Raw genomic sequence first — 143,194 nt, 5'->3', positions numbered from 1 at the left:
TCAACCACAAATCCAGCCTGTAGCTGGCAGGTTCCGATCAGCTCCGCTGTGTAGGCCACTCCACGATCGATACTAGGGTTGCGAGCCCTAGGCAGGAGCCTCGTGTGATTCCGCAGATCACTCTCCTCTCTCCGCACCACAGTGGGTAGTCTCTTCCACCAGCCAGCCCCCAGATAAGACGATTCCTGGTACTGCCACGTCACAGGCTGGCTAACACACTCAACAGTGTTCGTCCGGGGGTGACTCGCAGCTTCTGCAGCAAACACGTGGAGAGACTTTGGCTGCCTTGGGTAGACTGATCCATCGTCCAATACAGCAGTCCCAGGTCGACTCTGTAATCAGACACGTCATTAGTGCTGAGACTAGGGAACCTCACTTACAGGCTTAGACACAAACGTCCACCTATCTACTCCATAGATGGCGTTGCTGTCTAAGCGCCACCTCACCAGAGGTCAGCAGTGGCTACGTTACGATCTGATTAAGACTGGAAACCAGCCCCTGTGGCCGGTATATCCCGTCCCCACTAGATGGCATCGTCCATTTGGAGGGGGTTTCGGGAGCTGATTCACAGATGGTGTTGTCATCACTGCTCCGTGCTCGGATGCTGGACTCGGGTCCGTAACAATGTCTGTATATAAAATAAAAAACAGTATGGTGGGAGGAGAATGGTGGTGAGTCAGATGAGGTGAGGGAGGGAGGGAGTGGCACCCAGTGGCGGGCTGCCACTGTCTGCCACTGCCACTCAGCATACCAACTTAGTGGTTCGTTATGGTGAACACGAATGTAGATACTTATATATAACATGTATATACAGTGTAATAACAGCAAAAGGAGTGTGGGGGAAAGCCATTTTGGTGATGGGTGTGGCAACATCTGCATGATTTGTCATGTTGGTAGGGGTGACCACTATGCTCTTTGGGCATTATACCGGCTTAGTTGAACAGTTATGGTGAACAAAACATGTAGATACTTATATATAATGTCTGTATATAGGGTAATAACACCACAAACAGTATTATTGGGGTGAAATTTTAGTGCGTCTGACCTTGAATGTGTGAGGGAAGCAGCCGCCAGCTGACTGTGTAGCGACGTCTCTTAGTGCCTGAACTAACTATATCAACTTAGGGGCCATGTTAACCGAAAATCCGATGAAAAATGGAATATTTACGAAAAATTACGAAAAATACTACAACGTTCTGGCAACACTGTGGTCCAAACCGTTTAATGATATCTTGAAAATTAACGTAATTAGAGTCAAATTTCCCGCTGCAACTTTTGTGAATCTGGTCCTCGCGCCGTGAGTGCGCCGCGGGGTATTGTATCTTACGTTGTAGAAGTCTTATTTTTCGTAATAGCGTTGAAAATAACATGTTATGCATAAAATGAATATAAACTCACTAAATGGCAACAGTATCGTGTGACAGAGAGGGTCCTATGTGGCTCGGCCCCATCAGTGACTCTGTGTCTCTTGTGGGGGGTGGTTGTATCGCTGACGCGCTCTCACACTATCTTCCAGAACTCATGCTATTATTGTTATTTGTACTGCAATATGACTTACCAAACGAACAAGAGACAAGCATTGAAAGCTAGATGCATGCGAGCTCTCCATAGAAGGTACTAGTTGGCCGCAATGCGTAAATCACGCATGACCGCGAGTACAGTAACTTGTCGCGCGCGCTACGCAACTCCAACTTTTACAACTAGATCTCGTTTCACAGCCTTTATTTATTATTCAATTTACATGAAACTTGCACATTATATGTAGAGTTTACGCCTCTATAAACGCATGTCATTATTCTTATCTACGTAGATTTATTGATTTTATAAATAATGATACACTTCATTTTGTTGCATACGTTTTTGGGAAACTTTTATAAATCTGTATTATTGCACTAAATACATCTGGGATAATGATGTGACCTGCAAATCTTTATTATATAGTAAGGTCATAGATGAGTGTCGTATAAATGATTTTGGTTCACAATTGTGGGCTGTGAAATCAATTGAACATGGTTGAAAAATTCTTCTTCTTTTTTTTTTTTTTTTTTTTTTCTCCGTCTCTATTTAGGCTGAGATGCTGAAACTTGGCCTAGGTGCAGCACCTTTCACATGTATCAGGATAATAAATTATGAATACCCTACAACAATTTTTTATATCCTGGTGATATGGCCCCTTAGTTGTACAGTTGTGGTGAACAAAACATGTAGATACTTATATATAACGTCTGTATATAGTGAATAAAAGCAAAAACAGTATTGTGGGAGGAGAATGTGGGTGAGTCAGGTGAGTTGAGGGAGGGAGGAAGTAGCAACTGCCACTCAGCATGCCAACTTAGTGGTTCATTATGTGAACACGAATGTAGATACTTATATATAACGTTTGTATAGTGAATAAAAGCAAAAACAGTATGGTGGGAGGAGAATGTGGGCGAGTGAGGTGTTGAGGGAGTTGAGTGGCTGACTGGTGTGTGGCGGTCACTCCTCGTTGTTTTTGACTCATAATACCAACTTAGTGGTTCGATATGGTGAACAAAACATGCAGATACTTATATATAACCTGTGTATATAGTGTAATAACCGACAAATTATTTGTTCACTGTTCGATGAACATAATAATTGAATCAACTATATGCACACCATATTTTTGAGTGCAGCGATGATTCACTCATTTTATTATATAAATATATCACACTACACACTATTGAATAATATTACAGCAATAAAACTACAAAAAATAAGAGACATTGAAATAATAAGGTAATTATCTCTTTGTGGCCAGTCCTGCCTGACAGCTGGGAGCAACAGACCGTCTGGGGCACACGCTGAGTCAACGCCTGTTTTTTTTTGCCAGACTTTCCCGCCCTATAGCAGGCAATATTTGCCACTTACGATTTTTTTTATTATTTTTCCCATGATCAGAGAACACAAATTAACAGGTTTAGAAGAAAAAATATATATATATATTTTTTTTTGGTATGCGACTGTGGGTGACAAATGCTAATTAGCCCTGAGCAACACAAGGGTTAAGGGTAAGGTCTTCTGACATGAATAAACCCAAATCCTTTACATTGCTTTTTTGTTCTATGTTATGATTTGACTGTGTTTTGTACGTTGTTTCCGTTTTTATATTTTAATTTTTTCCATAGCGCATAAGCTGGAACTTATCTTCATTAAACACCATATTATTTTCTGTAGCCCCTAGAAAGACCTGATTTACATCTGGAGATTTGCTGTGTCCTCTATGTTCTCTACTCTCATAAAAATCCTAGTGTCATCTGCAAAGGATGATATGGTACTATAGATTGTGTCCTTCTCGATGTCCGATATGAGGATGAGAAAAGAGTACTGGAGCAAGCACAGTACCCTGGGGGACTGAGCTCTTCACGGTCGATGGACAGAATTTTATTTTGTTTACTATTACACATTGGGTTCTGTTAGTCAGGAAATTATAGATCCATCTACCTATTTTTTTGTGGTAATTCCTTATGAACGCATTTTATGTGCAATAACACCATGGTCACATTTGTCGAAGGCTTTTGCGAAATCTGTATAAATTACATCAGCGATTTATCTGTCTTTCATGGCATCTAATGCCATGTCATAGTGGTCCAGCAACTGTGATAGGCAAGAGCACCCTGTCGTGAAACCAAGTTGTCTGGGGTTATGGAAATACTGGGATTCCATGTGTTTTGTGATCATACATCTTAGCACTCTCTCTAAGATTTTTATGATGTGTGATGTTAGTGCTATCGGTCTGTAATTTTTTACCTCTGCCTTATTTCCTCCTTTATGGAGTGGTGCTATCTCTGCTGTTTTTAGTATGTCAGGAATAACGCCAGTATCGAGTCTTTGTCTCCAAAGAATGTGAAGCACCTGCAATAGTGTTTTTCTGGGGGGAGCCCTGTCGGCTCCCCGGAGCTATCCCAGGCTGATATGCTAATGTCAGACTTTGGCATCAGTCATGTGTATGGAGTTCTTAGGCCTACCGGGGACCACGGCCAGAACCGGGCCCCCTCAGAGAGACAAGGGGAGCAATGGCCTATAGAAGCCCCCGTGTGGTTGGAAGCATTCTATGTCTGCCATCGACCGGAACAGGCACCCAGAAAGGTAAGCGCCCCAAAACAAACCCCTATTCTGGTTAAAATTGCTACCAAAAACCGAACTAGTGGATAGAACTCCCCAACAGAAAACAAGCAAACTAGTGTGACGTCACACACCTCCACGCCGCTGTCTGCGCAGCTCCCCCCTCCCCAGGAGGGGGAAGGGGGAGCCCCAGTCCCCCCGCGCCGGCTACCCACACCTCAGTTCTTGAGGCTGATGCTATAGGCGATGGTCGTGTGCTCTGGCTCCGGTGTCGCTACTACACTGTGCTTTGCGTGTGGTGTTGGTTTTGGGGGTGCATCATGTTTTGTGTCCGGTTGCGGCGCTTCGCCGTTATTTGCGCGCCACAGCTTCTGTGTCCGGGGACGCACTGTGGGTTGATCCGGTTTCCCTTCTTCCCTGTTCGCGGGTTCGGGTCTCTCAGGTCGTCCGCAGGGTTATTAAGTCCAGCCAGCCTGCGGTCTATCCCCGTGCCCATGACGTTCGTAAGTTCGCAGCTCTTGCTGCCGTCTTTGGGAATATGTCTTGGTCTGATATTCGGGCGCGGGGATTTTGGCGGTCGAACAGGGTCCTGGCTGCTCGTTACCTTGTGAATGTCCCTGGGCCTCGTCGGACCTGTGTTGCTTTGGGTCGGCGGTTGTAGCCAGTTGTCTCGGCTTCGAGTTGAGGAGTGAGCGACGACCGCCTCCCGGGTAAGTCCCTCTTTTTTCTGTCTGTGGGTAGTTAGCTCCGGGGAGCCGACGGGGCTTCCCCCAGAAAACCAGCGTTGAATGTAATGAAACGCCATTTTCTGGGTGAGTCCCGGAGGCTCCCCGGCATCCCTCCCTCCCTCCGGTCGGCGGTTTTTCGCGTTTTTGACATCCAGCCTCAAGAACTGAGGTGTGGGTAGCCGGCGCGGGGGGTCTGGGGCTCCCCCTTCACCCTCCTGGGGAGGGGGGAGCTGCGCAGACAGCGGCGCGGAGGTGTGTGACGTCACACTAGTTTGCTTGTTTTCTGTTGGGGAGTTCTATCCACTAGTTCGGTTTTTGGTAGCAATTTTAACCAGAATAGGGGTTTGTTTTGGGGCGCTTACCTTTCTGGGTGCCTGTTCCGGTCGATGGCAGACATAGAATGCTTCCAACCACACGGGGGCTTCTATAGGCCATTGCTCCCCTTGCCTCTCTGAGGGGGCCCGGTTCTGGCCGTGGTCCCCAGTAGGCCTAAGAACTCCATACACATGACTAATGCCAAAGTCTGACATTAGCATATCAGCCTGGGATAGCTCCGGGGAGCCTCCAGGACTCACCCAGAAAATGGCGTTTCATTACATTTAACACTGGTTTTTTACAGTTGTTGATGAATATAGGGTTCCAAGAATCCGGGCCTGGTGCAGAGTACATAGACATACTGTCTATGGCTTCTTCAAAATCCAGTGGGGATAGGGTGACATCTGATATATGATTTGATGTTGGTACTTTGATGTTGTTGACACACACACACACACACATACACACACCTGAAGATTGCATACACCAACATAGATGGAGTGAGATCGAAGATACTGGAGTTAAGTGATGTAATACAGCTGCAGACACCAGACATTGTTGCACTCACGGAGACAAAACTTGAAGATGTAATTTTAAATGAGGTCATATTCCCAAGGGGCTACTCAATTTGGAGACGGGACAGAAAAATTAGGAAAGGCGGTGGCGTTGCTGTGCTGGTAAAAGAACACCTAAAGGTGAACGGGCACTTCAAGAACAAGAGGTCATAGATTTAAACTAGCTAAACACAGATGCCGAAGAAATATAAGAAAATTCACCTTCGCAAATGGAGTGGTAGACGGTTGGAACAAGTTAAGTGAGAAGGTGGTGGAGGCCAAGACCGTCAGTAGTTTCAAAGCGTTATATGACAAAGAGTGCTGGGAAGACGGGTCACCACGAGCGTAGCTCTCATCCTGTAACTACACTTAGGTAATTACACTTCGGTAATTACACACACACACACACATAAGACATAATAGCACTCACAGAAACAAAGCTAACGAAAATCATAACAAACGCAGTGTTTCCACAGGGCTACTATGTAGTGAGGAAAGAGAGAGAAGGGAGAGGAGGAGGTGGTGTAGCTTTGCTACTAAGAGAAGGTTGGAGTTTCGAAGAGATGGTAATTTAGAACTGTGAAGGTTTCAGTGACTACATATCAGGCACCATAGCAACTGGAGGACAGAAAATTATAATAGTAGTCATATATAACCCCCCACCGAATGCCAGAAGACCCAGACAGGAATATGATAGAAACAACTTGGCCACCATCAATATAATAGAGAGAGCAGCTTCTGTGGCTAGCAGGAACGGATCCAGACTTCTAATCATGGGAGACTTCAACCATGGGAAGATAGATTGGGGGAAACAGAGACCCACATGGAGGCCCAGACACATGGAGAGCTAAGCTGCTGGATGTGGCAACAAGAAACTTTCTAAGTCAACACATCAAGGGACCGACAAGAATGAGAGGAGGGGATGAACCAGCCTTGCTTGATCTGATATGAGTCGGCCCTAAATGAGTCGGATATAAGGGAAGTTAAGTTGGAAGCCCCATTGGGAATGAGTGATCATAGTGTATTGAGCTTTGAGTACCTGGTAGAGCTGGGAATTATCACCCCCAAAAAAAGAACTGGGAACCAAAGGGCTGGCGTACCGAAAGGGAAACTATGAGGAAATGAATAAATTCCTATGGGATATACATTGGGACACAGAACTCGGAACCAAGTCCGTACAAGACATGATGGACTATGTCACCCAAAAATGTCAGGAGGCTGTAAGCAGGTTTGTCCCAGCCCGACAGGAAAAAACAGAGAAGCAAAGGAAGAATCCGTGGTTTAATTGGGAATGTATGAAAGCAAAGGAGCTGAACAAAAGGGCATGGAAGAACTTCCGTAATAACAAAACACCAGAAAGTAGAGAGAGATACCAGAGAACCAGGAACGAGTATGTCAGTGTGAGAAGAGCAGCTGAGAAAAGGTATGAAAATGATATAGCTAATAAAGCCAAGACCGAACCAAAGCTACTACAGTCACATCAGGAGGAAGACAACAGTGAAGGAACAGTTGATGAAACTTAGGGTGGGCGAGGACAGGTACACAGAGAATGACAAAGAGGTGTGTGAAGAACTCAACAAAAGGTTCCAGGAGGTCTTTACAATAGAACAGGGAGATGTCACGGCGCTAGAAGAGGTGGCAGCAAACCATGTGACTTTGGATAGGTTCGAAATTACAAGAGATGAGGTCAAGAAGCACCTATTGGAGCTGGATGTGAGAAAAGCTGTTGGGCCGGATGGAATCTCGCCATGGGTATTGAAAGAGTGTGCAGGAGCACTTTGCTTACCACTCTCCATAGTGTATAGTAGGTCACTGGAAACGGGGGACCTACCAGAAATATGGAAGACTGCTAATGTAGTACCAATATACAAAAAGGGTGACAGACAAGAGGCACTGAACTACAGGCCAGTGTCCTTAACTTGTATACTATGCAAGGTGATGGAGAAGATTGTGAGAAAAAACCTAGTAACACATCTGGAGAGAAGAGACTTCGTGACAACCCATCAACATGGGTTCAGGGAGGGTAAATCTTGCCTTACAGGCTTGATAGAATTCTACGATCAGGTGACAAAGATTAAACAAGAAAGAGAAGGGTGGGCGGACTGCATTTTTTTTGGACTGTCGGAAAGCCTTTGACACAGTACCCCATAAAAGGTTCATGCATAAGCTGGAGAAACAGGCAGGAGTAACTGGTAGGGTGCTCCAGTGGATAAGGGAGTACCTAAACAATAGGAAGCAGAGAGTTACAGTGAGGGGTGAGACCTCAGAATGGAATGAAGTCACCAGTGGAGTCCCACAGGGCTCTGTACTTGGACCTATCCTGTTTCTGATATACCTAAATGATCTCCCAGAGGGTATAGACTCATTCCTCTCAATGTTTGCTGACGATGCCAAAATTATGAGAAGGATTAAGACAGAGGAGGACAGCTTGAGGCTTCAAGAAGACCTGGACAAGCTGCAGGAATGGTCGAACAAATGGCTGTTAGAGTTTAACCCAAGCAAATGTAATGTAATGAAGATAGGGGTAGGAAGCAGGAGACCAGATACAAGGTACCATTTGGGAGATGAAATACTTCAAGAGTCAGAGAGAGAGAAAGACCTGGGGGTTGATATCACGCCAGACCTGTCCCCTGAAGCTCATATCAAGAGGATAACAGCAGCAGCATATGCCAGGTTGGCTAACATAAGAACGGCCTTTAGAAACTTGTGTAAGGAATCTTTCAGAACATTATATACCACATATGTCAGACCAATCCTGGAGTATGCGGCTCCAGCATGGAGTCCATATCTAGTTAAGCATAAGACTAAAATGGAAAAGGTTCAAAGGTTTGCCACGAGACTAGTACCCGAGCTGAGAGGTATGAGCTACGAGGAGAGACTACGGGAATTAAACCTCACTTCGTTGGAAGACAGAAGAGTTAGGGGGGGACATGAGCACCACATTCAAGATTCTCAAGGGAATCGACAGGGTTGATAAAGCAACCCGTTCTCGCAAATTCGTAAAGTCAATATTGACTTATTAACTACGTGCATAGGTGATATACTAAACATAATAGATACCCTTAAAAAGATTCATAGAAAACACCAACCTTACCTAACCTTGTTAGTATCTTAAGATAAGCATCTTATTGCTTCGTAATTACAATTATTACTTAACCTATACCTATTATAGGTTAGGTAATAATTGTAATTATGAAGCAATAAGATGCTTATCTTAAGATACTAAATAGGTTAGGTAAGGTCGGTGTTTTCTATGAATCTTTTTAAGGGTATCTATTATGTTAAGTATGTCACCTATGCACATATTTAATAAGTCAATATTGACTTATTAAATTTGCGAGAACGGGTTGGATAAAGACAGGCTGTTTAACACAAGGGACATACACACTAGTGGACACAGGTGGAAACTGAGTGCCCAAATGAGCCACAGAGATATTAGAAAGACCTTTTTTAGTGTCAGAGTGGTTGACAAATGGAATGCATTAGGAAGTGATGTGGTGGAGGCTGACTCCATACACAGTTTCAAGTGTAGATATGATAGAGCCCAATAGGCTCAGGAACCTGTACACCTGTTGATTGACAGTTGAGAGGCGGGACCAAAGAGCCAGAGCTCAACCCCCGCAAGCACAACTAGGTGAGTACACACACACACACACACATACACACGGGAGGGGGGGGACAAGAAGGGGAACAAGTTCCTGAAGATTGCATACACCAACATAGATGGAGTAAGGTCAAAGATACTGAAGTTAAGTAATATAATACAGCTGCAGACACCAGACATTGTTGCACTCACAGAGACAAAACTTGAAGATGCTATTTTAAATGAGGTCATTTTCCCAAGGGGCTACTCAATTTGGAGACGGGACAGAAAAATCAGGAAAGGCGGTGGCGTTGCTGTACTGGTGAAAGAACACCTAAAGGTGAACGAAATAATGACTGCCAATCCACAAGAAGTTGACATATTAGCACTAGAGATCTGCCATGAGGATGATAAACTAATGATCATAAATGCATATATTCCACCGCTAAGCAGCACATGGTCAAAGGAGGAGCTAGATAGTAAACGAGAAGGTCTTATAACAATAATGAGAGCAGCATGGAGAGTGTATGGGACTGGATGCCAGATCCACTGGCATTCCAGAATTACAGATACAATTACCCACCGAAAGGGAACTACAACTACGACAGAAAACTGCCCTACAACAATCAGTACTGGTCAGAACAAACTCATTATGTCCACGATTAATGGACGTGCCGAAAAAGTCTCCCATTCAAACTATCACTAATAGAGTAACCTCATTCATCTTTGCCAACATGAAGGACTGAAAACAAGAACAAACAACAAAGTACAGTTCATAAATGGCCTCCTCACGGAGTCAAATGCAGTATTTGGAGCTTTCACAGAAACCCATGCAGGGGAATTGTTGGACAGTGAGATCTGGATTCCAGGATATAACCTATACAGGTGTGATAGGAAAATTAGGTCACATGGAGGAGTGGGTCTGTATATTAGGGAAGACCTTGTATGCTCGGAGCTCCTAAACGTTACAAATGAGGTGGTAGAGGTACTGGGATTAAAAATAGAGAAAATAAATTTAGTGATTATACTAATATACAAACCGCCAGATGCAACGGCTGAGGAATTCACAGAACAGATAAGCAAAATAGAGAATAGCCTTGATAATTTGGAGAACCCGATACCTGATATTATTTTCCTAGGTGACTTCAACTTGCCTAGTCTCAGGTGGAAAATAGCAAACAATAATATTATACCAGGAAATCTATCAGGACCTAACCAACCACAGATTAGAGAACTACTTAGATTCTGTGACAAATTTTCACTCAATCAGCAGATATCGGAGCCAACGAGAAATGAAAATATTCTAGATCTGGTCTTTACGAACAATGAAGACATTATCAGAGACATTACGATATCAGATACCACATACTCAGATCACAAACTCATTGAAGTGCAAACGACCATCAATACTCAGAATAGACCTAAAACGTTGATAAAGCGAGAGGGGCTATTCAGTAAATTCAATTTTAATAATAAAAGGATAGACTGGGAGATAATAAACAGGGAACTTACAAACATTCCATGGGGAACTGTTCTAAATAATACAAGTCCTACAGAAGGAATAGAAAAACTTACTTCAGAAGCGTATCAAGTCTGTCTGAAACATGTTCCTTTGGGGAAAGCCAGAAAGAGATCTAACGTAGAAAGAGAACGCAGACGACACTATAAACGCAGGAAAAAAATAACGGAACTGCTTATGCAGACACGAATTTCCCGTCAAAGAAGGAATAATTTAAATAGGGAGATTGAAGAAATCGAGCGGAAATTGAAACACTCATATGAAACTGAAGAAAGGCAGTTAGAACAGAAAGCAATTCAGGAAATAAAGAAAAATCCAAAATATTTTTTCTCATATGCGAAATCAAAAGCAAAAACCACTGCCAGTATTGGACCTATTCGTACAAGTGAAGGTTCATACACGGAGGATGACAAAGAAATTAGTGAAATCCTAAAAAAGCAGTATGAGGACATGTTTAGCACTCCAATAAACAACATGAAGGTGGAAGATCCAGACAATTTCTTTATGCGGGATATTCAAACCCCGGTAAATATAACTGATATAAACACGAGCGCACTAAATTTTGAAAAAGAAATTGAAAACATGCCCATGCACTCGGCCCCAGGTCCAGACTCATGGAATTCAATATTTCTAAAGAAATGCAAAGTGCCGGTAGCACAGGCACTCAGTATAGTGTGGAGGAAGAGCTTGGACACGGGGGAAGATACCAGATGCACTTAAAGTAGCAGACATAGCCCCTCTACACAAGGGAGGGAGCAAAGCATTGGCAAAAAATTATAGACCAGTTGCACTAACATCGCACATCATAAAAGTATTTGAGAGAGTGATTAGGAGTCAGGTCACCAATTTCATGGAGACCAATGACCTTCATAACCCAGGCCAACATGGATTTCGAGCGGGAAGATCGTGCCTCTCACAGCTACTTGAGCACTACGACAAAGTCACTGAGGCATTAGAAGAGAAACAGAATGCTGATGTGATATACACGGACTTCGCAAAGGCCTTCGATAAATGTGACCATGGCGTGATAGCACACAAAATGAAGTCAATGGGAATAACCGGTAAAGTAGGACGCTGGATACTCAGTTTTCTGTCAAACAGGACTCAGCGAGTAACTGTCAACCATATAAAATCTAGTCCAAGTGCAGTGAAAAGCTCTGTACCTCAGGGTACAGTCCTTGCACCACTGCTTTTCCTTATTCTCATATCAGATATAGACAAAAATACAAGTCACAGCTTCGTATCATCCTTTGCAGATGACACAAAAATCAGTATGAAAATTACCTCGGCTGAGGACATTGAAAAACTTCAAGCTGATATTAATAAAGTTTTCGACTGGGCATCAGAAAATAACATGATGTTTAACAGTGATAAATTCCAGGTACTCAGGTACGGTAAAAATGAGGACCTTAAACATAATACAGAGTACAAAACACAATCAAATGTACCCATAGTAGAAAAACAGCATGTAAAGGATTTGGGAATAATAATGTCTGATGACCTAACGTTTAAGGAGCATAACCAAGCAAATATTGCGACAGCCAGAAAAATGATAGGATGGATTACGAGAACTTTCAAATCCAGGGATCCCATCACAATGGTTGTACTCTTCAAGGCACTTGTGTTGTCCCGTCTTGAGTACTGCTCAGTACTCACTTCCCCCTTCAAAGCAGGAGAGATTGCTGAAATAGAGGGAATACAGAGAACATATACGGCACGCATAGACGCAATAAAGCACCTAAATTATTGGGATCGTCTCAAAGCCCTCCAAATGTACTCACTAGAAAGAAGACGAGAGAGATATCAAATAATATTCACCTGGAAGATACTGGAGGGCCAAGTACCAAATCTACACAGTAAAATAACAACGTACTGGAGTGAACGACATGGAAGAAAATGTAGAATAGAACCAATGAAGAGCAGAGGTGCCATAGGCACAATCAGAGAACACTGTATAAACATCAGAGGTCTGCGGTTGTTCAACGTCCTCCCAGCAAGCATAAGAAATATTGCCGGAACAACCGTGGACATTTTCAAGAGGAAACTAGATTTATTCCTCCAAGGAGTGCCGGACCAACCGGGCTGTGGTGGGTATGTGGGCCTGCGGGCCGCTCCAAGCAACAGCCTGGTGGACCAAACTCTCACAAGTCGAGCCTGGCCTCGGGCCGGGCTTGGGGAGTAGACGAACTCCCAGAACCCCATCAACCAGGTATCAACCAGGAGAGAGATCATAGCGAGAGCGGATAACGATAGTTCACGACTGTTGATAGTCGGCGACTTCAACTTGAAATCCATAGACTGGGAAGCATATGAAGCTAAAACAGAAGATTTCTGGACCTGTAAATTTGTAGACCTCATCCTGGAAACATTCTTGTATCAACATGTTAAACAAGCTATGAGGATGAGGGAAGGGGACGTTCCCTCCATGCTAGATTTGATATTTACCAGGAAGGAGGAAGAAATATTTGACATTCAGTACCTTCCTCCCTTGGGTAAAAGCGACCATGTCTTTTTGGGAATAAAGTATGCAGTGCGTTATAATCTGGAAGAAAATATGACGGTCGATGCAATTGAAAAACCTGACTTTAGGAGGGGACATTATGGCAACCTTAGAAAAAATTTTAGTGAGTATTATTGGACAGACTTGTTGCTAGGCAAGGAAGTGAATGAGATGTATGTCAAGTTTTGTGAAATATATGATAAAGGCACAAAATTTTTTATACCAAAACAGAGAAGCAGAACTAGGAATCAGGATTGGTTCAACAGAAAGTGCGAGAGGGCCAGAGACCAAAAGACACAAAAATGGAATCAATACAGGAAGAGGCCAAACCCCCAAACATACCAGCGATACAAAGATGCGAGAAACTACAAGGCAGTGAGGAGAGAGGCAGAAAGAAATTTTGAAAAAGGGATTGCAGACAAATGTAAAACAGAACCAGGTCTATTCTATAAATTCATAAACAACAAATTGCAGGTAAAGGATAATATTCAGAGGTTGAAAATGGGAAATAGATTAACAGAAAATGAAAAGGAAATGTGTGAAACACTAAACGAAAAGTTCCAAAGTGCGTTCGTACAAAATGAAATCTTCAGGGAACCAGATACAATAAGAATTCCAGAGAACAACATAGAGCACATAGAGGTGTCTAGAGACGAAGTGGAAAAAATGCTCAAGGAGCTAAATAAGAACAAAGGAGTTGGTCCAGATGGAGTTTCACCATGGGTTCTGAGAGAATGTGCACCTGAGCTCAGCATTCCTCTTCAACTGATTTTTCAGGCATCCCTGTTTACAGGAGTTGTAGCTGATGTGTGGAAAAAGGCTAACATAGTTCCAATCTACAAAAGTGGAAGCAGGGAAGACCCCCTTAATTATAGACCAGTATCATTGACAAGTGTAATAGTCAAAATATTGGAAAAAATAATTAAATCTAAATGGGTAGAACACCTGGAGAGAAATGATATAATATCAGACAGACAGTACGGTTTTCGATCTGGAAGATCCTGTGTATCGAATTTACTCAAGTTTCTATGATCGAGCAACAGAGATATTACAGAAAGAGATGGTTGGGTTGACTGCATCTATCTGGACCTAAAAAAGGCTTTCGACAGAGTTCCACATAAGAGGTTGTTCTGGAAACTGGAAAATATTGGAGGGGTGACAGGTACGCTTCTAACATGGATGAAAAATTTTCTGACTGATAGAAAAATGAGGGCTGTGATCAGAGGCAATGTATCGAACTGAAGAAATGTCACAAGTGGAGTACCACAGGGTTCAGTTCTTGCACCAGTGATGTTTATTGTCTACATAAATGATCTACAAGTTGGTATACAGAATTATATGAACATGTTTGCTGATGATGCTAAGATAATAGGAAGGATAAGAAACTTAGATGATTGTCATGTCCTTCAAGAAGACCTGGACAAAATAAGTACTGTATATGGAGCACCACTTGACAAATGGAATTTAATTTTAATAAATGCCATATTATGGAATGTGGAATAGCAGAACACACACCCTGTATATTATGTGAGAAATCTTTAAAGAATTCTGATAAAGAAAGAGATCTAGGGTGGTTCTAGATAGAAAACTGTCACCTGAGGACCACATAAAGAATATTGTGCAAGGAGCCTATGCCACGCTTTCTAACTTCAGAATTGCTTTTAAATACATGGATGGTGATATACTAAAGAAATTGTTCACGACTTTTGTTAGGCCAAAGCTAGAATATGCAGCGGTTGTGTGGTGCCCATATCTTAAGAAGCACATTAACAAACTGGAAAAGGTGCAAAGACATGCTACTAAGTGGCTCCCAGGACTGAAGGGCACAAAGCTAGAATATGCAGCGGTTGTGTGGTGCCCATATCTTAAGAAGCACATTAACAAACTGGAAAAGGTGCAAAGACATGCTACTAAGTGGCTCCCAGGACTGAAGGGCAAGAGCTACGAGGAGAAGTTAGAGGCATTAAATATGCCAAAACTAGAAGACAGAAGAAAAAGAGGTGATATGATCACTACATACAAAATAGTAACAGGAATTGAAAAAATCGATAGGGAAGATTTCCTGAGGCCAGATTCAAGAAAGCACTTACGCAAGCACTTACGAACGTGTACCTCTTTCCTCAATCTTTAACGGCTTTAGTTACATTTATTAAACACTTTACAAGCATGAAAACTTCCCATTCAACTGTTGTTACTGTTATAAACAGCCTTCTGGTGCTTCGGAGCTCATTAACTGTTTAATAATTGGAAACAAAGCCGCCAAAGATTGAGAAAAGGTGTACAGGTTCGTAAGTGGTTGCGTAAGTGCTTTCGTGAATCTGGCCCCTGAGACCTGGAACTTTAAGAACAAGAGGTCATAGATATAAACTAGCTAAACACAGATGCCAAAGAAATATAAGAAAATTCACTTTCGCAAACGGAGTGGTAGACGGTTGGAACAAGTTAGGGGAGAAGGTGGTGGAGGCCAAGACCGTCAGTAGTTTCAAAGCGTTATATGACAAAGAGTGCTTGGAAGACGGGACACCATGAGCGAAGCTCTCATCCTGTAACTACACTTAGGTAATTACACAGACACACACACACACTCACACACTCACACACTCTCACTCTCTCTCTCTCTCTCTCTCTCTCTCTCTCTCTCTCTCTCTCTCTCTCTCTCTCTCTCTCTCTCTCTCTCTCTCTCTCTCTCTCTCTCTCTCTCTCTCTCTCTCTCTCTCTCTCTCTCTCTCTCTCTCTCTCTCTCTCTCTCTCTCTCTCTCTCTCCCTCTCCCTCTCCCTCTCCCTCTCTCTCTCTCTCTCTCTCTTGCTTCCTGGGAAGCCTCACTAGGACAAGGGCAAACACCTGATGATTATGAACATTTAATAACAATACAGAACATATATAAAACACTCACATACAGTATATAAGTATATAAACTTCAACACCTTATGATGTTATAACCTGGTTGCAAACCACTACCATCAGGACTCTATCAGTTGCTTATACCAAGTGGTAGCCCAACTCCTGGCTTGCCACTTATGCTACCAACCTCACTTAGTGAGTTAAACCTTGTAAAATAAATATGGCACTATCAGCCCTAGAACATATATATACGTATGGCACTATCAGCCCTAGAAAACATTTATCTCTGCAGGTACTCCAGCCTACAGTTGTAACTCTATAAACTTCAGTATAAGTATTCCTTGGCATAAAAATGATAATCAATCACCCACCTTTCACTGCGTCTTGCATGCTAATGGCACTCAAGCACTCTTCCAACTCCTAGCATGCTAATGGCACTCAAGCACTCTACCAACTCCTAGCATGCTAATGGCACTCAAGCACTCTACCAACTCCTAGCATGCTAATGGCACTCAAGCACTCTACCAACTCCTAGCATGCTAATGGCACTCAAGCACTCTACCAACTCCTAGCATGCTAATGGCACTCAAGCACTCTACCAACTCCTAGCATGCTAATGGCACTCAAGCACTCTACCAACTCCCTACAAGTAGTCAATAAGAACTTCCTTCCCACATCTGAAGTTCACTACCCTGACATCATCAGTTTCTTCCAGGTTCATCTACTAGGATCCTCTACAGCTCTTCCAGGCTGCTGCATCATGAAGTTTTCCTTGGACTCCAGTGATACTCTACCACTGATTCCACAGAAGCATGTGAGATTTCACTTCACTGCTCCTCTTCACACAATTTTAGGTCCAATTCCTCACTATGGGGCTTGCTCTTCCACAGAGTACAACATCTACTCCTACAGTCTTGGAGTTCCACTTATTAACTTCTTCTCTGGCCTCAGAGTACTCCCATCAACTCCTTCCTCAGAGCAAACCTGCAACCCATCGATACGCCAATAAATATGTTCCTCTACAAACATATAACTTTAACCCTTTAACTGTGCAACGCGCCTGCAGGCCTAGGCTTCGGGTGCGCAACGCGCCTCTGGGTGTTTTTATTTTTCACTTTCCATTCAAAACTCCCGCGACTACATGAGGTTCACATCAGCTTCCTCAGGGCTCTTGTAAACAGACGCCATCTTAAAAAAAAAATCCTGGTCCACATTGCCGGGTGTCAGAGCCTCAGTAGTGTGTGAGCAACCAAGGCTGGCTCTTGCAGCATGAGCGCACAACACTGCTGTTCAGCGTGTGACCACAGCATTGCCTAATATTGTCAAAATATATATATATAATCTTTTTTATTTAGCCATGATAGTATTATAGAAGAGCCCGAGTGTGATAATGACTGGGTACAATGTTTAATTATCAGTGATTCAATGCTGTTCACGATGTTCACAGCGCTAGCCACAGCACCACAGCATTATTTCGTCCATCTAGGAATCTTCAAACGACTTTTTAGGTTCCTTTTCAAAATAAACTTGTGGTCAATTATTCATTTACAGGTATTAGTGACCAGGATTGTGGTTATAATTAGTGTTGTGCATAGGAAGGAGGAATTTTGGAGAGGGAGGGAGGAAGGGAGAGAATTGAGGTAGCCTCACTGTGTGGCAGTAACTCTTGTTTTGCTCACCATACTAGCTTCGTGGTTCGCTATGGGGAACACACATGTACATGGGTATATACAGTGTGTGAATAGTGTAATAACAGCACCAGGAGTATGTTGTGAGGAGCTATTTTGGTGAGGGAGGTGACGTCATAATCGTAGCATCGTCTGCTGTCTGCTGTGTGATTTGTCATGCAGTGTATGGTGGCCACTGTACTGTTTGGACACAATACCGGCTTACTTGCATAGTTCTGGTAATTAAAACATGTAGATAGGTATATATAACATGTGTAAATAGTGTAATAAATTCAATAACAGTATGGTGGGAGGAGCAATGTTGGTGAATACAATGTTGGAGGAGTGAGGGAGGGCTGGCTGGGTGTGACAGCTCACACTCGCGGTGTTCTGAATGTGTTGATGGTGAATGTATATAGTGTGTGACAGTGTATAGTCTGTAAATAGATTGTATATATACATAAATTAGCATGATACATGGTAAATATGTGCAATATGTGTGCAAACAAGTGTCATGCACGTAACACAGTGTCCTCAGACAGTACGGATGTTTTACTGCCATAATATAGTGTACGTGTTCATTATACATACGTTTAGCACGTAAAAACAAATAAAATGTATTTGGAACTGTGTGCAAAAATTGAACAAAAATATATTCGCGGCAACTCGCGTGCCCAGCCCCGGGCGCCCCACCGGCCCCGGGAGCATACGGCACGGGTGAACGGGGAATGATGAAGTCACGCGCCAACTTAATGACTCCATAGCAGCCAAAGTAAGTACAAGTTCAAATTTTTTTTTGACATACCCATACTGGGGGAAGGGTTTGTGACACTTTAAAAAACAAAAGAATTTTTTCAAGAGAATTTATTTCCTGCGCACTGGGGGGGGGGTGTCATATTTATAGGCCGCGCAGTTAAAGGGTTAATGAACTTCACACAATAAATGTTTCACCTGACATCTCCCTGCTTCCCGAACACCGTAAGTATGGACTCCCCCGTTCGGGCGAATCCATCCTCCGCCTCGCTCGCTGAGCGGTACCTCCGCCTACCGCCATGAGGCAGCTACTCCGCCAGGAGCTAAGCTTTCTGTCACCCATGAGTGCTTGGAGGGGACGGACGTCACTCCGCCCTCCAGAACGTTCCTCCGTCTTTACTCTCCATTTTGAACTTTCTGCTTCAATAAAATTTGCCTAACATATCAATAAATACTGGCTATGGCCACTGGGCACACTACCAACTAGAGGCAATCACTGTTAACTGATTAAAACTGTGCCTACCACAAAAATGTGTCTTGCAAGGGCGCTCACTTGATGACATTTGACCAGGGCACACACACGGCTGCCCACGAAAATGTTTCTGGACGGCTTCACAACTCTTCCTGCCATCCAGGACTTGTGACCACACATTTCCAGATTAATTCCACAGCTGAAATGTCTGCACACTTCCTTCCTCTTGAAGGTATATCAACTAGGGGGGTTCTTCTCTAACCGGAACTCAATGGAGCTCAACTTCCCCTCACAATTTCTGGTGCTCAAGTGAGGTCAACGTCCTTATAAGCGAGCCTCACACCCCCCAGCAAATTCTCCACATCTCATGACCAGTCATTTATTTTTATCCTTATTCACTGCCATACATGCAAACCGTTTGTCAAATTCAATCGAATGTCTACTATATAAATATCCAGGTCTACATCCCTTTAACCTCTTAGGTCAAATCTGGTAGAATGACTCTCAAGGGGAGACTCGTTTCTCCTGCAGGCTGAGATCATAACAGTTATCAATCTTTAGTGTGTTTAGTGGCTCGCATCTGCTTCCTCAGTATTTCGCTCATTTCTTTGTTGTCATCGGTGAAAGTTCCATATCTCTTTCGCAGGGGTTCGATGCTAGATGTGGTTTTTGATCTTGATTTTGCATAGGAGAAAAAATATTTTTTATTTCCCTCTATTTCACTGATGGCCTTTTGCTGGGTTTCTTTGCCTCTCCTGGGTTTTGTATGATTCTTGTAGCTTTAGTTCAATTGTTTCTATTTCTCTACCTAACCTTCTTCGCCGTTCATGGGAGAGGGTGTGACTCTCAAGTTGATCTGTGATTTGTTTTCTTCGCCTATAGAGGGAATGTTGTTCCTGTTCCAATCTGCATCTCTTCCTGTTTTTTCTTAGGGATATGCGGTTTGAGCAAATTTCTAACGCTACTGAGCTTATTTTTTTCAGGCACTGGTTCAGGTTTGAATTTTCTAGCTGTTCTTCCCAGCTTATTTCTGTGAAGTCTTGGTTCATTTGCTCCCAGTTTATCTGTTTATTATTGAAGTTGAATTTGTTGAAATCTCCTCCACTGGGAATCGAGGCTGGTTTTGAAGGTCTATTTCCCGTGCTTGTCAAACCTTCAATTAAGTTGTGATCTGAATAACAGGTATTTGTAATCATTATGTTCCTGATCAATTCATCCTTATTAGTGAAAATGATGTCCAGCATGTTCTTCCTAGTTGGTTCAACTATTTGCTGATTTAAGGCAAACCTGTCGCACATTCGTAGCAAGTCATTTGCATGTGACTGTTCATTTAGGCTACTTCCAGGAATTCTCTCTGATAAAACTGTATTAGCTAGGGTCTTCCATTTCAGGTGCCGTAGGTTGAAGTCCTCAAGCAGGATGATGCTTGCGGCTGGATTTCTGAGATTTTCTAAGCAGTGTTCTATTTTCATTAGTTGGTCTTTAAACTGCTGATGATTTGCCTCTGGTGACTTATATACAAGAACAATAACTACATTTAGGATCCCTATTTTGAATATCAGCACTTCCACCATATTGTTTGTGGTAGCATCTATAATATCCACTGTCCAATGCTAACTAAACAAGTCACAACTAAAAGGTTAAACAATCCATGGCTTACTAAGGGTATACCTAAATCTGTTAATAAAAAGCATGACCATGAGAAGAAGTACCAGTATAGGTTTGGGGTCATCTCCAAAGCAGTTTCAAGGAGATACTCATCAATGCTGTCCAAAACAATTAGGAGAGCCAAAATAAAAATACCCAACCATATCTTTCTTATAAAATCTCTGTGGAAGATTTTCTAGAAGATCCTAGAAGCTGAGTAAATTTGTTAAACAGGATTTTCCAGATCCAAAACCATACTGTCTGTCTGTTATTATATAGTTTTTCTCCAAGGGTTCTACCCATTTAGTTTTAATTATTTTTTCTAATATTTTGACTATTACACTTGTCAATGATACAGGTCTATATATGATGTGATCCTGCTGCCACTGTTGTAGAGTGCTGTTGCTGCCTCTAATATCAACTGGGAGTCTGAAATAGGTAGCATAGTGAATATCGACCTTGTAGTGCAAACATTTCTTCTGTGTTAGCCTTTTTCCGCACATCTGCTAGGACACCTGTTCACGGGGATGCCTGAAAAATCTGTTGAAGTGGAATGCTGAGCTCAGGTGCACATTCTCTCAGGACCCATGGTGAAACTCCCTCTGGGCCAAATGCTTTGTTCTTACTTAGCTCCTTTAGCATTTTTTTCCACTTCATATCTAGACACCTCTATGAAATGGGAGAAATCGATCAAGAATTTGGATAAAGAAAGAGAGCTAGGAGTGGTTCTAAATAGAAAACTGTCACCTGAGGACCACATAAAGAACATTGTGTGAGGAACCTATGCTATACTTTCTAACTTAAAAATTGCTTTTAAATACGTGAATGGCAAGATACTAAAGAAATTGTTCACAACTTTTGTTAGACCAAAGCTGGATTGGAATATGCAGCGGTTGTGTGGTGCCCATATCTTAAGAAGCACATCAACAAACTGGAAAAGGTGCAAAGACATGCAACTAAATGGCTCCCAGAACAGAAGGACAAGAGCTATGAGGAGTGGTTAGAGACATTATCCCCTTAACTGCGCGGCCTCCAAATATGACCCCCCCCCCCAATGCGCAAGAAATAAATTCTCAGGAAACAATTATTTTTTGTTTTAAAAGTGTCAAAAATCCCTCCCTGTATTTGGGTATAGCAACGGAATGTCAAAATTGTACTTACTTTGGCTGCTATGGGGTCCGTAAGGTGGGACGTGATGTCATCATTCCCCCGTGCGCCCATGCCGTAAGCTCCCGGAACCGGTGGGGCGCCTGGGGCAGGATGTGCGCGATGCCACGAATATATTTTTGCTCATTTTTTGCTCACAGTTCCAAATACAATTTATTATATTTTACATTCAGATTTAATGTATGGTAACACGTACACTATATTATGGCAGTAGAACATCCGTACCATCTGTAGACACTGTGTTACGTGCATCACAAACAAGTACACTTATCTTGCACTTATTTTCAATTTATCACTCTGATATATTTATATTTACATTATATATACACACTGTACAGTATCACACACTATACACACACACACACAGTACTCCGTGAGTGTGCGATATGCTGCAAAACAGCCAACGGAGCAGAGTGACACCTTGCACTCCACGCACCAGGTGCTGATGCATCTTCGCTTTTGTGATCTGCGTGTAGTGTTCCTGCATACCATGCATTTACGTTTACCCTTCTCCCGTGATGCTGTGCTTGGCATATACTCCAGCATGTGTACCTCGAAGTTCTCATTACCCCCGCAATCTGTCTGAAGCTGTGTATGGCATTGTTGCTTGCACCCCTGGTTGATACCTGGTTGATACCTGGTTGATGGGGTTCTGGGAGTTCTTCTACTCCCCAAGCCCAGCCCGAGGCCAGACTCGACTTGTGAGAGTTTGGTCCACCAGGCTGTTGCTTGGAGCGGCCCGCAGGCCCACATACCCACCACAGCCCGGTTGGTCCGGCACTCCTTGGAGGAATAAATCTAGTTTCCTCTTGAAAATGTCCACGGTTGTTCCGGCAATATTTCTTATGCTTGCTGGGAGGACGTTGAACAACCGCGGACCTCTGATGTTTATACAGTGTTCTCTGATTGTGCCTATGGCACCTCTGCTCTTCATTGGTTCTATTCTACATTTTCTTCCATGTCGTTCACTCCAGTACGTTGTTATTTTACTGTGTAGATTTGGTACTTGGCCCTCCAGTATCTTCCAGGTGTACCCCGCGAGGTACTACGGACCCCTCCCTGCCATACTTTACTAGCAGCTGTGACACAACAGTGGCATTGAAGGTACATATAGACAGTGAAGAGCAGAGGTGCCATTGGCACAATCAGAGAACACTGTATAAACATCAGACGTCCGCAGTTGTTCAACGTCCTCCCAGCGACTATAAGAAATATTGCCGGAACAACCATGGACATCTTCAAGAGAAAACTGGACTGTTTTCTAAGAGAAGTTCTGGATCAGCCGGGCTGTGGTGGGTATGTGGGCCTGCGGGCCGCTCCAAGCAACAGCCTGGTGGACCAAACTTTCACAAGTCGAGCTTGGCTTGGGGAGTAGAAGAACTCCTAGAACCCCATCAAGCAGGTATCAAGCAGATGGTTTCCTACCGGACTTCACTAAGTACATATTGAAGCAGTTGAGCACTGCAACATCCATGAGGTGGAAGAAGAACTTTTTCGTCCACTTCACAGACCTGCGCACGCACTCCACACCACCAAGCATCATGTCACAATTATCGACGAGGCGCATGTTCACGTTATAGTCTATGACACAGTCTGGCTTATACATGGGGTTGCGCATCTGAAAATGGACCTTCCCATTGTCCAACATGGCACCGGTGTGAATCGTTGTTAGCATATTCACCTCGTGTCTGTCCTTCCATCGCACTGACAGCATATTGTCACACTTGCACAGCTGGCACTTGCCCACGGATATACCTATACTGAACACTGGCATTTCCTTCCTGAGGACCTTCACAGTGCCACATACGCCGGTGTTGTGGGCAAGGAGGTATCTGGTCAACAGGGGGCTGGTGTAATAGTTGTCTGTGAACAGTATATGCCCCCTGTTCAGCAACGGTTCCATCAGGGTTTTTACGACACTGCCGGAGAACCAGTGTTCATCTTGAGCTGGTATGTCGATGTCTGTACTGTATACAAGAATACAGAGTACAAGATCATGTCCAGGACGATACCAGTCTCACAGTCGCACAGCATGAAAAACTTTAGTCCAAAACGGTGCCGCTTGGAAGAGATGTACTGCTTGAAAGCCAGTCTGCCCTTGAACAGTACAAGCAACTCGTCGATAACGACATTCTGTCCAGGTACAAAATAATCCCTGAAGTTCCCTCGCAAGTCGCTGAATTCCTTGCATACCTTCCACAGTCTGTCGCGTCTGTCCTCATTTGCATTGTTCTCGAAATGCAGGCACCTGAGAATCAAGTGGAACCTATCCCGCGACATATACCGGTTGAAGACGGGTGATGGAACAAGGCTGTCTTTGTTCCAATAGTCCTGGACGACAGCTTTCTCGGAGTGTTTCATCATCATGCATAGTACCAGAAACACGTACATCTCGTCGATTGTCGTTGCCTTCCATCGCGTGAGGCGTAAGGCAGGTAATATGCCGCCGTCTATGAGGGGTGTGGGCGTACATGTTTGTCTCGGTCACAAGATGCCTCATGAAGACATTGTCAAAATATGCCTGGAAATATTCCATGTTCGCCATATCATCACCGTTATACGGGAATAAAGCTGTAACAACAACATCGGTATCATCAAACGTTGGTATTTGAGGGACAGATGTGGTGCATTCCTCCCACACAAGTACACCAGGGAGTTTGATGTCGGCGCCAACACCACCACGAGCACCAAAACCACGGCTACGTCGTCTGCTGCTGCTGCTGGAGCTGGGTGAGGGTATGCTTGGCGCTGAGGCAGATTTTCATACCGTAGGCCTACCACAATCACCTGATGTTGAGGGCCCACTGTCGTCATGCTGTGAGACATGCTATCACCTGCCTCGACGTGTTGCTGAGGCAGCAAAGCCCCGCCTGGTACCACCCTCGCTGCTAGTACTCGGGTCGTCCACACTACTCGTATCGGAGCCAATGTCACTGAAGCCCGAGAAAGATTCATCACATATATTGTCATTGAATAAACTAGCATCTGGGGACATACATGATGGTGGTGGTGATAACGGTGTTGACCCAGGGCGGCGATACAGGCCGGGTGAGGAGCGTATACCATATTCACTCGCCCCATCATCCACTTGCGTCTTTCCCTCACTCGTATCAGACCTCAGTGTCAGATCTTTCTCTGGATCATAGTCCAGGTCATCATCCATAGCATCGTCGTCGTACAAAATATCGCGAATCTCCTCCTCAGAGAGTCGTTTTCCATGACCGCGGGTCACTGTGGAGCGGGAGCTCGTTGACGATGCATCAGACATGGTTGCTGCTTGGGAACTGGGGCTCTCCATGGCCACGGGGCATGCTGGGAATTTTTTTTCAAGCTGGCGGACTATCACTGGGGCCCCCAGCCAACCATTCCATACCCGCGTCACCGCATGTCACTTTTAAATCGAATGTGAAAAATACAAATACCCGGAGGCGCGTAGTGCACCCCAAGTGTGGGCCAGCAGGTGCGTTGCACAGTTAAAGGGTTAAATATTCCAAAACTAAAAGATAGAAGAAAAAGAGGCAATATGATCACTACGTACAAAATATTAACGGGAATTGATAAAATTTATAGGCAAAAATTCCTGAGACCTGGAACTACAAGAACAAGAGGTCATAGATTTAAACTAACTAAACAAAGGTGCCGAAGAAAATTAAATTTTTTGGAAGTGAATAAGAAAATTCACTTTCACACACAAGTGGGGTAGACAGTTGGAACAAGTTAGGTGAGAAGGTGATGGAGGACAAAAGCGTCAGTAATTTCAAATTGTTATATGACAGAGTGCTTGGAAGACGGGACATCATGAGCATAGCTCTCATCCTGTAACTACACTTAGGTAATTATATAGTTTATAGGTTGTGTGGGGTCTATGTTCTCCTATTCCACATTCCATAACATGGCATTTGTTCACATTAAATTCCATTTGCCAAGTGGTGCTCATACACTTATTTTGTTCAGGTCTTCTTGAAGGGCAGGACAATCATGAATTTATGATTTCTGCCAGTACAATAGTCAGTTCTGCACATGTGGAGCACAGTGACTTAGAAAGGAAAATTATTATTATTAATAATTATATATCCTCCCCAAAGCAATGGAATAGTATAGGAAACACTTATTTAAGACATTCACTGGTTGAAAATATATATTGAAACAGCAGTGTTAAATGTTGAAAACAGTCTGGAACTCTATAAGACATTCAAATGACCAATTTTGGGATATGAGTTTTGTGTGAAACATTATTGGAACCAAGCGAGTCCACACAGAGTGGAGAGTGGCAGCAAGTTGTCCACTCAGGCAGCGACTACTCCAGTGTCCAGTAGACGTCAATGCGACGGTTGGGTGGTCTTCTACAGTAACGATAAGTGCATTAAATGTACTAGTGCTTTTTTTCTTTGTTAGTTTAGGGATAGGAATTTTAGGAATGTGTGTTTGTAGAACCCTGTGTGTCTTGTGTTATTTTGGGCTCATTCACCCACTTTAAGGAGTACTGTAACACGTGGTTTAAACTCCATCAACCTTGGTCCCCGTTAGTAAAGTGATTAAGTGTAGGCCTTATATTGTAAAAATCCATGCTACATTTGCATATTACCAAGAGAGTCTAGAGTAAAATAACGACTAAGCCCAGATTTGTGTGGGACCAATAGTCAATTCATCTATCATGTTTATGTTTGGTGAAGAGTATCACTCAATCTCAACAATCCATTAACATAATCGTGTGTTCCCATAGTTAATAAGTGTAGAATAATCCGGAGTTGGTCAATAAAACCCATGTGTAAAGATTTAACCCACTGTGCACTTATTGTCCAACTTAGACTAAGAATACTTGACCCTTCCTCAATTATCACATACGATATATACGTTTGTTTCCTTCCATTATTCGTAAGAAAGTAAGGACGGGTTTTGTTAGTCATACTCTTGGGTATGACTTACAAGCAACCCTGCTGCTGCATATGTTACCAAAAAATATTATCCCATACTCTGGGATATGTTTATAAAAAATATTGACCTTGCTGTGGATATGTTAATCTGTCAGTAATATTAACTAACTCTAATATTAACTCTAGAATAGCTAATACAAATAATGTATGCAAATATTACGTAACTTGTATTAGTAAATAAAGTACTGTAATATTACTTTTTTGTTGTAAATACATCTAGCTTAACCAAATATTCTTTTCCACAGGATAACAAGCCAGAGGAATGTTCAGTGTGTTATAACGATTATGACGACAATCAGCTACGGCCTCGCACATTGCCGTGCGGCCACACATTCTGCTCCCAGTGTATTGACAATGCTATCAAGAATGGTCAGCTGACTTGCCCCAGCTGCCGTGTCCAGCACGCTGCCACAGCTGCTACTCAGTTCCCAATTAGCTATGCTGTGCTGGCTTTAGTTAGGAAACTCAAAAATATCCAGCAAACACAAGAGAAAACTGTACCCGCAAAAAAGAAGTTTCGTTCCATGTTGCAGGAGCAGAAGAGCAGCATTAGCAGCCTCATTAAAAGCTGTGAAGAGGTACTGTCCCAGCTGGGGGAGTACCGGGGGCAGCTGGGGGACTGGAAGACTCACCACCTGCAGCTCCAAGACAAACTCTATGCTCTGGTAGAGCAGAACAAGTCAGCAATAAAGCTTTTGGAACTGGAGGATACCAGTGTGGTGGATATGACAACACATGGAGAGGAAGGGAAAACTCGGCTGCAGGCCATGCTGGGGAGCCTCGACACAGTCAACACCCTACAGGAGGTTGGCACAACCATAGACACAGCTGATGAGTGCAGTATGAAGGTAGAAGATTGGCTCCAGAAGTGCCAGACACTCTTCCCAGATGTCAAGACTGTCCACACCTCAGTGAAGGTACGCTGCTGAAGGTCACATTGTTCTCACCCAACTGAGTGTAGTATTGCCTCTATATAAACACTTTTGACATGGAGACACATCATGATGAGAGTAAACTTTATATATAGGAAGATTTTTGCTCTAACACCTGAAACATTTTTATTAATAAAGTCAACTGTCATCTTGGTGTGTCTCTACACTGTGGTCAGTGTAGAGAGACAACATTACTTATAGTTTTCAGTTACTTTACTCAGTCTGATGCTTCATTATAGTCCAGGTATTTTACTCAGAGCCTGATGCTTCATTATAGTCCAGGTTCCACATTAATGTTTGTGTTGGTAATGACAGGTGCAGGAGACCATCAGGGAGGCTTTGGAGATGACGACCACAGAGACAGGTGCCACAGCTGACCCCGTACACCTGGGAGACTCAGCCTCCACCATTAATGTTTGTGTTGGTAATGACAGGTGCAGGAGACCATCAGGGAGGCCCTGGAGATGATGGCCACAGAGACAGGTGCCACAGCTGACCCCGTACACCTGGGAGACTCAGCCTCCACCATTAATGTTTGTGTTGTAATGACAGGTGCAGGAGACCATCAGGGAGGCCCTGGAGATGATGACCACAGAGACAGGTGCCACAGCTGACCCAGTACACCTGGAAGACTCAGCCTCCAGCATCATGAATAAAGTTCAGGAAATCACTGGAGAGATCCCCCAGAAGCAATTAACAGTAAGATTTTTATTTTCTCTCATAGGTCATATCACAAGATATTGAGTTGCGTTTTGAGGAGAGGAAGCCTGTTCTTAGATTTATCGGGGTTCCCCAAGGTCAACTACTGACTTTCCTTAATATACAATTTACAATAGTTTCCTACCTCTGGGATAAATATTTACTGGTAGGTGAACAGGCGGAACAGGTGAAAGGAAACATGTGAATCATTTCTGTCCTGCATGGTGATTGAACCTGCGATCCTCTATTGAACCCGGGATCCTGGCTCCCCTCACAGAAGCACAGAGAGCGGGTGACACTCCACCAAGTGAAGTGGTGGAGTGTCACCACTCTCCATCTTACCGGGAAAACATTCAGGAAGACAGTGAAACAAAATAGACCACTGCTGGCTTCGAAGAGACTGATGCCTTGTAACTGCCAACAAACTAATAAACAATGCCAGCACCAACCACCTGCCAGTAGAGGGGAGCTGGAGCTACAGGTCCAGCACCAACCCCCCTGCCAGTAGAGGGGGCTGGAGGTACAGGTCCAGCACCAACCCCCCCTGCCATTAAAGGGTGGCTGGAGCTAAAGGTCCAGCACCAACTCCCTGCCATTAGAGGGTGGCTGGAGCTACAGGTCCAGCACCAACTCCCTGCCAGTAGAGGGGGGGCTGGAGCTACAGGTCCAGCACCAACCCCCTGCCAGTAGAGGGGGGCTGGAGCTACAGGTCCAGCACCAACTCCCTGCCAGTAGAGGGGGTGCTGGAGCTACAGGTCCAGCACCAACCCCCTGCCAGTAGAGGGGGCAGGAGCTACAAGTCCATCACCAACCCCCTGCCAGTAGAGGGGGCTGGAGCTACAGGTCCAGCACCAACCCCCTGCCAGTAGACGTGGGCTGGAGCTACAGGTCCAGCACCAACCCCCTGCCAGTAGAGGCGGGCTGGCGCTACAGGTCCAGGACCAACCCTGTGCCGGTAGAGGGGGGGGGCTGGAGTTACAGGTTCATCACCAACCCCCTGCCAGTAGAGGGGGGACTGGAGCTACAGGTCAAGCACCATCCCACCCCCTGCCAGTAGACGGAGGTTCGAGCTAAAGGTACAGCACCAACCCCCTGCCAGTGGAGGGGGGCTGGAGCTACAGGTCCAGCACCAACCCCCTGCCAGTAGAGGGGGGCTGGAGCTACAGGTCCAACACCAACCCCCTGCCAGTAGAGGGGGGCTGGAACTACAGGTCCAGCACCAACCCCATGCCAGTTGAGGGGGGCTGGAGCTACAGGTATAGCATCAACCCCCCCCCCCCTTCCAGTAGAGGGGGGCTGGAGCTACAGGTCCAGCACCAACCCCCCCCCCCCTCCTTCCAGTAGAGGGGGGCTGGAGCTACAGGTCCAGCACCAACCCCCTGCCAGTAGAGGTGGGCAGGAGCTACAGGTCCAGCACCAACCCCCCCCCCCCCCCCTTCCAGTAGAGGGGGGCTGGAGCTACAGGTCCAGCACCAACCCCCTGCCAGTAGAGGTGGGCAGGAGCTACAGGTCCAGCACCAACCCCCCCCCCTTCCAGTAGAGGGGGGCTGGAGCTACAGGTCCAGCACCAACCCCCTGCCAGCTGAGGGGGGAGCTGGAGCTACAGGTCCAGCACCAACCCCCCTGCCAGTAGAGGGGGGCTAGAGCTACAGCTCCAGAACCAACCCCCTGCCAGTAAAGAGGGGTGGGGCTGGAGCTACAGGTCCAGCACCAACCCCCCTGCCAGTAGAGGGGGGCTGAAGCTACAGGTCCATCACCAACGCCCTGCCTGTAGAGAGGTGGGGTTGGAGCTACAGGTCCAGCACCAACCCCCTGCCAGTAGAGGGTGGCTGAAGCTACAGGTCCAGCACCAACCCCCTGCCAGTAGAGGGGGGCTGGAGCTACAGGTCCAACACCAACCCCGTGCCAGTAGAGGGGGGCTGGAACTACAGGTCCAGCACCAACCCCATGCCAGTAGAGGGGGGCTGGAGCTACAGGCATAGCATCAACCACCTGCCAGTAGAGGGGGCTGGAGCTACAGGTCCAGAACCAACCCCCTGCCAGTAGAGGGGGGGCTGGAACTACAGGTCCAGAACCAACCCCCTGCCAGTAGAGGGGGGAATGGAGCTACAGGTCCAGAACCAACCCCCTGCCAGTAGAGGGGGCTGGAGCTACAGGTCTAAAACCAACCCCCTGCCAGTAGAGGGGGGCTGGAGCTACAGGTCCACCACCAACCCCCTGCCAGTAGAGGGGGGGGATGGAGCTACAGGTCCAGAACCAACCCCCTGCCAGTAGAGGGGGGATGGAGCTACAGGTCCATCACCAACGCCCTGCCTGTAGAGAGGTGGGGTTGGAGCTACAGGTCCAGCACCAACCCCCTGCCAGTAGAGGGTGGCTGGAGCTACAGGTCCAGCACCAACCCTCTGCCAGTAGAGGGGGGCTGGAGCTACAGGTCCAACACCAATCCCCCTGCCAGTAGAGGGGGGCTGGAACTACAGGTCCAGCACCAACCCCATGCTAGTAGAGGGGGGCTGGAGCTACAGGTCCAACACCAACCCCATGCCAGTAGAAGGGGGCTGGAACTACAGGTCCAGCACCAACCCCATGCCAGTAGAGGGGGGCTGGAGCTACAGGTATAGCATCAACCACCTGCCAGTAGAGGGGGCTGGAGCTACAGGTCCAGAACCAACCCCCTGCCAGTAGAGGGGGGCTGGAGCTACAGGTCCAGCACCAACCCCCTGCCAGTAGAGGGGGCTGGAGCTACAGGTCTAAAACCAACCCCCTGCCAGTAGAGGGGGGATGGAGCTACAGGTCCAGCACCAACCCCCTGCCAGTAGAGGTGGGGCTGGAGCTATAGGTCCTGCACCAATCCCCTGCCAGTAGAGGGGGGCTGGAGCTACAGGTCCAGCACCAACCCCTGCCAGTAGAGGGGGGCTGGAGCTACAGGTCCAGCACCAAGCACATGCCAGTAGAGGGGGACTGGAGCTACAGGTCCAGCACCAACGCCTGCCAGTAGAGGGGGGCTGGAGCTACAGGTCCAGCACCAACCCCCTGCCAGTAGAGGCGGTGGAGCCCCTGCCAGTAGAGAGGGGGCTGGACCTGCAGGTCCATCACCAACCCCCTTCCAGTAAGTAGTATAAACCGAGCCAAACACGTGCAATTTTGTTTTTTTCCCATGCACGTGTTTGGCCCGTGTTTTTTTCGTTACCCCGCTGACCCGTGCACAGGCATTGCTAACATGCACGTCTTTGGCCCCTGGGTTTTACGAACTTTTCTCAGCATGCACGTCTTTGGCCCCTGGGTTTTACGAACTTTTTTCAGCATGCACGTCTTTGGCCCCTGGGTTTTACGAACTTTTCTGGGGGGAGCCCCGTCGGCTCCCCGGAGCTTTACCGGTGATATGCTAATGTCAGACTTTGGCATCAGTCATGTGTATGGAGTTCTAGGGCCTACCGGGGACCACGAGCCAGAACCTGGCCCCCTCAGAGAGGCAAGGGGAGCAATGGCCTATAGAAACCCCCGTGTGGTTGGAAGCATTCTATGTCTGCCATCGACCGGGTCAAGCATCCAGAAAGGTAAGCATTCCAAAGCAAACCCCTATTCTGGTGAAAATTGCTACCTAAAGCCGAACTAGTGGATAGAACTCTTCAACAGAAAACAAGGAAACTAGCATGACGTCATACGTCACCGCGCCGCTGTCTGCGCAGCTCCCCCCTCCCCGGGAGGAGGAAGGGGGAGCCCCAGACCTCCCACGCCGGCTATCCACCCATCAGTTCTTCGGCTGATGCTATAGGCACAGGTTATGTGCTCCGGCTCCAGTGGTTGTTTCAGCACTGTACCTAGAGTGTGGTGTCTGTTTTCTAGGTGGTGTGTGATCCGGGAGTGATTCTCCAGTACTCTGGCTGCATGCACCTAGGGTTCCCTTCCCTAGGTGCCCTGTAAGTACTGCCCTTGGGGCTTGGGGCCACCTTCCACAAGTTCCTTGGGTCCTGCCCCTGCTTGGCCGTTTACTGCTTGGTTTTCGGCCGCTCTTTGTGTGCTCGGGTGTTCTGTCTCCCTTGTTCGCCTTAGAGTAAGGGGCAGTTTTTGCACTGGTGGGGCGCAGGGTACTGTGCAGCTTGTCTTTACCAATCATAGCGGCCGGCTCTGTTCCGCTTGGGTACGCTGTCCTCTTACGGGGTTTTCTTTTTCTTTTTGTTTATCTACCTGGTGGGGGGGGGTCTGCCTTCGTTCTTGCCCCTTGTGTCCCTTGTGTTCTGTGTATTTTCTGGTGGTACCCCCTGCTAGGTCCCCGTGAGTGTACACGTCCCGGAGGTTCAGCTCTTAGAAAGTTGTTTGGTAGCTTTGGGTGCCGGTTAGCAGTACCCTCCCTGGGATTACCTGGGCGCGAGTCCTCTTATAGTAAACGCTCGGGACCCTGGGAAACCCCTGGGGGCGCACGGGTCCGATGGATGTGACCCCAGAGTCCCCCCTCGCTTCCAGCGAGTTTGAGGGTTGCTCTCACTCTTTGTCTCTGGGTGACTCTGTTTTGCCTCCGTCTGCTGCCTGTGGGGTCGGTGACACCTTCGACCCGGAGTCCTGCGAGTTTGGTTGCTCGTTGGGGCTCGGTTAACCAGTTGTGCTGACAAAGCGGGTGCGGGCAGCAGGGGCATTGCACTTGAGCCTTGGTGGTGGCAACGTTCTCATGGTTTCCTCCCCGGGAGCCCCGGGGCTGCCCCGTTGTAGTTTGTTTTGGGACTTGGGGGTGTTGGTTGCTTCGGTTCCATCCACGCCCCCTTGTCTTTTCCCTGGTTCACCCTTCCTGCCTGCATCCGGTTCCTTACCGTCTGTAGGTTCGGGGCGGGGTTTTTGATGGTGTTGAGACTCGGGCAGTCTCGGGGAATTCCCCTTCCGGGGTAGTGACGGGGGCATTTGAGCCTGTTCCTCCAGCCGTGTTGTATGAGTCTGCCAGTGGGCTCCCTTCCTTAGTGTTTTCACGGCTGCCCCGGTTTTCTGGTACGGCCGGGGCTTTGGGGGAACGGCTCGTCCCCGGGGCCTGTCGTGTAGGTTCCCGGGGCTGACTTGGGGGGCCTTGGCCCCGTTTGGCCCCTGTGGGGGTTTTTATCCCCCTCTAGGCGGGGCTGGTGGTTACGCGGAGTGGGGTCTTTCCTCCCCACTCGCCGTACGTGCTGTTGGGCGTCGGCCCCTCCCCGGGCTCAGTTCCTTGGCCTTCGAGTCGGTTGGTTCCGTCCTGTGGGTGGATGTTTCCTCCCACCCCTTTTTGTGACGGTGTTTTCGTCATGTTTCCCCGTTCGATGGGGTTCTGCGTGACTTCTGATCTCGGGTGCGCCTGCGCCTTCGTGTGCCTTCGGGACTAGTGTTGGCTTCTGTGTTCTCGAGGGTACGGGAAGGTTTTTCGCTACTTCCCGCATTATTAGAACGTCTGTCGGCTCCTCGTCCTTCTCGCCCTGTTGGGCTACTTGTCGTCCTGTTGGGCTCCTTGTTGCCCTGTTGGGCTCCTTGTCGCCCTGTTGGGCTCCTTGTCGCCCTGTTGGGCTCCTTGTCGCCCTGTTGGGCTCCTTGTCGCCCTGTTGGGCTCCTTGTCGCCCTGTTGGGCTACTTGTCGCCCTGTTGGGCTACTTGTCGCCCAGTTGGGCTCCTTGTCGCCCGGTTGGGTTCCTTTTTGGGCTCTTTGCTTCTTTGGGCGGTTTTATTGTTCCTGCTTTCTTTTTTGGGCTACTTTTCTCATGCAGTAGTCCTGGCTGGCGCCTTCCCACAGAGAGGGTGTGCGGTTCGGCCAGCGTGTTATGCGCATGCGCCGTGGAGTTTGTTTTGGTCTGGGCGGTGTTTCAGTGCTGGTGTTTTGCGCCCTTTTTGCTACAGTGCTTCGCCTCTCATTCTTCTCCCTGGCTGCGGTATGTGCCCCTTCGCGCCGGGGGTGTCCTGGTTCCCAGTTGTGGGGAGGACACCGCGGTTTTCCCTGTGTCATGGGTGTAGACCGCCTCCTTCGCCTCTCCCTGCTCTCCTGCGGGTCCAGCAGGGTCCGGCTCTGGCGTCTTCACCTGGCGGTGCTCCCAGGTTCTTCTGGGCACGGTTGAGTCGTGTCAAGTTCGTGCCACCATTCGCCAGGTGAGTTTCTGCGGTCTGGCGTCTTTTGGCCGGGCGCTGGATGCGGTGTTGTTTATATACCTGTCTTTATTTAGGTATATTTATGTACGACTGAAACCTTTCGCACACCAGTGACTGTCCCTTTTTCAACCCTTCCTGTCCCCCTCATGTGCATGTCCAACCCGTGCTGGAGTCATTCAGGGGACCCTCCTTTTTTAATGTTGTGAGGTGTGGGGGTTGTAGGGTAGGTTCTGTACTCACCTGGTAAGGCTCCTGGCTGTGCTTGCAGGATTTGGGCTCTGGCTCTTGGGTCCCGCCTATCTGGTACAACTTGCGGGATAGTACCAGTGGAGTGCAGTGGTGCTATTGGCACATTTGGGGAGCACTGTATTTCCATCAGAGGTCTGTGCTTGTTACACGACCTACTTACGAGCATAAGCTTTCTTGCTGGTTCGTCTGTGGACTTCCAGGGCGCACTAGCCTGTTTTCGATTGGCAGTTCCGGCCCGTCCTGGTTGTGGGGGTATGTGGGCCGGTGGACTGCTCCTAGCAGCTGCCTGGTGGGCCACCCTCTGGCCGGTCTAGCCTGGCCTTGGGCCGGGCTTCGGGTGTGAAAGAGCTCCCAGTACCCCATCCAGCAGGTATCGAGCGGGGTTTCTCCGCCGTCGGTCGCCTGGTGCAGGTTTCTAGGCCTGCAGGGCTTTGTCGTGTCTCCGTTGGCCCTGTCTGGGCTCTGCCTGCTCCGTTCTCTGCCTTTGCAGAAGGGTGTTGCTATTTACATGTTGCATGTTGCAGTGGTGCCTGTTGCTGCTGCTGCACGTGTGCATTGGTACCGTGTCCTTGTTCCTGTGTCCGGTTGTGGAGTGGCACTTTGCTGCCGTTTTGTGCCTGGGGATTGCGTGGGGGTTTTTCTGTCCCTGCCTGATTGTCCACCCCTGGTTGTTCTCCTGGGGTTTTTGTGCTTCTGCTCTTTCTTCCTGCCTCCTCTGCAGCAGGGGTGTTCTGCGTGTGTTCTTAGGCGTTGGTCAGCCTGTGTCCTGTGATGTGCTTCTTTGTCTCGGTCTATTGCAGTTGTTCGTACCCCTTGGTTCGGGTATTGTTCTGGCGGCGACCCTTCCGCCGCCTGTGGTTTCCTAGCTTGCCCTGCCGGTTGGTTTTTTTTTGGGGGGGGGGGGGGTCTTGCGATGTCTCGCGTCGGACCCGTCGTTTTTGAACTCCTGGCGGGCTTGCATGCTTTGGGGAGTTTTTCTGTTCGGCAGACGTTCCATCTCCTTGTGCCGCCTGGGTTTCGGTGGTCGCGCCCGAGATCTTCCCGCGGCTCCGCCTTTTTCCTGGGCTCGGAGGGGCCTTGTCGGGGCTGCTTATGTTCTGCCTCGCGGTCTCGCCTCCGGTTGGTGGTCGGGTGGCTTCGTGGTAGGTGTCCCACCTGCATGCTTCTCTTGGCGGCAGTATGGGGTATTTTGGCGGTCCTTCCTTTTCCTGTCCCTTCTTAGGTGGTTACTCTTGTTAGCTTGATTTACTCTCGGCTTGGTTTTCTGGTGGGGGTTGGGGGCCATCGTCTTGCCACATACTGTCGCCTCTTTTCGTGCGGCGCGGGCGGAGCCGCTTCAGCTTGCTTTCGGTCTTGGTGTTGCTTCTGCACCGTTAGTCAGCTGTCTTGTGCGTCGTTTCACCTCCGGTCTGTTCATGCGCCGCTTGCACCATCCTGGTCTCTGGTCAGCGTGCTCTGTCTTCTCCTCGGTTGGTAGTGCCCCTTCGGTTCTGGTTTGTTTTTTCGTCGGCTCTTTCCTTTGGACCTTTGCCTCTGGGGGTCGGGTCGCTGAGTTTTCTTGCTCCTTTGGTTTTCGCGTTTTGGTTGTTTGGTGGCAGCAGTCTCCATCTTTTCTGGCGCGGGGTGGGGCTGCTGCATTCTGGAGGGGTCCAGGGTTTGTTGGTGCTTCGTTGGTCGGGCCGGGGGTGTGTCGTTTTTGTGTTCAGTGGCGGCCCTCCGCTGTTGTTTGCGTGCCACGGCGTTTGGGTCCGGAGCGGGTTTTGCGTTGATCCGGTTCTGTTCTTCCCGGTTCGCGGGTGATAGTGTCCCGGGTGGTCAGCCGTGTTCTTGCGGCTAAGCTGCCTGTGTTCTTCCCTCATGCCTGTGGCGTTCGTGGCTTCGCTGCTCTCGCTGCCGCCTGGGCGACGTGGCCTTGCGGTCTTTCGGGCATGGATTTTTGGTGTTCGTGCAGGGGCTTTGCTGCTCGTGGTTCTCGTGTGTTCCCGGGATTTTCGGGGTTGTGGCGCCTTGGGTTGGCGTTTGCTGCCGGTTGTCTCGCCTCCTTGGGGGGTGCGTGGTGTCCGCCTCCCGGTTCTGTCCCTTTGACCTTCCTCTGTGGGTAGTTAGCTCCGGGGAGCCGACGGGGCTCCCCCCAGAAAACCAGCGTTGAATGTAATGAAACGCCATTTTCTGGGTGAGACCCGGAGGCTCCCCGGCAACCCTTCTTCCCTCCGGTCGGCGTTTTTCGCGTGTTTTGACATCCAGCCTCAGAACTGATGGGTGGATAGCCGGCGTGGGAGGTCTGGGGCTCCCCCTTCCCCCTCCCGGGGAGGGGGGGAGCTGCGCAGACAGCGGCGCGGTGACGTATGACGTCATGCTAGTTTCCTTGTTTTCTGTTGAAGAGTTCTATCAACTAGTTCGGCTTTAGGTAGCAATTTTCACCAGAATAGGGGTTTGTTTTGGAATGCTTACCTTTCTGGATGCTTGACCCGGTCGATGGCAGACATAGAATGCTTCCAACCACACGGGGGTTTCTATAGGCCATTGCTCCCCTTGCCTCTCTGAGGGGGGCCAGGTTCTGGCTCGTGGTCCCCGGTAGGCCCTAGAACTCCATACACATGACTGATGCCAAAGTCTGACATTAGCATATCAGCCGGTAAAGCTCCGGGGAGCCTCCGGGTCTCACCCAGAAAATAGCGTTTCATTACATTCAACGCTGGTTTTTTCAGCATGCACGTACTTGGCCCCTGGGTTTTACGAACTTTTTTCAGCATGCACGTACTTGGCCCCTGGGTTTTACGAACTTTTTTCAGCATGCACGTACTTGGCCCCTGGGTTTTACGAACTTTTTTCAGCATGCACGTCTTTGGCCCCTGGGTTTTACAAACTTTTTTCAGCATGCACGTACTTGGCCCCTGGGTTTTACAAACTTTTTTCAGCATGCACGTCTTTGGCCCCTGGGTTTTACGAACTTTTTTCAGCATGCACGTACTTGGCCCCTGGGTTTTACGAACTTTTTTCAGCATGCACGTCTTTGGCCCGTGTATTTTTCGTTACCCCGCTGACCCATGCACGGGCATTGCTAATGGTCGATGACGTCATCAACTTACCTGGGGATTAAAAGGCCGGCTCCTGGCCCCGTCATTTTTCGTTACCTCAGTGACCCTGCACAGGCATGTTAAAGGGGATTAAAAAGCCGGTCATTGGCCCCAGGGTTTTCTCGAATTTTTTTCATGTCCGGTCCCATGCACAGGCATAGCCAATGGTCAATGATGTCACCAGAAAGCCGCGCAGCGTTCCTGCACAGGCAGGTTCAAGGGGATTAAAAAGTCGGTCTATGAGTTGTGTATTTTGTGTTACAACAGTGACCCTGAAACCATCATCCCTAGTCTATTTTAAATTTCATATTTACTTTCGACCTTCACCCATTACATGTATCAAAGGGGGAGCAACACAGAGCATGAACTACCATGTATCTCAGCGTTCATCCCTGTAACTGAACCAGTATTTACCCAGGTCTTTTTTCCTAAATGTAAAACTTATTCAATTCATTCCTGTTCTATTTCATGTTGATATGTTTCATAGGTTATTAATATCCCCCTTTACTATGACCATCAAACCAACCTAACCTAACTTATTATATATAACAAACAAATACATTCTACAGACCAGTTATTGTTGTTTAGCGACATCACAAAAAGCGACCTCAGGTATAGGGATAAGGTATTAATGGCCATTAGCATATAAGTGTCAAGGTATTACAGCACCTGACTGGTCAACTATGTGTGACGTCACCAGATAACCAATGCAACTTTTAGCGTCCTACTGGCATGTGAATTTGATATTATTATTCAAAAATGACTAGACAATCCATCCCCACCTAACCTAATCAGAGGTTTACGAATATACATTTTAATTATCCACAACTGCAATCAGTATTCGGTGATAAGTGCAAAAGTATAACAGCAACCCAAATGTCATACCGCAATTTTTTGTAGAATCGTACATCTGGTAGCATTGTAGGTGAGCTGAACATAAGAATAAAGGTAACTGCAAAAGTCCTATTGGCCCATACGAGGCTCCTATATATCTCCACCCAATCTCATTCATATTCATGTCCACCCTATGCTTAAAACAACCAAGGGATCCACTTAAAGTATTAGTTTACAATAATAGTTTTAATAACTAGCTGTCATTCTAGTTTTATACACAACAGCAATTATGAAACCCTATAGCTAGATATCGTACTGTAATCCACAAGTAGCTACCACACATCTGGCAGCACAGTGGATTAGTAGCTGTGTTGATAGGCTAGTCAACTGTCCTCACATCCATCAAATAGCTATCCAAACGTCGCACCTCAATTCATCCATCTAGCAACTTAGCTGGATGCTAGTTACTATATTCATAGGCTAATCATTTCTACACCTCAAAAATAAAAAAATCCTAGTTTCTAAACCAACACTCGCAATTACATGCATACATACCTACACATACTCCACAACCCATACATTCATAGAGAATAGCCTAGTTTTATGCCACCATTTCCCCCATTAATCAGATGTGATTTATGCCATACACAGAAAATACAGCAGTTACACGCCAAATATGTCATTTATGCACAAAATATATTATTTACACTCAAAATATACCATCACACAAAAATATGACATTTACATACGAAATATGTCAGTTGCACACAAAAATATACCATTTACACAATATTACATGTACACTCAGAGTATGACATTTACACAAAGTATGGTATTTGCACAAATATATCAAAATGCTTATGCATTTAGACAATCAAAAATGCGCTTTCACTAAAATTACACAATTTCACAAACATAATTTTCACAAAATACCCAAACATTGTCTCATAAACCAAAATACACTTACACCATGAAGATCTATTTTTCAGATTACAGAGCGTACACAAAATACACAATTTGCACACAAAAATACAGTTGCACCTGTTCCACTTTAGCAAATTAAAAACACAACTTGCATAAATGCACTATTAGCACAAAAATTACTATAAAACATGGAAAATTATTACACAAATTGTGTAATTATTATACATCTTTGCACAATTAATACAAGCAAACTTACTATATAATTACTCAATTTGCACACTGGCAATCAATACACAAAGGTATAAATAAACAATTCGTCCATATGCAATTACACAACATGTGCAATTAATACACAACTTTCACAAATATTACGAATCTTTCATAATTATTACACAACTTGCACAAGTACATATCTAGCACAAAAACGTACAATACATAACTACCCTAAATTTGAAAATACACAACTAGCATAAATACACGATTTACACAAATACAATTGCGACATTTACACAATTTGCTCAAAAATATAATCAATACACAACTTACCAAATATGAACAATACATAACTAGCGCATATGAACAATACATAACTAGCGCATATTCATTAAATACACAACTACAAAATTTCTACAAAATGCACATACAAAAACATATACAATTAATACATACGACTTGCACAAAACAATACACAGTTTATAGCAATATAATCAATACATAATTGCAATAATCATACAACGTATGCAAAATACATAATCTACACAAGTATATTAATTGTGCTATATATGTACAAATACAAACACAACCAACTAGGTCAAACAATACACAATTTGCATGATATTTTTCTATGTATATTTAGGACATTAATTACAATATGCTGAGTTTAACCAACTCCCCAAAAGTCAGAATTTCACATAAAAAGGTACATATGACTTCCGATGAGCTCAATATAAAACACATTCATTTTCCATTAATATTTCAACATTATTAGTGCTAAACTATTCATCTAACATATGTTCATTGTTTTTAATGTCTTATTAATACCTTCCTTGTCACATCCTCTCCAATCAGACCACCCATATCTATTTATGAAAACCATCCAACAGACTTATTTGTTCTAGCCTTAGTTATGTTAGGGCAGGTGGGGTTAGGTGAAGTCAGTATTTTCTATGATAATTTTAAGAAAATTTGCTATATCTTATCAAAAATGCATCCTATTAAAACCTAAATTCATCTAAATCTATCAAAAAAATATATTTATACTACACAAATTTGACTAAATTTAACCTAGCAGAAGCTAAACTAACTAAATATGAGCATCCCATATCCTCACATACAAGCCTATGTCACCTCTGTCCAAACATTACATGAGTTGGCTATATAGCTCGAACCCCAAATTGGAAAATTTACACTATTTCATAAACATGCTAGTTCATTAACCCTAAGATATTATATATATCCTTCCCTACACGACCTCACCTATCCTGACCTAGCATATCCAAACCTAGATTTAGTTCAAGTTGGTAAAATTTAAGCTATGCCATCTAAATTCACTCTAATTTAAGGCAATTTCCACCAAATATATCCCAATGTTGTGTATCACAGCACTGCCAAAGCCCATTGTTACCCACATTTTCTCCTATTCCATCCTACCCTACGCAACCTTACCTAACCTATCCTAGCATATCCAAACCTAGATTTGGTTAAAGTCGGCGAAATTTAACCTATCCCACATAAATTCGACCTAATTTAAGGCAATTCCCACCAAATATCCCCAAATGTTGTGTATCACAACACTGCCAAAGCCCATTTTTACCTACATTTTCTCCTATTCTATCCTACCCTATGCAACCTTACCTAACATAACCTAGCATATCCAAACCTAGATTTGGTTAAAGTTGATGAAATTTAAGCTATTCCCACCTAAATTTTACCTAATTTAAGACAATTCCCACCAAATATATCCAAATGTTGTGTATCATAAAATCGCCAAAGCCCATTTTTTACCTACATTTTCTCCTATTCCATCCTATTCTACGCAACCTTACCTAACCTAACCTAGCATATCCAAACCTAGATTTGGTTAAAGTCGGCAAAATTTGAGTTATCCCATATTAATTTGATCTACTTTAAGACAATTTCTACCAAATATATCCAAAAATGTTTTGTAACATAGCACGGTCAAAGCTCATTTTAGCTGAGCTAAAATGCCCTAGACAACCCTACCCAGCCTCTCCTGGCATATCCAAAGTCAGATTTGATTATAGTTGGCAAAATTTATGCCTTTCCCACCTAAATTTAACCTAATTTAAGCCAATTTTCACTGAATATACCCAAATGTTTTGTATCTTAGCATAGCCAAAGACCATTTTACCCAAGTTTTCACATATTCCAACCTACCCTACATAGCCTTACCTAACCCTAACCTAGCAGATTTGATTAAAGTTGGGGAAATTTAAGCTATCGCCACCAAATTGGAGACAATTCCCACCAAATATGCCTAAATGGTTCATCATATATCATAGCACAGCCAAAGCCCATTTTACCCACATTTTTACCCATTCAATCTAAACCTGGACCTAACCTCTGATACAACATGTACTCAGAGAAGTGATGTTTTTTTGGATATGAACCTAAATGCCCGTGCCTAACCTGCAAGAGTCTTGGAGCTTTGTTGAATATTTTATGTATTTTCTTTGAAAACTGAAGTTTTGGATATGAACCTATCCGCACTGTGTCTAACCTACTAGGTTCTTTGTTGAACATTGTAACCATATTCATAGAAAAGTGATGTTTTGGATATGGACCTAACAGCCCCTCTCCTTTAAAACTTGGAATTGTGTTCAATATTGTAGCTATATTGTTGGGCAGGTGTTTTTGTTTTTACACATCAACCCAACCGTCCTGGACCTAACCTCCATTTATCTAACTTCAAATTTATCGTAAATATGGGAGGACTGTGAGGACTGTGTTGTTTGTGCATCAACCCAACCATCCTGGACCGAACCTCCCTTTATCTAACTTCAAATTTATTGTATTTATGGGGAGAAAATGTTGTTTATGCATCAACCCAGCCACCCTGGACCTAACCTCTGATACACGGATCTTGGTTCAATATTGCATCATATTCGTAGCATTTTCTGGGGGGAGCCCCGTCGGCTCCCCGGAGCTTTACCGGCTGATATGCTAATGTCAGACTTTGGCATCAGTCATGTGTATGGAGTTCTAGGGCCTACCGGGGACCACGAGCCAGAACCTGGCCCCCTCAGAGAGGCAAGGGGAGCAATGGCCTATAGAAACCCCCGTGTGGTTGGAAGCATTCTATGTCTGCCATCGACCGGGTCAAGCATCCAGAAAGGTAAGCATTCCAAAACAAACCCCTATTCTGGTGAAAATTGCTACCTAAGCCGAACTAGTGAATAGAACTCTTCAACAGAAAACACAGAAACTAGTATGACGTCATACGTCACCGCGCCGCTGTCTGCGCAGCTCCCCCCTCCCCGGGAGGGGGAAGGGGGAGCCCCAGACCTCCCACGCCGGCTATCCACCCATCAGTTCTTCGGCTGATGCTATAGGCAATGGTTATGTGCTCCGGCTCCAGTGGTTGTTTCAGCACTGTACCTAGAGTGTGGTGTCTGTTTTCTAGGTGGTGCGTGAGCCGGGTGTGATTCTTCAGTACTCGGGCTGCATGCGCCTAGGGTTCCCTTCCCTAGGTGCCCTGTAAGTACTGCCCTTGGGGCTTGGGGCCACCTTCCACAAGTTCCTTGGGTCCTGCCCCTGCTTGGCCGTTTACCGCTTGGTTTTCGGCCGCTCTTTGTGTGCTCGGGTGTTCTGTCTCTCTTGTTCGCCTTAGAGTAAGGGGCAGTGTTTGCACTGGTGGGGCGCAGGGTACTGTGCAGCTTGTCTTTACCAATCATAGCGGCCGGCTCTGTTCCGCTTGGGTACGCTGTCCTCTTGCGGGGTTTTCTTTTTCTTTTGTTTATATACCTGGTGGGGGGGTCTGCCTTCGTTCTTGCCCCTTGTGTCCCTTGTGTTCTGAGTATTTCTGGTGGTACCCCCTGCTAGGTCCCCGTGAGTGTACACGTCCCGGGGGTTCAGCTCTTAGAAAGTTGTTTGGTAGCTTGGGTGCCGGTTAGCAGTACCCTGCCTGGAATTACCTGAGCGCGAGTCCTCTTATAGTAAACGCTCGGGACCCTGGGAAACCCCTGGGGGCGCGCGGGTCCGATGAATGTGACCCCAGAGCCCCCCCCTCGCTTCCAGCGAGTTTGAGGGTTGCTCTCACCTTTTGTCTCTGGGTGACTCTCTGTTTTGCCTCCGTCTGCTGCCTGTGGGGTCGGTGACACCTTCGACCCAGTGTCCTGCGAGTTTGGTTGCTCGTTGTGGCTCGGTTACCCAGTTGTGCTAACAAAGCGGGTGCGGGCAGCAGGGGCGTTGCACTTGAGCCTTGGTGGTGGCAACGTTCTCGTGGTTTCCTCCCCGGGAGCCCCGGGGCTGCCCCGTTGTATTTCGTTTTTCCCCTGGTTCACCCTTCCTGCCTGCATCCGGTTCCTTACCGTCTGTAGGTTCAGGGCGGGGTGTTTGGTGGTGTTGAGACTCGGGCAGTCTCGGGGAATTCCCCTTCCGGGGTAGTGACGGGGGCATTTGGGCCTGTTCCTCCAGCCGTGTTGTATGAGTCTGCCAGTGGGCTCCCTTCCTTAGTGTTTTCACGGCTGCCCCGGTTTTCTGGTACGGCCGGGGCTTTGGGGGAACGGCTCGGCCCCGGGGCCTGTCGTGTAGGTTCCCGGGGCTGGGGAGGGGCTGACTTGGGGGGGCCTTGGCCCCGTTAGACCCCGTGGGGGGTTTTATCCCCCTCTAGGCGGGGCTTGTGGTTACGCGGAGTGGGGTCTTTCCTCCCCACTCGCCGTACGTGCTGTTGGACGTCGGCCCCTCCCCGGGCTCGGTTCCTTGGCCTTTGAGTCGGTTGGTTCCGTCCGGTGGGTGGATGTTTCCTCCCCCGCTTTTTGGGACGGTGTTTTTGTCATGTTTCCCCGTTCGATGGGGTTCTGCGTGACTTTTGATCTCGGGTGCGCCTGCGCCTTCGTGTGCCTTCGGGACTAGTGTTGGCTTCTGTGTTCTCGAGGGTACGGGAAGGTTTTTCGCTACTTCCCGCGTTATTGGAACGTCTGTCGGCTCCTAGTACTTGTCGCCCTGTTGGGCTACTTGTCGCCCTGTTGGGCTACTTGTCGCCCTGTTGGGCTACTTGTCGCCCTGTTGGGCTACTTGTCGCCCGGTTGGGCTACTTGTCGCCCGGTTGGGCTACTTGTCGGCCGTTTGGGCTACTTGTCGCCCGTTTGGGCTACTTGTCGCCCGTTTGGGTTCCCTTTTTTTGGGCTCTTTGCTTCTTTGGCCGGTTTTCTTGTTCCTGCTTCCTCTTTTGGCTCTTTTTCTCGTGCAATAGTCCTGGCTGGCGCCTTCCCGCAGGGAGGGTGTGCGGTTCGGCCAGCGTGTTATGCGCATGCGCCGTGGAGTTTGTTTTGGTCTGGGCGATGGTTCAGTGCTGGGGTTTTGCGCCCTTTTTTGCTACAGTGCTTCGCCTCTCGTTCTTCTCCCTGGCTGCGGTATGTGCCCCTTTGCGCCAGGGGTGTCCTGGTTCCCAGTTGTGGGGAGGACACCGCGGTTTTCTGTGTCATGGGTGTGGACCGCCTCCTTCGCCTCTCCCTGTTCTCCTGCGGGTCCGGCTCTGGCGTCTTCACCTGGCGGTGCTCCCAAGTTCTTCTGGGCACGGTTGAGTCGTGTCAAGTTCGAGCCACCATTCGCCAGGTGAGTTTCTGCGGTCTGGCGTCTTTTGGCCGGGCGCTGGATGCGGCGGTGTTCATATACCTGTCTTTATTTAGGTATAATTTTGTACGACTGAGACCGTTCGCAAACCAGTGACTGTCCCTTTATCACCCCTTCCTGTCCCCCTCATGTGCATGTCCAACCCATGCTGGAGTCGTTCAGGGGACCCTCCTTTTTTAATGTTGTGAGGTGTGGGGGTTGTAGGGTTGGTTCTGTACTCACCTGGTGAGGCTCCTGGCTGTGCTTGCAGGATTTGAGCTCTGGCTCTTGGGTCCCGCCTATCTGGTAGAACTTGCGGGATAGTACCAGTGGAGTGCAGTGGTGCTATTGGCACTTTTGGGGAACACTGTATTACCGTCAGTGGTCTGTGCTTGTTACACGACCTACTTGCGAGCATAAGCCTTCTTGCTGGTTCGTCCGTGGACTTCCAGGGCGCACTGGCCTGTTTTCGTATGGCAGTTCCGGCCCGTCCTGGTTGTGGGGGTATGTGGGCCGGTGGACTGCTCCTAGAAGCTGCCTGGTGGGCCATCCTCTGGCCGGTCTGGCCTGACCTTGGGCCGGGCTTGAGGTGTAAAAGAGCTCCCAGTACCTCATCCAGCAGGTATCGAGCGGGGTTTCTCCGCCGTCGGTCGCCTGGTGCAGGTTTCTGGGCCTGCAGGGTTTTGTCGTGTCTCCGTTGGCCCTGTCTGGGGTCTGCCTGCTCCGTTCTCTGCCTTTGCAGAGGGGAGTTGCTATTTACATGTTGCATGTTGCAGTGGTGCCTGTTGCTGCTGCTGCTGCTGCACGTGAGCATTGGTACCGTGTTTCACGGTGGCGTGTCCTTGTTCCTGTGTCCGGTTGTGGAGTGGCGCTTTGCTGCCGTTTTGTGCCTGGGGATTGCGTGGGGTTTTTGTCCCTGCCTGATTGTCCACCCCTGGTTGTTCTCCTGGTTTTTTTTTTTTTTTGTGCTTCTGCTCTTTCTTCCTGCCTCTTCTGCAGCAGGAATGTTCTGCGTGTGTTCTTAGGCGTTGGTCAGCCTGTGTCCTGTGATGTGCTTCTTTGTCTCGGTCTGTTGCAGTTGTTCGTGCCCCTTGGTTCGGGTCCTGTTCTGGCGGCGACCCTTCCGCCTTCCTTGGTTTTCCTAGCTTGCCCTGCCGGTTGTTGTTGTTTTATTTTTTTTGGGGGGGGTTCTTGCGATGTCTCGCGTCGGACCCGTCGTTTCTGAACTCCTGGCGGGCTTGCATGCTTCGGAGTTTTTCTGTTCGGCAGACGTTCCATCTCCTTGTGCCGCCTGGGTTTCGGTGGTCGCGCCCGAGATCTTCTCGCGGCTCCGCCTTTTTCCTGGGCTCGGGGGGGCCTTGTCGGGGCTGCTTATGTTCTGCCTCGTGGTCTCGCCTCCGGTTGGTGGTCGGGTGGCTTCGTGGTAGGTGTCCCACCTGCGTGCTTTCTTGGCGGCAGTATGGGGTATTTTGGCGGTCCTTCCTTTTCCTGTCCCTTCTTCGGTGGGTCCTTCTTGTTGGCTTGGTTTACTCTCGGCTTGGTTTTCTAGTGGGGGTTGGGGGCCGTCGTCTTGCCACATACTGTCGCCTCTTTTCGTGCGGCGCAGGCGGAGCCGCTTCAGCTTGCTTTCGGTCTTGGTGTTGCTTCTGCACCGTTAGTCAGCTGTCTTGTGCGTCATTTCACCTCCGGCCTGTTCGTGCGCCGCTTGCACCATCCTGGTCTCTGGTCAGCGTGCTCTGTCTTCTCCTCGGTTGGTAGTGCCCCTTCGGTTCCGGTGTGTTTTTTCGTCGGCTCTTTCCTTTGGGCCTTTGCCTCTGGGGGTCGGTTCGCTGTGTTTTCTTGCTCCTTCGGTTTTAGCGTTTTGGTTGTTTGATGGCAGCAGTCTCCATCTTTTCTGGCGCGGGGTGGGGCTGCTGCATTCTGGAGGGATCCAGGGTTTGTTGGTGCTTTGTTGGTCGGGCCGGGGGTGTGTCGTTTTTGTGTTCAGTGGCGGCCCTCTGCTGTTGTTTGCGTGCCACGGCGTTTGGGTCCGGAGCGCGTTTTGCGTTGCTCCGGTTCTGTTCTTCCCGGTTCGCGGGTGATGGTGTCCCGGGTGGTCAGCCGTGTTCTTGCGGCTAAGCTGCCTGTGTTCTTCCCTCATGCCTGTGGCGTTCGTGGCTTCGCTGCTCTCGCTGCCGTCTGGGCGACGTGGCCTTGCAGTCTTTCGGGCATGGATTTTTGGTGTTCGTGCAGGGGCTTTGCTGCTCGTGGTTCTCGTGTTGTTCCCGGGATTTTCGGGGCTGTGGCGCCTTGGGTTGGCGTTTGCTGCCGGTTGTCTCGCCTCCTTGGGGGGTGCGTGGTGTCCGCCTCCCGGTTTTGTCCCTTTGACCTTCCTCTGTGGGTAGTTAGCTCCGGGGAGCCGACGGGGCTCCCCCCAGAAAACCAGCGTTGAATGTAATGAAACGCCATTTTCTGGGTGAGACCCGGAGGCTCCCCGGCAACCCTCCCTCCCTCCGGTCGGCGTTTTTCGCGTGTTTTGACATCCAGCCTCAGAACTGATGGGTGGATAGCCGGCGTGGGAGGTCTGGGGCTCCCCCTTCCCCCTCCCGGGGAGGGGGGAGCTGCGCAGACAGCGGCGCGGTGACGTATGACGTCATACTAGTTTCCGTGTTTTCTGTTGAAGAGTTCTATTCACTAGTTCGGCTTAGGTAGCAATTTTCACCAGAATAGGGGTTTGTTTTGGAATGCTTACCTTTCTGGATGCTTGACCCGGTCGATGGCAGACATAGAATGCTTCCAACCACACGGGGGTTTCTATAGGCCATTGCTCCCCTTGCCTCTCTGAGGGGGCCAGGTTCTGGCTCGTGGTCCCCGGTAGGCCCTAGAACTCCATACACATGACTGATGCCAAAGTCTGACATTAGCATATCAGCCGGTAAAGCTCCGGGGAGCCTCCGGGTCTCACCCAGAAAATGGCGTTTCATTACATTCAACGCTGGTTTTTTCACATCAATACAACCATCCTCAACCTAACCTCTATTACCTAGGGAGGGGGTTAATGGAAAATATGATAATAATGGGAATTTTCTCTACATCAGTTCAACTTAACCATCCTTAACCCAACCTTAGTTAGAAAGGGTTATAACTCACCAAAACTATTTAATTACCATTTACCCAATTTTCCTTATCCTAACCCATAACCAGAGGGTTTAGACTCCCCCTTACGTCGAAATTATAGTACAGGGTTGAATTAGGGAATGTTAGGTTTATATGTGAAAATATATTCCTACCTTGAATATATATATAGTATAATTTCGAGGTAAGGTGGGGTCTAAACCTTCTGGTTATGGGTTAGGATAAGGAAAATTGGGTAAATGGTAATTAAATAGTTTTGGTGAGTTATAACCCTTTCTGACTAAGGTTGGGTTAAGGATGGTTAAGTTATAAAATAAAATAAAATAAAATAAAATGTTTATTTAGGTAAGGTACATACATACAATAAATTTTTACAAAGATTGGTTGACTTATAGGTAGAGCTAGTACATACAATGCCTAAAGCCACTATTACGCAAAGCGTTTCGGGCATGATAAACTTAAATGACAAGCTTAATACTAATTGAGCATAATGAGTAGAATGAAAACAAGAAATGAAAACATAGCTGAAAAAGCAGCACAAATACAATTATGTCGACAAACAGCACTCTTTAAAAAAAAACAGACATTGGTTGACAATAGAAGGGTAAGGTAGGTTACAGGGAATTTATTAGGTATAGCTTCGTTTTTATCTTAAACTGGTTGAGAGAGGTACAGTCTTTAACATGGTTGGGAAGGTCATTCCACATTCTGGGCCCCTTGATTTGTAGAGCATTTCTAGTTTGATTAAGTCGTACCCGAGGAATATCAAAACTGTATTTATTTCTGGTGTGGTGCTCATGGGTTCTGTTACAACCTTCTATGAAGCTTTTGAGATCAGGATTGGCATTATAGTTTAGCATTTTATATATGTATAATACACATGAGAGAATGTGCAGTGACTTAATGTCTAACATATTCAGAGATTTGAGTAGGGGTACCGAGTGATGTCTGGGGCCAGAGTTGGATATTGTCCTAATAGCAGCTTTGTGTTGAGTAATTAGAGGACGTAAGTGATTTTGGGTAGTAGAGCCCCAAGCACAAATACCATAGTTGAGATATGGATAGATAAGGGAGTAATAGAGAGTCACCAGGGCAGGGCGTGGTACATAATATCTGATCTTAGAAAGAATGCCCACAGTTTTTGAAACTTTTTTTGATATATTTAGAATGTGTCTCTGGAAATTCAGCTTGTGGTCATTGAGAATGCCAAGGAATTTGCCATCTAATTTGTTACAAATTTGGGTATTGTTTATTTTGAGATTTATTTGATTAGAGGATTTATTGACAAACAGAATATAGAAAGTTTTGTCAATGTTAAGGGTGAGTTTGTTGGCAGTTAGCCAAAGATGGACTTTATTTAGCTCAGTATTTACTGTGGCATTTAGAGCAAGGGGGTCAGGACTGGAGTAAATGAAGGTTGTGTCGTCAGCAAATAGAATTGGTTTGAGGTGTTGGGAGGCATTTGGAAGGTCATTAATGTAGATGAGAAAGAGGAGAGGGCCAAGTATGCTGCCCTGAGGAACACCAATGTTTATGGGTAGGGTGGGAGAAATTGTATTATTCACAGAAACATATTGGAGCCTGTCAGTAAGGTAGGATTTGAGGTATTGTAGGGAGTGTCCTCTGACTCCATAATGATGTAATTTAAGAAGAAGGTTTTGGTGGTTGACAGTATCAAAAGCTTTACACAGGTCCACAAATAACCCAACAGGGAACTCATTTTTATCAAGAGCTGTATGAATCGAGTTAAGCATACTAATAAGTACATCGTTAGTGCTTTTTCTGGGGGGAGCCCCGTCGGCTCCCCGGAGCTATCCCAGGCTGATATGCTAATGTCAGACTTTGGCATCAGTCATGTGTATGGAGTTCTTAGGCCTACCGGGGACCACGGCCAGAACCGGGCCCCCTCAGAGAGGCAAGGGGAGCAATGGCCTATAGAAGCCCCCGTGTAGTTGGAAGCATTCTATGTCTGCCATCGACCGGAACAGGCACCCAGAAAGGTAAGCGCCCCAAAACAAACCCCTATTCTGGTTAAAATTGCTACCTAAAACCGAACTAGTGGATAGAACTCCCCAACCGAAAACAAGCAAACTAGTGTGACGTCACACACTGCCGCGCCGCTGTCTGCGCAGCTCCCCCCTCCCCGGGAGGGGGAAGGGGGAGCCCCAGACCCCCCGCGCCGGCTACCCACACCTCAGTTCTTGAGGCTGATGCTATAGGCGATGGTTGTGTGCTCTGGCTCCGGTGTCACTACTGCACTGTGCTTTGTGTGTGGTGTTAGTTTTGTGGGTGCGAGAGCCAGGAGTTATCTTCAGTACTCGGGCTGCATGCGCCTAGGGCTGCCTTCCCTAGGTGCCCTGTAAGTACTGCCCTTGGGGCTTGGGGCCACCTTCCACAGGCTCCTCGGGGTCTGCCTCTGCTGGTCCGTTTTACCTTTCGGTTTTTCGGCCGCCTGTTGGGCTCTTGGGTGTTCTGTTCTCCCTTGTTACCGGCGGGTAAGGGGCAGTTTGCACTGGTAGGGGCGCAGGGTGCTGCTCAGCTTGTATTTCCCGACATCGCGGCCGGCTCTGTTCCTTGGGGTTCGCTGTCCTCTTGCGGGGTTTTGTTTTTCTTTTTGTTTTTGCCTGGTGGGGGGTTCTGTCATTTTATTCAGTTTGTTTTTGCCCTTCCACTGTTCTCCTCGGTGGCGCCCCCTGCTAGGTCCCCGTGAGTGTACACGTCCCTGGGGTTCAGCTTTAGAAGTTTGCTTGGTAGTTTTGGGCGCCGGTTTGCAGCACCCTGCCTGGGACTACATGAGCGCGAGTCCTCTTAAAGTAAACGCTCAGGACCCTGGGAATCCCCTAGGGGGCGCGTGGGTCCGATGGATGTGACCCCGGAGTCCCCACTCGCTGTGTGCGAGTTTGAGGGTTGCTCGGTCCCCTTGTCTCAGGGTGACCCTCATTGTTTTTGCCTCTGCCACGCTGCCTGTTGGGTCGGTGATACTTTCGACCCTGAGTCCTGTGAGTGTTGCTGCTTGCTTGTGACTCAATTTACCCAATCCTCTGATGATTCTATTCGGGTACAGGCGGCACGTGCGTTGCAGTCTAGGTTTCGTCTGTTGCAACGCGCTCGGTTGGTTGCTTCCCCGGATGCCCCGGGGCTGCCCCGCTTTGCTTTTCGAGACCCGGACTTGGGGGTGGGGGTCGCTTCGATCCTGGTTCAGTCCGCACCTCCTCGTCCTTCCCCTTCTGTTCGTTCTGGTCCCCCGCCCCTGCTTCCGGCCCCGAAGCGTCTGAGGGTTTCGGGGTCGGAGCAGGGGTTACTTGATCTCGAGACTCGGGCAGCTTCGGGGGTTGCCCCTTCCGGGGAGGCGGCAGAGGCTTTCGAGTCTTGTCTCCCGGCCGAAGCTTCAGGGTCTGACCAGTGGGCCCCCCTTCCTCCAGCTTTTTCGGCTGCTCCGTCCTTGTCTTATGGGGTCGGGGCTTGGGGAGAGGACTCGGCCTCGGGTCCTGTGGTGACGGACCTCGAGGCTGGGGAGGGGCTGACTTGGGGGCCTTGGGCCCCGCTGGACCCCGCCTGGGTTTTTCTTCCCACTGAGCGGGGGCTTATTGTTACAAGGAGTGGGGTTTCTTTCCCCCCCTCTGCGTACGAGTTGGATTTGGTGTCGGCAAATCCCCGGGTTTGGTTCCGTGTTCCCCCGGGTACGTCGGTTCCGTCCTTCCGGAGGTTTTCGGCTTATCGCATCCAACCTGGTGTGGTGCGAGCGGCCTTTGCGGCTTACCTCCTGCGTGACCCGGATTATGCCTCGGAAATGGATCCGTCCACGTTCAGGTTTGGGACTTCGTTCCCTTTCTGGCTCCGTTACGAGGTTCCGGAGTCGTCCTGGCTAGCAGACTGCCCCTTGTTTGGTCTGGATTCCTGGCATTCCTTCTGTCGTTCCCGCACGCTGGAGTGGCGGGAAGCTTCCACGGTGCTTCAGGTTTTCCTGGGGGGTGAACTTGAGTACCTGAATGAGTGCTTGTTTGCCCCTGCCCTTCCCCGCGATGTGGGCGTTATTCAGCTCCATGTGCAGGTTCCCTCCCTTTCGGCGGCGCTCGTGGCGGAGGACTTGCGCACTCGGGGCCTTTTGTGTTCGGCCTTGCGGTTCTTTTCCCTCCTGGAGCTGTCTTCGGATTGCCTCGTGGAGGATGTGGGGACGCTTGGGTCCGTCCCGGGGTCCGGCACCTTGTCCTCGGCTGCGCGTTCGTCGGCTGCCTTGTTGAAGCTGTTCACGCCGATTTTGCGGGATGCGGTTTCCCTGTTCTATGCTTCCCGTCTCGCGTGTCGGCAGGCGGTGCTGGGTTCCTCCGTGGAATCTGCTTGGGCTCTGGCTCTTAGGCGTTCTTCACCTTTTTGTCCTCTCCTGTTTGGGGAGTCGGCCGTGGCGCAGTTTATTCAGGCTGCGTCGGCGGCTTGTCGCCCGATGTCGGACTTGTTGGTTTTCCGGGGGTCCCGGGGTGGGTCTTCCCGGAAAGGTCGTGCCAGGGCTCGGGGTTCCTCTCGTCGTGGTAGGCCTCTGGTGTCAGGTTTTGGGGTTGGCTCCTCCTGCGGACCCTCCCTCGTCTGGTCGGCGCGGTGTTCGCGCTGTGCGGGGTTCTGGGTCTCGTAAGGGTCGCCGGCCCTTTCGCGGTTTGCCCCCTTGACGGGGCGATGGGGGGGCGGCTTGCGCTGTTCGCCCGCGCCTGGTCCCACGATTCGTGGGCCTTTCGAGTCGTGTCTCGCGGCCTGCGGTGGCGTTGGGTGGCCCCTCCCCCCTTTGGGGTGTCGGGGCTGGCAGGGCATGCTTCTTCCCCTGCGCTCTGTCGAGTCGTCTTGGAGTGGGTACGCTTGGGCGTCGTCGAAACGACGTTGTCCCTCAGATGGGTTTCCCGTCTGTTTCCGGTTCCGAAACGGGACTGCGCGGACCTGCGGTTCATTCTGGACTTGTCCCGTCTGAACCCCTGGGTTCATTGCCCCTCCTTTCGGATGACTACGCTGTCTCAGGTTCGGCTCCTCTTGGAGCCGGGAGCTTGGATGGTGTCCCTGGACCTCCGGGACGCTTATTGGCATGTCCCGATTCATCCGCGGTTCAGGGACTGGCTCGGTTTTGTGGTGGGGCGTCTGAGTTACCGCTTTCGTTGTCTCCCGTTCGGGTTGAACCTGGCACCTCGCATGTTCACACGCCTTACACGGGTTGTTGTGGCTCGTTTGCGTCTCCTAGGTGTTCGGGTTTGGCTTCGACGGCTGTTCTGGTTCCTTCGGGGTTCCCCCTTCCGCCTCTCTCGCGATCGCAGAGTTCGACCCCCGGGGGACTTGCGTCGGTTGCTGCGTCACCGGCTTCCTCTTCGGGTTTTTCGGGGTTCAGTGCCTTGGCGCCTACCCGAGCCCTCGCTCGATGTGTACACGGATGCGTCGTCTCTCGGCTGGGGTTTTGTGACCAGTGCTCACCAGGTCGGCCAGGGGCGTTGGGATCCGTCCTTCCGTCGAGCTCACAGTACGGTGCGGGAGTTCGCAGCAGTGTGGTTTGCTCTGGGGAGGATTCGGGTGGCCCGCGGATCGACGATTCGGCTCCATTCGGACTGCTCTCCGGTGGTTCATTGCCTGAACCGCGGGGGTTCGATGCGGTCCTTGTCTCTTTGGGGTTGGTCGCTTCGGGTGACTCGTCTGCTGAGTTCTCGGGGTTTGGCTCTCCTGGCGGTTCACGTACGGGGCGTGTCCAACGTCTTGGCCGACGCCCTGTCTCGCTTCGTTCCCCTCTCCACGGAGTGGACGGTCGACGACGAGTCCTTCCGTTGGCTTTGCCAGACGTTCGGGCGCCCCGAAGTGGACCTCTTCGCGTCGGCGTGGTCGCGGCGTCTTCCCGTTTATGCGGCGCCCTTCCCCGATTGTGAGGCCGTCGGGGTCGATGCCTTTCGGCTCGACTGGTCGAGGTGGGGGTTCCTGTACCTCTTTCCCCCGGTTCGGCTGTTGCTCCAGGTCCTGACTCGCTTAGAGACTTACCGGGGGAGAGTTGTCCTTCTGGCTCCTTGGTGGCCGGCCCAGCCTTGGTTTCAGGCGCTGGTTGCTCGGTGTCCGAACCCGAGGGTTTTCCCGCGGCTCCGCCTCTTTCAGCAGATCGGGCCGGTGCGTCACGTAGCTGGTTCGATCTTCTCCTCGAGTCTTCGCGTATGGTTTTTTTGACTCGAGTCTATCATCATCTCTATGGTGATCAGGTGGCCTCCTTGTTGGTGTCCCACCTGAGGGCTTCTTCTCGGCGGCAGTATGAAGTTTCCTGGCGGTCCTTCCGTTTCTTTTTGCGTCTTCGTCGTGTTAGCTCTTTGTCTGTTCGGGTGGTCTTGTCTTTCCTCTCGTGGTTGTTTCAGGACCGTCATCTTATGCCTAACACTGTCGCTTCGTATCGTGCGGCGCTGGCGGAGCCGCTTCAGCTTGCTTTCGGTATTAATGTTACGTCTGCGCCGTTTCGCAAGCTGTCTCGTGCATTGTTTCACCTCCGGCCTGCTCATGCGTCGCCTGAGCCGTCCTGGTCTTTGGACAGAGTGCTCGCTTTCCTTTCATCTCCTCGTTTCGTTGTGGCCCCTTCGGTCCAGGATTGTTTTTCCAAGGCACTTTTCTTGTTGGCTTTGGCCTCTGGGGGTCGGGTAGGGGAGCTTCATGCTCTCCTCCGGCGCAGGGGTGTCTGCTCTTTTGGTCGTGGTGATAGTTTTGTTCGTTTGCAGCCGTCTCCTTCTTTTCTGGCAAAGAATGAGACTGCTGCGTGCCGGAGGGGTCCATGGGTGGTTGATGCTTGGTTGGTCAGGCCGGGGGTGCATCATGTTTTGTGTCCGGTTGCGGCGCTTCGCCGTTATTTGCGCGCCACAGCTTCTGTGTCCGGGGACGCGCTGTGGGTTGATCCGGTTTCCCTTCTTCCCTGTTCGCGGGTTCGGGTCTCTCGGGTCGTCCGCAGGGTTATTAGGTCCAGCCAGCCTGCGGTCTATCCCCGTGCCCATGACGTTCGTAAGTTCGCGGCTCTTGCTGCCGTCTTTGGGAATATGTCTTGGTCTGATATTCGGGCGCGGGGATTTTGGCGGTCGAACAGGGTCCTGGCTGCTCGTTACCTTGTGAATGTCCCTGGGCCTCGTCGGGCCTGTGTTGCTTTGGGTCGGCGGTTGCAGCCAGTTGTCTCGGCTTTGAGTTGAGGGGTGAGCGACGACCGCCTCCCGGGTAAGTCCCTCTTTTTTTGTCTGTGGGTAGTTAGCTCCGGGGAGCCGACGGGGCTCCCCCCAGAAAACCAGCGTTGAATGTAATGAAACGCCATTTTCTGGGTGAGTCCCGGAGGCTCCCCGGCATCCCTCCCTCCCTCCGGTCGGCGGTTTTTCGGGTTTTTGACATCCAGCCTCAAGAACTGAGGTGTGGGTAGCCGGCGCGGGGGGTCTGGGGCTCCCCCTTCCCCCTCCCGGGGAGGGGGGAGCTGCGCAGACAGCGGCGCGGCAGTGTGTGACGTCACACTAGTTTGCTTGTTTTCGGTTGGGGAGTTCTACCCACTAGTTCGGTTTTAGGTAGCAATTTTAACCAGAATAGGGGTTTGTTTTGGGGCGCTTACCTTTCTGGGTGCCTGTTCCGGTCGATGGCAGACATAGAATGCTTCCAACTACACGGGGGGCTTCTATAGGCCATTGCTCCCCTTGCCTCTCTGAGGGGGCCCGGTTCTGGCCGTGGTCCCCGGTAGGCCTAAGAACTCCATACACATGACTGATGCCAAAGTCTGACATTAGCATATCAGCCTGGGATAGCTCCGGGGAGCCTCCGGGACTCACCCAGAAAATGGCGTTTCATTACATTCAACGCTGGTTTTTTGGGTCTGAAGCCATATTGGCAAGGGCTAAGTATATTGAGTTTGGCTAGATATGAGTAAAGCTGTTTATAGATTAGTTTTTCATTTTTTTTTTTTTGATTAGTTTTCAGTTTTTTTCAAGTTTAACCGATGTAGAGAAAATTCCCATTATTATCATATTTGACATTAACCCCCTCCCTAGGTAATATAGGTTATGTTGAGGATGGTTGTATTGATGTGAAAAAAAGGCTATGAATATGATGCAATATTGAACCAAGATCCGTGTATCAGAGGTTAGGTCCAGGGTGGCTGGGTTGATGCATAAACAACATTTTCTCCCCATAAATACAATAAATTTGAAGTTAGATAAAGGGAGGTTAGGTCCAGGATGGTTGGGTTGATGCACAAACAACACGGTCCTCCCATATTTACGATAAATTTGAAGTTAGATAAATGGAGGTTAGGTCCAGGACGGTTGGGTTGATGTGTAAAAACAAAAACACCTGCCCAACAATATAGCTACAATATTGAACACAATTCCAAGTTTTAAAGGAGAGGGGCTGTTAGGTCCATATCCAAAACATCACTTTTCTATGAATATGGTTACAATGTTCAATAAAGAACCTAGTAGGTTAGAAACAGTGCGGATAGGTTCATATCCAAAACTTCAGTTTTCAAAGAAAATAGATAAAATATTCAACACAGCTCCAAGACTCTTGCTGGTTAGGCACGGGCATTTAGGTTCATATCCAAAAAAACATCACTTCTCTGAGTATATGTCGTATCAGAGGTTAGGTCCAAGTTTAGATTGAATGGGTAAAAATGTGGGTAAAATGGGCTTTGGCTGTGCTATGATACACAACATTTAGGCATATTTGGTGGGAATTGTCTCCAATTTGGTGGCGATAGCTTACATTTTCCCAACTTTAATCAAATCTGCTAGGTTAGGGTTAGGTAAGGCTATGTAGGGTAGGTTGGAATATGTGAAAACTTGGGTAAAATGGTCTTTGGCTATGCTAAGATACAAAACATTTGGGTATATTCAGTGGAAATTGGCTTAAATTAGGTTAAATTTAGGTGGGAAAGGCATAAATTTTGCCAACTATAATCAAATCTGACTTTGGATATGCCAGGAGAGGCTGGGTAGGGTTGTCTAGGGCATTTTAGCTCAGCTAAAATGAGCTTTGACCGTGCTATGTTACAAAACATTTTTGGATATATTTGGTAGAAATTGTCTTAAAGTAGATCAAATTAATATGGGATAACTCAAATTTCGCCGACTTTAACCAAATCTAGGTTTGGATATGCTAGGTTAGGTTAGGTAAGGTTGCATAGAATAGGATGGAATAGGAGAAAATGTAGATAAAAAATGGGCTTTGGCGATTCTATGATACACAACATTTGGATATATTTGGTGGGAATTGTCTTAAATTAGGTAAAATTTAGGTGGGAATAGCTTAAATTTCATCAACTTTAACCAAATCTAGGTTTGGATATGCTAGGTAAGGTTGCATAGGGTAAGATGGAATAGGAGAAAATGTAGGTAAAAATGGGCTTTGGCAGTGTTGTGATACACAACATTTGGGAATATTTGGTGGGAATTGCCTTAAATTAGGTCGAATTTATGTGGAATAGGTTAAATTTCGCCGACTTTAACCAAATCTAGGTTTGGATATGCTAGGATAGGTTAGGTAAGGTTGCGTAGGGTAGGATGGAATAGGAGAAAATGTGGGTAACAATGGGCTTTGGCAGTGCTGTGATACACAACATTGGGATATATTTGGTGGAAATTGCCTTAAATTAGATTGAATTTAGGTGGCATAGCTTAAATTTTACCAACTTGAACTAAATCTAGGTTTGGATATGCTAGGTCAGGTTAGGTGAGGTCGTGTAGGGAAGGATATATATAATATCTTAGGGGTAATGAACTAGCATGTTTATGAAATAGTGTAAATTTTCCAATTTGGGGTTCGAGCTATATGGCCAACTCATGTAATGTTTGGACAGAGGTGACATAGGCTTGTATGTGAGGATATGGGATGCTCATATTTAGTTAGTTTAGCTTCTGCTAGGTTAAATTTAGTCAAATTTGTGTAGTATAAATATATTTTTTTGATAGATTTAGATGAATTTAGGTTTTAATAGGACGCATTTTTGATAAGATATAGCAAATTTTCTTAAAATTATCATAGAAAATACTGACTTCACCTAACCTCACCTGCCCTAACATAACTAAGGCTAGAACAAATAAGTCTGTTAGATGGTTTTCATAAATAAATATGGGTGGTCTGATTGGAGAGGATGTGACAAGGAAGGTATTAATAAGACATTAAAAACAATGAACATATGTTCGATGAATAGATTAGCACTAATAATGTTGAAATATTAATGGAAAATGAATGTGTTTTATATTGAGCTCATCGGAAGTCATATGTACCTTTTTATATGTGAAATTCTGACTTTCGGGGAGTTGGTTAAACTCAGCATATTGTAATTAATGTCCTAAATATACATAGAAAAATATCATGCAAATTGTGTATTGTTTGACCTAGTTGGTTGTGTTTGTATTTGTACATATATAGCACAATTAATATACTTGTGTATTAATTGTGTAGATTATGTACTGTATTTTGCATACGTTGTATGATTATTGCAATTATGTATTGATTATATTGCTATAAACTGTGTATTGTTTTGTGCAAGTCGTATGTATTAATTGTATATGTTTTTGTATGTGCATTTTGTAGAAATTTTGTAGTTGTGTATTTAATGAATATGCGCTAGTTATGTATTGTTCATATGCGCTAGTTATGTATTGTTCATATTTTGGTAAGTTGTGTATTGATTATATTTCTGGGGGGAGCCCCGTCGGCTCCCCGGAGCTTTACCGGCTGATATGCTAATGTCAGACTTTGGCATCAGTCATGTGTATGGAGTTCTAGGGCCTACCGGGGACCACGAGCCAGAACCTGGCCCCCTCAGAGAGGCAAGGGGAGCAATGGCCTATAGAAACCCCCGTGGGGTTGGAAGCATTCTATGTCTGCCATCGACCGGGTCAAGCATCCAGAAAGGTAAGCATTCCAAAACAAACCCCTATTCTGGTGAAAATTGCTACCTAAGCCGAACTAGTGAATAGAACTCTTCAACAGAAAACAAGGAAACTAGTATGACGTCATACGTCACCGCGCCGCTGTCTGCGCAGCTCCCCCCTCCCCGGGAGGGGTAAGGGGGATCCCCAGACCTCCCACGCCGGCTATCCACCCATCAGTTCTTCGGCTGATGCTATATGCAATGGTTATGTGCTCCGGCTCCAGTGGTTGTTTCAGCACTGTACCTAGAGTGTGGTGTCTGTTTTCTAGGTGGTGCGTGAGCCGGGAGTGATTCTTCAGTACTTGGGCTGCATGCGCCTAGGGTTCTCTTCCCTAGGTGCCCTGTAAGTACTGCCCTTGGGGCTTGGGGCCACCTTCCACAAGTTCCTTGGGTCCTGCCCCTGCTTGGCCGTTTACTGCTTGGTTTTCGGCCGCTCTTTGTGTGCTCGGGTGTTCTGTCTCCCTTGTTCGCCTTAGAGTAAGGGGCAGTGTTTGCACTGGTGGGGCGCAGGGTACTGTGCAGCTTGTCTTTACCAATCATAGCGGCCGGCTCTGTTCCGCTTGGGTACGCTGTCCTCTTGCGGGGTTTTCTTTTTCTTTTGTTTATATACCTGGTGGGGGGGTCTGCCTTCATTCTTGCCCCTTGTGTCCCTTGTGTTCTGAGTATTTCTGGTGGTACCCCCTGCTAGGTCCCCGTGAGTGTACACGTCCCGGGGGTTCAGCTCTTAGAAAGTTGTTTGGTAGCTTGGGTGCCGGTTAGCAGTACCCTGCCTGGGATTACCTGAGCGCGAGTCCTCTTAAAGTAAACGCTCGGGACCCTGGGAAACCCCTGGGGGCGCGCGGGTCCGATGGATGTGACCCCAGAGCCCCCCCCCCCCTCGCTTCCAGCGAGTTTGAGGGTTGCTCTCACCTTTTGTCTCTGGGTGACTCTCTGTTTTGCCTCCGTCTGCTGCCTGTGGGGTCGGTGACACCTTCGACTCAGTGTCCTGCGAGTTTGGTTGCTCGTTGTGGCTCGGTTACCCAGTTGTGCTAACAAAGCGGGTGCGGGCAGCAGGGGCGTTGCACTTGATCCTTGGTGGTGGCAACGTTCTCGTGGTTTCCTCCCCGGGAGCCCCGGGGCTGCCCCGTTGTAGTTCGTTTTGGGACTTGGGGGTGTTGGTTGCTTCGGTTCCATCCACGCCCCCTTGTCTTTCCCCTGGTTCACCCTTCCTGCCTGCATCCGGTTCCTTACCGTCTGTAGGTTCAGGGCGGGGTGTTTGGTGGTGTTGAGACTCGGGCAGTCTCGGGGAATTCCCCTTCCGGGGTAGTGACGGGGGCATTTGGGCCTGTTCCTCCAGCCGTGTTGTATGAGTCTGCCAGTGGGCTCCCTTCCTTAGTGTTTTCACGGCTGCCCCGGTTTTCTGGTACGGCCGGGGCTTTGGGGGAACGGCTCGGCCCCGGGGCCTGTCGTGTAGGTTCCCGGGGCTGGGGAGGGGCTGACTTGGGGGGGCCTTGGCCCCGTTAGACCCCGTGGGGGTTTTATCCCCCTCTAGGCGGGGCTTGTGGTTGCGCGGAGTGGGGTCTTTCCTCCCCACTCGCCGTACGTGCTGTTGGACGTCGGCCCCTCTCCGGGCTCGGTTCCTTGGCCTTTGAGTCGGTTGGTTCCGTCCTGTGGGTAGATGTTTCCTCCCCCGCTTTTTGGGACGGTGTATTTGTCATGTTTCCCCGTTCGATGGGGTTCTGCGTGACTTCTGATCTCGGGTGCGCCTTCGTGTGCCTTCGGGACTAGTGTTGGCTTCTGTGTTCTCGAGGGTACGGGAAGGTTTTTCGCTACTTCCCGCATTATTGGAACGTCTCTCGGCTCCTAGTACTTGTCGCCCTGTTGGGCTACTTGTCGCCCTGTTGGGCTACTTGTCGCCCTGTTGGGCTACTTGTCGCCCTGTTGTGCTGCTTGTCGCCCTGTTGGGCTGCTTGTCGCCCTGTTGGGCTGCTTGTCGCCCTGTTGGGCTGCTTGTCGCCCTGTTGGGCTGCTTGTCGCCCTGTTGGGCTGCTTGTCGCCCTGTAGGGCTACTTGTCGCCCGGTTGGGCTACTTGTCGCCCGGTTGGGCTACTTGTCGCCCGGTTGGGCTACTTGTCGCCCGGTTGGGCTACTTGTCGCCCGGTTGGGCTACTTGTCACCCGATTGGGCTACTTGTCGCCCGTTTGGGTTCCTTTTTTTGGGGGGGCTCTTTGCTTCTTTGGCCGGTTTTATTGTTCCTGCTTCCTCTTTTGGCTCCTTTTCTCGTGCAATAGTCCTGGCTGGCGCCTTCCCGCAGGGTGTGCGGTTCACCCAGCGTGTTATGCGCATGCGCCGTGGAGTTTGTTTTGGTCTGGGCGGTGGTTCAGTGTTGGGGTTTTGCGCCCTTTTTTGCTACAGTGCTTCGCCTCTCGTTCTTCTCCCTGGCTGCGGTGTGTGCCCCTTCGCGCCGGGGGTGTCCTGGTTCCCAGTTGTGGGGAGGACACCGCGGTTTTCCCTGTGTCATGGGTGTGGACCGCCTCCTTCGCCTCTCCCTGTTCTCCTGCGGGTCCGGCAGGGTCCGGCTCTGGCGTCTTCACCTGGCGGTGCTCCCAAGTTCTTCTGGGCACGGTTGAGTCGAGTCAAGTTCGAGCCACCATTCGCCGGGTGAGTTTCTGCGGTCTGGCGTCTTTTGGCCGGGCGCTGGATGCGGCGGTGTTTATATACCTGTCTTTATTTAGGTATATTTTTGTACGACTGAGACCGTTTGCACACCAGTGACTGTCCCTTTATCACCCCTTCCTGTCCCCCTCATGTGCATGTCCAACCCATGCTGGAGTCATTCAGGGGACCCTCCTTTTTTAATGTTGAGGTGTGGGGGTTGTAGGGTTGGTTCTGTACTCACCTGGTGAGGCTCCTGGCTGTGCTTGCAGGATTTGAGCTCTGGCTCTTGGGTCCCGCCTATCTGGTAGAACTTGCGGGATAGTACCAGTGGAGTGCAGTGGTGCTATTGGCACTTTTGGGGAACACTGTATTACCATCAGTGGTCTGTGCTTGTTACACGACCTACTTGCGAGCATAAGCCTTCTTGCTGGTTCGTCCGTGGACTTCCAGGGCGCACTGGCCTGTTTTCGTATGGCAGTTCCGGCCCGTCCTGGTTGTGGGGGTATGTGGGCCGGTGGACTGCTCCTAGCAGCTGCCTGGTGGGCCATCCTCTGGCCGGTCTGGCCTGACCTTGGGCCAGGCTTGAGGTGTAAAAGAGCTCCCAGTACCTCATCCAGCAGGTATCGAGCGGGGTTTCTCCGCCGTCGGTCGCCTGGTGCAGGTTTCTGGGCCTGCAGGGTTTTGTCGTGTCTCCGTTGGCCCTGTCTGGGGTCTGCCTGCTCCGTTCTCTGCCTTTGCAGAGGGGAGTTGCTATTTACATGTTGCAGTGGTGCCTGTTGCTGCTGCACGTGTGCATTGGTACCGTGTTTCACGGTGGCGTGTCCTTGTTCCTGTGTCTGGTTGTGGAGTGGCACTTTGCTGCCATTTTTGTGCCTGGGGTTTGCGTGGGGTTTTTGTCCCTGCCTGATTGTCCACCCCTGGTTGTTCTCCTGTTTTTTTTTTTTTTTTTGTGCTTCTGCTCTTTCTTCCTGCCTCCTCTTCAGCAGGGATGTTCTGCATGTGTTCTTAGGCGTTGGTCAGCCTGTGTCCTGTGATGTGCTTCTTTGTCTCGGTCTGTTGCAGTTGTTCGTGCCCCTTGGTTCGGGTCCTGTTCTGGCGGCGACCCTTCCGCCTTCTTTGGTTTTCCTAGCTTGCCCTGCCGGTTGTTGTTTTTTTTTTTGGGGGGGGGGGGTTCTTGCGATGTCTCGCGTCGGACCCGTCGTTTCTGGACTCCTGGCGGGCTTGCATGCTTCGGGGAGTTTTTCTGTTTGGCAGACGTTCCATCTCCTTGTGCCGCCTGGGTTTCGGTGGTCGCGCCCGAGATCTTCTCGCGGCTCCGCCTTTTTCCTGGGCTCGGGGGGCCTTGTCGGGGCTGCTTATGTTCTGCCTCGTGGTCTCGCCTCCGGTTGGTGGTCGGGTGGCTTCGTGGTAGGTGTCCCACCTGCGTGCTTCTCTTGGCGGCAGTATGGGGTATTTTGGCGGTCCTTCCTTTTCCTGTCCCTTCTTAGGTGGTTCCTCTTGTTAGCTTGGTTTACTCTCGGCTTGGTTTTCTAGTGGGGGTTGGGGGCCGTCGTCTTGCCACATACTGTCGCCTCTTTTCGTGCGGCGCAGGCGGAGCCGCTTCAGCTTGCTTTCGGTCTTGGTGTTGCTTCTGCACCGTTAGTCAGCTGTCTTGTGCGTCGTTTCACCTCCGGCCTGTTCGTGCGCCGCTTGCACCATCCTGGTCTCTGGTCAGCGTGCTCTGTCTTCTCCTCGGTTGGTAGTGCCCCTTCGGTTCCGGTGTGTTTTTTCGTCGGCTCTTTCCTTTGGGCCTTTGCCTCTGGGGGTCGGTTCGCTGAGTTTTCTTGCTCCTTCGGTTTTAGCGTTTTGGTTGTTTGATGGCAGCAGTCTCCATCTTTTCTGGCGCGGGGTGGGGCTGCTGCATTCTGGAGGGGTCCAGGGTTTGTTGGTGCTTCGTTGGTCGGGCCGGGGGTGTCGTTTTTGTGTTCAGTGGCGGCCCTCCGCTGTTGTTTGCGTGCCACGGCGTTTGGGTCCGGAGCGTGTTTTGCGTTGATCCGGTTCTGTTCTTCCCGGTTCGCGGGTGATGGTGTCCCGGGTGGTCAGCCGTGTTCTTGCGGCTAAGCTGCCTGTGTTCTTCCCTCATGCCTGTGGCGTTCGTGGCTTCGCTGCTCTCGCTGCCGTCTGGGCGACGTGGCCTTGCAGTCTTTCGGGCATGGATTTTTGGTGTTCGTGCAGGGGCCTTGCTGCTCGTGGTTCTCGTGTTGTTCCCGGGATTTTCGGGGCTGTGGCGCCTTGGGTTGGCGTTTGCTGCCGGTTGTCTCGCCTCCTTGGGGAATGCGTGGTGTCCGCCTCCCGGTTTTGTCCCTTTGACCTTCCTCTGTGGGTAGTTAGCTCCGGGGAGCCGACGGGGCTCCCCCCAGAAAACCAGCGTTGAATGTAATGAAACGCCATTTTCTGGGTGAGACCCGGAGGCTCCCCGGCAACCCTCCCTCCCTCCGGTCGGCGTTTTTCGCGTGTTTTGACATCCAGCCTCAGAACTGATGGGTGGATAGCCGGCGTGGGAGGTCTGGGGCTCCCCCTTCCCCCTCCCGGGGAGGGGGGAGCTGCGCAGACAGCGGCGCGGTGACGTATGACGTCATACTAGTTTCCTTGTTTTCTGTTGAAGAGTTCTATTCACTAGTTCGGCTTAGGTAGCAATTTTCACCAGAATAGGGGTTTGTTTTGGAATGCTTACCTTTCTGGATGCTTGACCCGGTCGATGGCAGACATAGAATGCTTCCAACCACACGGGGGTTTCTATAGGCCATTGCTCCCCTTGCCTCTCTGAGGGGGCCAGGTTCTGGCTCGTGGTCCCCGGTAGGCCCTAGAACTCCATACACATGACTGATGCCAAAGTCTGACATTAGCATATCAGCCGGTAAAGCTCCGGGGAGCCTCCGGGTCTCACCCAGAAAATGGCGTTTCATTACATTCAACGCTGGTTTTTTGAGCAAATTGTGTAAATGTCGCAATTGTATTTGTGTAAATCGTGTATTTATGCTAGTTGTGTATTTTCAAATTTGGGGTAGTTATGTATTGTACGTATTTGTGCTAGATATGTATTTGTGCTAGATATGTATTTGTGCAAGTTGTGTAATAATTATGAAAGATTCGTAATATTTGTGAAAGTTGTGTATTAATTGCACATGTTGTGTAATTGCATATGGACGAATTGTTTATTTATACCTTTGTGTATTGATTGCCAGTGTGCAAATTGAGTAATTATATAGTAAGTTTGCTTGTATTAATTGTGCAAAGATGTATAATAATTACACAATTTGTGTAATAATTTTCCATGTTTTATAGTAATTTTTGTGCTAATAGTGCATTTATGCAAGTTGTGTTTTTAATTTGCTAAAGTGGAACTGGCGCAACTGTATTTTTGTGTGCAAATTGTGTATTTTGTGTACGCTCTGTAATCTGAAAAATAGATCTTCATGGTGTAGTGTATTTTGGTTTATGAGACAATGTTTGGGTATTTTGTGAAAATTATGTTTGTGAAATTGTGTAATTTTAGTGAAAGCACATTTTTGATTGTCTAAATGCATAAGCATTTTGATATATTTGTGCAAATACCATACTTTGTGTAAATGTCATACTCTGAGTGTACATGTAATATTGTGTAAATGGTATATTTTTGTGTGCAACTGACATATTTCGTATGTAAATGTCATATTTTTGTGTGATGGTATATTTTGAGTGTAAATAATATATTTTGTACATAAATGGCATATTTGGCGTGTAACTGCTGTATTTTCTTTGTATGGCATAAATCACATCTGTTTAATGGGGGAAATGGTGGCATAAAACTAGGCTATTCTCTATGAATGTATGGGTTGTGGAGTTTGTGTAGGTATGTATGCATGTACAGTGGTACCTCGCATAACGAATTTAATCCGTTCCATGTTCATCATGTGAAACAGACGTCATACAAAACGAGTGTCCCCATGTAACCAGTGTGATGCACTGTGTTTATTGTGAAATTCCCCCAGAGTGCATGACATCAAATGTTCCCCAAAATATCATTTTTCTTTGCATAATGATAAATTACCGTCCCTGAACATGTCTATGTAAAAATAATTACCAAATTCCACTTACTTTGACTGTGAGGGCGTGGACAAGGTGCGCTGTGACGTCATCAGGGGCTGGTGGCCCGTGTGTAAAGCTCCCAGACACGGTCGCGCAGGCCATTCAAGCACCGCGTGTTGCCACAAATATATTTTCAAATATTTTTTCTATGCATTTCCAATGCGGTTTTATTTGTTTCTTTTATCGTATATGATGCATATTTGTGACTTTTACAATATGTATACAGTAGAATGTTCATAATTTTCCATGGAACAGTGATACATGTGTCAGTAATGTGTCTACAATAAATGTTTATTGTCACAATATTACGTGGTAAAAATTCACTAAAATTACAATATGTACAGTTTCACATACTATTTACACAGTAACACACTGTATTACACACTCAGTACTTTGGAGGTGCGTAATAATCAACGAAGTAGTCCATGGTACACAGCGCGACTTTGCTCTCCTTGCACCAGCTACAGATAGATTTTCGATCCTGTTTCATCGTTCTGCGTGCTTGCAAATAACACACTCGTGTGCACCCTTGGCTTTAGTACTTGTAGGTGGTATGTAGCCAAGCTTGTAAAGCATAAGGTAGTATTGAAACGATTATAGGAAAAGCTCAATTTGTAAGGTAGTCTTGAAAAGATCGCTTTGTAAGGTCCCACACAGGAAGAGATTCAGCTAGCCTCAAAGAGTGTCCATCAGTCAGGAAGAGATTCAGCTAGCCTCAAAGAGTGTCCATCAGTCAGGAAGAGATTCAGGTATTCTTGAAAATATCAATGAACACCACCACCATGGAAGCTGCTAACACTTCATCTATGCTACTTGTATCAGATGCATTATCACTGAACGCAGAAAACGATTCATCTATGTATCATCTATATACATTAGAGATGGCAAGGGTGGGGCTCAGAGCTACACCTGGATACGCTCGCTGTATCATCCTCATAGGTGCTGTATCACTGGCATCCGACCGTTGTGTTAAGCCCTTATTGCGCCTAGCTTCACCATTGTTATGACCCTTATGTTCTTCAAACAATAGGGTCTGAATTGCACCGACTGAGCACAGTCTTTCAACACCGTGTGGGACAGGTGTTTGAGAGCCAGAGGCGCGTGTGCCACAAATGGTTGCTCACGCAGTACTAACCCAGCCAGCAGCCCTTGTCTTTCATATTCGTTATAGCAAAAGGTTCATTCAGTGTTTGTTGGGTAGGCTGCTCCATTATGACAATCTTTCTTTGTTTCAAATGTGTTAAATTTGTTTTGTATTTGTCACTTACGTCTCAATAATGGAGCAGCCTACCCGACAAACACTAAACGAACCTTTATGGCATTTGTCCATTTTTCAAATTGTTTCAACAGTTCTTTTATTTTTGTTTTTTGTTTTTTTATTTAAGAAACATGGAGCAGCCGACCTGTAGACCACCGAACGAACCTTTTTGACATTTGTACTGGTTTTCAAAATTCTTCATTTTTTTATTATTTACGTTTTTTGTATGTAAGAAACATGGAGCAGCCTACCTGCCGAACACCGAACGAACCTTTTTGACATTTGTTGTATATCAGACATTTCATTTCTTTTTTCCTACAAAAACGTCAATGCTTTGCAACATCTCAGCAGTCACCCTTTTATATCCCAGCATCATTAGCATCTTTAAACAAGAACAACATAATTTATGTGCATCGTCGGAGGCGTCTAAGAATGTGCAAGAAGCAGCGCGCCCCCACCGCGTGGTGCTGACGTTACTCAAACCAGTGTTCGTCATGCGGGACGATTTGACGCCGATCGGGCCGTTCGTTACCCAAAATGTTCGTCTTTTGGGGCGATCGTTATGCAAGGTACCACTGTATTTGCGAGTGTTGGTTTAGAAACTAGGATTTTTTTATTTTTGAGGTGTAGAAATGATTAGCCTTTGAATATAGTAACTAGCATCCAGCTAAGTTGCTAGATGGATGAATTGAGGTGCGACGTTTGGATAGCTATTTGATGGATGTGAGGACAGTTGATTAGCCTATCAACACAGCTACTAATCCGCTGTGCTGCCAGATGTGTGGTAGCTACTTGTGGATTACCGTACGATATCTAGCTATAGGGTTTCATAATTGCTGTTGTGTATAAAGCTAGAATGACAGCTATTTATTAAAACTATTATTGTAAACTAATACTTTAAGTGGATCCCTTGGTTGTTTTAAGCATAGGGTGGACATGAATATGAATGAGATTGGGTGGAGATATATAGGAGCCTCGTATGGGCCAATAGGACTTTTGCAGTTACCTTTATTCTTATGTTCAGCTCACCTACAATGCTGCCAGATGTACGATTCTACAAAAAATTGCGGTATGACATTTGGGTTGCTGTTATACTTTTGCACTTATCACCGAATACTGATTACAGTTGTGGATAATTAAAATGTATATCCGTAAACCTCTGATTAGGTTAGGTGGGGATGGATTGTCTAGTCATTTTTGAATAATAATATCAAATTCACATGCCAGTAGGACGCTAAAGGTTGCATTGGTTATCTGGTGACGTCACACATAGTTGACCAGTCAGGTGCTGTAATACCTTGACACTTATACGCTAATGGCCATTAATACCTTATCCCTATACCTGAGGTCGCTTTTTGTGATGTCGCTAAACAACAATAACTGGTCTGTAGAATGTATTTGTTTGTTATATATAATAAGTTAGGTTAGGTTGGTTTGATGGTCATAGTAAAGGGGGATATTAATAACCTATTAAACATATCAACATGAAATAGAACAGGAATGAATTGAATAAGTTTTACATTTAGGAAAAAAGACTTGGGTAAATACTGGTTCAGTTACAGGGATGAACGCTGAGATACATGGTAGTTCATGCTCTGTGTTGCTTTCCCTTTGATACATGTAATGGGTGAAGGTCGAAAGTAAATATGAAATTTAAAATAGACTAGGGATGATGGTTTCAGGGTCACTGTTGTAACGCAAAATACACAACTCATAGACCGACTTTTTAATCCCCTTGAACCTGCCTGTGCAGGAACGCTGCGCGGCTTTCTGGTGACGTCATTGACCATTGGCTTTGCCTGTGCATGGGACCGGCCATGAAAGAAAATTTGAGAAAACCCTGGGGCCAATGACCGGCTTTTTAATCCCCTTTAACATGCCTGTGCAGGGTCACTGAGGTAACGAAAAATGATGGGGCCAGGAGCCGGCCTTTTAATCCCCAGGTAAGTTGATGACGTCATCGACCATTAGCAATGCCCGTGCATGGGTCAGTGGGGTAACGAAAAATACACGGGCCAAAGACGTGCATGCTGAAAAAAGTTTGTAAAACCCAGGGGCCAAGTACGTGCATGCTGAAAAAAGTTTGTAAAACCCAGGGGCCAAACACGTGCATGCTGAAAAAAGTTTGTAAAACCCAGGTGCCAAAGACGTGAATGCTGAAAAAAGTTCGTAAAACCCAGGGGCCAAGTACGTGCATGCTGAAAAAAGTTTGTAAAACCCAGAGGCAAAGACGTTCATGCTGAAAAAAGTTCGTAAAACCCAGGGGCCAAGTACGTGCATGCTGAAAAAAGTTCGTAAAACCCAGGGGCCAAAGACGTGCATGCTGAAAAAAGTTCGTAAAACCCAGGGGCCAAGTACGTGCATGCTGAAAAAAATTCATAAAACCCAGGGGCCAAGTACGTGCATGCTGAAAAAAGTTCGTAAAACCCAGGGGCCAAAGACGTGCATGCTGAAAAAAGTTCGTAAAACCCAGGGGCCAAAGACGTGCATATTAGCAATGCCTGTGCACGGTTTATCTTCTTGAGTTATCTTGAGATGATTTTGGGGCTTTTAGTGTCCCCGCGGCCCGGTCCTCGACCAGGCCTCCACCCCCAGGAAGCAGCCCGTGACAGCTGACTAACACCCAGGTACCTATTTTACTGCTAGGTAACAGGGGCATAGGGTGAAAGAAACTTTTTTTTTTTTTTTTTTTTTTTTTTTTTTTTTGAGATATATACAAGAGTTGTTACATTCTTGTACAGCCACTAGTACGCGTAGCGTTTCGGGCAAGTCCTTAATCCTATGGTCCCTGGAATACGATCCCCTGCCGCGTAGAATCGTTTTTTCATCCAAGTACACATTTTACTGTTGCGTTAAACAGAGGCTACAGTTAAGGAATTGCGCCCAGTAAATCCTCCCCGGCCAGGATACGAACCCATGACATAGCGCTCGCGGAACGCCAGGCGAGTGTCTTACCACTACACCACGGAGACTGCGTGGTGTAGTGGTACAAACTCTGCCCATTGTTTCTCGCCGGTGCCTGGGATCGAACCCAGGACCACAGGATCACAAGTCCCGCGTGCTGTCCGCTCGGCCGACCGACTCCCTAGCGGTCAGCGGGGTAACGAAGAAAACACGGGCCAAACACGTGCATGGGAAAATAACAAAATTGCACGTGTTTGGCCCGGTTTATACTACTCCAGTAGAGGGGGGCTGGAGCTACAGCACCATCCCCCTGCCAGTAGAGAGGGGATTGGTGCTACAGGTCCAGCACCAACCCCCTGCCAGTAGAGGGGGGGGGGGAGCTACAGGTCCAGCACCTACTCCCTGCCAGTAGAGGAGGGCTGGAGCTACAGGTTCAGCACCATCCCCCTTCCAGTAGAGGGGGGCTGGAGCTACAGCACCATTCCCCTGCCAGTAGAGGGGGGCTGGAGCTACAGGTCCAGCACCAACCCCCTGCCAGTAGAGAGGGGCTGGAGCTACAAGTCCATCACCAACCCCCTGCCAGTAGAGGGGGGGCTGGAGCTACAGGTCCAGCACCAACCCCCTGCCAGTAGAGGCAGGCTGGCGCTACATGTCCAGGACCAACCTCGTGCCAGTAGAGTGGGGGCTGGAGCTACAGGTTCATCACCAACCCCCTGCCAGTAGAGGGGGGGCTGGAGCTACAAGTCCATCACCAACCCCCTGCCAGTAGAGGGGGGGCTGGAGCTACAGGTCCAGCACCAACCCCCTGCCAGTAGAGGCAGGCTGGCGCTACATGTCCAGGACCAACCTCGTGCCAGTAGAGTGGGGCTGGAGCTACAGGTTCATCACCAACCCCCTGCCAGTAGAGGGGGGGCTGGAGCTACAGGTCTATCACCAACCCTACTGAGGTTGAGCTACTGAGAGCGAGCTACTGAGGAAGCAATACGACTCTGTTTTCAGTGAATCATTAAACGCACTAAAGATTGATAACCCAAATGAATTTTTCATGGATATGATACTAACATCAAATCATATATCAGACGTCACCCTATCCCCACTAGATTTTGAAGAAGCCATAAACAGTATGCCTATGCACTCTGCACCAGGCCCGGATTCTTGGAACTCCATATTCATCAAGAACTGTAAAAAACCACTATCGCAGGCCCTCCACATTCTGTGGAGACAAAGCCTAGATACTGGCGTTATTCTTATATACTAAAAACAGCAGAGATAGCACCACTTCATAAAGGAGGAAATAAGGCAGAGGCAAAAAATTAGCCCTAACCGATAGCACTAACATCGCACATTATAAAAAATTTTGAGAGAGTGCTAAGATGTAAGATCACAAAATACATGGAATCACAGCATCTCCATAACCCCGGACAACACGGTTTCAGAACAGGGCGCTCTTGCCTGTCGCAGTTGCTGGACCACTATGATATGGCATTAGATGCTATGGAAGACAAACAAAACGCTGATGTAATTTACACAGATTTCGCAAAAGCTTTTGATAAATGTGATCATGGTGTTATTGCACATAAAATGCGTTCAAAAGGAATTATCGGAAAAATAGGCAGAAGGATCTACAATTTCCTGACCAACAGAACCCAATGTGTAATAGTCAACAAAATAAAATCCAGCCCATCAACCGTGAAGAGCTCAGTCCCCCAGGGTACTGTGCTTGCTCCAGTACTTTTTCTCATCCTCATATCGGACATAGACAAGAACACAACCTGTAGCACTGTATCATCCTTTGCAGATGACACTAGGATCTTCATGAGAGTAGGCAACATAGAGGACACGGCAAACCTCCAGTCAGATGTAGATCAGGTCTTTCTATGGGCTACAGAAAATAATATGGTGTTTAACGAAGATAAGTTCCAGCTCATGTGCTATGGAAAAAATGAAAATATAAAAACGGAAACCACGTAAGCAAATCATGCAAATCATGACATAGGACGAAAAGGCAATGTAAAGGATCTGGGTGTACTTATGTCGGAAGACCTTACCTTTAAAGAACACAATAAAGTAGCCGTCACAACTGCAAGAAAAATGACAGGTTGGATAACAAGAACTTTTCACACTAGAGATGCTATACCGATGATGACACTTTTCAAAACGCTTGTGCTCTCTAGAGTGTAGTACTGCTGCACAATGACAGCCCCTTTCAAAGCTGGAGAAATTGCCGACCTGGAGAGCGTGCAGAGATCCTATACTGCTAGAATTCACTCAGTAAAACACCTAAACTATTGGGACCAACTAAAGAGCCTAAATCTGTACTCCCTTGAGCGTAGGCGGGAGAGATATATAATAATTTACACATGGAAAATGTTAGAGGGGCTGGTCCCAAACCTGCACACAGAAATAACATCACATGAGACCAGAAGACATGGCAGGATGTGCAGAATACCCCCGTTGAAAAGCGGAGGTGCAACAGGTACTCTGAGAGAGAACTCTATCAACATCAGAGGCCCGAGACTGTTCAACACGCTTCCGCTACACATAAGGGGCATAACTGGCCGACCCCTCAGTGTTCAAGAGAGAACTGGATAAGCACCTCCAAAGGATACCTGATCAACCAGGCCGTGAATCATACGTCAGGCTGCGAGCAGCCGCGTCCAACAGCCTGGTTGATCAGTCCGGCAACTAGGAGGTCTGGTCGACGACCGGGCCGCGGGGACGCTAAGCCCCGGAAGCACCACAAGGTAACCTCAAGGTAAGGTAACCCCCTGCCAGTAGAGGGGATCTGGAGCTACAGATCCAGCACCAACCCCCTGCCAGTAGAGGGGGGGGGGCTGGAGCTACCGGTCCAGCACCAACCCCTTGCCAGTAGAGGGGGGCTGGAGCTACAGGTCCAGCACGAACCCCCTGCCAGTAGAGGGCGGCTGGAGCTACAGGTCCAGCACCAACCCCTGCCAGTAGTGGAGGGGGGGGGTGGAGCTACAGATCCAGCACCAACCCCCTGCCAGTAGAGGGGGGCTGGAACTACAGGTATAGCATCAACCCCCTGCCAGTAGACGTGGGCTTGAGCTACAGGTCCAGAACCAACCCCCTGCCAGTAGAGGGGGGCTAGAGCTACAGATCCAGCACCAATGCCCTGCTAGTAGGGGGTTGGTTGGTTGGCAGGGGGTTGGTGCTGGACCTGTAGCTCCAGCCCCCCTCCACTGGCAGGGGGTTGGTGCTGGACCTGTAGCTCCAGCCCCCCCTCTACTGGCAGGGGGTTGGTGCTGGACCTGTAGCTCCAGCCCCCCCTCTACTGGCAGGGGGTTGGTGCTGGACCTGTAGCTCCAGCCCACCTCTACTGGCAGGGGGTTGGTGCTGGACCTGTAGCTCCAGCCCCCCCCCCCCCATTTACTGGCAGGGGGTTCGCTCTGGACCTGAACCTCTAGCTCCTCTGTCTCTACTGGCAGGGGGTTGGTGCTGGACCTGTAACCCCAGCCTCTTTCTACTGGCAGGGGGTTGGTGCTGGACCTGCAGCTCCAGCCCCCCTCAACTGGCAGGGGGTTGGAGCTGGACCTGTAGCTCCAGCCGCCCTCAACTGGCAGGGGTTGGTGCTGGACCTGTAGCTACAGCACACCTCTACTGGCAGGGGGTTGGTGCTGTAGCTCCAGCCCCCTCTACTAGCAGGGGGGAGAATAGTGCTCGATCTGAAGACCCAGCCCCTTTCTACTGGCAGAGGGTTTATTCTGGACCTTTAGCTCCAGCACCCCTCTCTACTGACAGGGGGTTGGTGCTGGACCTGTAGCTCAAGCCCCTTTCTACTGGCAGGGGGTTGGTGCTGGACCTGTAGCTCCAGCCCCCCCCCTCTACTGGAAGGGGGTTGGTGCTGGACCTGTAGCTCCAGCCCGCCCCCCCTCTACTGGCACGGGGTTGGTGCTGGACCTGTAGCTCCAGCCCCCCCCCCTCTACTGGCACGGGGTTGGTGCTGGACCTGTAGCTCCAGGCCCCCTCTACTGGCAGGGGGTAGGTGCTGGACCTGTAGCTCCAGCCCCCCTCTACTGGCAGGGGGTTGGTGCAGGACCTGTAGTTCCAGCCCCCTTCTACTGGCACGGGGTTTGTGCTGGGCATGTAGCTCCAGCCCCCCTCTACTGGCAGGGGGTTGGTGCTGGACCTGTAGCTCCAGCTCCCCTCTACTCTCAGGGGGTTGGTGTTCGGCCTGTAGCTCCAGCCCCCCCTCTACTGGCAGAGGGTTGGTGCTGGACCTGTAGCTCCAGCCCCCTCTAATGGCAGGGGGTTGGTGTTTGGCCTGTAGCTCCAGCCCCCCTCTACTGGCAGAGGGTTGGTGCTGGACCTGTAGCTCCAGCCCCCCTTTACTGGCGGATGGTTGGTGTTGGACCTGTAGCTCCAGCTCCCTTCAACTGGCAGGGGGTTGGTGCTGGACCTGTAGCTCCAGCCCCTCTCTACTGACAGGGGGTTGGTGCTGGACCTGTAGCTCAAACCTCCCCTCTACTGGCAGGGGATAGGTCCTTGTCCTGTAGCTCCAGCCCCCTCCTTCTACTGGCAGGGGTTTGGTGCTGGACCTGTAGCTCCAGCCCCCCCTCTACTGGCAAGAGGTTGGTCATGGACCTGTAGCTCCAGCCCCCTCTACTGGCAGGGGGTTGGTGTTGGACCTGTAGCTCCAGTACCCCTCTACTGGCAAGGGGTTGGTGATGGACCTGTAGCTCCAGCCACCTCTACTGGCAAGGGGTTGGTGCTGGACCTGTAGCTCCAGCCCCTCTACTGGCAGGGGGGTTTGAGCTGGACCTGTAGCTCCTGCCCCCCTCTACTAGTAGGGGGTTGGTACTGGACCTGTAGCTTAACCACCTCCCTCTCTACTGGCAGGGCGTTGGTGCTGGACCTGTAGCTTCAGCCCACCTCTTCTGGCAGGGGGTTGGTACTGGACCTGTAGCACCACCCCCTCTCTCTACTGGCAGGGGGTTGGTGCAGGCCCTGTAACTCCAACCCATCTCTACTGGCAGGGGGTATGTTCTGGACCTGTATCTCCAGCCCCCCTCTACTAGCAGGGGGTTGGTGCTGGACCTGTAGCTCCAGGCCCCCCCCCTTTACTGGCAGGGGGTTGGTGCTGGACCTGTAGCTCCAGCCCCCCTCTTTACTGGCAGGGGGTTGGTGCTGGACCTGTAGCTCCAGCCCCCCTCTTTACTGAATGGGGGTTGGTACTGGACCTGTAGCTCCAGCCCCCCTCTATTTGCAGAGGGTTGGTGCTGGACCTGTAGCTCCAGAACCACTATACTGGCAAGGGGTTGGTGCTGGACCTGTAGCTCCAGCCCCCCCCCCTTTACTGGCAGGGGGTTGGTGCTGGACCTGTAGCTCCAGCCCCCCCTTTACTGGATGGGGGTTGGTGCTGGACCTGTAGCTCCAGCCCCCCTCTATTTGCAGAGGGTTGATGCTGGACCTGTAGCTCCAGAACCCATATACTGGCAAGGGGTTGGTGCTGGACCTGTAGCTCCAGCCCCCCCCCCTTTACTGGCAGGGGGTTGGTGCTGGACCTGTAGCTCCAGCCCCCCCTTTACTGGATGGGGGTTGGTGCTGGACCTGTAGCTCCAGCCCCCCTCTATTTGCAGAGGGTTGATGCTGGACCTGTAGCTCCAGAACCCATATACTGGCAAGGGGTTGGTGCTGGACCTGTAGCTCCAGCCCCCTTCTTCTGGCAGGGGGTTGGTGCGGGACCTGTAGCTCCAGCGGCCCTTTTACTTGCAGGGGGGCTGGTGCTGGACCTGTAGCTCCAGCCCCCCTCTACCAGCAGGGGGTTGGTGCTGGACCTGTAGCTCCAGCCCACCTCTACCAGCAGGGGGTTGGTTCTGAACCTGTCGCTCCGGCCCACCTCTACTGGCAGGGGGGTTCTTCTGTACCTGTAGCTCCGGCCCCCTCTACTGGCAGGGGGTTGGTGTTGGAACTGTAGCTCCAGCCCCCCCTCTACTGGCAGGGGGTTGGTGTTGGACCTGTAGCGTCACCCCCCTCTACTGGCAGGTGATTAGTGCTGGACCTGTAGCTCCAGCCCCCCCCCCTCTACTGGCAGAGGGTTGGTGCTGGACCTGTAGCTCCAGCCCCCCCTTTCTACTGGCAGAGGGTTGGTGCTGGACCTGTAGCTCCAGCCCCCCTCTACTGGCAGGGGGTTGCTGTTGGAACTGTAGCTCCAGCCCCCCTCTACTGGCAGGGGGTTGGTGTTGGACCTGTAGCTTCACCCCCCTCTACTGGCAGGTGATTAGTGCTGGACCTGTAGCTCCAGCCCCCCCCCTCTACTGGCAGAGGGTTGGTGCTGGACCTGTAGCTCCAGCCCCCCTCCCTGTCTACTGGCAGGGGGTTGGTGCTGGACCTGTAGCTCCAGCCCCCCTCTACTGGCAGGGGGTTGGTGCTGGACCTGTAGCTCCAGCCCCCCTCTACTGGCAGGGGGTTGGTGCGGGACCTGTAGCTCCAGCGGCCCTTTTACTTGCAGGGGGGCTGGTGCTGGACCTGTAGCTCCAGCCCCCCTCTACCAGCAGGGGGTTGGTGCTGGACCTGTAGCTCCAGCCCACCTCTACCAGCAGGGGGTTGGTTCTGAACCTGTCGCTCCGGCCCACCTCTACTGGCAGGGGGGTTCTTCTGTACCTGTAGCTCCGGCCCCCTCTACTGGCAGGGGGTTGGTGTTGGAACTGTAGCTCCAGCCCCCCCTCTACTGGCAGGGGGTTGGTGTTGGACCTGTAGCGTCACCCCCCTCTACTGGCAGGTGATTAGTGCTGGACCTGTAGCTCCAGCCCCCCCCCCCCTCTACTGGCAGAGGGTTGGTGCTGGACCTGTAGCTCCAGCCCCCCCTTTCTACTGGCAGAGGGTTGGTGCTGGACCTGTAGCTCCAGCCCCCCTCTACTGGCAGGGGGTTGCTGTTGGAACTGTAGCTCCAGCCCCCCTCTACTGGCAGGGGGTTGGTGTTGGACCTGTAGCTTCACCCCCCTCTACTGGCAGGTGATTAGTGCTGGACCTGTAGCTCCAGCCCCCCCCCTCTACTGGCAGAGGGTTGGTGCTGGACCTGTAGCTCCAGCCCCCCTCCCTGTCTACTGGCAGGGGGTTGGTGCTGGACCTGTAGCTCCAGCCCCCCTCTACTGGCAGGGGGTTGGTGCTGGACCTGTAGCTCCAGCCCCCCTCTACTGGCAGGGGGTTGGTACTGGACCTGTAGCTCCAGCCCCCGTCTACTTGCAGGGGGTTGGTGTTGGAACTCTAGCTCCAGCCCCCCTCTACTGGCAGGAGGGTTGGTGCTGGACCTGTAGCTCCAGCCCCCCTCTACTGGCAGGGGGTTGGTGTTGGACCTGTAGCTCCAGCCCCCTCTACTGGCAGGAGGGTTGGTGCTGGACCTGTAGCTCCAGCCCCCTCTACTGGCAGGGGGTTGGTGTTGGAACTGTAGCTCCAGCCCCCCTCTACTGGCAGGAGGGTTGGTGCTGGACCTGTAGCTCCAGCCCCCCTCTACTGGCAGGGGGTTGGTGTTGGACCTGTAGCTCCAGCCCCCTCTACTGGCAGGAGGGTTGGTGCTGGACCTGTAGCTCCGGCCCCCCTCTACTGGCAGGGGGTTGGTGCTGGACCTGTAGCTCCAGCCCCCGTCTACTTGCAGGAGGGTTGGTGCTGGACCTGTAGCTCCAGCCTCCCCTCTACTGGCAGGGGGTTGGTGCTGGACCTGTAGGCCCAGCCCCCCTCTACTGGCAGGGAAAGATGGTGCTGGACCTGTAGCTCCAGCCCCCTTCTACTGGCAGGGGGTTGGTGCTGGAACAGGAGCTCCAGCCCCCCTCTACTGGCAGGGGGGTTGGTGCTGGACCTGTAGCTCCAGCCCACGTCTACTGGCTGGGGTTGGTGTTGGACCTGTAGCTCCAGCCCTCCACCTCTTCCTGATATTAGCAGGGGGTTGGTGCTATACCTGTAGTTCCAGCCCCCTTCTACTGGCACGGGGTTGGTGCCGGACCTGTAGCTCCAGCCCCCCTCTACTGGCAGGGGGTTGGTGCTGGTCCTGTAGCTCCAGCATCCCCCCTCTACTGGCAGGGGGTTGGTGCTGGACCTGTAGCTCCAGCCCCCCCTCTACTGGCAGGGGGTTGGTGCTGGACCTGTAGCTCCAGCCCCCCCTCTACTGGCAGGGGGTTGGTGCTGGACCTGTAGCTCCAGCCCCCCTCTACTGGCAGGGGGTTGGTGTTTGGCCTGTAGCTCCAGCCCCCCTCTACTGGCAGAGGCTTGGTGCTGGACCTGTAGCTCCAGCCCCCCTCTACTGACAGATGGTTGGTGCTGGACCTGTAGCTCCAGCTCCCCTCAACTGGCAGGGGTTGGTGCTGGACTTGTAGCTCCAGCCCCCCTCTACTGGCAGAGGGTTGGTGCTGGACCTGTAGCTCCAGCTCCCCTCAACTGGCAGAGGGTTGGTGCTGGACCTGTAGCTCCAGCCCCCCTCTTCTGGCAGAGGGTTGGCGCTGGACCTGTAGCTCCAGCTCCCCTCAACTGGCAGATGGTTGGTGCTGGACTTGTAGCTCCAGCTCCCCTCAACTGGCAGGGGGTTGGTGCTGGACTTGTAGCTCCAACCCCCCTCTACTGGCAGAGGGTTGGTGCTGGACCTGTAGCTCCAGCTCCCCTCAACTGGCAGAGGGTTGGTGCTGGACCTGTAGCTCCAGACCCCCTCTGGTAGCAGGGGGTTGGTACTGGTCCTGTAGCTCCATCCCACCTCTACTGGCAGGGGGTTGGTTCTGAACCTGTAACTCCAGCCCACCTCTAACTGGAAGGGGGTTCTTCTGTACCTGTAGCTCCGGCCCCCTTCTACTGGCAGGGGGTTGGTGTTGGAACTGTAGCTCCAGCCCCCCGCTACTGGCAGGGGGTTGGTGCTGGACCTGTAGCTCCAGCCCCTCTCTACTGGCAGGGGGGTTTGAGCTGGACCTGTAGCTCCTGCCCCCCTCTACTAGTAGGGGGTTGGTACTGGACCTGTAGCTTAACCACCTCCCTCTCTACTGGCAGGGCGTTGGTGCTGGACCTGTAGCTTCAGCCCACCTCTTCTGGCAGGGGGTTGGTACTGGACCTGTAGCACCACCCCCTCTCTCTACTGGCAGGGGGTTGGTGCAGGCCCTGTAACTCCAACCCATCTCTACTGGCAGGGGGTATGTTCTGGACCTGTATCTCCAGCCCCCCTCTACTAGCAGGGGGTTGGTGCTGGACCTGTAGCTCCAGGCCCCCCCCCTTTACTGGCAGGGGGTTGGTGCTGGACCTGTAGCTCCAGCCCCCCTCTTTACTGGCAGGGGGTTGGTGCTGGACCTGTAGCTCCAGCCCCCCTCTTTACTGAATGGGGGTTGGTGCTGGACCTGTAGCTCCAGCCCCCCTCTATTTGCAGAGGGTTGGTGCTGGACCTGTAGCTCCAGAACCACTATACTGGCAAGGGGTTGGTGCTGGACCTGTAGCTCCAGCCCCCCCCCCCTTTACTGGCAGGGGGTTGGTGCTGGACCTGTAGCTCCAGCCCCCCCTTTACTGGATGGGGGTTGGTGCTGGACCTGTAGCTCCAGCCCCCCTCTATTTGCAGAGGGTTGATGCTGGACCTGTAGCTCCAGAACCCATATACTGGCAAGGGGTTGGTGCTGGACCTGTAGCTCCAGCCCCCTTCTTCTGGCAGGGGGTTGGTGCTGGACCTGTAGCTCCAGCCAACCTCTAATGGCAGGGGGTTGGTGCGGGACCTGTAGCTCCAGCGGCCCTTTTACTTGCAGGGGGGCTGGTGCTGGACCTGTAGCTCCAGCCCCCCTCTACCAGCAGGGGGTTGGTGCTGGACCTGTAGCTCCAGCCCACCTCTACCAGCAGGGGGTTGGTTCTGAACCTGTCGCTCCGGCCCACCTCTACTGGCAGGGGGGTTCTTCTGTACCTGTAGCTCCGGCCCCCTCTACTGGCAGGGGGTTGGTGTTGGAACTGTAGCTCCAGCCCCCCCTCTACTGGCAGGGGGTTGGTGTTGGACCTGTAGCGTCACCCCCCTCTACTGGCAGGTGATTAGTGCTGGACCTGTAGCTCCAGCCCCCCCCCCCCCCTCTACTGGCAGAGGGTTGGTCCTGGACCTGTAGCTCCAGCCCCCCCTTTCTACTGGCAGAGGGTTGGTGCTGGACCTGTAGCTCCAGCCCCCCTCTACTGGCAGGGGGTTGCTGTTGGAACTGTAGCTCCAGCCCCCCTCTACTGGCAGGGGGTTGGTGTTGGACCTGTAGCTTCACCCCCCTCTACTGGCAGGTGATTAGTGCTGGACCTGTAGCTCCAGCCCCCCCCCCCTCTACTGGCAGAGGGTTGGTGCTGGACCTGTAGCTCCAGCCCCCCTCCCTGTCTACTGGCAGGGGGTTGGTGCTGGACCTGTAGCTCCAGCCCCCCTCTACTGGCAGGGGGTTGGTGCTGGACCTGTAGCTCCAGCCCCCCTCTACTGGCAGGGGGTTGGTACTGGACCTGTAGCTCCAGCCCCCGTCTACTTGCAGGGGGTTGGTGTTGGAACTCTAGCTCCAGCCCCCCTCTACTGGCAGGAGGGTTGGTGCTGGACCTGTAGCTCCAGCCCCCCTCTACTGGCAGGGGGTTGGTGTTGGACCTGTAGCTCCAGCCCCCTCTACTGGCAGGAGGGTTGGTGCTGGACCTGTAGCTCCAGCCCCCTCTACTGGCAGGGGGTTGGTGTTGGAACTGTAGCTCCAGCCCCCCTCTACTGGCAGGAGGGTTGGTGCTGGACCTGTAGCTCCAGCCCCCCTCTACTGGCAGGGGGTTGGTGTTGGACCTGTAGCTCCAGCCCCCTCTACTGGCAGGAGGGTTGGTGCTGGACCTGTAGCTCCGGCCCCCCTCTACTGGCAGGGGGTTGGTGCTGGACCTGTAGCTCCAGCCCCCGTCTACTTGCAGGAGGGTTGGTGCTGGACCTGTAGCTCCAGCCTCCCCTCTACTGGCAGGGGGTTGGTGCTGGACCTGTAGGCCCAGCCCCCCTCTACTGGCAGGGAAAGATGGTGCTGGACCTGTAGCTCCAGCCCCCTTCTACTGGCAGGGGGTTGGTGCTGGAACAGGAGCTCCAGCCCCCCTCTACTGGCAGGGGGGTTGGTGCTGGACCTGTAGCTCCAGCCCACGTCTACTGGCTGGGGTTGGTGTTGGACCTGTAGCTCCAGCCCTCCACCTCTTCCTGATATTAGCAGGGGGTTGGTGCTATACCTGTAGTTCCAGCCCCCTTCTACTGGCACGGGGTTGGTGCCGGACCTGTAGCTCCAGCCCCCCTCTACTGGCAGGGGGTTGGTGCTGGTCCTGTAGCTCCAGCATCCCCCCTCTACTGGCAGGGGGTTGGTGCTGGACCTGTAGCTCCAGCCCCCCCTCTACTGGCAGGGGGTTGGTGCTGGACCTGTAGCTCCAGCCCCCCCTCTACTGGCAGGGGGTTGGTGCTGGACCTGTTGCTCCAGCCCCCCTCTACTGGCAGGGGGTTGGTGTTTGGCCTGTAGCTCCAGCCCCCCTCTACTGGCAGAGGCTTGGTGCTGGACCTGTAGCTCCAGCCCCCCTCTACTGACAGATGGTTGGTGCTGGACCTGTAGCTCCAGCTCCCCTCAACTGGCAGGGGTTGGTGCTGGACTTGTAGCTCCAGCCCCCCTCTACTGGCAGAGGGTTGGTGCTGGACCTGTAGCTCCAGCTCCCCTCAACTGGCAGAGGGTTGGTGCTGGACCTGTAGCTCCAGCCCCCCTCTTCTGGCAGAGGGTTGGCGCTGGACCTGTAGCTCCAGCTCCCCTCAACTGGCAGATGGTTGGTGCTGGACTTGTAGCTCCAGCTCCCCTCAACTGGCAGGGGGTTGGTGCTGGACTTGTAGCTCCAACCCCCCTCTACTGGCAGAGGGTTGGTGCTGGACCTGTAGCTCCAGCTCCCCTCAACTGGCAGAGGGTTGGTGCTGGACCTGTAGCTCCAGACCCCCTCTGGTAGCAGGGGGTTGGTACTGGTCCTGTAGCTCCATCCCACCTCTACTGGCAGGGGGTTGGTTCTGAACCTGTAACTCCAGCCCACCTCTAACTGGAAGGGGGTTCTTCTGTACCTGTAGCTCCGGCCCCCTTCTACTGGCAGGGGGTTGGTGTTGGAACTGTAGCTCCAGCCCCCCGCTACTGGCAGGGGGTTGGTGTTGGACCTGTAGCTTCAGCCCCCTCTACTGGCAGGGGGGTTGGTGCTGGACCTGTAGCTCCAGCCCCCCCTCTACTGGCAAGGGGTTGGTGCTGGACCTGTAGTTCCACCCCTCTATCTCTACTGAGAAGGGGGTTGGTGCTGGACCTGTAGCTCCAGCCCCCTTCTACTGGCTGGGGGTTGGTGCTGGACCTGAAGCTCCAGCCCCCCCTCTACTGGCAGGGGGTTGGTGATGGACCTGTAGCTCCATCTCCAATCTACTGGCAGGGGGTTGGTGTTGGACCTGTAGCTCAAGCCCTCCCCCCCTTTCCCTATATTAGCAGGGGGTTAGTGCTGGACCTGTAGCTCCAGCCCACCTCTACTGGCAGGTGGTTGGTGCGGGACCTGTAGCTCCAGCCCCCCTCTACTGACAAGGGGGGTTGGTGCTGGACCTGTAGCTCCAGCCCCTTTCTACTGGCAGGGGGTTGGTGCTGGACCTGTAGCTAAAGCCCCCCTCTACTGGCAGGGGGTTGATGCGGGACCTGTAGCTCCAGCTCCCCTCTACTGGCAGGGGGTTGGTGCTGGTCCTGTAGCTCCAGCCTCCCCACTCTACTGGCAGGGGGTTGGTGCTGGACCTGTAGCTCCAGCCCCTCTCTACTGGCAGGGGGTTGGTGTTCGGCTTGTAGCTCCAGCCCCCTTCTATTGGCAGGAAATTGGTGCTGGACCTGTAGTCCCAGCCCCCTTCTACAGGCTGGGGGGGTTGGTGCAGGACCTGTAGCCCCAGCCCCCTTCTACTGGAAGGATTTTGGTGCAGGACCTGTAGCTTCAGCCCCCTTCTACTGCCTGGGGGGGTTGGTGCTGGACCTGTAGCTCCAGCCTCCCCCTTCTACTGGCAGGGGGTTGGTGCTGGACCTGTAGCTCCAGCCCCCTCTCTACCGGCTGGAGGGGTTGGTGCAGGACCTGTAGCCCCAGCTCTCTTCTACTGGCAGGGGGTTGGTGCTGGACCTGTAGCTCCAGCCCCCCCTCTACTGGCAGAGGGTTGGTGCTGGACCTGTAGCTCCAGCCCCCCCTCTACTGGCAGGGGGTTGGTGCTGGACCTGTAGCTAAGCCCACCTCTACTGGCAGGGGTTGGTGCTGGACCTGTAGCTCCAGCCCCCCCCCCCTTTACTGGTAGGGGGTTCGTTCTGGACCTGAACCTCCAGCTCCTCTGTCTCTACTGGCAGGGGATTGGTGCTGGACCAGTAGCTTCAGCCCCCCTCTACTGGCAGGGGGGATGGTGCTAGACCTGTAGCTCCAGCCCCCCTCTACTGGCAAGGGGTTGGTACTGGACCTGTAGCTCCACCCCCCTCTCTACTGGTAGGGTGTTGGTGCTGGACCTGTAACCCCAGCTTCTTTCTACTGACAGGGGGTTGGTGCTGGACCTGCAGCTCCAGCCCCTCTCAACTGGCAGGGGTTGGTGCTGGACCTGTAGCTCTAGCCCACCTCTACCGGCAGGGGGTTGGTGCTGGACCTGCAGCTCCAGCCCACCTCTACTGGCAGGGGTTGGTGATGGACCTGTAGCTACAGCACACCTCTACTGGCAGGGGGTTGGTGCTGGACCTGCAGCTTCAGCCCCCCTCAACTGGCAGGGGTTGGTGCTGGACCTTTAGCTCCAGCACCCCTCTCTACTGACAGGGGGTTGGTGCTGGACCTGTAGCTCAAGCCCCTTTCTACTGGCAGGGGGTTGGTGCTGGACCTGTAGCTCCAGCCCCCCCCCCCCTCTACTGGAAGGGGGTTGGTGCTGGACCTGTAGCTCAAGCCTCCTCTACTGGCAGGGGGTTGGTGCTGTAGCTCCAGCCCCCTCTACTAGCAGGGGGGATGATAGTGCTGGTTCTGAAGACCCAGCCCCTTTCTACTGGCTGGGTGTTGATGCTGGACCTGGAGCTCCAGCCCCCCTCTACTGGCAGGGACTTGGTGATGGACCTGTAGCTCCAGCTCCACTCTACTGGCAGGGGGTTGGTGCTGGACATGTAGCTCCAGCCCACGTCTACTGGCAGGGGTTGGTGTTGGACCTGTAGCTCCAGCCCTCCCCCCCTTCCCTATACTCGCAGGGTGTTGGTGCTGGACCTGTAGCTCCAGCCCACCTCAACTAGCAGGGGGTTGGTGCCGGACCTGTAGCTCCATCCCCCCCCCCACTACTGGCAGGGTAGATGGTGCTATACCTGTAGTTCCAGCCCCCCTCTACTGGCAGGGGGTTGGTGCTGGACCTGTAGCTCCAGCCCCCTTCTACTGGCAGGGGGTTGGTGTTCGGCCTGTAGCTCCAGCCCCCCTCTACTGGCAGAGGGTTGGTGCTGTACCTGTAGCTCCAACCCCCCTCTACTGGCAGATGGTTGGTGCTGGACCTGTAGCTCCAGCTCCCCTCAACTGGCAGGGGGTTGGTGCTGGACCTGTAGCTCCAGCCCCCCTTTACTGACAGGGGGTTGGTGCTGGACCTGTAGCTCAAGCCACCCTCTAATGGCAGGGGGTTGGTGCTGGACCTGTAGCTCCAGCCACCCTCTACTGGCAGGGGGTTGGTGCTGGACCTGTAGCTCCAGCCCCCTCTACTGGCAAGGGGTTGGTGCTGGATCCGTAGCTCCAGCCCCCCCTTCCCCCATCTACTGGCAAGGGGTTGGAGATTGACCTGTAGCTCCTGCCCCATCTATTGGCAGGGGGTTGGTGCTGGACCTTTATCTCCAGCCCCTCTACCGGCAGGGGGTTGATGAAGGATCTGTAGCTCCAGCTCCCCCTCTACTGGCAGGGAGTTGGTGCTGGACCTGTAGCTCCAGCCCCCCTTTTTACTGGATGGGGGTTGGTGCTGGACCTGTAGCTCCAGCCCCCCTCTATTTGCAGAAGGTTGGTGCTGGACCTGTAGCTCCAGAACCCTTATACTGGCAAGGGGTTGGTGCTGAACCTGTAGCTCCAGCCCCCCTCTACTGGCAGGGTGTTGGTGCTGGACCTGTAGCTCCAGCATCCCTCTACTGGCAGGGGGTTGGTGCTGGATCTGTAGACCCAGCCCTTTTCTACTGGCAGAGGGTTGATTCTGGACCTGTAGCTCCAGTCCCCCTCTACTGGCAGGGGGTTTGAGCTGGATCTGTAGCTCCAGCCCCCCCCCTCTACTAGTAGGGGGTTGGTGCTGCACCTGTAGCTCCAGCCCCCCTCTACTGGCAGGGGGTTGGTACTGAACCTGTAGCACCACCCCCCCTCTCTACTGGCAGGGGGTCGATGCTGGACCTGTAGCTACAGCCCCCCCTCTACTGGGAGGGGGTCGATGCTGGACCTGTAGCTACAGCCCCCCTCTACTTGTTTTTTCTTTTATTTATAAAACACATAAATACAATATAAAAAGAGTTACCAAAGCACTATTACACAGTGAGTTGGATACAACACATGGCTCATAAGAAAATTGAAACAATCAACACAAAACAGGTCATTAAACTACCCATCCCTCAGCACAGAAGGAAAATTACTGTACTGACGAATAAAGGCGTATGATGGGGAACATAAATGAACACAACACAAGGGGAAAGGATATATCCATCCACTTAACCATGTACAAAACCCATAAAACACTTGAAAACATTAGTAACATTTTACCCAATGAAAACATCCCCAAAACGCCCCACTAAACAACACACCTAAGGCATACACACCAAAAGGCCGGACACATAATACAAAAACAAAGACCAATTACAAAAAATGCATAAAAGAAAGAAAAGCAATATACAAAAATGACAGTATTAAATTAACAATGTAAAACAGCGTAAACAAATACAAAGCAAATTACTCAGTTTTAAAGCACACAGTTCAGTTACAACACGCAACAGCCTACACAAATATATATATACACATACATATATATATACATACACATAGTTTTGTTTTCCTTTTCCATATAAAGTCATTAAATAAATATACATTCAAACCCTAGCAAATACAGAGCCATCTCACACCTCCCAAACCTAGGACATAAATAGTATAAAGGTAACAGAAGAAAGGCACAAATGATAAGGTACCCACTCAAGGAAAACAGAACACATGTTATGTCAAAGGCCACATATGTACTATGGCAGGGCATAATAAAAGGGACCCAAGAATCCAAAATGAAACACACATTACACTCCGAACCCGGAGAAAGCATGAATAAAACCAGTACGTAAAACTAGTTAACTATATAACAAAGTCTCCTCAACCGGAAACAATGTAACTGGGGGTCACAGCACCCCTTAAAATACACATATACACATTAGTACCTGTCGTCTTAAACCTCTCAAAACTCTTGTTGGCAAAGGATTTGGCATTAACATAAAATATGCTCGTAGTTTTCATATTGCCTTACACGATCTGTTGTTGATTATTATGCCTTGCATCTTCTTAATTTTTCTCCTAAACAATTACAAGGCCTAGATGTAGTACAGAATGATGCCATGCGCATCATCCTGGGTTGTCCTAGAACTGTCAGAATTGTTAACATGAGAAAGGAACTAAACTTACCTTCCATTTACGAAAGAATAGTTCTACTTAGTACTATGTTTTGCGCCAAAACTTTGAAAAATAATGGTCCCCCCAGCTCTATTCAAATTAAATTGAGATCTATTCTAAACAATTCTGACTGTTCCCTCAATCCGCCGCAAAAAGCTCCCTACAGTGTGTGGCTCAGTTGTTGAGCCTATAATCTTCAGAAACTGAATGTGTCTCTTAACCCTGATAAAACTGTTCACTATATTCCCCCTTGGAAAGATGTGGAGGTCTCTCTGCATTATACTCCCATCAGTATAAAACACATGTATAACACTGGCATTATGAGATGTATAACATTAGAAGCTATTGACAGTCATCTTCAAATTCTCAAACCGACTGAATCCTATGCCTTTACTGATGGCTCTGTGCAGTTAGGCACTTGTAGAACAGGTTGTGCATGTGCAGTGTATAAAGGGAATGAAATGATCATGACTAGTACACAGAGATTGAACAACTGGGCAAGCACGACACAGACTGAGCTATTGGGTATTTATCTAGCCACTGAATACCTTAAGCTCAATGGTGGTGGAGTTATTTTCTGTGACTCTAAAAGTGCTCTGCAGTCCTTAAATATCCCATCACAATGTACGTCGGAAGTAGCTTGTAATATTAAATGGAATGTAATTTTTGCTAATGATAATAACTCTTGTATAAAATTTGTGTGGATCCCATCCCATGTTGGAGTTGGAAAACATGACTTTGTAGATCAATTAGCCAATGAGGCTTGCAGGAAAGAAAACATTGATTATGACTTTGGACTATCTAATGCAGTTATTAGAAACATACAAATTAAAGAAATTAATTCAGATTTAGAAGAACTAAGAAATGCCCAGAGTCCAGAAAGCTGCAGTATTAAAAGTTATGACAAGTTTTGTAATAATAGGTATTTGTATGGTCAGTACAGTAACCGGACCAGGCAATGTGATGTAGTCATTGCGCGAATTCGCCTTGGCTATAGACACATCTGGCAGGTTAGTGAGACTGAGCCACTACCAGAATATTCAGATTGTAAACTCTGTGATAAACCTTTAATGCATTCACTAGAACACTATATTGATGAATGTGAAACCGTAAAGGACTTTAGACCTCCTGGCCTAAATGACCTCCTTTAGACCTCCTTTCGTAAATGGAAGGTAAGTTTAGTTCCTTTCTCATGTTAACAATTCTGACAGTTCTAGGACAACCCAGGATGATGCGCATGGCATCATTCTGTACTACATCTAGGCCTTGTAATTGTTTAGGAGAAAAATTAAGAAGATGCAAGGCATAATAATCAACAACAGATCGTGTAAGGCAATATGAAAACTACGAGCATATTTTATGTTAATGCCAAATCCTTTGCCAACAAGAGTTTTGAGAGGTTTAAGACGACAGGTACTAATGTGTATATGTGTATTTTAAGGGGTGCTGTGGCCCCCAGTTACATTGTTTCCGGTTGAGGAGACTTTGTTATATAGTTAACTAGTTTTACGTACTGGTTTTATTCATGCTTTCTCCGGGTTCGGAGTGTAATGTGTGTTTCATTTTGGATTCTTGGGTCCCTTTTATTATGCCCTGCCATAGTACATATGTGGCCTTTGACATAACATGTGTTCTGTTTTCCTTGAGTGGGTACCTTATCATTTGTGCCTTTCTTCTGTTACCTTTATACTATTTATGTCCTAGGTTTGGGTGGTGTGAGATGGCTCTGTATTTGCTAGGGTTTGAATGTATATTTATTTAATGACTTTATATGGAAAAGGAAAACAAAACTATGTGTATGTATATATATATGTATGTGTATATATATATTTGTGTAGGCTGTTGCGTGTTGTAACTGAACTGTGTGCTTTAAAACTGAGTAATTTGCTTTGTATTTGTTTACGCTGTTTTACATTGTTAATTTAATACTGTCATTTTTGTATATTGCTTTTCTTTCTTTTATGCATTTTTTGTAATTGGTCTTTGTTTTTGTATTGTGTGTCCGGCCTTTTGGTGTGTATGCCTTAGGTGTGTTGTTTAGTGGGGCGTTTTGGGGATGTTTTCATTGGGTAAAATGTTACTAATGTTTTCAAGTGTTTTATGGGTTTTGTACATGGTTAAGTGGATGGATATATCCTTTCCCCTTGTGTTGTGTTCATTTATGTTCCCCATCATACGCCTTTATTCGTCAGTACAGTAATTTTCCTTCTGTGCTGAGGGATGGGTAGTTTAATGACCTGTTTTGTGTTGATTGTTTCAATTTTCTTATGAGCCATGTGTTGTATCCAACTCACTGTGTAATAGTGCTTTGGTAACTCTTTTTATATTGTATTTATGTGTTTTATAAATAAAAGAAAAAACAAGTAGAGGGGGGCTGTAGCTACAGGTCCAGCATCGACCCCCTCCCAGTAGAGGGGGGGCTGTAGCTACAGGTCCAGCATCGACCCCCTGCCAGTAGAGAGGGGGGGTGGTGCTACAGGTTCAGTACCAACCCCCTGCCAGTAGAGGGGGGCTGGAGCTACAGGTGCAGCACCAACCCCCTACTAGTAGAGGGGGGGGCTGGAGCTACAGATCCAGCTCAAACCCCCTGCCAGTAGAGGGGGACTGGAGCTACAGGTCCAGAATCAACCCTCTGCCAGTAGAAAAGGGCTGGGTCTACAGATCCAGCACCAACCCCCTGCCAGTAGAGGGATGCTGGAGCTACAGGTCCAGCACCAACACCCTGCCAGTAGAGGGGGGCTGGAGCTACAGGTTCAGCACCAACCCCTTGCCAGTATAAGGGTTCTGGAGCTACAGGTCCAGCACCAACCTTCTGCAAATAGAGGGGAGCTGGAGCTACAGGTCCAGCACCAACCCCCATCCAGTAAAAAGGGGGGCTGGAGCTACAGGTCCAGCACCAACTCCCTGCCAGTAGAGGGGGAGCTGGAGCTACAGATCCTTCATCAACCCCCTGCCGGTAGAGGGGCTGGAGATAAAGGTCCAGCACCAACCCCCTGCCAATAGATGGGGCAGGAGCTACAGGTCAATCTCCAACCCCTTGCCAGTAGATGGGGGAAGGGGGGGCTGGAGCTACGGATCCAGCACCAACCCCTTGCCAGTAGAGGGGGCTGGAGCTACAGGTCCAGCACCAACCCCCTGCCAGTAGAGGGTGGCTGGAGCTACAGGTCCAGCACCAACCCCCTGCCATTAGAGGGTGGCTTGAGCTACAGGTCCAGCACCAACCCCCTGTCAGTAGAGGGGGGCTGGAGCTACAGGTCCAGCACCAACCCCCTGCCAGTTGAGGGGAGCTGGAGCTACAGGTCCAGCACCAACCATCTGCCAGTAGAGGGGGGTTGGAGCTACAGGTACAGCACCAACCCTCTGCCAGTAGAGGGGGGCTGGAGCTACAGGCCGAACACCAACCCCCTGCCAGTAGAAGGGGGCTGGAGCTTCAGGTCCAGCACCAACCCCCTGCCAGTAGAGGGGGGCTGGAACTACAGGTATAGCACCATCTACCCTGCCAGTAGTGGGGGGGGGGATGGAGCTACAGGTCCGGCACCAACCCCCTGCTAGTTGAGGTGGGCTGGAGCTACAGGTCCAGCACCAACACCCTGCGAGTATAGGGAAGGGGGGGAGGGCTGGAGCTACAGGTCCAACACCAACCCCTGCCAGTAGACGTGGGCTGGAGCTACATGTCCAGCACCAACCCCCTGCCAGTAGAGTGGAGCTGGAGCTACAGGTCCATCACCAACTCCCTGCCAGTAGAGGGGGGCTGGAGCTCCAGGTCCAGCATCAACACCCTGCCAGTAGAAAGGGGCTGGGTCTTCAGAACCAGCACTATCATCCCCCCTGCTAGTAGAGGGGGCTGGAGCTACAGCACCAACCCCCTGCCAGTAGAGGAGGCTTGAGCTACAGGTCCAGCACCAACCCCCTTCCAGTAGAGGGGGGGGGGCTGGAGCTACAGGTCCAGCACCAACCCCCTGCCAGTAGAAAGGGGCTTGAGCTACAGGTCCAGCACCAACCCCCTGTCAGTAGAGAGGGGTGCTGGAGCTAAAGGTCCAGCACCAACCCCTGCCAGTTGAGGGGGGCTGAAGCTGCAGGTCCAGCACCAACCCCCTGCCAGTAGAGGTGTGCTGTAGCTACAGGTCCATCACCAACCCCTGCCAGTAGAGGTGGGCTGGAGCTACAGGTCCAGCACCAACCCCCTGCCGGTAGAGGTGGGCTAGAGCTACAGGTCCAGCACCAAACCCTGCCAGTTGAGAGGGGCTGGAGCTGCAGGTCCAGCACCAACCCCCTGCCAGTAGAAAGAAGCTGGGGTTACAGGTCCAGCACCAACACCCTACCAGTAGAGAGGGGGGTGGAGCTACAGGTCCAGTACCAACCCCTTGCCAGTAGAGGGGGGCTGGAGCTACAGGTCTAGCACCATCCCCCCTGCCAGTAGAGGGGGGCTGAAGCTACTGGTCCAGCACCAATCCCCTGCCAGTAGAGACAGAGGAGCTGGAGGTTCAGGTCCAGAACGAACCCCCTACCAGTAAAGGGGGGGGGCTGGAGCTACAGGTCCAGCACCAACCCCTGCCAGTAGAGGTGGGCTTAGCTACAGGTCCAGCACCAACCCCCTGCCAGTAGAGGGGGGGCTGGAGCTACAGGTCCAGCACCAACCCCCTGCCAGTAGAGGGGGGGCTGGAGCTACAGGTCCAGCACCAACCCTCTGCCAGTAGAGGGGGGGCTGGAGCTACAGGTCCTGCACCAACCCCTCCAGCCGGTAGAGAGGGGGCTGGAGCTACAGGTCCAGCACCAACCCCCTGCCAGTAGAAGGGGGAGGCTGGAGCTACAGGTCCAGCACCAACCCCCCCAGGCAGTAGAAGGGGGCTGAAGCTACAGGTCCTGCACCAAAATCCTTCCAGTAGAAGGGGGCTGGGGCTACAGGTCCTGCACCAACCCCCCCAGCCTGTAGAAGGGGGCTGGGACTACAGGTCCAGCACCAATTTCCTGCCAATAGAAGGGGGCTGGAGCTACAAGCCGAACACCAACCCCCTGCCAGTAGAGAGGGGCTGGAGCTACAGGTCCAGCACCAACCCCCTGCCAGTAGAGTGGGGAGGCTGGAGCTACAGGACCAGCACCAACCCCCTGCCAGTAGAGGGGAGCTGGAGCTACAGGTCCCGCATCAACCCCCTGCCAGTAGAGAGGGGCTTTAGCTACAGGTCCAGCACCAACCCCCTGCCTGTAAAGGGGGGCTGGATCTACAGGTCCAGCACCAACCCCGTGCCAGTAGAAGGGGGCTGGAGCTACAGGTCCAGCACCAACCCCCTGCCAGTAGAGGTCGGCTGGAGCTACAGGTCCAGCACCAACCCCCTGCTAATATAGGGAAGGGGGGGAGGGCTGGAGCTACAGGTCCAACACCAACCCCTGCCAGTAGACATGGGCTGGAGCTACAGGTCCAGCACCAACCCCCTGCCAGTAGAGTGGAGCTGGAGCTACAGGTCCATCACCAACCCCCTGCCAGTAGAGGGGAGCTGAAGCTCCAGGTCCAGCACCAACCCCCTGCCAGTATAAGGGGGCTGGAGCTCCAGGTCCAGCACCAACCCCCTGCCAGTAGAAAGGGGCTGGAGCTACAGGTCCAGCACCAACCCCCCTTGTCAGTAGAGAGGGGCTGGAGCTACAGGTCCCGCACCAACCACCTGCCAGTAGAGGTGGGCTGGAGCTACAGGTCCAGCACTAACCCCCTGCTAATATAGGGAAAGGGGGGGAGGGCTTGAGCTACAGGTCCAACACCAACCCCCTGCCAGTAGATTGGAGATGGAGCTACAGGTCCATCACCAACCCCCTGCCAGTAGAGGGGGGGCTGGAGCTTCAGGTCCAGCACCAACCCCCAGCCAGTAGAAGGGGGCTGGAGCTACAGGTCCAGCACCAACCCCCTTCTCAGTAGAGATAGAGGGGTGGAACTACAGGTCCAGCACCAACCCCTTGCCAGTAGAGGGGGGGCTGGAGCTACAGGTCCAGCACCAACCCCCCTGCCAGTAGAGGGGGCTGAAGCTACAGGTCCAACACCAACCACCTGCCAGTAGCGGGGGGCTGGAGCTACAGTTCCAACACCAACCCCCTGCCAGTAGAAGGGGGCCGGAGCTACAGGTACAGAAGAACCCCCTTCCAGTTAGAGGTGGGCTGGAGTTACAGGTTCAGAACCAACCCCCTGCCAGTAGAGGTGGGATGGAGCTACAGGACCAGTACCAACCCCCTGCTACCAGAGGGGGTCTGGAGCTACAGGTCCAGCACCAACCCTCTGCCAGTTGAGGGGAGCTGGAGCTACAGGTCCAGCACCAACCCTCTGCCAGTAGAGGGGGGTTGGAGCTACAAATCCAGCACCAACCCCCTGCCAGTTGAGGGGAGCTGGAGCTACAAGTCCAGCACCAACCATCTGCCAGTTGAGGGGAGCTGGAGCTACAGGTCCAGCACCAACCCTCTGCCAGAAGAGGGGGGCTGGAGCTACAGGTCCAGCACCAACCCTCTGCCAGTTGAGGGGAGCTGGAGCTACAGGTCCAGCACCAACCCTCTGCCAGTAGAGGGGGGCTGGAGCTACAAGTCCAGCACCAACCCCTGCCAGTTGAGGGGAGCTGGAGCTACAGGTCCAGCACCAACCATCTGTCAGTAGAGGGGGGCTGGAGCTACAGGTCCAGCACCAAGCCTCTGCCAGTAGAGGGGGGCTGGAGCTACAGGCCAAACACCAACCCCCTGCCAGTAGAGGGGGGGCTGGAGCTACAGGTCCAGCACCAACCCCCTGCCAGTAGAGGGGGGCTGGAGCTACAGGTCCAGCACCAACCCCCTGCCAGTAGAGGGGGGGCTGGAGCTACAGGTCCAGCACCAACCCCCTGCCAGTAGAGGGGGGATGCTGGAGCTACAGGACCAGCACCAACCCCCTGCCAGTAGAGGGGGGCTGGAGCTACAGGTCCGGCACCAACCCCGTGCCAGTAGAAGGGGGCTGGAACTACAGGTATAGCACCAACCCCCTGCTAATATCAGGAAGAGGTGGAGGGCTGGAGCTACAGGTCCAACACCAACCCCAGCCAGTAGACGTGGGCTGGAGCTACAGGTCCAGCACCAACCCCCCTGCCAGTAGAGGGGGGCTGGAGCTCCTGTTCCAGCACCAACCCCCTGCCAGTAGAAGGGGGCTGGAGCTACAGGTCCAGCACCATCTTTCCCTGCCAGTAGAGGGGGGCTGGGCCTACAGGTCCAGCACCAACCCCCTGCCAGTAGAGGGGAGGCTGGAGCTACAGGTCCAGCACCAACCCTCCTGCAAGTAGACGGGGGCTGGAGCTACAGGTCCAGCACCAACCCCCTGCCAGTAGAGGGGGGCCGGAGCTACAGGTCCAGCACCAACCCTCCTGCCAGTAGAGGGGGCTGGAACTACAGGTCCAACACCAACCCCCTGCCAGTAGAGGGGGGCTGGAGCTACAGGTCCAGCACCAACCCTCCTGCCAGTAGAGGGGGGCTGGAGCTACAGTTCCAACACCAACCCCCTGCCAGTAGAGGGGGCTGGAGCTACAGGTCCAGCACCAACCCTCCTGCCAGTAGAGGGGGCTGGAGCTACAGGTCCAACACCAACCCCCTGCCAGTAGAGGGGGGCTGGAGCTACAGGTCCAGCACCAACCCCCTGCCAGTTGAGGGGAGCTGGAGCTACAGGTCCAGCACCAACCATCTGCCAGTAGAGGGGGGTTGGAGCTACAGGTACAGCACCAACCCTCTGCCAGTAGAGGGGGGCTGGAGCTACAGGCCGAACACCAACCCCCTGCCAGTAGAAGGGGGCTGGAGCTTCAGGTCCAGCACCAACCCCCTGCCAGTAGAGGGGGGCTGGAACTACAGGTATAGCACCATCTACCCTGCCAGTAGTGGGGGGGGGGATGGAGCTACAGGTCCGGCACCAACCCCCTGCTAGTTGAGGTGGGCTGGAGCTACAGGTCCAGCACCAACACCCTGCGAGTATAGGGAAGGGGGGGAGGGCTGGAGCTACAGGTCCAACACCAACCCCTGCCAGTAGACGTGGGCTGGAGCTACATGTCCAGCACCAACCCCCTGCCAGTAGAGTGGAGCTGGAGCTACAGGTCCATCACCAACTCCCTGCCAGTAGAGGGGGGCTGGAGCTCCAGGTCCAGCATCAACACCCTGCCAGTAGAAAGGGGCTGGGTCTTCAGAACCAGCACTATCATCCCCCCTGCTAGTAGAGGGGGCTGGAGCTACAGCACCAACCCCCTGCCAGTAGAGGAGGCTTGAGCTACAGGTCCAGCACCAACCCCCTTCCAGTAGAGGGGGGGGGGGCTGGAGCTACAGGTCCAGCACCAACCCCCTGCCAGTAGAAAGGGGCTTGAGCTACAGGTCCAGCACCAACCCCCTGTCAGTAGAGAGGGGTGCTGGAGCTAAAGGTCCAGCACCAACCCCTGCCAGTTGAGGGGGGCTGAAGCTGCAGGTCCAGCACCAACCCCCTGCCAGTAGAGGTGTGCTGTAGCTACAGGTCCATCACCAACCCCTGCCAGTAGAGGTGGGCTGGAGCTACAGGTCCAGCACCAACCCCCTGCCGGTAGAGGTGGGCTAGAGCTACAGGTCCAGCACCAAACCCTGCCAGTTGAGAGGGGCTGGAGCTGCAGGTCCAGCACCAACCCCCTGCCAGTAGAAAGAAGCTGGGGTTACAGGTCCAGCACCAACACCCTACCAGTAGAGAGGGGGGTGGAGCTACAGGTCCAGTACCAACCCCCTTGCCAGTAGAGGGGGGCTGGAGCTACAGGTCTAGCACCATCCCCCCTGCCAGTAGAGGGGGGCTGAAGCTACTGGTCCAGCACCAATCCCCTGCCAGTAGAGACAGAGGAGCTGGAGGTTCAGGTCCAGAACGAACCCCCTACCAGTAAAGGGGGGGGGGCTGGAGCTACAGGTCCAGCACCAACCCCTGCCAGTAGAGGTGGGCTTAGCTACAGGTCCAGCACCAACCCCCTGCCAGTAGAGGGGGGGCTGGAGCTACAGGTCCAGCACCAACCCCCTGCCAGTAGAGGGGGGGCTGGAGCTACAGGTCCAGCACCAACCCTCTGCCAGTAGAGGGGGGGCTGGAGCTACAGGTCCAGCACCAACCCCCTGCCAGTAGAAGAGAGCTGGGGCTACAGGTCCTGCACCAACCCCTCCAGCCGGTAGAGAGGGGGCTGGAGCTACAGGTCCAGCACCAACCCCCTGCCAGTAGAAGGGGGAGGCTGGAGCTACAGGTCCAGCACCAACCCCCCCAGGCAGTAGAAGGGGGCTGAAGCTACAGGTCCTGCACCAAAATCCTTCCAGTAGAAGGGGGCTGGGGCTACAGGTCCTGCACCAACCCCCCCAGCCTGTAGAAGGGGGCTGGGACTACAGGTCCAGCACCAATTTCCTGCCAATAGAAGGGGGCTGGAGCTACAAGCCGAACACCAACCCCCTGCCAGTAGAGAGGGGCTGGAGCTACAGGTCCAGCACCAACCCCCTGCCAGTAGAGTGGGGAGGCTGGAGCAACAGGACCAGCACCAACCCCCTGCCAGTAGAGGGGAGCTGGAGCTACAGGTCCCGCATCAACCCCCTGCCAGTAGAGGGGGGCTTTAGCTACAGGTCCAGCACCAACCCCCTGCCTGTAAAGGGGGGCTGGATCTACAGGTCCAGCACCAACCCCGTGCCAGTAGAAGGGGGCTGGAGCTACAGGTCCAGCACCAACCCCCTGCCAGTAGAGGTCGGCTGGAGCTACAGGTCCAGCACCAACCCCCTGCTAATATAGGGAAGGGGGGGAGGGCTGGAGCTACAGGTCCAACACCAACCCCTGCCAGTAGACATGGGCTGGAGCTACAGGTCCAGCACCAACCCCCTGCCAGTAGAGTGGAGCTGGAGCTACAGGTCCATCACCAACCCCCTGCCAGTAGAGGGGAGCTGAAGCTCCAGGTCCAGCACCAACCCCCTGCCAGTATAAGGGGGCTGGAGCTCCAGGTCCAGCACCAACCCCCTGCCAGTAGAAAGGGGCTGGAGCTACAGGTCCAGCACCAACCCCCCTTGTCAGTAGAGAGGGGCTGGAGCTACAGGTCCCGCACCAACCACCTGCCAGTAGAGGTGGGCTGGAGCTACAGGTCCAGCACTAACCCCCTGCTAATATAGGGAAAGGGGGGGAGGGCTTGAGCTACAGGTCCAACACCAACCCCCTGCCAGTAGATTGGAGATGGAGCTACAGGTCCATCACCAACCCCCTGCCAGTAGAGGGGGGGCTGGAGCTTCAGGTCCAGCACCAACCCCCAGCCAGTAGAAGGGGGCTGGAGCTACAGGTCCAGCACCAACCCCCTTCTCAGTAGAGATAGAGGGGTGGAACTACAGGTCCAGCACCAACCCCTTGCCAGTAGAGGGGGGGCTGGAGCTACAGGTCCAGCACCAACCCCCCTGCCAGTAGAGGGGGCTGAAGCTACAGGTCCAACACCAACCACCTGCCAGTAGCGGGGGGCTGGAGCTACAGTTCCAACACCAACCCCCTGCCAGTAGAAGGGGGCCGGAGCTACAGGTACAGAAGAACCCCCTTCCAGTTAGAGGTGGGCTGGAGTTACAGGTTCAGAACCAACCCCCTGCCAGTAGAGGTGGGATGGAGCTACAGGACCAGTACCAACCCCCTGCTACCAGAGGGGGTCTGGAGCTACAGGTCCAGCACCAACCCTCTGCCAGTTGAGGGGAGCTGGAGCTACAGGTCCAGCACCAACCCTCTGCCAGTAGAGGGGGGTTGGAGCTACAAATCCAGCACCAACCCCCTGCCAGTTGAGGGGAGCTGGAGCTACAAGTCCAGCACCAACCATCTGCCAGTTGAGGGGAGCTGGAGCTACAGGTCCAGCACCAACCCTCTGCCAGAAGAGGGGGGCTGGAGCTACAGGTCCAGCACCAACCCTCTGCCAGTTGAGGGGAGCTGGAGCTACAGGTCCAGCACCAACCCTCTGCCAGTAGAGGGGGGCTGGAGCTACAAGTCCAGCACCAACCCCTGCCAGTTGAGGGGAGCTGGAGCTACAGGTCCAGCACCAACCATCTGTCAGTAGAGGGGGGCTGGAGCTACAGGTCCAGCACCAAGCCTCTGCCAGTAGAGGGGGGCTGGAGCTACAGGCCAAACACCAACCCCCTGCCAGTAGAGGGGGGGCTGGAGCTACAGGTCCAGCACCAACCCCCTGCCAGTAGAGGGGGGCTGGAGCTACAGGTCCAGCACCAACCCCCTGCCAGTAGAGGGGGGGCTGGAGCTACAGGTCCAGCACCAACCCCCTGCCAGTAGAGGGGGGATGCTGGAGCTACAGGACCAGCACCAACCCCCTGCCAGTAGAGGGGGGCTGGAGCTACAGGTCCGGCACCAACCCCGTGCCAGTAGAAGGGGGCTGGAACTACAGGTATAGCACCAACCCCCTGCTAATATCAGGAAGAGGTGGAGGGCTGGAGCTACAGGTCCAACACCAACCCCAGCCAGTAGACGTGGGCTGGAGCTACAGGTCCAGCACCAACCCCCCTGCCAGTAGAGGGGGGCTGGAGCTCCTGTTCCAGCACCAACCCCCTGCCAGTAGAAGGGGGCTGGAGCTACAGGTCCAGCACCATCTTTCCCTGCCAGTAGAGGGGGGCTGGGCCTACAGGTCCAGCACCAACCCCCTGCCAGTAGAGGGGAGGCTGGAGCTACAGGTCCAGCACCAACCCTCCTGCAAGTAGACGGGGGCTGGAGCTACAGGTCCAGCACCAACCCCCTGCCAGTAGAGGGGGGCCGGAGCTACAGGTCCAGCACCAACCCTCCTGCCAGTAGAGGGGGCTGGAACTACAGGTCCAACACCAACCCCCTGCCAGTAGAGGGGGGCTGGAGCTACAGGTCCAGCACCAACCCTCCTGCCAGTAGAGGGGGGCTGGAGCTACAGTTCCAACACCAACCCCCTGCCAGTAGAGGGGGCTGGAGCTACAGGTCCAGCACCAACCCTCCTGCCAGTAGAGGGGGCTGGAGCTACAGGTCCAACACCAACCCCCTGCCAGTAGAGGGGGGCTGGAGCTACAGGTCCAGCACCAACCCTCCTGCCAGTAGAGGGGGGCTGGAGCTAGAGTTCCAACACCAACCCCCTGCAAGTAGACGGGGGCTGGAGCTACAGGTCCAGTACCAACCCCCTGCCAGTAGAGGGGGGCTGGAGCTACAGGTCCAGCACCAACCCCCTGCCAGTAGAGGGGGGCTGGAGCTACAGGTCCAGCACCAACCCCCTGCCAGTAGACAGGGAGGGGGGCTGGAGCTACAGGTCCAGCACCAACCCTCTGCCAGTAGAGGGGGGGGGGCTGGAGCTACAGGTCCAGCACCAACCCCCTGCCAGTAGAGGGGGGATGCTGGAGCTACAGGACCAGCACCAACCCCCTGCCAGTAGAGGGGGGCTGGAGCTACAGGTCCGGCACCAACCCCGTGCCAGTAGAAGGGGGCTGGAACTACAGGTATAGCACCAACCCCCTGCTAATATCAGGAAGAGGTGGAGGGCTGGAGCTACAGGTCCAACACCAACCCCAGCCAGTAGACGTGGGCTGGAGCTACAGGTCCAGCACCAACCCCCCTGCCAGTAGAGGGGGGCTGGAGCTCCTGTTCCAGCACCAACCCCCTGCCAGTAGAAGGGGGCTGGAGCTACAGGTCCAGCACCATCTTTCCCTGCCAGTAGAGGGGGGCTGGGCCTACAGGTCCAGCACCAACCCCCTGCCAGTAGAGGGGAGGCTGGAGCTACAGGTCCAGCACCAACCCTCCTGCAAGTAGACGGGGGCTGGAGCTACAGGTCCAGCACCAACCCCCTGCCAGTAGAGGGGGGCCGGAGCTACAGGTCCAGCACCAACCCTCCTGCCAGTAGAGGGGGGTGAAGCTACAGGTCCAACACCAACCCCCTGCCAGTAGAGGGGGGCTGGAGCTACAGTTCCAACAGCAACCCCCTGCCAGTAGAGGGGGGCTGGAGCTACAGGTCCAGCACCAACCCTCTGCCAGTAGAAAGGGGGGGGCTGGAGCTACAGGTCCAGCACCAACCCTCTGCCAGTAGAGGGGGGGGGGCTGGAGCTACAGGTCCAGCACTAATCACCTGCCAGTAGAGGGGGGTGACGCTACAGGTCCAACACCAACCCCCTGCCAGTAGAGGGGGGCTGGAGCTACAGTTCCAACACCAACCCCCTGCCAGTAGAGGGGGCCGGAGCTACAGGTACAGAAGAACCCCCCTGCCAGTAGAGGTGGGCCGGAGCGACAGGTTCAGAACCAACCCCCTGCTGGTAGAGGTGGGCTGGAGCTACAGGTCCAGCACCAACCCCCTGCTGGTAGAGGGGGGCTGGAGCTACAGGTCCAGCACCAGCCCCCCTGCAAGTAAAAGGGCCGCTGGAGCTACAGGTCCCGCACCAACCCCCTGCCATTAGAGGTTGGCTGGAGCTACAGGTCCAGCACCAACCCCCTGCCAGAAGAAGGGGGCTGGAGCTACAGGTCCAGCACCAACCCCTTGCCAGTATATGGGTTCTGGAGCTACAGGTCCAGCATCAACCCTCTGCAAATAGAGGGGGGCTGGAGCTACAGGTCCAGCACCAACCCCCATCCAGTAAAGGGGGGGGCTGGAGCTACAGGTCCAGCACCAACCCCCTGCCAGTAAAGGGGGGGGGGCTGGAGCTACAGGTCCAGCACCAACCCCTTGCCAGTATAGTGGTTCTGGAGCTACAGGTCCAGCACCAACCCTCTGCAAATAGAGGGGGGCTGGAGCTACAGGTCCAGCACCAACCCCCATTCAGTAAAGAGGGGGGCTGGAGCTACAGGTCCAGCACCAACCCCCTGCCAGTAAAGAGGGGGGCTGGAGCTACAGGTCCAGCACCAACCCCCTGCCAGTAAAGGGGGGGGCCTGGAGCTACAGGTCCAGCACCAACCCCCTGCTAGTAGAGGGGGGCTGGAGATACAGGTCCAGAACATACCCCCTGCCAGTAGAGATGGGTTGGAGTCACAGGGCCTGCACCAACCCCCTGCCAGTAGAGAGAGGGGGTGGTGCTACAGGTCCAGTACCAACCCCCTGCCAGAAGAGGTGGGCTGAAGCTACAGGTCCAGCACCAACGCCCTGCCAGTAGAGAGGGAGGTGGTTAAGCTACAGGTCCAGTACCAACCCCCTACTAGTAGAGGGGGGCAGGAGCTACAGGTCCAGCTCAAACCCCCCTGCCAGTAGAGAGGGGCTGGAGCTACAGGTCCAGCACCAACCCCTTGCCAGTAGAGGGGTACTGGAGCTACAGGTCCAACACCAACCCCCTGCCAGTAGAGGGGGCTGGAGCTACAGGTCCATGACCAACCTCTTGCCAGTAGAGGGGGGGCTGGAGCTACAGGTCCAGCACCAAACCCCTGCCAGTAGAAGGAGGGGGCTGGAGCTACAGGACAAGGACCTATCCCCTGCCAGTAGAGGGGAGGTTTGAGCTACAGGTCCAGCACCAACCCCCTGTCAGTAGAGAGGGGCTGGAGCTACAGGTCCAGCACCAACCCCCTGCCAGTTGAAGGGAGCTGGAGCTACAGGTCCAACACCAACCATCCGCCAGTAAAGGGGGGCTGGAGCTACAGGTCCAGCACCAACCCTCTGCCAGTAGAGGGGGGCTGGAGCTACAGGCCAAACACCAACCCCCTGCCATTAGAGGGGGCTGGAGCTACAGGTCCAGCACCAACCCTCTGCCAGTAGAGGGGGGGCTGGAGCTACAGGCCGAACACCAACCCCCTGAGAGTAGAGGGGAGCTGGAGCTACAGGTCCAGCACCAACCCCCTGCCAGTAGAGGGGGGCTGGAGCTACATGCCCAGCACAAACCCCGTGCCAGTAGAAGGGGGCTGGAACTACAGGTCCCGCACCAACCCCCTGCCAGTAGAGGGGGGCTGGAGCTACAGGTCCAGCACCTACCCCCTGCCAGTAGAGGGGGCCTGGAGCTACAGGTCCAGCACCAACCCCGTGCCAGTAGAGGGGGGGGGGCTGGAGCTACAGGTCCAGCACCAACCCCGTGCCAGTAGAGGAGGGGGGGGCTGGAGCTACAGGTCCAGCACCAACCCCCTTCCAGTAGAGGGGGGGGGGGCTGGAGCTACAGGTCCAGCACCAACCCCCTGCCAGTAGAAAGGGGCTTGAGCTACAGGTCCAGCACCAACCCCCTGTCAGTAGAGAGGGGTGCTGGAGCTAAAGGTCCAGAATAAACCCTCTGCCAGTAGAAAGGGGCTGGGTCTTCAGATCGAGCACTATTCTCCCCCCTGCTAGTAGAGGGGGCTGGAGCTACAGCACCAACCCCCTGCCAGTAGAGGTGTGCTGTAGCTACAGGTCCAGCACCAACCCCTGCCAGTTGAGGGCGGCTGGAGCTACAGGTCCAGCTCCAACCCCCTGCCAGTTGAGGGGGGCTGGAGCTGCAGGTCCAGCACCAACCCCCTGCCAGTAGAAAGAGGCTGGGGTTACAGGTCCAGCACCAACCCCCTGCCAGTAGAGACAGAGGAGCTAGAGGTTCAGGTCCAGAGCGAACCCCCTGCCAGTAAATGGGGGGGGGGCTGGAGCTACAGGTCCAGCACCAACCCCCTGCCAGTAGAGGTGGGCTGGAGCTACAGGTCCAGCACCAACCCCCTGCCAGTAGAGGGGGGGCTGGAGCTCCAGGTCCAGCACCAACCCCCTGCCAGTAGAGGGGGGGCTGGAGCTACAGGTCCAGCACCAACCCCCTGCCAGTAGAGGGGGGCTGGAGCTACAGGTCCCACACCAACCACCTGCCAGTAGAGGGGGGCTGTAGCTACAGGTCCGGCACCAACCCCGTGCCAGTAGAAGGGGGCTGGATCTACAGGTATAGCACCAACCCCCTGCTAATATCAGGAAGAGGTGGAGGGCTGGAGCTACAGGTCCAACACCAACCCCAGCCAGTAGACGTGGGCTGGAGCTATAGGTCCAGCACCAACCCCCCTGCCAGTAGAGGGGGGCTGGAGCTCCTGGTCCAGCACCAACCCCCTGCCAGTAGAAGGGGGCTGGAGCTACAGGTCCAGCACCATCTTCCCCTGCCAGTAGAGGGGGGCTGGACCTACAGGTCCAGCACCAACCCCCTGCCAGTAGAGGGGGGGCTGGAGCTACAGGTCCAGCACCAACCCTCCTGCAAGTACACGGGGGCTGGAGCTACAGGTCCAGCACCAACTCCCTGCCAGTAGAGGGGGGCCGGAGCTACAGGTCCAGCACCAACCCTCCTGCCAGTAGAGGGGGCTGGAGCTACAGGTCCAACACCAACCCCCTGCCAGTGGAGGGGGGCTGGAGCTACAGGTCCAGCACCAACCCCCTGCCAGTAGAGGTGGGCTGGAGCTACAGGTCTCACACCAACCCCCTGCCAGTAGAGGGGGGCTGGAGCTACAGGTCCGGCACCAACCCCGTGCCAGTAGAAGGGGGCTGGATCTACAGGTATAGCACCAACCCCCTGCTAATATCAGGAAGAGGTGGAGGGCTGGAGCTACAGGTCCAACACCAACCCCAGCCAGTAGACGTGGCCTGGAGCTATAGGTCCAGCACCAACCCCCCTGCCAGTAGAGGGGGGCTGGAGCTCCTGGTCCAGCACCAACCCCCTGCCAGTAGAAGGGGGCTGGAGCTACAGGTCCAGCACCATCTTCCCCTGCCAGTAGAGGGGGGCTGGACCTACAGGTCCAGCACCAACCCCCTGCCAGTAGAGGGGGGGCTGGAGCTACAGGTCCAGCACCAACCCTCCTGCAAGTAGACGGGGGCTGGAGCTACAGGTCCAGCACCAACTCCCTGCCAGTAGAGGGGGGCCGGAGCTACAGGTCCAGCACCAACCCTCCTGCCAGTAGAGGGGGCTGGAGCTACAGGTCCAACACCAACCCCCTGCCAGTAGAGGGGGGCTGTAGCTACAGGTCCAGCACCAACCCTCCTGCCAGTAGAGGGGGGCTGGAGCTACAGTTCCAACACCAACCCCCTGCCAGTAGACGGGGGCTGGAGCTACAGGTCCAGCACCAACCCTCCTGCCAGTAGAGGGGGCTGGAGCTACAGGTCCAACACCAACCCCCTGCCAGCAGAGGGGGGCTGGAGCTACAGGTCCAGCACCAACCCTCCTGCCAGTAGAGGGGGGCTGAAGCTAGAGTTCCAACACCAACTCCCTGCAAGTAGACGGGGGCTGGAGCTACAGGTCCAGCACCAACCCCCTGACAGTAGAGGGGGGCTGGAGCTACAGGTCCAGCACCAACCCCCTGCCAGTAGAGGGGGGCTGGAGCTACAGGTCCAGCACCAACCCCCTGCCAGTAGACAGGGAGGGGGGGGGTAGAGCAACAGGTCAAGCACCAACCCTCTGCCAATAGAGGGGGGGGGAGGCTGGAGCTACAGGTCCAGCACCAACCCTCTGCCAGTAGAGGGGGGGGGGCTGGAGCTACAGGTCCAGCACCAACCTTCTGCCAGTAGAGGGGGGGGGGGCTGGAGCTACAGGTCCAGCACTAATCACCTGCCAGTAGAGGGGGGTGACGCTACAGGTCCAACACCAACCCCCTGCCAGTAGAGGTGGGGCTGGAGCTACAGTTCCAACACCAACCCCCTGCCAGTAGAGGGGGGCCGGAGCTAAAGGTACAGAAGAACCCCCCTGCCAGTAGAGGTGGGCCGGAGCGACAGGTTCAGAACCAACCCCCTGCTGGTAGAGGTGGGCTGGAGCTACAGGTCCAGCACCAACCCCCTGCCAGTAGAAAGGGGCTTGAGCTACAGGTCCAGCACCAACCCCCTGTCAGTAGAGAGGGGTGCTGGAGCTAAAGGTCCAGAATAAACCCTCTGCCAGTAGAAAGGGGCTGGGTCTTCAGATCGAGCACTATTCTCCCCCCTGCTAGTAGAGGGGGCTGGAGCTACAGCACCAACCCCCTGCCAGTAGAGGTGTGCTGTAGCTACAGGTCCAGCACCAACCCCTGCCAGTTGAGGGCGGCTGGAGCTACAGGTCCAGCTCCAACCCCCTGCCAGTTGAGGGGGGCTGGAGCTGCAGGTCCAGCACCAACCCCCTGCCAGTAGAAAGAGGCTGGGGTTACAGGTCCAGCACCAACCCCCTGCCAGTAGAGACAGAGGAGCTAGAGGTTCAGGTCCAGAGCGAACCCCCTGCCAGTAAATGGGGGGGGGCTGGAGCTACAGGTCCAGCACCAACCCCCTGCCAGTAGAGGTGGGCTGGAGCTACAGGTCCAGCACCAACCCCCTGCCAGTAGAGGGGGGGGCTGGAGCTACAGGTCCAGCACCAACCCCCTGCCAGTAGAGGGGGGGCTGGAGCTACAGGTCCAGCACCAACCCCCTGCCAGTGGAGGGGGGCTGGAGCTACAGGTCCAGCACCAACCCCCTGCCAGTAGAGGGGGGCTGGAGCTACAGGTCCCACACCAACCCCCTGCCAGTAGAGGGGGGCTGGAGCTACAGGTCCGGCACCAACCCCGTGCCAGTAGAAGGGGGCTGGATCTACAGGTATAGCACCAACCCCCTGCTAATATCAGGAAGAGGTGGAGGGCTGGAGCTACAGGTCCAACACCAACCCCAGCCAGTAGACGTGGGCTGGAGCTATAGGTCCAGCACCAACCCCCCTGCCAGTAGAGGGGGGCTGGAGCTCCTGGTCCAGCACCAACCCCCTGCCAGTAGAAGGGGGCTGGAGCTACAGGTCCAGCACCATCTTCCCCTGCCAGTAGAGGGGGGTTGGACCTACAGGTCCAGCACCAACCCCCTGCCAGTAGAGGGGGGGGCTGGAGCTACAGGTCCAGCACCAACCCTCCTGCAAGTAGACGGGGGCTGGAGCTACAGGTCCAGCACCAACTCCCTGCCAGTAGAGGGGGGCCGGAGCTACAGGTCTTTCACCAACCCTCCTGCCAGTAGAGGGGGCTGAAGCTACAGGTCCAACACCAACCCCCTGCCAGTAGAGGGGGGCTGTAGCTACAGGTCCAGCACCAACCCTCCTGCCAGTAGAGGGGGGCTGGAGCTACAGTTCCAACACCAACCCCCTGCCAGTAGAGGGGGGCTGGAGCTACAGGTCCAGCACCAACACTCCTGCCAGTAGAGGGGGCTAGAGCTACAGGTCCAACACCAACCCCCTGCCAGCAGAGGGGGGCTGGAGCTACAGGTCCAGCACCAACCCTCCTGCCAGTAGAGGGGGGCTGAAGCTAGAGTTCCAACACCAACTCCCTGCAAGTAGACGGGGGCTGGAGCTACAGGTCCAGCACCAACCCCCTGCCAGTAGAGGGGGGCTGGAGCTACAGGTCCAGCACCAACCCCCTGCCAGTAGAGGGGGGCTGGAGCTACAGGTCCAGCACCAACCCCCTGCCAGTAGACAGGGAGGGGGGGGGGTAGAGCAACAGGTCAAGCACCAACCCTCTGCCAATAGAGGGGGGGGGCTGGAGCTACAGGTCCAGCACCAACCCTCTGCCAGTAGAGGGGGGGTGGCTGGAGCTACAGGTCCAGCACCAACCTTCTGCCAGTAGACGGGGGGGCTGGAGCTACAGGTCCAGCACTAATCACCTGCCAGTAGAGGGGGGTGACGCTACAGGTCCAACACCAACCCCCTGCCAGTAGAGGTGGGGCTGGAGCTACAGTTCCAACACCAACCCCCTGCCAGTAGAGGGGGGCCGGAGCTAAAGGTACAGAAGAACCCCCCTGCCAGTAGAGGTGGGCCGGAGCGACAGGTTCAGAACCAACCCCCTGCTGGTAGAGGTGGGCTGGAGCTACAGGTCCAGCACCAACCCCCTGCTGGTAGAGGGGGGCTGGAGCTACAGGTCCAGCACCAACCCCCCTGCAAGTAAAAGGGCCGCTGGAGCTATAGGTCCCGCACCAACCCCCTGCCATTAGAGGTTGGCTGGAGCTACAGGTCCAGCACCAACCCCCTGCCAGAAGAAGGGGGCTGGAGCTACAGGTCCAGCACCAACCCCTTGCCAGTATAGGGGTTCTGGAGCTACAGGTCCAGCATCAACCCTCTGCAAATAGAGGGGGCTGGAGCTACAGGTCCAGCAACAACCCCTATCCAGTAAAGGGGGGGCTGGAGCTACAGGTCCAGCACCAACCCCCTGCCAGTAAAGGGGGGGGGGGGCTGGAGCTACAGGTCCAGCACCAACCCCTTGCCAGTATAGTGGTTCTGGAGCTACAGGTCCAGCACCAACCCTCTGCAAATAGAGGGGGGCTGGAGCTACAGTTCCAGCACCAACCCCTATTCAGTAAAGAGGGGGCTGGAGCTACAGGTCCAGCACCAACCCCCTGCCAGTAAAGGGAGGGGGGCCTGGAGCTACAGGTCCAGCACCAACCCCCTGCTAGTAGAGGGGGGCTGGAGATACAGGTCCAGAACATACCCCCTGCCAGTAGAGATGGGTCGGAGTCACAGGGCCTGCACCAACCCCCTGCCAGTAGAGAGAGGGGGTGGTGCTACAGGTCCAGTACCAACCCCCTGCCAGAAGAGGTGGGCTGAAGCTACAGGTCCAACACCAACGCCCTGCCAGTAGAGAGGGAGGTGGTTAAGCTACAGGTCCAGTACCAACCCCCTACTAGTAGAGGGGGGCAGGAGCTACAGGTCCAGCTCAAACCCCCTGCCAGTAGAGAGGGGCTGGAGCTACAGGTCCAGCACCAACCCCTTGCCAGTAGAGGTGGCTGGAGCTACAGGTCCATCACCAACCCCTTGCCAGTAGAGGGGTACTGGACCTACAGGTCCAGCACAACCCCCTGCCAGTAGAGGGGGCTGGAGCTACAGGTCCATGACCAACCTCTTGCCAGTAGAGGGGGGGCTGGAGCTACAGGTCCAGCACCAAACCCCTGCCAGTAGAAGGAGGGGGCTGGAGCTACAGGACAAGGACCTATCCCCTGCCAGTAGAGGGGAGGTTTGAGCTACAGGTCCAGCACCAACCCCCTGTCAGTAGAGAGGGGCTGGAGCTACAGGTCCAGCACCAACCCCCTGCCAGTTGAAGGGAGCTGGAGCTACAGGTCCAACACCAACCATCTGCCAGTAAAGGGGGGCTGGAGCTACAGGTCCAGCACCAACCCTCTGCCAGTAGAGGGGGGCTGGAGCTACAGGCCAAACACCAACCCCCTGCCATTAGAGGGGGCTGGAGCTACAGGTCCAGCACCAACCCTCTGCCAGTAGAGGGGGGCTGGAGCTACAGGCCGAACACCAACCCCCTGAGAGTAGAGGGGAGCTGGAGCTACAGGTCCAGCACCAACCCCCTGCCAGTAGAGGGGGGCTGGAGCTACAGGTCCAGCACCTACCCCCTGCCAGTAGAGGGGGGCCTGGAGCTACAGGTCCAGCACCAACCCCGTGCCAGTAGAGGGGGGGTGCTGGAGCTACAGGTCCAGCACCAACCCCGTGCCAGTAGAGGGGGGGGGCTGGAGCTACAGGTCCAGCACCAACCACCTTCCAGTAGAGTGGGGGGGGGGCTGGAGCTACAGGTCCAGCACCAACCCCCTGCCAGTAGAAAGGGGCTTGAGCTACAGGTCCAGCACCAACCCCCTGTCAGTAGAGAGGGGTGCTGGAGCTAAAGGTCCAGAATAAACCCTCTGCCAGTAGAAAGGGGCTGGGTCTTCAGATCGAGCACTATTCTCCCCCCTGCTAGTAGAGGGGGCTGGAGCTACAGCACCAACCCCCTGCCAGTAGAGGTGTGCTGTAGCTACAGGTCCAGCACCAACCCCTGCCAGTTGAGGGCGGCTGGAGCTACAGGTCCAGCTCCAACCCCCTGCCAGTTGAGGGGGGCTGGAGCTGCAGGTCCAGCACCAACTCCCTGCCAGTAGAAAGAGGCTGGGGTTACAGGTCCAGCACCAACCCCCTGCCAGTAGAGACAGAGGAGCTTGAGGTTCAGGTCCAGAGCGAACCCCCTGCCAGTAAATGGGGGGGGGCTGGAGCTACAGGTCCAGCACCAACCCCCTGCCAGTAGAGGTGGGCTTGAGCTACAGGTCCAGCACCAACCCCCTGCCAGTAGAGGGGGGCTGGAGCTACAGGTCCCGCACCAACCCCTTGCCAGTAGAGGGGGGCTGGAGCTACAGGTCCGGCACCAACCCCGTGCCAGTAGAAGGGGGCTGGATCTACAGGTATAGCACCAACCCCCTGCTAATATCAGGAAGAGGTGGAGGGCTGGAGCTACAGGTCCAACACCAACCCCAGCCAGTAGACGTGGGCTGGAGCTACAGGTCCAGCACCAACCCCCCTGCCAGTAGAGGGGGGCTGGAGCTCCTGGTCCAGCACCAACCCCCTGCCAGTAGAAGGGGGCTGGAGCTACAGGTCCAGCACCATCTTCCCCTGCCAGTAGAGGGGGGCTGGACCTACAGGTCCAGCACCAACCCCCTGCCAGTAGAGGGGGGGGCTGGAGCTACAGGTCCAGCACCAACCCTCCTGCAAGTAGACGGGGGCTGGAGCTACAGGTCCAGCACCAACTCCCTGCCAGTAGAGGGGGGCCGGAGCTACAGGTCCAGCACCAACCCTCCTGCCAGTAGAGGGGGCTGGAGCTACAGGTCCAACACCAACCCCCTGCCAGTAGAGGGGGGCTGGAGCTACAGGTCCAGCACCAACCCTCCTGCTAGTAGAGGGGGGCTGGAGCTACAGTTCCAACACCAACCCCCTGCCAGTAGAGGGGGGCTGGAGCTACAGGTCCAGCACCAACCCTCCTGCCAGTAGAGGGGGCTGGAGCTACAGGTCCAACACCAACCCCCTGCCAGTAGAGGGGGGCTGGAGCTACAGGTCCAGCACCAACCCTCCTGCCAGTAGAGGGGGGCTGAAGCTAGAGTTCCAACACCAACTCCCTGCAAGTAGACGGGGGCTGGAGCTACAGGTCCAGCACCAACCCCCTGCCAGTAGAGGGGGGCTGTAGCTACAGGTCCAGCACCAACCCCCTGCCAGTAGAGGGGGGCTGGAGCTACAGGTCCAGCACCAACCCCCTGCCAGTAGACAGGGAGGGAGGGGTAGAGCAACAGGTCAAGCACCAACCCTCTGCCAGTAGAGGGGGGGGGGCTGGAGCTACAGGTCCAGCACCAACCCTCTGCCAGTAGATGGGGGGGGGCTGGAGCTACAGGTCCAGCACCAACCCTCTGCCAGTAGAGGGGGGGGGGGCTGGAGCTACAGGTCCAGCACTAATCACCTGCCAGTAGAGGGGGGTGACGCTACAGGTCCAACACCAACCCCCTGCCAGTAGAGGGGGGGCTGGAGCTACAGTTCTAACACCAACCCCCTGCCAGTAGAGGGGGGCCGGAGCTACAGGTACAGAAGAACCCCCCTGCCAGTAGAGGTGGGCCGGAGCGACAGGTTCAGAACCAACCCCCTGCTGGTAGAGGTGGGCTGGAGCTACAGGTCCAGCACCAACCCCCTGCTGGTAGAGGGGGGCTGGAGCTACAGGTCCAGCACCAACCCCCCTGCAAGTAAAAGGGCCGCTGGAGCTACAGGTCCCGCACCAACCCCCTGCCATTAGAGGTTGGCTGGAGCTACAGGTCCAGCACCAACCCCCTGCCAGAAGAAGGGGGCTGGAGCTACAGGTCCAGCACCAACTCCTTGCCAGTATAGGGGTTCCGGAGCTACAGGTCCAGCATCAACCCTCTGCAAATAGAGGGGGGCTGGAGCTACAGGTCCAGCACCAACCCCCATCCAGTAAAGGGGGGGCTGGAGCTACAGGTCCAGCACCAACCCCCTGCCAGTAAAGGGGGGGGGCTGCAGCTACAGGTCCAGCACCAACCCTCTGCAAATAGAGGGGGGCTGGAGCTACAGGTCCAGCACCAACCCCCATTCAGTAAAGAGGGGGGCTGGAGCTACAGGTCCAGCACCAACCCCCTGCCAGTAAAGAGGGGGGCTGGAGCTACAGGTCCAGCACCAACCCCCTGCCAGTAAAGGGGGGGGGGGCCTGGAGCTACAGGTCCAGCACCAACCCCCTGCTAGTAGAGGGGGGCTGGAGATACAGGTCCAGAACATACCCCCTGCCAGTAGAGATGGGTTGGAGTTAAAGGGCCTGCACCAACCCCCTGCCAGTAGAGAGAGGGGGTGGTGCTACAGGTCCAGTACCAACCCCCTGCCAGAAGAGGTTGGCTGAAGCTACAGGTCCAGCACCAACCCCCTGCCAGTAGAGAGGGAGGTGGTTAAGCTACAGGTCCAGTACCAGCCCCCTACTAGTAGAGGGGGGCAGGAGCTACAGGTCCAGCTCAAACCCCCTGCCAGTAGAGAGGGGCTGGAGCTTCAGGTCCAGCACCAACCCCTTGCCAGTAGAGGGGGCTGGAGCTACAGGTCCATCACCAACCCCTTGCCAGTAGAGGGGTACTGGATCTACAGGTCCAGCACCAACCCCCTGCCAGTAGAGGGGGCTGGAGCTACAGGTCCATGACCAACCTCTTGCCAGTAGAGGCGGGGCTGGAGCTACAGGTCCAGCACCAAACCCCTGCCAGTAGAAGGAGGGGGCTGGAGCTACAGGACAAGGACCTATCCCCTGCCAGTAGAGGGGGGGTTTGAGCTACAGGTCCAGCACCAACCCCCTGTCAGTAGAGAGGGGCTGGAGCTACAGGTCCAGCACCAACCCCCTGCCAGTTGAAGGGAGCTGGAGCTACAGGTCCAACACCAACCATCTGCCAGTAAAGGGGGGCTGGAGCTACAGGTCCAGCACCAACCCTCTGCCAGTAGAGGGGGGCTGGAGCTACAGGCCAAACACCAACCCCCTGCCATTAGAGGGGGGCTGGAGCTACAGGTCCAGCACCAACCCTCTGCCAGTAGAGGGGGGGGGGGCTGGAGCTACAGGCCGAACACCAACCCCTTGAGAGTAGAGGGGAGCTGAAGCTACAGGTCCAGCACCAACCCCCTGCCAGTAGAGGGGGGCTGGAGCTACATGCCCAGCACAAACCCCGTGCCAGTAGAAGGGGGCTGGAACTACAGGTCCCGCACCAACCCCCTGCCAGTAGAGGGGGGCTGGAGCTACAGGTCCAGCACCTACCCCCTGCCAGTAGAGGGGGCCTGGAGCTACAGGTCCAGCACCTACCCCCTGCCAGTAGCGGTGGGCTGGAGCTACAGGTCCAGCACCAACCCCTTGCTAATATAGGGAAGGGGGGGGGGAGGACTGGAGCTACAGGTCCAACACCAACCCCTGCCAGTAAACGTGGGCTGGAGCTACAGGTCCAGCACCAACCCCCTGCCAGTAGAGTGGAGCTGGAGCTACAGGTCCATCACCAACCCCCTGCCAGTAGAGGGGAGCTGAAGCTCCAGGTCCAGCACCAACCCCCTGCCAGTAGAAGGGGGTTGGAGCTACAGGTCCAGCACCAACCCCCCTGCCAGTAGAGGGGGGGGGGGATGGAGCTACAGGTCCAGCACCATCTTCCCCTGCCAGTAGAGTGGGGGGCTTGAGCTACAGGTCCAGCACCATCCCCCCTGCCAGTAGAGGGGGGCTGGACCTACAGGTCCAACTCTAACCCCCTGCCAGTAGAGGGGGCTGAAGCTACAGGTCCAACACCAACCCCCTGCCAGTAGAGGGGGGCTGGAGCTACAGTTCCAACACCAACCCCTTGCTAGTAGAGGTGGGCTGGAGTTACAGGTTCAGAACCAACCCCCTGCCAGTAGAGGTGGGATGGAGCTACAGGACCAGTACCAACCCCCTGCCAGTAGAGGGGGGCTGGAGCTACAGTTCCAACACCAACCCCTTGCTAGTAGAGGGGGGCTGGAGCTACAGTCCGAACACCAACCCCCTGCCAGTAGAGGGGAGCTGGAGCTACAGGTCCAGCACCAACCCCCTGCCAGTTGAGGGGGGCTGGAGCTACAGGTCCAGCACCAACCCCCTGCCAGTTGAGGGGTGCTGGAGCTACAGGTCCAGCACCAACCCTCTGCCAGTAGAGGGGGGCTGGAGCTACAGTCCGAACACCAATACCCTGCCAGTAGAGGGGGGGCTGGAGCTACAGGTCCAGCACCAACCATCTGCCAGTAGAGGGGGGCTGGAGCTCCAGGTCCAGCACCAACCCCCTGCCAGTAGAAAGGGGCTGGAGCTACAGGTCCAGCACCAACCCCCTTCTCAGTAGAGATAGGGGGGTAGAGCTACAGATCCAGCACCATCTTCCCCTGCCAGTAGAGGGGGGCTGGAGCTCCAGGTCCAGCACCAACCCCCTGCCAGTAGAGGGTTGCTGCAGCTACAGGTCCAGCACCAACCCCCTGCCAGTAGAGGGGGGGCTGGAGCTACAGGTCCAACAATTTTCCCCCTGCCAGTAGAGGGGGGCTGGACCTACAGGTCCAACTCTAACCCCCTGCCAGTAGAGGGGGCTGAAGCTACAGGTCCAACACCAACTCTACTGCAAGTTGACGGGGGCTGTAGCTACAGGTTCAACACCATCCCCCCTGCCAGTAGAGGGGGGCTGGACCTACAGGTCCAACTCTAACCCCCTGCCAGTAGAGGGGGCTGAAGCTACAGGTCCAACACCAACCCCCTGCCAGTAGAGGGGGGCTGGAGCTACAGTTCCAACACCAACCCTCCTGCCAGTAGAAGGGGGCCGGAGCTACAGGTACGGAAGAACCCCCCTGCCAGTAGAGGTGGGCTGGAGCTACAGGTTCAGAACCAACCCCCTGCCAGTAGAGGTGGGCTGGAGCTACAGGTTCAGAACCAACCCCCTGCCAGTAGAGGGGGGCTGGACCTACAGGTCCAACTCTAACCCCCTGCCAGTAGAGGGGGCTGAAGCTACAGGTCCAGCACCAACCCCCCTGCAAGTAAAGGGGCCGCTGGAGCTACAGGTCCCGCACCAACCCCTGCTATTAGAGGTTGGCTGGAGCTACAGGTCCAGTACCAACCCCCTGTCAGTAGACGGAGTGGGGGGGGGGTAGAGCAACAGATCAAGCACACCTCCTGCCAGTAGAGGTGGGCTGGAGCTGTAGATCGATAGGTCCAGCACCAACCCCATGCCAGTAGAGAGGGGGGCTGGAGCTACAGATCTAGCACCAACCCCCTTCCAGTAGAGGGGAGGCTGGAGCTACAGGTCCAGCACCAACCCCATGCCAGTAGAGAGGGGGGGGCTGGAGCTACAGATCTAGCACCAACCCCCTTCCAGTAGAGGGGAGGGGGTTGGAGCTACAGGTCCAGCACAAACCCCCTGCCAGTAGAGGTAGGCTGGAGCTACAGGTCCAGTACCAACACTCTGCCATTAAAGGGCGGGCTGGAGCTACAGGTCCAGCACCAACCCCCTGCTAATATAGGGAAGGGGGGGAGGGCTGGAGCTACAAGTCCAACATCAACCCCTGCCAGTAGACATGGGCTGGAGCTACAGGTCCAGCACCAACCCCCTGCCAGTAGAGTGGAGCTGGAGCTACAGGTCCATCACCAACCCCCTTGTCAGTAGAGGTAGGGGGTTGGAGCTACAGGTCCAACTCTAACCCCCTGCCAGTAGAGGGTGGCTGGAGCTACAGTTCTAACACCAACCCCCTGCCAGTAGAGGTGGGCCGGAGGTACAGGTAGAGAAGAACCCCCCTGCCAGTAGAGGTCGGATGGAGTTACAGGTTCAGAACCAACCCCCTGCCAGTAAGAGGTGGGATGGAGCTACAGGACCAGTACCAACCCCCTGCTAGCAGAGGGGGTCTGGAGCTACAGGTCCAGCACCAACCCTCTGCCAGTTGGGGGGAGCTGGAGCTACAGGTCAAGCTCCAACCATCTGCCAGTAGAGGGGGGCTGGAGCTACAGGTCCAGCACCAACCCCCTGCCAGTTGAGGGGAGCTGGAGCTACAGGTCCAGCACCAATCATCCGCCAGTAGAGGGGGGCTGGAGCTACAGGTCCAGCACCAACCCTCTGCCAGTAGAGGGGGCTGGAGCTACAGACCGAACACCAACCCCCTGCCAGTAGAGGGGGGCTGGAGCTACAGGTCCAGCACCAACCCCCTGCCAGTAGAGGGGGGCTGGAGCTACATGTCCAGCACAAACCCCCTGCTAGTAGAGGGGGGGCTGGTGCTACAGGTCCAGCACCAACCCCCTGCCAGTAGAGGGAGGAGGCTGGAGCTACAGGACCAGCACCAACCCCCTGCCAGTAGAGGGGGGCTGGAGCTCCAGGTCCAGCACCAACCCCGTGCCAGTAGAAGGGGGCTGGAGCTACAGGTCCAGCACCAACCCCCTGCCAGTTGAGGGGAGCTGGAGCTACAGGTCCAGCACCAATCATCTGCCAGTAGAGGGGGGCTGGAGCTACAGACCGAACACCAACCCCCTGCCAGTAGAGGGGGGCTGGAGCTACAGGTCCAGCACCAACCCCCTGCCAGTAGAGGGGGGCTGGAGCTACATGTCCAGCACAAACCCCCTGCTAGTAGAGGGGGGGGGCTGGTGCTACAGGTCCAGCACCAACCCCCTGCCAGTAGAGGGGGGAGGCTGGAGCTACAGGACCAGCACCAACTCCCTGCCAGTAGAGGGGGGGCTGGAGCTACAGGTCCAGCACCAATCCCCTGCCAGTAGAGGGGGGGCTGGAGCTACAGGTCCAGCACCAACCCCCTGCCAGTAGAAGGGGGCTGCAGCTACAGGTCCAGCACCAACCCCCTGCCAATAGAGGGTTGCTGCAGCTACAGGTCCAGCACCAACCCCCTGCCAGTAGAAGGGGACTGCAGCTACAGGTCCAGCACCAACCCCCTGCCAATAGAGGGGGGCTGGAGCTACAGGTTCAGCACCAACCCCCTGCTAATATAGGGAAGGGGGGGAGGGCTGGAGCTAGAGGTCCAACACCAACCCCTGCCAGTAGACGTGGGCTGGAGCTGCAGGTCCAGCACCGACCCCCTGCCAGTAGAGTGGAGCTGGAGCTACAGGTCCATCACCAACCCCCTGCCAGTAAAGGGGGGCTGGAGCTCCAGGTCCAGCACCAACCCCCCTGCCATTAAGGGGGGCTGGAGCTACAGGTCTAGCACCAACCCCTTGCCAGTAGAGGGGGGCTGGAGCTCCAGATCCAGCACCAACCCCCTGCCAGTTGAGGGGGGCTCGAGCTACAGGTCCAGCACCAACCCCCTGCCATTAGGGGGGGCTGGAGCTACAGGTCCAGCACCAACCCTCCTGCAAGTAGACATGGCTGGAGCTACAGGACCAACACCATCCCTCCTGCCAGTAGAGGGGGGCTGGACCTACAGGTCCAACTCTAACCCCCTGCCAGTAGAGGGGGCTGAAGCTACAGGTCCAACAACAAACCCCTGCCAGTAGAGGGGGGCTGGATTTGCAGGTCCAGCACCAACCCCCTGCCAGTAGAGGTGGGCTGGAGCTACAGGTCCAGCACCAACCCCCTGTTAGTATAGGTGGGCTGGGGCTACACGTCCAGCGCCAACCCCCTGCCAGTAGAAGGGGGCTGGAGCTACAGGTCCAGCACCAACCCCCTGCCAGTAGAAGGGGGCTGGAGCTCCAGGTCCAGCACCAACCCCCTGCCAGTAGAGGGGGGGGTGGCTGGAGCTACAGGTCCAGCACCAACCCCCTGCCATTAGAGGGGGGCTGGAGCTACAGGTCCAGCACCAACCCCCTGTGAGTAGAGTGGGGCTGGAGCTACAGGTCTAGCACCAACCCCCTGTCAGTAGAGGGGGGCTGGAGCTACAGGTCCAGCGCTAATCACCTGCCAGTAGAGGGGGGGCTGGATTTACAGGTCCAGCACCAACCCCCTGCCAGTAGAGGGGGGCTGGAGCTACAGGTCCAGCACCAACCACATGCCAGTAGAGGGGGCTGGAGCTACAGGTCCAACACAGACCCCCTGCCATTAGGGGGGGCTGGAGCTACAGGTCTAGCTCCAACCCCTTGCCAGTAGAGGGGGGCTGGAGCTCCAAGTCCAGCACCAACCCCCTGCCAGTAGAGGGGGGCTCGAGCTACAGGTCTAGCACCAACCCCCTGCCATTAGGGGGGGCTGGAGCTACAGGTCTAGCACCAACCCCTTGCCAGTAGAGGGGGGCTGGAGCTCCAGGTCCAGCACCAACCCCCTGCCAATAGAGGGGGGCTCGAGCTACAGGTCCAGCACCAACCCCCTGCCATTAGGGGGGGCTGGAGCTACAGGTCTAGCACCAACCCCTTGCCAGTAGAGAGGGGCTGGAGCTACAGGTCCAGAACCAACCCCTTGCCAGTAGAGTGGGGCTGGAGCTATAGGTCCAGAACCAACCCCCTGCCAGTAGAGTGGGTCTGGAGCTATAGGTCCAGAACCAACCACCTGACAGTAGAGGAGGGCTGGAGCTACAGGTCCAGTACCAACCCCCTGCCAGTAGAGGGGGGGCTGGAGCTACAGGTCCAGCACCATCCCCCTGCCAGTAGAGGGGGGCTGGAACTACAGGTCCAGCACCAACCTCCCTGCCAGTAGAGAGGGGCTGAAGCTACAGTTCCAGGATCAACCCCCTGCCAGTAGAGGGGGGCTGGATAATGGCGCTGACACTGCCCACAGGTGATAATGGGGTTGACACTGACCACAGGTGATAATGGGGCTGACACTGACCACAGGTGATAATGGGGCTGACACTGACCGTAGGTGATAATGGGGCTGACACTGTCCGTAGGTGATAATGGGGCTGACACTGTCCACAGGTGATAACGGGGCTGACACTGTCCACAGGTGATAACGGGACTGACACTGACCACTGGTGATAATGGGGCTGACACTGACCACAGGTGATAATGGGGCTGACACTGACCACAGGTGATAATGGGGCTGACACTGACCACAGGTGATAATGGTGCTCACACTGTCCATTGGTGATAATGGGGCTGACACTGATCACAGGTGATAATGGGGCTGACACTGATCACAGGTGATAATGGGGCTGACACTGACCACAGGTGATAATGGGGCTGACACTGATCACAGGTGATAATGGGGCTGACACTGACCACAGGTGATAATGGGGCTGACACTGACCACAGGTGATAATGGGGCTGACACTGACCACAGGTGATAATGTGGCTGACACTGACCACAGGTGATAAAGGGGGTGACACTGACCACAGGTGATAATGGGGGTGACACTGACCACAGGTGATAATGGGGGTGACACTGACCACAGGTGATAATGGGGCTGACACTGACCACAGGTGATAATGGGGCTGACACTGATCACAGGTGATAATGGGGCTGACACTGACCACAGGTGATAATGGGGCTGACACTGACCACTGGTGATAATGGGGCTGACACTGTCCACAGGTGATAATGGGGCTGACACTCACCACAGGTGATAATGGGGGTGACACTGACCACAGGTGATAATGGAGTTGTCACTGTCCACAGGTGATAATGGGGCTGACACTGACCACAGGTGATAATGGAGTTGTCACTGTCCACAGGTGATAATATGGCTGACACTGACCACAGGTGATAATGGAACTGACACTGACCACTGGTGATAATGGGGCTGACACTGTCCACAGGTGATAATGGAGTTGTCACTGTCCACATGTGATAATGGGGCTGACACTGACCACAGGTGATAATGGAGTTGTCACTGTCCACAGGTGATAATGGGGCTGACACTGACCACAGGTGATAATGGAACTGACACTGTCCACAGGTGATAATGGGGCTGACACTGACCACAGGTGATAATGGGGCTGACACTGACCACAGGTGATAATGGGGCTGACACTGACCACAGGTGATAATGGGGCTGACACTGACCACAGGTGATAATGGTGCTGACACTGAGCACAGGTGATAATGGTGCTGACACTGACTACAGGTGATAAGGGGGCTGACACTGTCCACAGGTGATAATGGAGTTGTCACTGTCCACAGGTGATAATGGGGCTGACACTGTCCACAGGTGATAATGGGGCTGACACTGTCCACAGGTGATAATGGGGCTGACACTGTCCACAGGTGATAATGGGGCTGACACTGACCACATGTGATAATGGGGCTGACACTGACCACAGGTGATAATGGGGCTGACACTGACCACAGGCGATAATGGGGCTGATACTGTCCACAGGTTGAGGACCTCCGCAGGATGGTGAGGGAGCCCGTCAAGAGGCTGGTGGAGGCTGGCCGGGTGTTGGCCGTCCAGGAAGACCAAGATGGCTGCCGCTCCGCCAGGATAACTCTACAAGACGGACAGCTGTATCTCCACCCACTCCTGCGTCAGCCCACGCCCGCCCACGCCCACACCCTCCAGGTTACTTTATTACACCCACTAGTCTTACTGACATTACTGACTTACTGAGTTATGATAACTGATATGATAACATTTTGTTATACAGTTATCAGCATGATTTATTTCATTTTCTGCAGGAGAGTGAGGTTGTGGGCGTGCTGGAGCCCTCCTGCACCCTGGCGTTCCTTGACCTCGGGTGGGCGGGGTCAACAAGAGGGCGGGTCACCATCCGGCTGACCCCTGACACTCCGCGGGCCAGACAGTTTCTGTTGTTGTGTACGGGCCAGCGGGGCCACACCTACCGCAACACTAAACTGTTCCAGGTGGTGGACAAGGGTCGCCCGGGGGAACGTGTGAGGGGTGGAGACTACGAGAGTAATGATGGTGTGGGAGGAGCCCCACTGCTGCCTGACCTCCAGGGGCAGTACCGGGAGTCAGGTCAGGCAGGAGCTGTGTTGGCCTGGGGTGGGCTGAGGGGTCCCAGGTGTGCCCAGTTCGCCATCGCCACCAGGGACCGCCAGGTTGGTGACCGGTGGTCATGTGTCTTCGGTGATGTGGTGAGCGGCCTGGATGTGGTGAGGGCAGCAGTCAACCACAGTGACATCACGGAGGTGACTGTGGTGGACTGTGGTGTTGTGCTGCCACTCTAGTTCACTGTACCACCACCATCACTACTGTGTTGTGATGCCACTCTAGTTCACTGTACAACCACCATCACTACTGTGGTGTTGTGCTGCTACTCTAGTTCACTGTACCACCACCATCACTACTGTGGTGTTGTGCTGCTACTCTAGTTCACTGCACCACCATCACTACTGTGGTGTTGTGCTGCCACCCTAGTTCACTGTACCACCACCATCACTACTCTGGTGTTGTGCTGCCACCCTAGTTCACTGTACCACCACCATCACTACTGTGGTGTTGTGCTGCCATTCTAGTTCACTGTACCACCACCGTCACGACTGTGGTGTTGTGATGCCACTCTAATTCACTGTACCATCACCATCACTACTGTGGTGTTGTGCTACCACTCTAGTTCACTGTACCATCACCATCACTACTGTGGTGTTGTGCTGCCACTCTAGTTCACTGTACCATCACCATCAATTCTGTGGTGTTGTGCTACCACTCTAGTTCACTGTACCACCACCATCACTACTGTGGTGTTGTGCTGCCACTCTAGTTCACTGTACCATCACCATCACTACTGTGGGGTTTGCTGCCACTCTAGTTCACTGTACCACCACCATCACTACTGTGGTGTTTTGCTGCCACTCTAGTTCACTGTACCATCACTACTGTGGTGTTATGCTGCCACTCTAGTTCACTGTACCACCACCATCACTACTGTGGTGTTGTGCTGGCAGTCGAGTTCACTGTACCACCACCATCACTACTGTGGTGTTGTGCTGCCACTCTAGTTGACTGTACTATCACTACTGTGGTGCTGTGTTGCCACTCTAGTTCACTGTACCATCACCACCATCACTACTGTGGTGTTGTGCTGCCACTCTAGTTCACTGTACCACCACCATCACTACTGTGGTGTTGTGCTGAGACACTAGTTCACTGTACCACCACCATCACTACTGTGGTGTTGTGCTGCCACTCTAGTTCACTGTACCATCACTACTGTGGTGTTGTGCTGCCACTCTAGTTCACTGTACCACCACCACTACTGTGGTGTTGTGCTGCCACTCTAGTTCACTGTAGCACCACCATCACTACTGTGGTGTTGTGCTGACACTCTAGTTCACTGTATCACCACCATCACTACTGTGGTGTTGTGCTGCCACTCTAGTTCACTGTACCATCACTACTGTGGTGTTATGCTGCCACTCTAGTTCACTGTACCACCACCATCACTACTGTGGTGTTTTGCTGCCACTCTAGTTCACTGTACCATCACTACTGTGGTGTTGTGTTGCCACTCTAGTTCACTGTACCATCACCACCATCACTACTGTGGTGTTGTGCTGCCACTCTAGTTCACTGTACCACCACCATCACTACTGTGGTGTTGTGCTGCCACTCTAGTTCACTGTACCACCACCATCACTACTGTGGTGTTTTGCTGCCACTCTAGTTCACTGTACCATCACTACTGTGGTGTTGTGCTGCCACTCTAGTTCACTGTACCATCACTACTGTGGTGTTGTGCTGCCACTCTAGTTCACTGTACCACCACAATCACTACTGTGGTGTTGTGCTGCCACTCTAGTTCACTGTATCATCACTATCACTACTGTGGTGTTGTGCTGCCACTCTAGTTCACTGTACCACCACCACTACTGTGGTGTTGTGCTGCCACTCTAGTTCACTGTAGCACCACCATCACTACTGTGGTGTTGTGCTGACACTCTAGTTCACTGTATCACCACCATCACTACTGTGGTGTTGTGCTGCCACTCTAGTTCACTGTACCACCACCATCACTACTGTGGTGTTGTGCTGCCACTCTAGTTCACTGTACCACCACCATCACTACTGTGTTGTGATGCCACTGTAGTTCACTGTAGCACCACCATCACTACTGTGGTGTTGTGCTGCCACTCTAGTTCACTGTACCATCACTACTGTGGTGTTGTGCTGCCACTCAATTTCACTGTACCACCACCATCACTATTGTGGTGTTGTGCTGCCACTCTAGTTCACTGTACCACCACCATCACTACTGTGGTGTTGTGCTGCCACTCAAGATCACTGTACCACCACCATCACCCACTGTGGTGTTGTGCTGCCACTCTAGTTCACTGTACCACCACCATCACTTCTGTGGTGTTGTGCTGCCACTCTAGTTCACTGTACCATCACCATCACTACTGTGGTGTTGTGCTGCCACTCTAGTTCACTGTACCACTACCATCACTACTGTGTTGTGCTGCCACTCTAGTTCACTGTACCACCACCATCACTACTGTGGTGTTTTGCTGCCACTCTAGTTCACTGTACCATCACCATCACTACTGTGGTGTTGTGCTGCCACTCTAGTTCACTGTACCACCACCATCACCCACTGTGGTGTTGTGCTGCCACTCTAGTTCACTGTACCACCACCATCACTTCTGTGGTGTTGTGCTGCCACTCTAGTTCACTGTACCATCACCATCACTACTGTGGTGTTGTGCTGCCACTCTAGTTCACTGTACCACCACCATCACTACTGTGTTGTGCTGCCACTCTAGTTCACTGTACCACCACCATCACTACTGTGGTGTTTTGCTGCCACTCTAGTTCACTGTACCATCACCATCACTACTGTGGTGTTGTGCTGCCACTCTAGTTCACTGTACCACCACCATCACTACTGTGGTGTTGTGCTGCCACTCTAGTTCACTGTACCATCACCATCACTACTGTGGTGTTGTGCTGCCACTCTAGTTCACTGTACCACCACCATCACTTCTGTGGTGTTGTGCTGCCACTCTAGTTCACTGTACCACCACCATCATTACTGTGGTGTTGTGCTGCCACTCTAGTTCACTGTACCACCACCATCACTACTGTGGTGTTGTGCTGCCACTCTAGTTCACTGTACCATCACCATCACTACTGTGGTGTTGTGCTGCCACTCTAGTTCACTGTACCACCACCATCACTACTGTGGTGTTGTGCTGCCACTCTAGTTCACTGTACCATCACTTCTGTGGTGTTGTGCTGTCACTCTAGTTCACTGTACCATCACTTCTGTGGTGTTGTGCTGTCACTCTAGTTCACTGTACCATCACTAATGTGGTGTTGTGCTGTCACTCTAGTTCACTGTACCATCACTTCTGTGGTGTTGTACTGTCACTCTAGTTCACTGTACCATCACCATCACTACTGTGGTGCTGTGCTGCCACTCTAGTTCACGGTACCATCACCATCGCTACTGTGGTGCTGTGCTGCTACTCTAGTTCACTGTACCATCACCATCACTACTGTGGGGTTTTGCTGCCACTCTAGTTCACTGTACCACCACCATCACTACTGTGGTGCTGTGCTGACACTCTAGTACACTGTACCATCACTACTGTGATGTTGTGCTGCCACTCTAGTTCAATGTACCACCACCATCACTACTGTGGTGTTGTGCTGCCACTCTAGTTCACTGTACCATCATTATCACTACTGTAGTGTTGTGCTGCCACTCTAGTTCACTGTACCATCATTATCACTACTGTAGTGTTGTGCTGCCACTCTAGTTCACTGTACCATCACCATCACTATCACTCCTGCATCACCCTGGACTGCGTGTTTTGATGCCAATGTAATTTAAGGACATACCTTTATCACTATATCATCATAACACTGTCATTGCTACACCAACATCATTTCTCTTTCACTGCATTATCACCTCACACTGATATTTTTCCTCCTTACATATACTGATATATCACTATCACTGCTACAGCACCACTACCTCATCATCACTGCTATATCACCATCACCGCACCATCACTGTCATATCACTATCACCTCAGTATCACTGCTATATCACCACTATACTATCACTGCTATATCGCCTCACTATCACAGCTATATTACCATCACCTCACTATCACCGTCGTATCATCACCTCAGTATCACTATCACACTATCTTTATTATATTATTATCACTGCTATATCACCATCACCTCACAATCACTGAGGTGTGTTGTGATATTACCATACTGGTCCATGGTGTGTTGTGGTATTACCATACTGGACCATGGTGTGTTGTGATATTACCATACTGGTCCATGGTGTGTTGTGATATTACCATACTGGTCCATGGTGTGTTGTGATATTACCATACTGGTCCATGGTGTGTTGTGATATTACCATACTGGACCATGGTGTGTTGTGATATTACCATACTGGTCCATGGTGTGTTGTGATATTACCATACTGGACCATGGTGTGTTGTGATATTACCATACTGGTCCATGGTGTGTTGTGATATTACCATACTGGTCCATGGTGTGTTGTGATATTACCATACTGGTCCATGGTGTGTTGTGATATTACCATACTGAACCATGATGTGTTGTGATATTACCATACTGGTCCATGGTGTGTTGTGGTATTACCATACTGGACCATGGTGTGTTGTGATATTACCATTCTGAACCATGGTGTGTTGTGATATTACCATACTGGTCCATGGTGTGTTGTGATATTACCATACTGGACCATGGTGTGTTGTGATATTACCATACTGGTCCATGGTGTGTTGTGATATTACCATACTGGTCCATGGTGTGTTGTGATATTACCATACTGGTCCATGGTGTGTTGTGATATTACCATACTGAACCATGATGTGTTGTGATATTACCATACTGGTCCATGGTGTGTTGTGGTATTACCATACTGGACCATGGTGTGTTGTGATATTACCATTCTGAACCATGGTGTGTTGTGATATTACCATACTGGTCCATGGTGTGTTGTGATATTACCATACTGGACCATGGTGTGTTGTGATATTACCATACTGGTCCATGGTGTGTTGTGATATTACCATACTGGTCCATGGTGTGTTGTGATATTACCATACTGGACCATGGTGTGTTGTGATATTATCATACTGGACCATGGTGTGTTGTGATATTACCATACTGGACCATGGTGTGTTGTCATATTACCATACTGGACCATGGTGTGTTGTGATATTACCATACTGTACCATGGTGTGTTGTGGTATTACCATACTGGACTATGGTGTGTTGTGATATTACCATACTGGACCATGGTGTGTTGTGATATTACCATACTGGTCCATGGTGTGTTGTGATATTACCATACTGGTCCATGGTGTGTTGTGATATTACCATACTGGTCCATGGTGTGTTGTGATATTACCATACTGGTCCATGGTGTGTTGTGATATTACCATACTGGACCATGGTGTGTTGTGGTATTACCATATGGGTGTGAGGTGGTGTTATGACCACACATACACCAGTATGATCATACTGTAGCTGGTGTATGATGTGCTCAAACTGTATAGTGATGTCTTGGCTGATTAGCCTAGTATCACGAATATTAATTTATGTAGTTATTCTTTTTTCGACAACACACTAGTATTAAATGTGTATTGCCAATGTATGCCACATATATCTATGTATATTATATATCTGTACTATAAGTCCTTGCCATGTATTTGTGGATATATATTAGAAGTCTAGTGAATAGCAGTAGCCTAATATCATGTAGCTTGAAAAACATCCGTATATGCTTATATTATGGAATGCTACATAATGCTGTATTGGAAATATAATGTGAACTATGATGGAGAATGTATAAATTTAGGTCTCGGATGTATTACTGTCATGTATACTGTATAATTTCCCTTTCATTATTGTCCTCTAAAATTAAATTAGATTTTGGCACTGTGAGATGTATACCACATAGACATGGTTGTGATACACATGTATATATATATATACTTTATATTGTATTCATGTATACTTATGTATAATGACTGATGGGCAGACTTCTTGAAATCCTCCCTTAACCCCTCCTCCCCTCTCCCGCCAGTGTTACCATGTCTTGTCAATATGAATTCTTTGTTCACATATTTTTATATCATGATATAATCTTTAATGTACAGAATTATTTATAAGTATTATTCTGTAAGGTTGTGTATATTAGTCTTTATTTTGTTGATATATGAATTACAAGTTCTTGATCGAGATATGTCTGTATATGAGCTTGAGATATTTGAAAGAGAGGAGTCAGCTGACTCATAGAGGTGGATACAGTGTCGCTCCCGGCCAGCATGGCTCTGGGCGGTCACTTTTTTATTTTCTCAGTCGAGCGCATGTGTTGCCGCTACGGTCCGGGTTTTGTGACCTTATTTGTGTCATTTGACTGCTAGGATATTTGTCATGTTGCAGTAATGTATACCATGGATCAGTTCTACCATTGTGTATCCTTTATACCAGGTGATAGGTGCTGTTATATATCTTAGTGAGGTGGGTACCTGAGGATCTTAAGTGATGCCATTGTGCTGTATATGATATTGATTCCTCATACCTCATTTGTTAATGGTTGTGACACCACCACCACCTTGTATTGGTATTAGCAGCATAATAGGCGCTAGTGTCCCACTGTGCCACGATAGAGCCTGGCGTCAGCTAGTGCTGATTGTATGCAGTTTTGAGACCTGTTGATGATCATGCCCAGCTTTGAGAAGCTGGATAAATCATTGAGTGTGAGTTTATAGATTGTATTCTTTTTTATGTTATGTTAATGCACAGTAAACTGGATTATTTTTTGTTAGCCTTTCACTCTCCTAGACACTTATTGATATTTGGCCAGGCTATGTTTTACATTGATGCTGTAGGTTACTCCCTCTTAACATTATATATGTCGTACCTAGTAGCCAGAATGCACTTCTCAGCCTACTATGCAAGGCCTGATTTGCCTAATAAGTCAAGTTTTCATGAATTAATGATTTTTCGACTACCTAACCTAACTTTTTCGGCTACCTAACCTAACCTAACCTATAAAGATAGGTTAGGTAGGGTTGGTTAGGTTCGGTCATATATCTACGTTAATTTAAACTCCAATAAAATAAAATTGACCTCATACATAATGAAATAGGTAGCTTTATCATTTCATAAGAAAAAAAATAGAGAAAATATATTAATTCAGGAAAACTTGGCTTATTAGGCAAATCGGGCCTTGCATAGTAGGCTGAGAAGTGCGTTCTGGCTACTAGGTACGACATATATATATATATTATATATATATATTATATATATTATATATATATATATATATATATATATATATATATATATATATATATATATATATATATATATATATATATATATATATATATATATATATATATTGGGAGTTCATAACCTCATATTATAACAGGTGGGATTATTTCTTAGTTCTTTCTCAGCCAACTTGGGAGTGTCAACAAGAATCACTGCTGTCGTTGCTGAGCAGCAATATGAGCCCAGAGGTCCACTTTGGATAGTCGTTGTCCCTGTGAGGCTTTGGACACCCCCAGCTCCACTGGTTCCTCCCCTCAACTGTGAAGGAAAGAAAGCTCTGCTTCTGGCACTTCACTGATGCCAGTAACACCCAGAGAGTCACCTGGTGAGGCCTCACATCAACCATACGTGCACCAACCATACCAGAGTGAAGAAATGCAATTTATTTATTTATATGCAAATAGGTACATTGGGTTTATATGAACACATAGCAATGATGTTTTTACATTCTTGTAAATCCTTGTAAATTAGAACAGAAAGCCACTCAAGAGATAAAGAACACTCCAAAATATTTCTTCAAGTATGTGAAATAGTAAGTAAGTAAGTAATTATCAAAAGAAGGCACCAAACCGGGAAGGCTATGTAGCACCATCAAATACGCAAAATAATCAGAGGGCGCTAAATATCACCAAGGATGCCAATACGAGAACAAAAACGCATAAGGCGAACGATATCAAAAGTATCCGAGTCACCAAGAATTCTATCGAGGGACAGGTGACCGCGAGGGGCGGTCGGAAAGCAAGACACACGCTCGTCCTGGAAGTCAGGACACTCAAGAAGGACATGCACGACCGTAAGAGGGACAATGCAACTAGGACAATAAGGAGCAGGGCGGCGCTCCATCAAGTGACCATGGGTTAAGCGAGTATGGCCAATACGCAACCTCGCCAGAGCTGTTTCCCACCGCCGGTTACGGTGGAAGGAGGACGGCCACGAGGAAACACAACATTTAAGAGTACGTAGCTTGTTACCAGTAACAGACAACCAAGAAGCCTGCCAACGGGTAAGGACTGAGGAATGGATAACCGGGTAAAAGTCGGAATACGGAATGCCTTTACGAGAGATGGGACAAGAGCGGACAGCTTCCTTAGCGGCAGCATCCGCACGCTCATTTAAAGACACGCCAATATGGCTGGGAACCCAACAAAACTCAACCGACTTAAATTTACTGTGAACGAGAAACAGCCAATGCTGGATCTCGACAACTACTTGATGAACTGGATTAAAGCACCCGAGAGCCATGAGGGCACTATGAGAGTCAACAACAACCACAAAGGAAGACTGACAACGAGAAAGCAGGAGACGAAGAGCATAGAGAATAGCATAAAGTTCCGCTGTAAAGATGCTAGTCTCCGGAGGCAAGCGACACATATAAGTGCGATCAGGAAAAACAACAGAGTAGCCAACACCGTCCGCTGACTTAGACCCATCGGTGAAGACAGAAACGGAGCGGGAGTGAGAAGAAAAGTGCTCGAGGAAAAGGCGTTTTAGAACCGTAGGAGGGGTAAAAGCTTTAGTGATACGAGTCAAGGATGTACAAAACCGCGGAAGAGGGACCCTCCACGGGGGCAAAGAAGGAACAACACGAGGAGAAACATCAGAAATACGAACGGAAAGAGAATCCTGTAGGCGAGATAACCGGACAGAAAGAGGGAGGTGGTGAAGAGGAACAGGAACCGCAGGAGGGGTAAAAGTTAAAGCACGACAGAGGCGAGAGGAAGGATGTTGCAAGGACCGCGCAAGATAGCGAAGACAGTAGCGATCACGGCGGTCCTGGAGAGACAGGAAGCCAGTGTCAACATACAAGCTAAGGACGGGAGTCGAACGAAAGGCACCAGAACTGAGGCGCAACCCAGTATGGTGCAAAGCATCAAGACGGCGAAGAGTAGAAGGAGAAGCAGACGAGTAAGCAGGGCAACCATAATCAAGCTTAGACAGGACGAGAGAGGAATGTAAAGCAAGGAGAGTGCGCCTATCTGCCCCCCAAGAAGTATGGGACAAGACCCGAAGGAGGGTAAGGGCCTTAGAGCACTCAACACGGAGGTAAGAGATATGGGGAGACCAAGACAAACGAGTGTCAAGGAATAACCCCAAAAGCTTCGCGGAATCTTTGTATTCAAGGGGATGACCATAAAGTGACAAAGAGGGACGAAGAACAACCCGTTTCCGCGTAAAAGTCATGGCACAAGTCTTAGAAGTAGAGAACTTGAAGCCATGACCTGTGGCCCAAGACGACACGGCATCAATTGCAAGTTGAAGCCGGCGTTGAAGGAGAGGCGAATCATCACCCTGACAACAAAGGGTAAGATCATCGACATAGAGAGCGGAGAAGACACCAGAAGGAAGAGAGGAAAGAAGACCATTGAGGGCAACCAGAAAAAGAGTAGTGCTCAGAACACTACCCTGGGGCACACCTTCGTATTGCTGAAAAGAGGGAGACAGAGCGGTACCAAGGCGCACCCGAAAGGAACGACGAGAGAGGAAGCTGCGGAGAAAGAGAGGGAGATGACCACGAAGGCCAAAAGAATGAAGTTGAGATAGGATATGATAACGCCAAGTGGTGTCGTAAGCCTTTTCTAGGTCAAAAAGGACGGCAACAACGGAGGTCTTCGCAGCAAAAGCAGTACGAATATAGACCTCCAAGTTCACCAGGACATCTGTCGTGCTGCGGCACTTGCGGAAACCAAATTGAGAAGGGGAGAGGAGGTGATGGTGTTCCAGGAACCACATCAGACGAACGTTAACCATACGTTCAAAGAGTTTGCAGAGACAACTTGTGAGAGCAATAGGGCGAAAGTCCTTAGGGGAAGCACCCAGAGACCCCGGTTTGCGAACAGGGAGGACAACGGCATCGAGCCAGTCCTCAGGGACTGACGACGACTCCCAGATCCGATTATACAGACTCAGTAAATACTGAGACGTGCTCGGAGGGAGATGGCGAAGCATCTCATAATGAATACCATCGGAGCCCGCCGCCGTAGAACCGCAGAGGGCCAGGGCAGAACGAAGTTCAGAGAGAGAGAAGGGATCATTATAGGGAAGCTGAAGATGAGTGCAGAAATCTAAAGGACGAGACTCAAGGACAGGTTTACGAAGAAGGAAAGATTGGGGAAGATGAAGACCAGAGCTAACAGAAGAAAAGTGGGAACCCAGTTCGGAAGCGACCTGCAACGGGTCCGCCACAAGAGTATCATGGAGGTGAAGGACCGGTGAAACATCGGGAACGAACTTACCCGCTATCTTGCGGATACGCTTCCAGATCTGGGCCAGAGGGGTTTCGGACGTAATTGTCGAGACATAAGACGCCCAACATTCACGTTTAGCCATACGGATGGCCCTACGGGCCACCGCACTCGCTTTCCGAAAGAAAAGAAAAGAATCGGTCGTCTGCCTACGGCGGTGCTTCTTCCAGGCTGCACGCTTACAGCGGACAGCCCGAGCACAGTCCGCATTCCACCAGGGAACGCACTTCCGTGGACCCCGAGAGGAAGAGCGAGGAATAGAGCGGAGGGCAGCGTCGAAGACAGTGTCATGAAAAAGGAGGAGAGCGCGAGAGAGGGGCAGAAGGGAGAGGTCAGAGAGAGTAGCATTGAGGGAAAATAGGGTCCAGTCCGCCTTAGCAAACTGCCACCAAGGGAAAGAGAGGGAAGGGCGAAAAGAGAAAAAGGAAACAAGGATGGGGAAATGATCACTCCCATGGAGGTCATCAAGAACCTGCCACGTGAAATCTAAGTAAAGAGAAGAAGAGCAGAGAGAAAGATCAAGACAAGAAAGGGTGCGAGTTCGTGAGTCCAAATGAGTGGGCTCACCAGAATTCAGAAGAGACAGGGAAGAAGAGAGGAGAAACGGCTCAAGGAGGCGACCCCGGGTATTCGTCAGAACGTCACCCCAAAGAGAATGACGACAATTGAAGTCACCCAGCAGGAGCACAGGCTCCGGCAAGGAGTCTAGGAGGTGTTTCAAATCAGGAAGAGAGAGCGGGACACTCGGGGGGAGATAAATGGAACAAACTGTGTACCATTTCCCCACAAAGATACGAGCAGCAGAACAATGGAGAGGCGAAGGAAAAAGTAAAGGAACAAAGGGAACATCAGCCCGAATCAAGAGAGCAGAAGAATTAGAAGCCCCAGCAATGGCTGGGGGGGGGGGGGAGAGAAAGGAATAGCCACGAAAACGACCAGGACGAGCACCAAGCATTGGCTCCTGGAGACAGACACAAAGGGGCGAAAACCGCGAAACCAGAAGTCGGAGTTCGAGGAAATTGGCGTAATAACCTCGAACGTTCCATTGAAGAATGGACAACGACGAGAAGAGAAAGGACAAAAACAGAGAACAACGAAGAAACAAAGGCGAAAGACCAACAGAGCACGTTAAAGAATATCAGGGTCCGGATCAGGGTCAGCAAAGTCAGGGTTAGGGGGCATGGGTAAACTGAGCAAAGACGGAGGGAAGGAAACGGGAGAACAGATCAGAGGTGGGCGGGCAGGGTCCGGAGGAGGAGGAGGAAGAGGAGGAGACAACGGAGAGGATCCGTCAAGGACAGCAGCAGGAGGAGGGGGAGTAGAAAGAGGGGAGCGCACCCCAGCAAGAGCAGCAACCGAAAGGGAAGCAGGGTCCAAAGAAACCTCCATAGCAGGAACAGGGGGCGCAAGCACTGAAACGGGAGGGGAAGGAGCAACAGAGCCAGAAGGAGGAGCTGAGGAAGAAAGCGAAGCCTTCTTACCCGCCGGGGAAGAGGAAGGAGAGGAGCCAGGCTTACGCTTCTGACTTAAAGAGACCGGTGTCCCAGCAACTACGTACCGGGCAACGGATTCCAGTGTCTCAACCGGAGAAGCCGAACGAGAGCACACACGACGGCCGGTAGGAGAGCGATGGACATCCGCCCGCACCGACAGGCGGTGGGGAGAGCTGATAGATGGAGGAAGAGGATGGGAAGGAGGACCGGAGGGGGACGAGGAAGAAGACACAGAAGACACGACAGACCGGGTAGAAGGAAGGGGAACCCCAGACAGAGGACCAGGAGGAGGATCCTTCGGGAGAGAACCCGAAGGAACAGAGGAGGGGGCAGTGGGCGCATCAGGGTCCAAGGCCCGGAAACGGTTGTGAGTCTGAGGAAGGCGGGAAGGACGAGGAGAGGAAGAGCGCAACACGCGAGCATAAGAGATATTAGCATAAGGCGGGAGCCGGCGAACCTGGCGCCTTGCCTCAGGAAAAGATAAACGCTCCCGGTGCTTCAGGTTGAGGACGGCTGCCTCAAGCTTGTAATGGACACACGCACGGGAGAAGGTAGGATGGGCCTCACCGCAGTTGAGGCAACGAGCCTGGGGAGAAGTGCACTCCGACTTAGAGTGACCTTCGCCACCACACAAAGGACAGAGAGAGACAGTCCCGGAGCAGCGGAGGGCACCATGCCCAAACCTCCAGCACTTGTTGCAGAGCCGAGGAGAAGGAATGTACTCCTGGACAGAGCACCTGGCACCAGCAAGAATGACAGAGGGTGGAAGGGTCCTACCATCAAAGGTAATCTTCACAACCCGGAGGGGTTGACGGCGACTACCACGAGGGGGACGAGTAAACGTGTCCACCTGGAGAATAGAATGGCCCTGGGCAGCGAGGATATGTCGAATATCGTCGTGGCAGTCGCGCAGGTCCCGAACACCGGTTGCAACATGGGGCGGGAGCAAAATAGTGCCAACACTGGCATTCAACTGAGCGTTTTTCGAGACCCGAACGGGGGTCTCGCCAAGGCAGGACAAGGCAGCCAAGCGGGAAGCAGCATCCTGAGAAGGAGCAGCAACGACACGTGTACCGAGACGAGTGGGGTTGAAAGTAATGGAGGCATCCACGGAATCAATGAGATGTCGATGAAGGGAGAAATCGTCAGGAGGCGCAGAATCAAGAGGGAGGAGATCAAAATATTTGGCCCACGAAGCGGGACCAAACAAGGCTTGATAGGTAGCAGAACTGGAAGGAATCGAGCGAGGGCGGCCGTGACGAGGACGGCGGTGAGAACCCCCAGAGAGAGAGGGGTTAAAAGGCGCAGTAGTTACAACTAGAGAAGGAGCCGCGCCAGGGGACGAGGTACTCACCACTGGGGGCTTGGGGCTCGACCCAACCACAGAGGAGGGAAGAGAGCCAGGGGAAGGAGTCAGAGAGGCCAAAGGAGGAGCAAGGTCGGGGCCCAATGCAGCGGAGGCTACAGAGCCCGGTCTTCCAATACGGACCAACTCGGGGGCTTGGTCGCCCACCCCACGAGCCTGAGAAGGGAAGCCAGAAGCAGCCGAAACAGGGGTTTTCATCGTGACGAAAAGAAAAATTCACTCACGAATGTGCCCCCACACCCACCATGGAGCTACAATTAGAGGCAGGACACCCAACAAGAAGCTATCGCCGATCTTGTCGGGGCCTCCTAGGGGTGCGTCGTGAGTATACGCCCCACAAACGCCACCTTAAGAAACCGACAGTCCGTCGAGATCGGGTTCAGTGACGAAGTGGGGATTGACAATAAAAGGTTCCCCTCGCTCTCGACGTCGGGTACTGCAGTTCTACGGGTGCATGAGTATGCCTCCTCAAGCACCCGGGCGTCAAAATAGAAGAAGTCCATGGAAGAACCAGAACGAGCAAAAGGTCGGCAGGAAACGGCAAGCAGATAGGAGAAGAGGGGGGAGAAAAACGAAACAGAAGGAAAAGGAAAAGGTGCCCAGCAGAATTGGAGAGGACGGCAGCAGGAGCACAAGGCTAGAAAAGGACAGAGGACTGTCCGAAGGAGCATCACACTCCGGCAGCCGCCCACGAAGCCCCCACACGGCGACAACGAGCTGAGCGGGGAGGGGGTGTGAAATAGTAATAAAAAGTCTCCTCCAGTATTGGATCTATTGTTATAAACGAAGGTTCATACACAGTGGACGACAATCAGTACGAGGGCATGTTTACCACTCCTCACTAATTTGATCACAGCGAGTAATCACACTAACAAACCTGTGTGTTTGATAGTCCAATGCACACGCCTCAGACAATCAGGCCACAGCATGGAAAAGGATTGCAACCTGAGGTTCTGCTGAACACACGAGGGTTTCCTGAGGCTTCTACTGAAGCCGGACCAGGATTTTCACACAATTCCCCATGCACTCTGGGGAGATTTTCACACAGTCCCCCCCCCCCCCCATGCACTCTCGCTGTCATCTAGGAATGTTCTACCTCTGATGCTCCTCTTTTAATAGAGTAATGACACTAACATGTGATTACCCCCCCCCCCATGCACTTTGTCAGAGTGCATGGGGGGGGGGATTGTGTGAAAATCCTGGTCCGGGTTCAGTGGAAGCCTCAGAAAACCGTCGTGTGTTCAGCAGAACTCCAGATTGCAGTCCTTTTCCATGTCGTGGCCTGATTGTCTGGGGTGTGTGTGTGGGAATACCCACCACACAAGGTTCGAATCCTCATCACGGCTCCTAAGGATTTTCTCACTAATTTCATTATTCCCATCCTGATTTGTATCTATATGTATTCGAGACAGTGACGGGCTTTAATTACTCTCGGTTCACTTCCACACCTGCAGAGGTAGGAAATAAACTCCTAAGTCAAAAATTAAAACATTTAATACAAATAAATGACGATGGCAAATATTAATATTAACTGAGGCTGGACCCACAACCCCTCAGTGTACTCTTCTTGAACTCTCCTCAACACTCCCGTTACACCATGTTACAAACATGTTGTTAATTGTCTTATATCACATGTGACTGTCTCCTCTGTAACCGAGGTGAACCTTTGGTCAAAACTATACATACAACTAATGTGCTCATGTGCTCAATATCTTCACCACATGACCTTGACTTCCTGGGCAAAAATAGTTACCAATAAATCAACATATGGTCAAACTCTCCACATAATGGACAACAATAAATTTGTACACTAACTTGCACATTGTTACGGCCCTCTCGGGACGCAACGGGGTTCCTACTCTGATGTTGTTAGAGGAAGATATATATCCGTTCCCAAGCCAGTAGAGGCTTTCAAGGGATGTGATCCGTGACGCAAGTAACTTAAAGGGAGTAGGGAAAGAAAGTTAAGAACTTAATATTATAATTATCACCATCACCAATTAAATATATAAAATAAAAGAGTGCACAGGGGGAGGGGTATTAACACTATACAAGGGGATTATTCACAATATAGTCTTCAGCTGAAGACTCTGGATCCAGAAGCTAGGTGCTGAGTCCTCGGTGCTTTCTTCATGGCCTCACAACGTGTCCTCTGAGAATGCTGAGCCTACCCTGGCCACAGGTCAGCCAAAACACAGGTCCACTGGGGGCACCGCCGTGGAGGCCGTCAACCACACGTCCAGCAGGTCTGCTGGCAGGTTCCGGAGCAGCAAGGCTGGTCAGGCCACTCCACGAACGATATAAGGGTAACGCCCTGGACAGGAGCCTCGTGTGATACCACAAATCACTCTCCTGTCTTCAATACCCCAGTGGATGATCGTCTCCAGCAGTCGGTCCCGGGTAATCCTTCTACTGCCACTCCACTGGCAGGGTAACACCACAGTGTTCTTCCGGGGGACGACGTCACAGCTGCTGCAGCAAAGCACAGGATATGGAGACGGCTGCCTTGGGTAGACTGACTCAACTCCCATCACAGCAGTCCCAGGTCGACTCTGTAAGCAGACACGTCATCACTAACTGGGACACACTAAGACACCTCACTTACAGGCTCAGACACAAACGCCCGACATATCCACTCCCTAGATGGCGTTGTAGTCTGAGCACCACCTCACCAGAGGTCAGCAGCGGCGGTGTTGTGAGCTGCACAGGACTGGAAACTGGCCCTTGTGGCCAATACTCGCCATCCTCACCAGGTGTCGTCGTCCGATTGGAGGGGGTTTCGGGAGCTGACCCACAGATGGCGCGGTCGTTACTGCTCCGTGCTCGGACGCTGGATCCGAGTTCGTAACACACATATATGTCTAATATTGGTAAGTCCCTTGACGATTGTTCATCAATAACATTCCCTGAGGTAATTAAGATCAGCCATTCTTGACACCAAGACAAAAGAATATTACATGCATGGAAAGGTATGAGCAGTTGGTCATAGGAGACACTGCTAACGACCCGTTGTTGAGTGCCTTAAACACTCCAATGGGATGTTGGGGCAATGTTTACACTGATGCATCTGGCAGCGTGGCGCGTCCCTTGCTGGATGAGACCCAGTAACAGTCTGGGCTTCACACTCTCCTCCAAATATATCAACCCAGCCTCTTGTTTACACACTGCTTTTGTAACTGTGTGCACCTGTGTACTGCTGTGTAACTATGTGCACCTGTGTACTGCTGTGTAACTATGTGCACCTGTGTACTGCTGTGTAACTATGTGCACCTGTGTACTGCTGTGTAACTATGTGCACCTGTGTACTGCTGTGTAACTATGTGCACCTGTGTACTGCTGTGTAACTATGTGCACCTGTGTACTGCTGTGTAACTATGTGCACCTGTGTACTGCTGTGTAACTATGTGCACCTGTGTACTGCTGTGTAACTATGTGCACCTGTGTACTGCTGTGTAACTATGTGCACCTGTGTACTGCTGTGTAACTATGTGCACCTGTGTACTGCTGTGTAACTGTGCACCTGTGTACTGCTGTGTAACTATGTGCACCAGTGTACTGCTGTGTAACTATGTGCACCTGTGTACTGCTGTGTAACTATGTGCACCTGTGTACTGTTGTGTAACTATGTGCACCTGTGTACTGCTGTGTAACTGTGTGCACCTGTGTACTGCTGTGTAACTATGTGCACCTGTGCACTGCTGTGTAACTGTGTGCACCTGTGTACTGCTGTGTAACTATGTGCACCTGTGTACTGCTGTGTAACTGTGTGCACCTGTGTACTGCTGTGTAACTGTGTGCACCTGTGTACTGTTGTGTAACTATGTGCACCTGTGTACTGCTGTGGGAGTGGACGGGGTTAGAGGGTAAGACCCGGCTTAAAAAAGGTGAAACGTATAAGAGTCAATATCTTCACTAGTTTATAATCACATCTCCACCATTCTAGTTCTCTTCACACAATGGGACTTTCCACCTGCAGAGTTCAGTACGGTCATCCCGTGCAATTGGTGTTTGCCAGAGATGAATTTATAATAATCTGACCCAATTAACACGCCTATATCTTTGATACGGTCAGATTTGTTTTATGGGTCAGCTAATTTGACTCGCTGCTGTTTTAAATGTTTAATTGTGATCCCTAGACCTGGTACATGTAGGTCAGATGGGATTGTGTCCACGACTACAGAGAATACAGGTCTGAGGTAACCACCCAAGGGAATGTAGGGTTTGACTACGTTGTAGGGTTTAGGTTCACTGTTGGATAAAAACCCAAGTATATTCAGGGTGACCTGCATCACTGGTTTGAATTCCATTTGTTCTGCCGCCCTCTGTGTGACAAAGGTTTTCTTGGAACCCTCATAAAACAGTCCCTGACTAGTAGTTTCCTTTTCCCCTGAGGCAGAGTTAACATGGCTGTTGGTAGGGTTGCAGCAGTGTTGGTTTGGGTCAGCATAGCCCCTGTACTGCCTTCCACTTGACAGTCGTTGTCTGCTGCAGTAGTTTAGGGTTTAACGCCGGGTGACGGTGGAGTTGGTCTCCTACCGTCACCCCTTCACATTCCAGCCCGTTGTTGACGTGAGGAGGCTTGGTGGGCTGCTGTCAGGGTGTGTTGCTCCATGGGACAGCATTTCCTCTGTCCTTTAGTAGCCTTATGGTTTCCCCCCCCCCCCCTCCTCCCTTTCCAGCCCGTTGTCGTAGTGAGGGAGCTTGGTGGGCAGCTGCCGGGGTGTGAAGCTCCATGGGACAGTCCTCTGCCGTCGTCACTAATTTTGCTGGATGCTATTTCCTCTTCCTTATGTTTCATTTTGCCTTCTCCATCTCCTTTCTAATTGTCATTTCCCGCCGACCTTTTGCCATTCTTGAATATTCTTTCGTACATCTTCTGTTTTGACGCCCGGATGTTTGGGGAGGCACACTTTCACCCGTAGAACTGTGGTACCCGACGTTGCGAGGGAGGGGACGGTTTTGATGCCACTCCTCGCCTTCGTTGCTGAACCCGATTTCGACGGACTGAAGATTCTTTAGGTGACGATTGCGGGGTGTATACTCATGATACACGCCTGGGGGGGAGGCGCCATCTTGTTGGGTGTTCTATCCTCTAATTGTGACTCCATGGTGGGTATGGGGGCTTATTCTTGAATGAAATTATTACCTGCTCATTGTTATGCCACTGAATGATCCTCTTATAACTTCCCAGGCTCGTGGAGTGGGCGACCAAGCCCCTGAGTCCGACTGTGTTGGAAGATTGGGCTCAGTAACCCCTGCTACATTGGGCCCAAACCTAGCTACTCCTTTGACCCTCCCAATTAAACCCTTTCGGTCTCCCCCCCCCCCACCTTTTTGGTAGGGTTGAGTCCCAAAACCCCAGGGATGACCACCTCATCACCTAGCTGGAGTGGCTCCTTCTCTCTTTGTGACAACTGGGCCATTTACCCCTCCACTTACTGGGGGTGCTTGGTGCCAACCCCCCACAGTTGCACTCACATGATTCCTTCCAGTGCTAATATGTTCCACGCCTTGTTTGGTCCTGCTACGTGGACTAAATACTTTGATCTCAACCATCTGGATTCTACACGGCCTGATAATTTCTTCCTCCATAAACAGCTCATTCTTTCAGGGGATAACTCTGTTACTTTTAACCCCACTCGTTCTGGTACACGAGTCATTGCTGCTCCTTCTCGGGAAGCAGCTGCCGGCTTAGTCGCATTGTTCAGCATTGGGGAGACCCCTGCTAGAATCTCCAAAAATACCTGGTTAAATGTCAGTATTGGCACTATAATCTGCCCACACCATATTGCAGCTGGTGTTGGGGAACTGAAAGACTGCCACGAAGATATTAAACATATCCTTGAAGCCTAAGGCCATTCTGTCCTCCAGGTTGATACGGTCACTTGGCCCCCACGTGGATGTCGTCATCAGCCTCTTCGAGTTGTGACGATCACTTTTGATAGTAGGTCCCTTCCGCCTTCTATAATTCTTGCTGGTGCCAGATGCTCCGTTCAGGAGTACATTCCCTCTCCTGTACTTTGCAATAGGTGCTGGAACTTTGGGCTTGGTACCCTCAAATCCACAAGTGCAGTGTCACAAGGCTTAGATGACATTATGAGAAGCTGCATCATCTCCCTCCAATGTGCATTTCAGTATTTACTGTATCTATAACCGTATTTGGGGAGTCGGCGTCAGTCCCTGAGGACCGGCTCTAGGCACTTGTTCTTCCTATTCGGAAACCAAGGTCTCTAAGGACTTTCCCTAACGACTTCCGCCCAACTGCCCTCGCACGTTGCATCTGCAAACTCTTTGAACGTATGGTGAATGTCCGTCGGATGTGGTTCTTAGAGCACCAGTGGATCTTCCTTCTGCTACTTTGGCTCTGTGGCGACTTTTGATAGTTGAGAATATTTTCTTCTGGATTTACTCCTTAATCTGTGAAAAACTAGGGAGGTATTTGAACCTGTACAACAAGTAGAGCAGTGGCAGTTTTTGCTAGTGAGTCTGCCTTTTCATTACCATCTATGCCAATGTGACTTGGTATCCAATTTAGGGTGATTGACAGCCCTAGATTATGGGCTTCTTTTCCTATATGTTGAATTTCTGTGAGGAGTTGTATATTATCTCTGTGTTGACTGGATAACAATGCCTGGAGTGAAGATTTAGTCGGTATGAATGATGACATCATGTAAATTATTCTTGTATAGTTTATGGCCTCCTTCAAGGCATATAATTCTGTTTGCAATGTTGAGCACCCACTGTTCATGCTCCAGTAAGCTTCATGGTTGTTGTGTAAACTGCTGCCCCAGCAGAACCTTTTTCTTGATCAACTGATTCGTCTGTGAAGATGTGAGTCGTTGTAGATCTTGATGGTTTCCATTTGTTGTTCTATGACTGCTTTGAGCCTCTGCGAGTCACATGCTGATTTTTTAACTGGTAATCCTTCAATGATTATCTTCAGACTCTATTCTTCCCATGGAGGAGGCTGCCGAAAGTGTTGATATGGTCTATCTTCCCCTTTGTTTTTAATGGTCCATTTCAAGTCCACTTTCTCTAGAATCTTGACCAGATTATCCATCCATGTACTTATTCTATATTGAAGGTTTTTCTGAAGCGATCTCTGTATGCTGTCTTTGATTGACAGTCTGGCGGTGGTTCCAACAAGTTTTGTTGTTATGGCGGCTATCCTTTGTTTGACCATGTCTTATAATGCTGGTAAGTTGGTTACCATTCTTAGATTCTCTCTACGCGTCCATATAGGTGCTCCCAATATTGTTCTGAGAGCATCATTTTGAGACACTTCCAGTTTCCCCCATTGATTATCACTGAGGGATGTAAGAGCAGGAGCAGCATAGTCGATGTGTAACCTAACTAATAAATAAATAAATATAAATAAATATGTTTATTCAGGTAAGGTACATACATACAAGTGATGTTACATTAATGGATTGATATATAGATAGAGCTTGTACATACAATGCCTAAAGCCACTATTGCGCAATGCGTTTCGGGCAAGAAAAACATTAATATCTAGAACTTAATACTAATTGAGCATAAAGAATAAAAAGTGTTGAGAACAAATACAAATAAAAATAAAAAAAAAGGGGGAACATGACTGAAAAAGCAGCACAAATACAACAGGTTGACAGTGTTGATTAAAAAAAAAAATAACAGACATGGGTTGAAAACAGAGGAGTGAGGTAGGTTACAGGGAATTTATTAGGTAGTGTTTAGTTTTTATCTTAAACTGGTTGAGAGAGGTACAGTCTTTAACATGGTTGGGAAGGTCATTCCACATTCTGGGTCCCTTGATTTGTAGAGCATTTCTAGTTTGATTAAGTCGTACTCTAGGAATATCAAAACTGTATTTATTTCTGGTGTGGTGCTCATGGGTTCTGTTACAACCTGCAATGAAGCTTTTGAGGTCAGGATTGGCATTACAGTTCAGCATTTTATATATGTATAATACACAAGAGAGAATGTGCAGTGACTTAATATCTAACATATTCAGAGATTTGAGTAAGGGTACCGAGTGATGTCTGGGGCCAGAGTTGGATATTGTCCTAATAGCAGCTTTGTGTTGGGTAATTAGAGGACGTAAATGATTTTGGGTAGTAGAACCCCAAGCACAAATACCATAGTTGAGATATGGATAGATGAGGGAGTAATAGAGAGTAACCAGGGCAGGGCGAGGTACATAATATCTGATCTTAGAAAGAATGCCAACAGTTTTTGAAACTTTTTTTGATATATTTAGAATGTGTCCCTGGAAATTCAGCTTGTGGTCGATGAGAACGCCAAGGAATTTGCCATCTAATTTGTTACAAATTTGGGTATTGTTTATTTTGAGATTTATCTGATTAGAGGATTTATTGCCAAACAGAATATAAAACGTTTTGTCAATGTTAAGGGTGAGTTTGTTGGCAGTTAGCCAAAGATGGACTTTCTCTAGCTCAGTATTTACTGTGGCATTTAGAGCAAGGGGGTCAGGACTGGAGTAAATAAAGGTTGTGTCGTCAGCAAATAGAATTGGTTTGAGGTGTTGGGAGGCATTTGGAAGGTCATTAATGTAGATGAGAAAGAGGAGAGGGCCAAGTATGCTGCACTGAGGAACACCAATGTTGATGGGTAGGGTGGGAGAAATTGTATTATTCACAGAAACATACTGGAGCCTGTCAGTAAGATAAGATTTGAGGTATTGCAGGGAGTGTCCTCTGACTCCATAATGATGTAATTTAAGAAGAAGGTTTTGATGGTTGACAGTGTCAAAAGCCTTACGCAGGTCCACAAATAACCCAACAGGAAACTCCTTTTTATCAAGAGCTGCGTGAATTAAGTTAATCATACTAATAAGTGCATCGTTAGTGTTTTTTTTGGGTCTGAAGCCATATTGACAAGAGCTAAGAATATTGTGTTTGGCTAGAAAAGAGTAAAGCTGCTTGTAGATTAGTTTTTCGAATATTTTTGACAAGTTAGGCAGGATTGATATAGGTCTGTAGTTGTTAACATCTGTGAGATCACCACATTTGTGGACAGGGGTTACTCTTGCTTTTTTTTAAAATGTCAGGAAAGGTTTGAAGCTGCTTGAACGTAGTACCATCCTAATGTCCCTTCCAAGTGTTATATATTCATACTGGCCTGGCGCTTTCACCTCATCATTTCCTTACCTTACCTTACATCCTCTTCTCATAAAGATTAATTTTCCTTCCTGACTTTCTCCTTCACACGCCTCAGTTGTCAGTTGATGATGTATGATGAAGTGGATGAATGTATGACTGTTGAGTTCTTCATTAAGCAGGAGGAGTCGTGGCCAGACTTGGAGGTCGGACCCGGTGTTCACGCTGTCACCAGTTGGACCCGGTGTTCACGCGGTCACCAGTTGGACCCGGTGTTCACGCGGTCACCAGTTGGACCCGGTGTTCACGCGGTCACCAGTTGGACCCGGTGTTCACGCGGTCACCAGTTGGACCCGGTGTTCACGCGGTCACCAGTTGGACCCGGTGTTCACGCGGTCACCAGTTGGACCCGGTGTTCCCGCGGTCACCAGTTGGACCCGGTGTTCACGCGGTCACCAGTTGGACCCGGTGTTCACGCGGTCACCAGTTGGACCCGGTGTTCACGCGGTCACCAGTTGGACCCGGTGTTCACGCTGTCACCAGTTGGACCCGGTGTTCACGCGGTCACCAGTTGGACCCGGTGTTCACGCGGTCACCAGTTGGACCCGGTGTTCACGCGGTCACCAGTTGGACCCGGTGTTCACGCGGTCACCAGTTGGACCCGGTGTTCACGCGGTCACCAGTTGGACCCGGTGTTCACGCGGTCACCAGTTGGACCCGGTGTTCACGCGGTCACCAGTTGGACCCGGTGTTCACGCGGTCACCAGTTGGACCCGGTGTTCACGCGGTCACCAGTTGGACCCGGTGTTCACGCTGTCACCAGTTGGACCCGGTGTTCACGCGGTCACCAGTTGGACCCGGTGTTCACGCGGTCACCAGTTGGACCCGGTGTTCACGCGGTCACCAGTTGGACCCGGTGTTCACGCGGTCACCAGTTGGACCCGGTGTTCACGTGGTCACCAGTTGGACCAGGTGTTCACGTGGTCACCAGTTCCAACTCCGATAATCCAATTCTTCCTTTTTTCACATATTACTCAAATAATACTTATAATTATTGAGTCTTTTTTTCATCTATTTAATCCCCTTTAATATTTATTCTCTTTTCATAGATCTATTCCAGCACCTTTTACATATCAATTTGTCACATTTAAATTAATTCTTTAATCATCATGTATTTATTATTCCATTCACATTTCTTATATATTTAATCACTTGTATTTATACACTTAATCATTTTTAATAATTATTCAATTGCATGTAATTTATTTATTCTTTCCCGTTCTATTTATTTATTCAATTATTTTCTATTTATTTATTGAATTATTTTCTATTTATCTATTTATAACTTCCATTTTGCCATCACCTTTTATCTAACTTTTCAATCT

The 143,194-nt window shown here is 51.7% G+C and overlaps 3 protein-coding genes across 3 annotated transcripts; 2 read left to right on the top strand and 1 right to left on the bottom strand.

Annotated features, from left to right (window-relative positions):
• Positions 1-23,741: 23,741 nt before the first annotated feature.
• LOC138371862 (piggyBac transposable element-derived protein 4-like) lies at positions 23,742-24,221 on the bottom strand. The gene has a single exon (XM_069336899.1). The coding sequence runs from the start codon at positions 24,219-24,221 to the stop codon at positions 23,742-23,744; it is 480 nt and encodes a 159-aa protein (XP_069193000.1).
• Positions 24,222-26,594: 2,373 nt separating this feature from the next.
• LOC138371861 (tripartite motif-containing protein 59-like) lies at positions 26,595-27,973 on the top strand. The gene is made up of 3 exons (XM_069336898.1): positions 26,595-26,684; positions 27,010-27,604; positions 27,954-27,973. Exons 1-3 carry the CDS (start codon positions 26,595-26,597, stop codon positions 27,971-27,973), a joined length of 705 nt encoding a protein of 234 aa, XP_069192999.1.
• A 287-nt stretch (positions 27,974-28,260) lies between these two features.
• Positions 28,261-123,948, top strand: LOC138372062 (peptidyl-prolyl cis-trans isomerase-like). Its single transcript, XM_069337246.1, has 3 exons — positions 28,261-28,395; positions 118,688-118,870; positions 118,987-123,948. Exons 1-3 carry the CDS (start codon positions 28,279-28,281, stop codon positions 119,497-119,499), a joined length of 813 nt encoding a protein of 270 aa, XP_069193347.1. The 5' UTR covers positions 28,261-28,278; the 3' UTR covers positions 119,500-123,948.
• Positions 123,949-143,194: the final 19,246 nt, after the last annotated feature.

Source organism: Procambarus clarkii, chromosome 37, assembly GCF_040958095.1.
Source record: "Procambarus clarkii isolate CNS0578487 chromosome 37, FALCON_Pclarkii_2.0, whole genome shotgun sequence".
NCBI lineage: Eukaryota > Metazoa > Arthropoda > Malacostraca > Decapoda > Cambaridae > Procambarus > Procambarus clarkii.
This window is presented reverse-complemented; position numbering and strand designations above follow the sequence as displayed.

Bases quoted from the DNA above. Each gene is read 5' to 3' on its own strand.
- LOC138371861 (XM_069336898.1), top strand. From the start codon at position 26,595: ATGTGTAAAGATTTAACCCACTGTGCACTTATTGTCCAACTTAGACTA. The intron at 26,685-27,009 runs GTTTGTTTCCTT...TCTTTTCCACAG, and splicing joins TTATCACATACGATATATAC to GATAACAAGCCAGAGGAATG. The intron at 27,605-27,953 runs GTATGAAGGTAG...TATTTTACTCAG, and splicing joins AGACACAGCTGATGAGTGCA to AGCCTGATGCTTCATTATAG.
- LOC138372062 (XM_069337246.1), top strand. From the start codon at position 28,279: ATGATGACCACAGAGACAGGTGCCACAGCTGACCCAGTACACCTGGAA. The intron at 28,396-118,687 runs GTAAGATTTTTA...TACTGTCCACAG, and splicing joins TCCCCCAGAAGCAATTAACA to GTTGAGGACCTCCGCAGGAT. The intron at 118,871-118,986 runs GTTACTTTATTA...CATTTTCTGCAG, and splicing joins CCCACGCCCACACCCTCCAG to GAGAGTGAGGTTGTGGGCGT.
- LOC138371862 (XM_069336899.1), bottom strand. From the start codon at position 24,221: ATGTACGTGTTTCTGGTACTATGCATGATGATGAAACACTCCGAGAAA.